At 42.8% G+C, this 144,179-nt stretch overlaps 1 protein-coding gene across 2 annotated transcripts; it reads right to left on the reverse strand.

Annotated features, from left to right (window-relative positions):
- Nucleotides 1–32,071: 32,071 nt before the first annotated feature.
- On the reverse strand, nucleotides 32,072–115,737 carry RAC2 (Rac family small GTPase 2). Of its 2 annotated transcripts, XM_033933409.1 has the most exons (8): nucleotides 115,481–115,737; nucleotides 100,623–100,694; nucleotides 95,846–95,963; nucleotides 82,666–82,692; nucleotides 70,698–70,760; nucleotides 68,574–68,733; nucleotides 52,137–52,268; nucleotides 32,072–32,352 (listed from the first exon to the last, which is right to left on the reverse strand). In XM_033933409.1, the coding sequence occupies exons 1-7, from the start codon at nucleotides 115,513–115,515 to the stop codon at nucleotides 52,138–52,140; spliced, it is 606 nt and encodes a 201-aa protein (XP_033789300.1). In that variant the 5' UTR covers nucleotides 115,516–115,737; the 3' UTR covers nucleotides 32,072–32,352; nucleotide 52,137. The 2 variants fall into 2 exon arrangements, with proteins under 2 accessions (XP_033789300.1, XP_033789301.1); XM_033933410.1 differs by lacking the exon at nucleotides 82,666–82,692.
- Nucleotides 115,738–144,179: the final 28,442 nt, after the last annotated feature.

The raw sequence follows: 144,179 nt of genomic DNA on the forward strand, positions 1-144,179 counted from the left end.
CAAATATATTACAACAAGGTCATTAATGTTTAAACCAGCATTCCGGGCGATTCTCTTATCACCAGGTGATTTCCTAACCTCGCTGTCCTACATTTGTGGGCAAAATTATCCAGCAGGTCTGAGCTGTCATTGCCTCCTGCTGAGGGTGTTGGGGGGACGGAGACCCTGGCAGCAGGAGGAAGTGGGCATCCCTCCTGCCGTACTTTAATTCAGGGGTCTTCTTTTTTTAATGTGCGAATATATTCTTCACTTGTGTCGATCACTATTGCCAGCGACTCGTCACATTCAAATATAGCGGCCCTATGTAACTCTCCGGGAACCTCATTTGCATGCATGGATTTTTGAGAATGACTCATCTTTTGCAAAACGTTAGATTTGTGCCTGCGACAGTGGCCCATCAGATTTTGTTTTGAGAATCTTCCCATGAAATCTTTTAGAGGTTTCAAGGTGCAGATAGCTGCTATTGCCTCTGATGTCATAGTAACTGGGAGACTGTTATGCACATTCTGTGGACTCCTCCCATTGCCAAGAGCAGAGAGCTACCATTAGCTCTTTTGAAAGAGTCAGAGTTTTTTCAACTTGAAACATAAAAACTCGGCAACTCTAGTAACATAGCCGGCAGAGTTATCCAAGCCCCACCAGCAGAAGACATCTGCATGCACCAAACTTCCCCACCAAAAAACGGTGGCAGTTAGTGTGGCTGCTCCAGACTGCTGACTCCAGCACTGGAACTGTTCAGTTCATGTGTGAGAACTGAGCATGCTTGGGGTGCTGATGCCAGTGGCTCAGAGCACTGTCTTCCAGCAGCAGCACTTTTCTAAACATGGGTTGGTGGGCTATGGATGTCTTCAGTTAGCGGGGCTGGGGATTTTTGTTAACTAAGGTATTTGATTTTTAACATTTGGGGGAGGGAAGGGAGGGAGGAAAATGCATGCCTACTCAACCTACCCACTAGCCCACCCCAAAATTGTGTTCTGGTTATGCCACTCACACAAATTGTCTCAGTACTAGGGATATTGGGAAGTAATAATAATAATAAACCTACCATTAAAGCACAGAACTCCAAAACTCATACAACGAGCCTATTGAGGGAAAAGGCAGCATCCTTTTATGGAATGAGAGCTGGTTGAAAGAAAAAATGGAAGTAGGTTTAAATAGCCAATGGAGAAGGATAAATAGTGGTTCACCAGGGAGTCTGTGATGGAATCGCTGCTTTATAACATATTTATCAATGATCTAGTGTTGGGAATAACTAGTGAGATAAATTAAATTTGCTGATGACACAAAGTTGTTAAATTGCAAGAAATTGTGAAAAATTGCAAGAGGACCTTGTGCAACTGGGAATACTGGGATTCAAAATGGCAGATGACGTTTAATGTGCAAAGTGATTCATGTGGGAAATAGGACCCAAACTATAGCTATGTGATGCTGGGTTCTGTATTAGGAGTCACTGCCCAGGAAAAGGATCTAGGTTTCATTGTTCAGGATTGTTGAAACCCTCAGCTCAATGTGCGGCAGCTGCTAAGAAAGCAAATAGAATGTTAGGAATTATCAGGAAAGGAATGGAAAACAAAGATGAAAATGTTATAATGCCCCTGTATCGCTCTATGGTACAGCCACACTTCAAATACTGTGTGCAGTTCTGGTCACCATATCTCAAAAAAGATATAGCAGAATTAGAAAAGGTGCAGAGAATTGACAAATGATAAAAGGGATGGGATGACTTCCCTATGAGGAAAGGCTAAAGCAGCTAGGGTTCTTCAACTTGGAGAAGAGACGGCTAAGGCGTGTTATGATAGAGGTCTATAAAATAATGAGTGGAGTGGAAAGGGTAGATGTGAATTGCTTGTTCACTCTTTCCAAAAATACTAGGATTAGGGGACATGTGATGAAGCTACTAAGTAGTAGATGTAAAATAAACCGGAGAAAATATTTCTTCACACAATGTGTGATTAAACTCTGGAATTTGTTGCGGGAGAATGTGGTGAAATCAGTTAGCATAGCGGGGTTTAAAAAAGATTTGGATAATTTCCTAAAAGAGAAGTCCATAGGCCATTATTGAGATGTCTTGGGGGAATCCTCTGCTTATTCCAAGGATAAGCAGCATAAAATCAGTTCTACTACTTGGGATCTAGCTAGGTACTTGGGACTTGGGTTGGCCAGTGCTAGAAACAGGGTATTGGGCTTGACGGATGAGAGTCTTTCCCAGTATGGCAATTCTTATGTTCTTATGATCTGAATATTACAGATCATAAGAACATTAGGACACCTATTATTTATTTATTTATTTATATGTATTTAATTCATTTTCTATCCTGTTTTCACCAAAGAGTTCAGAACGAGTTACTGGTAAACATACATAATATACAGTTAATAGGTTACAATTTGATATAGGTACCATACAAGTTTGCGATACAAGATTGTATCCTAACTCGATACATATTAAGGGGTCTAATGCCAATGAGCATAATATAGAGTTTACAGGTTAAATTTGCCTTAGTTACAGTGGAATGAATGCTAAGAATGATCAAGGAGGGGATCATGAAAAGATCGGAGAAAGTTATCATGCCGCTGTACTTGACCATGGTGTGCCCTCACCTGGAGTACTGCATCCAGCAATGGTCGCCGTACATGAAGAGGTTACACGGTACTACTCAAAAGGGTCCAGAGAAGAGTAACTAAAATGGTTAAGGGGCTGGAGAAGTTGCCGTACAGTGATAGATTAGAAAAACTGGGCCTCTTTTCCCTTGAAAAGAGGAGACTGAGAGGGGACATGATCGAAACATTCAAGATAATGAAGGGAATAGACTTAGTAGAGAAAGACAGACTGTTCACCCTCTCCAAGGTAGGGAGAACATGAGGGCACTCTTTAAAGTTGAAAGGGGATAGATTCTGTACAAACATAAGGAAATTCTTCTTCACCCAGAAAGTGGTAGAACTGGAATGCTCTTCCGGAGTCTGTTATAGGGGAAAATACCCTCCAGGGTTTCAAGACAAAGTTGGACAAGTTCATGCTAAACTGGTAAAACTGGACTCATTTGGAGCACTGGTCTTGACCTAGGGGCCACCACGTGAACAGGATGGTCTGACCCAGCAGCAGCAGTTCTTATGGAGAGGGTGAACAGTTTGTCTTCAAGTTTTTGCCCTAACGTGACTCATACCAGGATCTAGTACCAATATAGAAATTTCATGCTAACAGAATACAAAGTCTAAGTCTTGCAAACAGAACACAGATAGTACATTTTTTCTAAGCAAATTAATTGAAAAGGCAGCTGCTATTCAGCTCATACAGCACTTAGAAAGGAGGCACTTATTTTTTTTTCAAAATGGATTTCATGCAGGCTTCAGGACTGAAAACCCCTTAGTGGAATTTTAGATGATCTCTGACTGGATCATAACAATGTTAATGATATAAAGATGATTTTCTTGATGTTAGTTCTGCCTTTGATATGGTTGATTATTGTATTTAAAAGGAATGGCTCATGGAAACTGAATAATAGGAAAAGTAGTTTACATCCTTTTAGAACTTTAGATTTCAATTTTTATAAATGGGACCTTTTTATCTTTCGGCCTTTAGCCCAAGAATATGAAGTTCTACAGGGCTCCATTATCTCTCATCTATTATTCAATACCTACATGTTCAATTTGGGAACAATCACCCAGAACTTTGATATCAAATGCAGTTCAGCTGCATGGGCCATTAGGGAAGAAATATACTGAGGCATTGGAAAATTTGTAAGCTTGGATATAGAAAATAAGGCACTGGACTCGTCTTAATTCATTTAAATTTATTTTGACTTAAACAGTATTGCACATTGAAAAGTCTATTGTACATGAGGTCTATAGTTTGGATCTTTTTTTCAGGGTCTCTCTTTGCCAGTCAGCATATTTTTTATTAAGTTACATAGGAGTCCTTTTAATAAGGTACGCTAACCGATTTAGCGCGCACTAAGGCCCTGATTCTGCAAAGTGCTCCCGATTGCAGGCAGCTGTAGGCGTCCTACAGCTGTCTAATCAGCCAATCGGGAGGAACTTTTTCTTAAAAAAATGCTCCCCAGGCAGGCCGCCTATATTGAAAGCACCTCCAGGGAGTCTAGAGAGGCCCACAAGCCCGCCTAAGCTCACCTAAGGCTAGGCGGTAGCCTTAAGCAAACCTAGGCAGCCCTAAGGGTCATCCTAGCAGAGCAGGAGACGCTTATAATGTAGGCTAGCAAAATGCTGGCCTACATGATAAGTAGACGCGGCCGCTATACCTAATCGTGTCAAGGATCTCCCTGCTGCAATTAGTATAGCGGATGTGGCTACAGCCACCAGTCTCCCCCTCCCCAACCCCCCTGACAATCACGCCAGGAGGATGCCCAAACCCTCCTGCCGACAAAACCCACGATCGCCAGCAGGAAGGTGCTCAACCCTTCCTGCCGACAGAACCTTCCCCCCGAAGATCGCCGGTGGGAGGGTGTCTAACTCCTCCTACCAGACCCCCCCAATGGCCCCCCCTAAGATTGCTGGCAGGAGGGTACCCAATCCTTCCTGTCGGACCCCCCAATGGCCCCCCTCTGAAGATCGCCGGCAGGTAGGTACCCAACTCCTCCTGTTGGACCCCCCAATGGCCCCACTAAAATCGCAGGCAGGAGGGTACCTAACCCCTCCTGCCGGTCCCTCCCCAACGAAAGCTCCCACCCCAGAACCCCTCCTTGTGCTTACCTCCAATTTGGCCAGACGGCTCCTCGCACCATCCAGCCAGCAGGCCCGCCTCTGTCCAAATGAGGTGGACCCGCCCCTCCACTGCCCAACCCACAGGATCCTAGGGCCTGATTGGCCCAAGCGCCTAAGGCCCCTCCTATAGCAGTTCACTGTTAGGTATCAGATTGTCTTCATACTTCCAAGGTGTTGTTGTTAGTAGAATTTTTTTCTGAGAGAGTGCTGAAAAGTTAGCCCAACTAACTTCCTAAATTCTGAGTGAACCAACTTCCTAAATTCTGAGCATTATTGTGCCACTGAAGCCGAAAAGAGTTATTTTATTTTGCAAAGTGCCAATTTGCAGAATCATAATGCTATGGGTTTATTTTTTTTTACATTGTTTCAGAATATTTACTGGATCATGTCAGCGAAAAGTGTGGAATTTTCAAGTGTAGATCTCTGAGTCGTGATGAAGTTCATATTCCTGCAGAAGAAAACTCCAAAGGAAATCCATGAATGTATAATGCAAATATTGAGTGACAAATACCCAACAAACTCCACAGTGAAGAAGTGGTATGCAAACTTTCAGCAAGGAGATTTTGAGATCAAAGATGCAGCAAGGTCCTGAGAAGTCTCAAACTGTGTCAACTCCTGAAACTGTTGACCATGTCCATGACCTGATTTTGGCAGATTGGTGAACATCAGCTAAAACAATTGCTGAGCCCCTACTGATATCCAAGAAACCTGCTGGGTGTATAATCCATAAACAGCTGGAAGTGCAGAAGCTGTCATCCAAATGGGTAACCAAATGTTTGAATGCTGATGTTGAGTGAACACTTCCAAGTTAATTTTGCAGCATTTTCAGTGAGCTGGTGCCAACTTTGGAATGACTAGTTACTATTGATGAAACATGGTTACATCACTATGATCCTGAGACAAAACAACAGGCTATGCAATGGCGGCACTCAGGTTCTCCAAGGCCAAGAAAATTCAAGACCCATAAGTCAACAGGAAAGTTCATGGCCACAGTGTTTTGGGATCAGAAAGGTGTTGTAATAACTGACTATCTTCCAAGGGGCCAAACAGTTAAGCAGACTACTACTTTGACTTGCTGTGCTGAATAAAGGAGGCATTGAAAGAAAAAAGGAGAGGGAAGCTATGGAATAGAGTTCTTTTTTTGCAAGACAATGTTACACACAAGGCTGGTAAAACAATGGATGTTTTGATACGGGGGGAGGGGGGGAGGGGGAGGGGGGTAGTGCATAGACCATCTACCCTACTCACCAGGTCTTGCTCTATCCATCTTGAATCGCCGCCGCATAGCGGCGGCCCGCTGGACACGCCCACCTACCAGCTGCCCTCTCCCCTCCATCTTGAATCGCCGCTGCATAACGGCGGCCCGCTGGACACGCCCACCTACCAGCTGGTACATGACTACAAATATCTCCTCACTTGCGGCGCACGCACATTTTATTAGGATAGTGCATAATAATATAATCACTTACGTTTGCTCTTGTTAAAGAATTGCCTTGCTAAGCTGCATGTTCCAAAGTTCTCCGTCTGTATCACAACGTGGTAACCGTAAGTCACTACTCAATACTAGAGTTACGTTAGTCTGATAGTTTTTTTTTCTTACTGTATAATTTTAATAACAATTTTAAAATTTTGCTGTTCCTGTTATATGTTAAGTTAGATTTTCGTCTATGTTCTGTCTACCTCAGCATTTGACCTATAAGTTTTTATTGTTTTTCCTTTTGCTTTCATTAGCCCTCTCCCCTCCATCTTGAATCGCCGCCGCATAGCGGCGGCCCGCTGGACACGCCCACCTACCAGCTGGTACATGACTACAAATATCTCCTGCTCCTTGTTGCGCTCCTTTGTGCGATACTTTGTATTCAAAGACTGAAGTCACTATGGTACTTTACTATCATTTTCATACTTTATCTCGTCTTATCGATAGTAGTCGCTTTTTCTTGTTCTATAGTCAAAATCCTTTCTAAAGTTTTAGTTCTTTCAACTTTATTTTATTGTTTAACAAACTCAAACATTTTAATGGAATCTAATATATCTTCTATCCCAACCCACTGGGGCCGCAGACCTTCCCCAGTAATACCTACAATAAACCTCAACCCGACCCTTATCTCATTAAATAACAAGCAGACCTCGAGAAACTCAGCTACTAACCCATGCAATTCGCTCAACATAGCTACGATCAACGTTCGCTCTTTGCGCACCAAACATCACGTGATCAAAGATTTAATTATAGAACTTTCATTAGATATTCTCTGTATCACAGAAACTTGGCTCGCCGAGGGAGACGAGGCCTATCTCTCCTATTCTAGTCCTCCAGGCTACAGTTTCATATTTAATCACCGAGTCGGAAAGAAAGGAGGTGGTCTAGCAATAATTTTTAAATCAATTCTATCTTTAGTAATAGAAACCCCTCCAACTAATAACAATAATTTAATAGAATCTCTTCAAGTTAGAACTAATTCAAAGCCTAAAATAGATCTCCTCCTACTATATATCCCTCCCCCAATTAATCAAACTGCGGTAACGCACCTCTTATCCATAATCTCTGACTTCTCCACCTCCTCACAAATTCCTCTCCTCTTAGGAGACTTCAATGTTCACTTTGATGAGGTCTCTTGTCCAATCACAACTGATTTATTAACACACATAGACGATCTCAATCTAATATTATTAAATTCCGAGCCAACTCATTCTCACGGTCATACTTTAGACGCAATTATTGTTCCCAAAAAACTAAGTTCAAATTGTTCTCAACCTATTCCCCTTCCAGTCCCCTGGTCCGATCACTATCTAATTCAAACAACATTATCATTGTCATTTCCCAAGGTCGTTTATCCAGCCCCCAAAATTATCACCACAAGAGATTTTCAACATATAGATCACTCCCTTGTTCCTTCGACATTTACAATTGATTTAGAAAAATTTAGCTCCGAAACTTCAACCGAACAAACTAATACATGGAACAAGGCATGCAAATCATTACTAGATACATTAGCACCAATAGTTACCATGAAAATTTCCTCAAAAAAGCAAAGAAACCCTTGGTTCAACGCATCTTTAGGTCTTTTAAAACAACAAACACGATCAGCCGAACGAAAGTGGCGATCAAAGCCCACCCCGGAAAACTTAGATAATTACAAAAAAATATCACAATATTACCAGCAATCAATTAACAAAACTAAGAAACAATTCTATCATACAAAAATCTCTAGTACCAAAAACCCATCATTCTTGTTTAAAGTTCTCAAACAATTAACTACCTTTAAAAACAAAAAACCAATTTTAGACAAAGTAGCACCAACAGCTCAAACTTTAGCAAGTTATTTTCAAGAAAAAATCGTTCTGATTCGATCCAAAATCGCTAATAATTTACCTAATATCATTAATCTATCCAGCCCTCCAGAAAATGAGGTTATTACATCCACGAACCAAACACTTCGTGCTACTCTATCTCATTTTATCCCTCCATCATTAAAAGCCATCGAAAATAACTTACATCATATGAATACTAAAGGCTCTATCCTCGATCCTATCCCTCCATTTTTCCTGAAACGACACTTTACAGTTTTTGGATCATATATCCTTCAAATAATTCACACTTGTTTATCTACAGCCAAAGTTCCACCAGACTGGAAACACTCAATCATAAACCCAATCATCAAAGACCCAAAAAATAATCTTGATAAATGTTCTAACTATCGACCAATAGCAAATCTTCCATTCCTATGTAAATTAACTGAAAAAACTGTCTTTCAACAATTGACGGACTTCGTCGACAAAACACATGTGCTCCACCCCAACCAAACCGGTTTCCGTATCAACCATTCTACAGAGTACTCATTACTTGGTCTCACTACATCCATAAATTATTATTTAGATCACCACAAATCCGTTCTCCTAATCTCCTTGGATCTTGCTGCAGCTTTCGATACCATCGACCATTATCTTTTATTACAACGTCTTGAATCCATAGGCGTAGCCGATCAGGCCCTTGAATGGTTCCGCTCCTATTTCTCCGATAGATCCTACACAGTACAATTCAACACAACAAAATCAAATCCTTACCACTCTAACTTTGGAATCCCACAAGGCTCTATTTTATCGCCTTTATTATTTAATATCTACTTGGCTCCACTTCTGACTCTTTGTCAATCAATAGGGTTTACAGTATACGCTTATGCCGACGACCTACAAATTCTACACCCCATTGACCCAACCAATCATTCTGAGATTCAGGCAATTAATCAAAAATTAAGTAAAATTCACGACTGGCTAAACATCAATAAATTATCACTGAGCATCTCAAAAACTAATACCCTCCTTTTCCCAGGAAAAGAGGGAGCGCAACTAATTTCCCCAATCATTATTGATAACATTCCACTATCATCAGTCACTACTATAAAAATTCTAGGTGTTCTCATAGACAATAAATTGACATTTCGACCTCAAATAAGCGCCTTAGTTAAAAATTGTTTTTATAAATTGAGAATGATCCGATCATTAGCCCCCCTTCTCAACATTAGTTCTCTCAATATTCTGATACATTCACTCGTTATATCGAAATTAGATTACTGTAACTCACTTTTAAAAGGAATATATCATAAAGACTTAAAACGTTTGCAGTTGATTCAAAATACTGCTATTAAGATAATTTCAGGAGCAAAGAAGTACGATCACGTAACCCCTCTTCTTCAAAATGCCCATTGGTTGCCAGTCTCACAAAGAGTAACATATAAAATCGCCCTTTTAACATTCGGAACTCTGCAGTCAAATGCCCCAGCCTTCATAGACAGATTACTGATTCCATACGACCCACCAAGATCCTTAAGGTCCATATCTCAATTTAACCTCAACATTCCTTCCCTAAAAAATATCGGCACACGCCGTACCTCAATTTTTTCAGTTACAGCCCCAACAATCTGGAACACTCTTCCACTATATTTAAAAATGGAAAAAAACTTAAAAAAATTTAAAAGTAACTTAAAATGTTTCCTTTTTAACGAAGCTTTTAACTGAAAAAAAAAAAAAAAAAAAAAGAGGCACATTTCAGAGATCAAATAATTAATACTAGTTTTTAATTTATACCCTTCCCCCTAATTCCTTTTGTGTTTACCTTAAATGTTTCTTATTTTTATTTTATCAATTGTATTTCTTACCCCCTTTACCAATCGTGTCTATTGCAAGCCTGTCTATAATTACCTAATACGTCAGTCATGTCGATCTTAAAAGTTTGTATTAAATGTTTTATTTTTTTTCTGTAAAGTTATTTTTATTCTGTACAACGCTTTGAAGAAACGAAAAAGCGTTTAATCAAAAATTGAATAAACTATAAACTATAAACTATCTGACTATTTTATGTTTCGAAACCTTAAAAAGAGTTTGAAAGGGTGACAATGTTTGAGTGATTTGGAGGTGAATGTAACAGATATGAGTATTTTTGGAAGGGTTACAGAAACTTCAGACATGATGTGCCAAATGTGTTGAACTTAGGAGTGAATATGTGGAATAAGTTGTAAGTTTCATGACTCCATGTCATTCTTTCTTGGTTGGGCTGAGAACTTTTCAACACTCCCTCTTATTCACCTAGTGGGAATAAAGAAAAATCTATTTTTCTTATTAGTTTTGCGTTATGAAACACATTTCCTCAAGAAATCATAACTATGACAGATTTTGTGCTTTCATAAACATGCTAAAGTGTTCTTATTCACCTGTGCTTTTGATTTGTATTTTTAATCATTACTTTCATACAGTTACATTTTGCATTTACCAACTAATTTCTGAACATATAAGGAAGAAAATATTAAAAATAAAATTACAGGAATATACAAATGCACAATATCAATTGATATAACTAGCATAACTTCATCATTGACACAACTCCCCCCCCCACAAAAAAAAATATCCTCACTATAAAGATAACAAAAACCCAGCTGTCACCCAATAAAAAAACACATTTACCTATACACATCCAGGGTGGGGGGTTGGAGGGAGAGATATAATTTTGATGGTTACACATGGATAATTTATTTTTATCAATACATATTATGTCATATGTTATGTTTTTAATAAAAGTAAGAAATAGGGGAGAATTTAATAATATATAAATTACCTGTACAGTTAATAGTGCAATGTATGTAGTAATTATTGTTCTTTTATTTGTATTGCACTGTTTTAGTTTAAAAATCAATAAAAATTTATAAAAAAGCAAACAAACCCTCCCTTTTATAAAAGCATAGCGTGGAGTTTGGCACTGGCCCCTCCTAGGAAGTGACATCAGAGGAAGAGCTGCCGCTGCCGTGACAGCAGCATTGGGGTTCCTGCTCGCAGCAGGAATGTTACAGAAGTACGGGGAAGGAATGTGGCTCTTGTGCGACAGGAGGGGATGGGGAAGGAGTGTGTGTAAGTGGGTGGGGGGGAGCAGAAAGATGGCAGGGGAGGTGTGCCACCACCTCAGGTGCCTCTCAGCCTCGCTACGTCACTGCTGCGGGACCACTTATTGCCTTCTATTTAGGAGGTGCTTCTGTGTTATGGACACGCTAACAAGAGAAATGCCCAAGGTGCTACAGGCTCTGGAACTGACCACTAGGTTCAAAGGTTACACCTGGCTGAGCTATAAACAAAACAGGTCTGAAGGAGACTGGTGAGAACAGAACCTATGCAATATTTAACCTATGAATTTAAGATGAAAGAACCAAGTAGGGCAGCTTTTATATAGTGTAAGACTGTCAGTACAGCTCAGATGGAAAGTAAACATGCACACAGCTGTGGAGTCAGAATAATCACTGATTCATCAATTACATTTGGGGAATCATCCATAATTAAAATGGCAGATAAGCAACACATCGTTCTAAACTCTACAACCTTTAAACCTTGGTGTGAAATAAAAACTGAATTTTGCCTGATTGAAAAAAAAAAAAAAAAAAAGCTAGGGACAAGTTTGTCTAGTTTGTTTTATGGTTCATTTTTCTTTTAATTTTACTTTGGTTGTTAGGTGTTATTAATATATTAGTTTTTCATTGGTCCCAGAAAACAGACTGGCAAGCGATCTGCAAGTTCCAAAAGGAATGAAGGTGGAGCAGTCAGGGTGATGACAGCAAGGAAGACTTTATTGGTAGGCAACATAATGCTTGACACAGCCATGCTTTTTTTTTTTCTCAGTAGGGGCTGCTGCTTCAAGGGCTCAACATTTCCTTAAGGTATATTCATTCAACTTAGACATTACAGAACGTCCAACCTCCAGGGGGTTTACTGTACCGGCAGGCAGGGTATGACTTCTCTCTTCAATCAAGGACTGCCCTCAATGAACTCCTCTGTGACCTTGTCTCAGGCTCTGCTCCTGTTGGTCTGTTTGTCTCACCCTCTGGACCCCTCAAGGCCTTGTGGGCTGGGTTACTATATGGCTCCAAAAAAAGGAGGAAAGATTGAGACATCTGAATTTTACTTCTTTTACTTTCGATGGAAGTAAAACCCAGTTGTCTCAATCCGCCCTTCATTTTCTGGAGCCATATGTTAATCTTACTTGTGGGTGTACGTGCCCTCTTCTGACCCTACAAAACAGACACTCCCATGTTGTCTTAGGAGCATGTGCTCCTCTGCGTCCCTGAAGTGAACTCCTGGTTTTCCCTACTGAATGACTCAGAACCTAACGGATGTAGCGGTATATAAGAAATAAATTACATTACATTACATTACATCTCACTTCTGAAGCTTATTCCATTTACCTGCCAGCTCTCTCACATATGCCATAAGCCTTTCTCTTCAAAGGTCCACCTTCACCTATAGCTGCAGCATTCAAAAATATGAGGTCTCTTGCCCATGGGAGGCAACCTTCTGAATTCTATACTAAGAACTGTGAGTATATTAGCTACATTTGTTCAATAAAGTACATTTGAGAAAAGGAACAGACTTCTTGTGTGTGCTGATGTGCAAGATTATACTGCCTGGATATTAGCGCATGTGCACATTATAAGAAGGCCGAAACACTATTGGAACTAAGAGTTTTCCTTTCATTTTCCCTTTCCCCATTTCTCTCCTTCTTCCTCATGTCCAAACCTTTCATTGTCCTCTTTCCTCCTTTTACCTTCCCTTTTCTATCTTTTCCCTCGCCTTCATATTTCTCTCTTAATTTCCTTATTGCTGCTATTCTTTTATCTCTCCCTCTTATGTCTTTGATTTCCCCTCAGTGGCGTACCAAGGAGGGGGGTGGGGGAGCTGTCTGCCCTGGTGCAGCCCATAAGGGAGTGCTCCCAGGACTGGCATCATCCAGGAATTTCTGGCAGTGGCAGCATTCACAATTTGCTGCTTTTGCCAGCATCGGGCCTTCCTTTCTGCCAGGGTCTGCCTTTGCAGAAGCAGGAAGTAGGCAGGACCAGCAGAGAGGAAGATCCGACACTGGCAAGATCAGCAAGTTCTGAACGCTGCTACTGCCTATGATAAAATGTAAGTTTTTTTTTTGGGGGGGGGCGCTCAGAGAAAGAGAGAGAACATTGGGGGGGGAGCTCAGACGAGGGGAACTCCAGAAGGAAGGAAAGGGTCGGGGGAAGAGAGAGATATTGGCCTTTGGGTGGGGGGTAAGGGTGAGAGGTTCAGAAGGAAAGAAGCCATATACAGATAGGGAAAGGGACAGAAACAAGGACACGGGGAGAGGCTGGAAAGTTAGGGATGCAGAAGGAATGATGGTGGATGTGGAGAGAGGGTGGATAGCACTCAAGGATTGGGGGACAGAGTAGAAGATGGATGTGTCTGTGGGAAGAATAGTTAGTGGATGACAGTGAAAAATTCAGCAAAAATGAAAATCAAAATTTTATTGTATAAGTCTTTTGCACTTAGAGTAGTTGCACAGAGTAAATCATATTGAGAAAAAACCCATAAATAATACAAGTAGAAAAACAAATGATGATGGTTCACTCCTTAATAGGGAGAAACTTTTCAGGATCTGCCAGGTTCCAAGATAGCTGCAGTGGTTCTGGCAGCTTGTTGCTGGATCACACCTGATTTCCAGTTTGTAGTATCTTTCAGGGGTTTTTCTCCATCAGCTCCTGGTGTATAGACAGCTCTGGGTCAGGCAATTCCCCAGCTTCAGGCACTTCTACCATTTCCACATCATGGCTGCTCTCAGGCTGGTGGTTACTGGGAGACAGTGACAAGGGTGCTGCTTCCTCTGCTGCTCTCCTTGCTGCTGGCCTCCTTTCTGCTCTCAGGATCAGGTTTAAATAGGAGAATCCTGCCTACACCTGTGAGGAAAAGGAATGGGTAGGTACTCTCTCTGCCTCCCCTTTTGGTGGGACTGCAGAATGCAATCAGGGAAAAAACTGCTGTTTTTTCTGAACAGGGACAAAATGGCTTCTCTGCCTGTTTGTGTGTATTTTCCCTTTGGCCTGTGTTGGGCTTGCTTGCCAATGATCCAGGTTATAGGAACTGGACCTAGGATAGGCAGCCCTGTTATTCTTCTCATTGGGGAAACTATTCTGATGGGCTCTAAACCCCTTCGATCCCGGTTTACCCTGATAATTCCCCTATGGCAAGTTGGGGATGTCACTAGAATTGCCACACTATGTTACGAATCCCATGGACAGCTAGGATCACCAACAAAGATGTTCTTGATCATATAAATCCAGAGTTGTCCCTGGAAGGCAAGATTACCAGATATAAACTGACCTATTTTGGACAAGTGATGAGGGTGAATTCACTAGAAAAGGAGGTGCTACTCAGAATAGTCAGTGGTAAAAGGAAGCAGGGGAGACCAAAGGCCCGTTGGCTGGAGACCATCAAGAATGGCACGACTGAATGGACAGTAGTAATATAAACACTAAATATTAACATAGGCTAGCTTATAACTAGCAATCTTAGGGGATTTTACTACATATTCCTACTTCATTAGCAACTTAATTAAGAAATCACCAATAATAAGATTCAGGGAGCAGTCCAATAGCAAGATAGGAACTATCCAGTCTTTTAGACTGAGTGTCACATGTTTAATTCCCAGTTGGTGAGAAGTCATATGTGGGTAGTCGGTGCCAAAAGCTCCTAGCATTCAGGGAACTGGTCCAAATTCTGGAGGCTAGAGTAACATACTTGGAGCAACTGAGATAGAGATATTTATAGAGGAGGTTTACAAGGGCATAATAGAGAAGTCCTACCTCTGGGCTGTCAATCCCTGTGCTGCCATGGAGGATAAAGGCCACTTGAAGGTCACTATGGAGAGGCAGGAATTGATCCTGTACCCAGGACCTGCCCTCCAGGGGATGCAAAATCCTCTTGCAGTGAGGCTGTGTTTCCAGCTTCTGCCAAGGAGGGGAAGGTGGTTATGGCCATTTAGTTGAGATTCCATCTTTGGGCATGCAGAGTAGATGGCTGGGTGGCTGGTGGACACGAGGATCACTTGCCTGCCTGGTACAAAGGCGACAAACCTTGCATGTCTCCTTAGATAGGATTTTTGTCAGTGTTGGGGAGGATCCTGCTGTCTTAGTACATGTGGGTACCAATTACAGCTGTATTTATTTATTTAGATTTATATCTTGTCCTCCCCAAAGAGCTTAGAATGGCTTACAGTTTACATTCACATATGTACAGAATATCATAATTTGCTATTTGACCAAATACGAATAATCAAAAATATTATTGAGCTGAATATACATACTGAATGTGAATAATGGACATCAAATTGTAACATAACAAACAATAAAAGAAACAATTTGAAATCAGAGATCAAATGTTTATTTAGTAGAATTTAGCACAGTAGAGCTCTGTATTATTAATATTTGAATTTAAATCACTATTCAACCAAATATGATTCATGTATTCGGGCACTATTCAGAGTCAAATTGAATATTTGGTATAGTCCTAGTACTAATGATCTAGGAAAATGTGGGGGTAAAATTCTGGAAGCCCATTTTAGGCTCTTAGAACTAGAGACAGGCTCCTGAGTTTCAATGTGTGAATAAGGCAATGGTGTGGGGAGGAAGGTTATAGATTTGTTAGAACTGGGCAACAGACTGGGGAGGGGGATCCTTTTCCAGACTGATGGGCTCCATCTTAACCAGGATGGAACCAGGCTGCTGGCATCGACATTTAAAATGAAGACAGAGCAGCTTTTAAACTAGAAACTGAGGAAAGGTCAACAGTCACTCAAAAGTGCATGATTCAGGACAAGGTATCTTCCAAAGATATCACCAAAGTAAGGAAGATAGGGTATCCCAAAAGTGAGATTGCAATAAAGGCCATTGAAGATCAGGTGTCTTTAACTAAAGAGCAGACAGATTGCAAATTATCACTGTTTACTCATGAGCAAATTTTAAATAGGAATAATAAACATTATTTGGAATGTCTGTATGTAAATGCCAGAAGCCAAAGAAATGAAATGGAATAGTTAGAATATATTACACTAAATGAAAAGACCTGGTGGGAGGAAGATAACAATGGGACACAAACTATGTCACAGTGATAGGGTTGACCAAAATAGTGTGTCAAAGAGGGTCTTGAATTGAATAGACTATAAATACTGCAGGACATAAAAACCCACCTTGGAAAAGGATAGTGAACAAAGTGAACTACCATCCCCCTGGCCTGGATGAACAGACAGATGCAAACACTTTTATCAGAAATTAGGGAGTCTAATACACTAGGTAACACAGTAATAATGAGTGATGTCAATTACCCTTGATATTAACTGGGTAAATGTAACTTCAGGGCATGCTAATGAGGCAAATTTCCTTGATGAAATCAAGGACTGCATCATGGAACAGCTGGTTCAGTAATCAACAATAGGGAGGGGAGGGGGGGAACAGTTCTGGACCTATTCCTTAGTGGAGCACATGATCTGATACAGGAGGTAATGGTGCTGAGGCTACTTGATAACAGTGATCAAAAGATGAACAGATTTGATATAATATCTGGAGCAAGTACACACAGGAAATCCAATATGTTAGCATGTAGCTTAAAAAAAAGGAGGTTATAATAAAATGAGAAAAATAGTAAAAACAAAAAAAACTTAGAGGAGCAGCTGCAAAGATCAAAAATATGCATCAGACATGGACATTATTAAAAAAAAATACCATTCTGGAAGCCCAGACCAGATATATTCCACATATTTAAAAAAGTGGAAGAAAGGCCAAATGACAGTTGGCATGGTTAAAAAAAATGAGGTAAAGGAAGCTATTAGAGCTAAAACAACTTCCTTCAGAAAAAGGAAGAAGGACCTGACTAAAAATAATATGAGACCAAGAAAATCCAAAGGCCAAATAGACCAAAAACCTTTTTCAGAAAAAAATGCAAGAAAACACAGATATGTCACAAGGAGTGTAACGTTTTCACAGATAAGGACTGCAAAGAGAGACTTTGAAAACATCATTGTTTTGGAAGCAAAAACATATAATTAAAACTTTTTTAGGCATGTCAGAAGTACACAGTAAATGGTGGCAGAAAAATACCTCACAGGGTATCCAGCCTGTCCAACAAGACGGCAAGAGCCTCATCCACCACTCCATGTAGGCCCAGGTCACCCAAGTTTAAATGCTGGCTGTGAAGTCACCACCATGCCAACCATGATGGGGATGATATGTGGTAAATTGCTGACAGTATTAAATTTATCAATCATGAGGCTTTCCCCTCTCTTCTAAGTTGCACTGTCCCTACTTGCAGTATGTAACAATTAAATGATCAACACACTGGACTTATCAAACCTTCACCTGTCTCTCACCATGTGTGGGACACAGACTGTACAAGTCTGTACAGCATTGGGCTGTGTCCCCTATGAATGAGACTGAAGATGACTGAGGGTTAAAGGGGCACTCCGAGGAGATAAGGTCAGAACAAAGAGACTAAAGGGCTAATTTTCAAAAGAGAAAAATATCCAAACAAATGGCATACAGTTGTATTTTGATATTTTGTTTTCTAATACATCCAATTTGCCAATTTTGAAACACATTTTTAGACAGGTTTCTATGGTGTTTGTTTGCAGTGCATCTAAGGGATCCTTTTATTAAGGTATGCCAACCGCTAAAATGGCCATAAGAATATAATGGATGTCTTAGTATTTAGCGTGAACTAAATTGGTTAGTGCACCTTAATAAAGAGGACCCCAAATCTCATGATGTTGTGTTGGGGGCATCTTTTGGGTGGGATTAAGGAAGACTTTGATTTGGACATTTTTCTGCAATAATGGTACACTGTAGAAAATGCTCATGACACAACTTGGGCATTTGAAGCTAGACCTGTTTCCAGTAATGAATAAGTGCCAAAAAGGTAGCTAAACTGACCAGATGACCACTGGAAGCATGAAAGCATGTTCCCTGCTTACTCCTTCAGTGGTCACTGACCCTCCCACCCCTTCAAAAATGTGAATGAAAGTACATACCTGCCTGTATGTCAGCTGCAGATATTATGGTCAGTCCTATTGGAGCTGCAAGTAGGTCTCTGGAGAATCCTAATGGTCGATGAAGTGGACTGTGGAGAAGGGTACCTAGGTCCATCTCCTACTCCCCTAGTTGTGGTAGAAAGTTTGAGCTCTCCGAAATCCACCCACAATCTACTGAACTCCCATATACAGTGTGTGACATCTGTAGGCATAAGGGCTATTGAGGTAGTATGCAGTTGGATACAGTAGGTTTTGGGTCAGTTTTGGAGGACTCACCATACAATATAAGGGGGTTATAGTGAAATCTATACTTGAGACATTTTATGGGAATGTTTATGTGACCCACTGCTCTGCTGGGATGTATATTACATTACATGCTTATATTCCGCCTGTACCTTGCAGTTCTAAGCGGATTACATCAGAAAGATAGCTGGACATTTCCAGGAAGAGAAATACAATTAAAGAAGTTGGTCCTAGTACAACAAAAAAGATAGCTGGACTTTTCCAGTAAAGGAATACAATTGAAGGCGTAAGGTCTAAAGCAATTTTGATGAGATGATTCTAAGAGGGGGTGAGAGGGGAAACGGGAGGGATTAGGACGTTTGGGTGAATTTCTTGAATAGTAGGGTCTTGATTTCTTTGCGGAAAGCCTTGAGGTCAGTTGAAGCTGTCAGCAGGTTGGTGATAGTGGGATTCAGTTTAGCTGCATGTGTTGCTAGTAAGTTGTCATACATCTTTTTGCGTTTAGTTCCTTTAAAAGGGGGGTAGGAGAAAGGGGATTGGGTTCTCCTCTGTCTGGTTGAGAGGTTCCTGTTTAGACGGTTGTTTAGGTGGGTGGGTGCCGTTCCGTTTAATGTTTTGAATAACATGCAGTATAGTTTGAATTGGATGCGGGCTTGTATTGGAAGCCAGTGTGAGTCTAGGAAGGCGTTGGTGATGTGGTCAAATTTTCCAAGGGAATAGATCATTCTGAGGGCAGTGTTCTGCACTGTCTGTAATTGTTTTATTAGGTAGGTGGGACAGGAAAGGTAGAGGATATTGCAATAATCCAATAGACTTAGGACTAGGTATTGGACTATGAGTCTGAATTGTTCTTTTTAAAAGAATTTTCTGATTTTGCGAAGGTTGCGCATGGAGAAGAATGCTTTTTGTGTGATTTTGTTAATTTGCACCTGAAGAGTGCAACCTCTGTCTACTGTTACTCCAAGGAGTTTGAGAGTGGGTTGTAAGGGATATTTGGTGGTTTTTATTTCTAGCTCAGTTATAGAAGGGGGTTTGTCCTTTTCAAGCAGTATATGTAGCCAGTCTACTAAGAATGCTGGCCCCTTCTATGTTCCAAAACTGTTTTTTGTGTGCTTTTTTAATTGGACTTTTTTTTTTTTTTTTACTGTTCCAAAAGATAGACACACTGAAGACCAATATATCTCAGAAAAAGATGGATGTTTTTCTGTTTTGGGAAAGGTCATGTTCACTACTAGATTTATGGACCTTTTCTGCAAAATGTCTAAACTTGGATTTAGATGTCCTATCAAAAATGCCCCTACACATTAATTCTTTGCTTCAGTCTTCATCGAAGAAGATGTAGGAGAGATACCAGTGCCAAAAATGGTATTCAGTGCTGATGAGCCATGGAAATCAAAACAAATCTCTATAATCCTGGACGATGTAATAGGGCAATTTGATAAATTAAAGAGTAACAAATCATCTGGACCAAATGGTATACATCCTGGAGTACTGACAGGATAGCTCTGTATGTGTGTGTTGAGGGGGGGGGGGCATTTTTCTACCTTTAGCTTTAAAATCAAGCATGGTAATGAAAGATTGGAAGGTGACCCATGCAACATCAATTTTTAAAAAGGGTTCCAGTGATAATCTGGGAAATTATATACTGGTGAGCCAGATGTTTATGTGGGACAAAATGACACAGACTATTATAAAGAACAAAATTACTAAGCATGCACATAGGCATGGATTAATGAGACAAAGCCAAGAAAAATCCTGCCTCATCAATCTACTACAATTCTTTGAAGGAGTGAATAAATATGTGGATCAGTTTATGGAGGGATCAATATTCAAAGCTACTTAACCAGGCAGGAGAGACTCCTGGCCATTTAATTTATTTCTTAAGATTTATTTGCTGCTTTTTGAAGGAATACACTCAAAGTGGAGTGCTGCAAGAATAAGGGCTCCTTTTCCGAAGGTGCGCTAGCGTTTTTAGTGCACGCACCAGATTAGCGCGTGCTAAAGCACACGCTAGCCGAAAAACTACCGCCTGCTCAAGAGGAGGTGGTAGTGGCTGATGCGTGCTATTCCGCGCGTTAAGGCCCTAACGCGCCTTCGTAAAAGGAGCCCTAAGTCCAACATAAGAAATAAACAAGTACTGCAGTTAAAAAAAAAAAAGAGTTCAGATTACAGTACAAATGATGGCATAGTGTGTTACATTACAATGTCAACACTCATCCATAGCCAATCAGCTATATTCAGTGGCATCCAGTTAAGGGGAAATGGGATTTAAAAACATAGGCGTCTATTTCTTGTCAATCACACTTAGGCACCTATTAAAGAATTGTGCATAATTTAAAACATTTGTGCCTGTAATGTAGGCCAAGGCTTTAACCCTTTCAGGACCATAAGGATCGTAGGCCAATTTTTGTGGTTTTGACGACATTTTTATGGTAAAAAGGGCTTGCAGATGCCAAAAAATTGATTTTTTTTGTGAAATATTATTTTTTTTTTAAAAAATCAAACTTCTGACTTATGGACAGTGTGGCAAGTGAATCTTCTCGTCAATCTGGCAACGACGCTAATGAATGAATGTCGGAACCAGTTTGTTTACATAAAGGCAGTATCATACGAAATCCGTACGTATCAAATTTAGAACTGTAGACTATCCCAATCAAAATTTATAGGATTTTAAAGTTATGGGACAAATATGTCCCTTGGTCCTGAAAGGGTTAAAGCCCTCCATTATATTATAGGTGCCTAAGCCCTTTACAGAATTGTACCTAGCAGTGCCTAAATCCTTCACCACCCGTAAACACTCCTACTTTGGAGTTAAGCGCCGCTAGGCACCATGCAATAGGCGCCTATCTTTTGTAGACTTGTGTCTAAGAAGATAAAAGCCTACCAATTTTTTTTTTTCAATTATGAACTTGTTGAAGCTCATAATTGAAGCCAATTTACTAATTAACTGCCCACCCCCTTTTGCTAAGCTATAGTAGATGTTTTTTCTGCGGCTTGGAGTGCTAAATGCTCCGCCGCTACTCCGCTGCTCAGAATGGCTATGAGCGTCTGAGCCGCATCAGAGCATTTAGCGCTCTAGGCCACGGTAGAAAATTCTACTGTGGCTTAGAAAAAGAAGGGGGAGGGGTAAGTTAGGGGCCTAACTTTAGGCATCTATTTATTTAGCTGCCTATCTTTAGGCGCCTCTTAAAGAATTTCCCCCTTACTGCCTAAGCTAAAACTGGCTACTTTATGGGCGGTTTAGGTACAGAGTTGGCACTTATCTGATTAAGAGCTAATATTAATCACTTAACCAGATAAATTGGACTGCATAAAATATAGTCCTATCCTGGAAAAGGCCGTCATTGAATATCTGTGGATACTGCTGGTGGCAGACAAAAAGATGCTTAACTGCCATTGGCTGAATATGGACCCCAAAATTTTTAATTCCATAACCAAATAGAAGCAGCTAGAGAGAGATTGAAACACTTTTTCATTTGTTACGGCGTCAACAAGTCAATTTCTGGCCTTGCCCTTGAATCTGCCTCATTGCTGATACTATGTAGGGCAAAACATTATGGCCTCAGTGGCTTGCCTGTTCCACTTGCTACGGAGGTATCCCTAATGGCTTGGGCTCATTTTCAGATTTCTATGGACATTGCACAGATATCAACAAGAGGGATGGGCAGACTCTAAACAATGGGGCTCATAAAACATCCAAACTAGCGCCTAAGTTGGTACTTGGACTTTTTTCTTGCCAAAACGTCCAAGTGCAGATAAAACTCATTTCCTGAACATCTGTGGGGAGTGTGCAGCACAGTGGTTAGAGTTACAGCCTCAGCACCCTGAGGTTGTGGGTTCTAATCCCATGCTGCTCCTTCTGACCCTGGATAAGTCACTTAATCCCCCATTGCCTCAGGTACATTAGATAGAATGTGAGCCCACCAAGACAGGGAAAAATTATTTGAGTAACTGAATGCACACCACTTAGGTCATAAATGGTATATAAATACTAAAAACAAATAAATAAAAGTTTCACCTGCTGTGCATCCAGAGTGTAAAGGGGCATGCTTTGAACAGACTTAGACATCCTGCAGCTATATTCAAACATTTTGCAGGATGTTCTGAATGGAACTTAGACGTTTCAGACTAGACCTGTTTTAGAAGTATCTTAGTGCCAAAAAGGTGCCCAAACTGACCAAATGAACACTGGTACATTAACTACTGACCCCCCCCCCCCCCCCCACTGGTCACTTGGATATTTCCGACTTGAATGATTTTATGGATGAAATTGGGGTTTAACTTTGGACGTTCTGGCCATAGGCAGCGGAATGCTTTTTTGTTTGGGGGGCCCAAAAGCTCTGTCCTAGACCACACCCAAGAATTGCCCAAGCTCCACCCCAGACCCCACCGCCATAATAATAGTACTAATTGTATATGCCATTTCTTCCATTCATTTTTTTTTTTTTTTTTAGAGTTCAATATTTTTATTAAGCTTTATGAAAAGATACAGTCCAAAAATGCATTCAGATACATGTACGACACCGGGATCTCGAAACTAATAACACTTAGTGTAACACAGCAGTAACTACAATCAATTGTAATTGGGTTTGAAACCTTCTAAGAGATCCAAAGTACTTGGACTGTTTATAAGAAAACAGAAAGAAGGAGAGAAAAGATAAAAGAAAGAGAAGGAGAGAAAGAGAAAGAGAGAAGGACAGGAGTGTCTATGAAACAGATCTAACATAGGAGTCTAAGAATTTCCAAGGTGAGTTGCATAGTGTCATGTTCATGGATAGTCGAGCAATATTTTTCTTCTCATAAGCATATGATTCAAATTTATGATACATGCACAAAGATTTCCACCAAAAAGTATAATCCAATGATGAAGAGGATTTCCAATTCTTCAATATATTCCATTCATTTTTCATATACATATTTTATAATAATGGTAACCATAAAATTAAACTACACAAAGCACACTCTTTTCCCCCTCCCCCCCACCACAAAGTATTTCTTCCTCTCTCCTCCACCCCCATGTGCAACATCTCCCTCTCTCACACTGTCCATCATCTCTCTCTCATTAACCTCCCTTGCTACAAAGGGAGTAGAGAAAGAGAGAGGGATCCAGGGTGCATCTTTCCCACCCCCTCTACTGCCACATCCAATATATTTCCCTCTCTTATCCTACAAACTGTGTGCAGAATTTTTAGCCACTGCCCACCAGCTCTTTTCCCAACATTTTTCCTTCTAACACTCCTCTCCAGCTCCATGCCACATCTCTTCCTCCATTCCCTAAACCACCATGTACAACATTCCTCCCTCTTGCATCCTTTCCCATCTGTCCCACTGTTTCCTCTCTACCATCACATACATTTCTCCCTCTCATCTCTCTCTACCTCACTCCTCTCCCACCACCATGTCCAACAATTCTCTCCTTCCCTATGCCCAACAATTCTCCTCTTTCTTCCTTTCCCCCTTGTACACCATCTCTTTCCCACTCACTCACATCATGCTCAACAATTCTCCCTTACTATTCCCTCCCCCACCTCAGCATCTTTCCCTCCCTTCATTCTATGTCCCAAGTTCATGCCCTCTCACTCCCTTCTGTGTCCCAAGTTTGTGCTCCCTCCTTCCTTCCAGCCTTTGTCCCAGGTTTGTGCCCCCTCTCTCCATTCTATGTCCCAACATGCTCCCTCTCTCCATTCTGTGTCCCAAATTCATGCCTAAGGTGACCATACGTCCCATTTTGAATGGGACCGTCCCGTTTTCAGACCCCCTGTCCCTTGTCCCCACACACAGCTTCGGGATGCCGAAATGTACCGTTTTCAGGGACAGCGTCATGAAGCTGTGCTTGGGGACAACGGGACAGGCGATCACTTCCTGTCCCTACCTGCAATGCCCCCCCCCAAAAAAGCCTCCCTCCTTCCTTTCTCTTGGTCCGCTGCTATCTTACCGACCTGCTGCTGTTGCTGCTAATGCCGACATGAAGTCTTCTTTCCGACGTCAATTATGACGTCGGAGAGGATGTTCTGGGCCAGGAGGCACTGGGGGCACTAAAGACATAGGAAGGGGCACTAAGGATATGGGAAGGAGGCACTGGGGATACTAAGGACATGAGAAGGAGGCACTGGGGGCACTAAAGACATGGGAAGGAGGCACTGGGGGAACTAAGGACATAGGAAGGAGGCACTGGGATACTAAGGACATGGGAAGGAGGCACCGGGGGCACTAAGGACATAGGAAGGAAAGAGGGAGGGAATAGAAAGGGACAATTCTTGGGCCTGAGTGCAGAAAGAAATAAAGAAATGAAAGAAAGGATGCACAGTCAGAAGGAAACAATCAGAGACTCATGAAATCACCAGACAACAAAGGTAAGAAAAATTATTTTATTTTCAATTTAGTGATCAAAATATGTCAGTTTTGAGAATTTGTATCTGCTGTCTATATTTTGCACTATATTTGTCTATTTTTCTATAGTTACTTCAGAAAGCCACAGGCAGCAGCACCAGAGTATGGCCAGAGGTCCTGGTGTACTAGCTACGTGGCCTGCTACCAAAAGGTGTGTGGCCACACAATTTAGTAGGAACATTGCTTTATTCATTTTCACTTTTTATCTAATCAACTTTCTATTTCCTTCTCTTATCCCCTAACTTTCAAATTTCTCATCCTCCTATTCCCTTTTATTTGTTACCCATTACTACATTTCTATCTTTGTATACTCATTATTTTGCTTACTCATCTCCTTGACAATTCTCTCACATTGATCCACCATTTCTAGCATCTCCCCTCCTTGTCGCTTACTCCAGCCTTGCAACCCAATATTTCCTTCCTCTCGTTCTTTCTCTCTCCCTCCAACAATTCCAACATCTTTCCTTTCTGGCCTTCTATTCCCTCCTCCCAAGTCTGACATCTCTTCCCCCTCCTGGCAACCAGTGCATATCCCCTCTGCCTTTCCCTGTCCATCTCTCCTCTCCCTCGGTTGTCCATCTTTCCCTACCCCCTCCCCTGAATTTCTTTCGCTTTCTCCGTCTTGCCCTCTCCACCAAATCTTTCTCTCCCCATTTTGCCCCTTCACATCCATTTCTCCCTTCCCCCTCTGCCATCTCTCCCTCTCGTGCTCCCTCTATCCTCCTCCAAATTCATCTCTCATTGTCCCCCTTCTGCCCCCATCTGCCACCTATGCCTGTCCTCCTTCTATCCCCAAGTCCATCTCTCCTTGTCCCTCACAAATCTGACATCTTTCCTTCCCTCCCTTACTCCAATACTCACATCTCTTCCTCCTGCCCTCATTTGAGCCCATCTCTCCCTTCCCTCACTCCCTCTCCCAAATCCTATATGATCCCTCTCTACCTTCTACTCCTCCTCCAAATCTGCAATGTCTCAGGTGGGGCCTTTTTTCTGCGGCACTCCGGTAGTGGAAGCACCTTGCATGTCTCAAGTCGGCTCTTTCTGCTACGGCCCGTCGCTGACATCTACTCCTTCCTAACATCCCCACCACGAGTCTACCTCAAATTTCTTCTAAAAACACAGTGCCACCCTGACATCAGCCTTAGTGTTTTCTCTCTACTGCAGCTTGTCCTAGTGGAAACAGAAACTTGTCAGAGGGTGGGCTTCAGTGGGTGGGCTTCAGTGGAGAGAAGACACCGGTGCTGATGTCAGGGCGGTGCTGTGTTTTTAGAATAAATTTAAGGTAGACTCATGGTGGGGGTGTTGGGAAAGAGTAGATGTCGGTCAAGGGACATGGCAGAGACTGCCGACCAACAGGCATGCTGGCCAGTAGTAAGATGCCACTTCCAGCCTCACAAGAGGTACTTCTTTCCACACATGATCCCTGTTGGGCTCTGTTACAGTACTACTGGCAATTTTGGAGGAGGCCATGGCCCCTGTGCCCCCCACCCTGTTCCGACATCTATAGTTCTGGTGGTCTAGACAGCCCGGTGACCTAGACATCTAAGTAGACAATTTTCAAAAACTATACATATTTGAACGTCTAGTGGTTCTGGTTTTGGAACTGGCCTTTTTTTTGTGCTTCCAGTTTGGATGTTTTGCTTGAAATGTCCAAATCAGACTTAGACGTTTGTTTTGAAAATGCCTCTCAATATCCATGACTATGATTCCCATCCAGTCTAATTTTGTGCAAATTCATGATTACCATTTCTTTGAATGAAACACTTCAATTCTTTTTTTTTTTTTTACTTTATTTTTATCATATTTTTACAGATTATTACAAACTATAAGAAAATAATTATCAGACCAGACACAAAATCCAGTTATAATAGTAAAGCTATTCAGATAAAATGTTTTCAGTCTCAGTTGGAAGAAAGGGTGACAAGCCATAAAGAATTACAGTATATATTAACAAAGAGAATAGAGGTGCTGCTAATATGCTACCAATCTTAGCATAAAGAAAATATACTGTATATGTTACATATATAATCTTAAAAACTGAATACAGTAATATTTTTCTCCAAAGAACACTCTCAAAGATCATGCTTCCCATGTTATTGTCATTGAACAATTCCTCTGGTCACAACCGTAAAATACTGTACCGTATATTCTATTTGTGATGTCTTAAGTTTTGCATAAAATGACAGGTAGTGATACATCATCTCTTTGCTCAAATCAGTGGCAAGATCTGCAGTAAAATTCACAGATGAGTGGGAATCTGAAAGGGGTCATAATCACTGTTCCCTCTTAGCTGAGCAGGAGTCTAACTGCCTTTCTGCATTGTGTTTTCAATCACCAGCGACAGGCAGGTTCCCTAGAGTCTTACAGAACTTGCAGGTACATATGAACATAAGAGCTGCCATACTGGGATAGATCTTAGATCCATAAGAACATAAGAAGTTGCCTCCACTGGGTCAGACCGAGGTCCATCTCGCCCAGCGGTCCGCTCCCGCGGCGGCCCATCAGGTCTGCGACCTGTGAAGTGATTTCTGACCACCTTTATAACCTACCTCAAGTTCTATCTGTACCCCTCTATCCCTTTATCCTCCAGGAACCTATCCAAACCCTCCTTGAACCCCTGTACAGAGTTCTGGCCTATCACTTCCTCCGGAAGCGCGTTCCATGTGTCCACCACCCTCTGCGTAAAAAAGAACTTTCTAGCATTTGTTCTAAACCTGTCCCCTTTCAATTTCTCTGAGTGACCCCTAGTGCTTGTGGCTCCCCTCAATTTGAAGAATCTGTCCTTATTTACTCTCTCTATGCCCTTAAGGATTTTGAAGGTTTCTATCATGTCCCCTCTAAGTCTCCTCTTCTCCAGGGAGAACAGCCCCAGCATTTTTAACCTGTCAGCGTATGGAAAATTTTCCATACCTTTTATCAGCTTAGTCGCCCTCCTCTGCACTCCCTCGAGTACCGCCATGTCCTTCTTGAGGTCCATCAAACCCAATATATATATACAGTATATATATATTATTTTATTTAGGTATTTATAAACTGCCTATCAAAGTTATGTAGGTGGTTTTACAGTCGGTGGCCAACCCTGGCCACCAGTACCTGGCAAAATCCCAAACAGTAAAACATTTTTTATGCTGTTCATCCTAGGAATAAGCTGTGGAATTCCCCACTTCCATCTTAATAATGACTTATGGACTGCTTTTACCACATTCTCTGACAACAAATTCCAAAGTTTAATTGGACGTTGAGTGAAGAAATATTTTCTCCTGTTTGTTTTAAATCTACTACGTAACTTTAATACATGCCCTCTATTCCTAGTATTTTTGGAAACAGTAAGCAAACAACTCACATCTACCCACTCCACTCCATTCCTTATTTCCTAGACTTTTATCATTTCTCCTTTGAGCAATCTCTTCTCCAGTCTGAAGAGCCCTAGCCACTTTAGCTTTTCCTCATAGGAAATCTTCCCATCCTTTTTATCATTTTCGTCGCCCTTCTCTGCACCTTTTCTAATTCCACTCTATCTTTTTTGAGATGCAACAATCAGAATTACATAAGAGCATAAGAATAGCCTTACTGGGTCAGCGCGATGGTTCGTCTAGCCCAGTAACCCATCCTCACTGTGGCCAATCCAGATCACTGGTATCTGGCAAAACCCAAAAATTAGCAACATTCCATGCTACCGATCCAGGGCAAGCGGTGGCTTCTCCCATGTCTGTCTCAATAACAGACTATGTACTTTTCCTCCAGGAAAATGTCCAAACCTTTCTTAAAATCAACTCCGTTAATTGCTCTTACCACAATCTCTGGCACAACCACAACCTTTGCATTTGTCCACATTAAATTTAATTTGCCATTTGGATGCCCAGTCTTCCAATTTCCTAAGGTCTGCCTGCAAATTTTCATAATATGCATATGTTTTAAGAAATTTGAACAGTTTAGTGTCATCTGCAAATTTAATCACCTCACTCATTCCAATTTCCAGATCATTTATAAATAAGTTAAATAGCACCGGTCCCAGTACAGATCTCTGTGGCACTCCACTATTTGCCCTCCTCCATTGAGAAAAATGGCCATTTAACCCTACCTTCTGTTTTCTATTTGATAACCAGTTCCTAATCCACAACTGAACTTTGCCACCTATCCCATGACTCTTTAATTTTCTCAAGAGCCACTCATGAGGAACTTTGTCAAAAACTTTCTCAAAATCTAGATATTGCACACAGTATTTGAGGTGTGGCCGCACCTTAGAATGATACAAAGGTATTTTACCATTTTCATCTTTGTTTTCCATTCCTTTCCTGATAATTCCTAACATTCTATTTGCTTTCTTAGACACTGCCAAAGGTTTCAACATATCCTCAACTTGAACCTTATGTAGGAAGGGTATTTTTTTCTCTTTTAAATAACAAGAGGTATTAGTTCCTTAAACAATTCTGTAAAGAAAAGTTCTAAGTAATGTGGAGTCAATTATAGTTTTAGTTTTACTCCTTTGGATTCGATATGTTTTTCCTCTGAAAGAGGCTTTTCAAAAGCAGGTTTAAACATTGTATTGATCAACCTTGTGGGTTCATAAGGAAATGATTCACTTGAGTGTTCAAAATCTTTGGTAACAATGCAATAAAACTGTGCAACAGAAACAGCAAATCATTCTTAAGCTCCATCAGGGAGCCTAATTACTCGTATATGTATTTTTTGCATAACTTTTATTCAAAAGGGTCTCATTCTGTCTAGAGAAAAAAGGTTATTCCTTTTTTCTCTAAAGCAGCAGAGGAAGCTTTGTAACTGCTAATATGTTTCTCTGCAAGCCCCTGCATCCAACACCCCCTCCCCCCCCTTCCTAGACAACCACATACTTATACAAGCCTGATTCCCCATTGATATTTAAGGCTCCGGTAGAAGTTTCTACCATGGACCAGAGTGTTAAATATGCCGATGCTCATAGAATTCTTCAATGCCACGGAATAAACTTCTACCACGGCTCAATTAAAGAGGTCCTAAATTTCCCAAAGTAACTCCTTAAGAAATACAAGCAGTGCCAAGTTTTCATGAACTGCATGACTTTAAGATGACTGCACGACTTTAAAACTTTAAGACTTCCATTTTAATTGTGTTGTATTTGTAAAGAGAAAAAAAATAGTAATATTATTATAATATATGAAAAGGTGTACACTGTCACTAGTGAGAGCTGCTCAGATTTGTTCAGCTTCACCCTTCCCCCATTTTTTTATTACCCTGAAATCAACAAGAGACCTAAAAGAAATTTGTAGAAAACATGTCAAATTCCATGCTGTGTTACTTGTCCCTCTTTTATAAAGACGATTATCGCTCTGACACCCATAGGGATTCAATGGGCGTCAGAGCATTTGCCAAATGGCAGTTGTTACCACCGCTTTCTAAAAGTGTATGTGGAGGGGGGGGGGGGGGGACATGTAGTTACAGAAACTGTGCTGTTTCAAACATGTTCAAAAAGGTTCAGAAGGCATTCACAACCATGCGCAACTTAAGACAAATCTGAAAATACTTCAACAACAAACAATTCAAACTTGTAGTACAAGCGCTAATCCTAGGACTCCTGGACTACTTTACCTGTCACGCCTCGCCAACATGCTAAAACAATTACAAACAGTCCAAAATACAGCCCTAATGCTAATATACTCGCTGAAAAAATACGACCAATTTACCTCAGCCTTCCAAGACTCACACTGGCTCCCAGTATAAGCACCACATACAATACAAATTCTACTGCACCCTATTCAAAGTCCTAAATGGAAATGGACCAAGCTATCTGAACAACCGCCTAATCAGGAAAAACACATCCAGACCAAGCAGAACTCAAGCACACTTTACCCACCCCCCAATCAAGGGCATGCAAAGCAAAAAAATATATGACGGTCTACTAGGCACCAGAGCAGCAAAAATAGACCACCACCTCTCAAATCTGCTGACCACGACGCCCAACTACAAAACATTCAGGAAAGAACTGAAAACCATACTATTCAAGAAATTTTTCAAATGATCTAACCAAACTGTATCGACCCTTCCCAGATCCCGACGCATACTATAGCTATCAACCTTGTAATCTCCCTGGGAATGCCCAGGCTAATTTCTTGTTGTAAACCGACTAGAACTAAAAGGTATTGGCGGAATAGAAGACATCAATGTAATGTTTGGCCATAGGGCGCCATACCATTATTATTCTAAGCCCATTGCTTTACAAGGACTTTCTCAGCTTTTTTTCCCCCTGCAGGTCACATCCAAATACACACTGGCTTTTACAAAGCTGCAGTAGAGGTTTCTACCACGGGCTGGCAAGGTAAATGCTCTTACACTCATTGGAATGCTATGAGCGGCGGAGCATTTACCTTGCCGACCTGCGATAGAAACCTGTACTGCAGCTTTAAAAAAAGAGCACACAGTGAGCAAATTCAAGTTATCAGAAGGGATTATAAATTGCTAAAGAAAAGCTAAGCTAGATCCACGCACATCAAGAGTAATTGATTTACCCCTATTTGTGTCTGCTACTGTGCGCCATTTATACTGTATTTGCATCTACCCTTCTGTTCTAATTGCCCTGTAGCATTGGATTTAAATTTAAAATCTTTGGCGGTTTCAGTATATCCTAAATTTTATTGCAGCCTTTTTTCTTTTTTTAATTATTTATGTATTTATTTTGTCTGAGATCTGTTCATAGAATGCCTGGGAATTAATGGCTCTCGGAGAAATTCTGAATTATGAATTTCAAGAGGAAGAGATTCAAACTGTTGCAGATTCAGATGAACAGTGTCTGATTTCAGCTTCTCCTTGGTGCAAGATGTTTTCCATAAAGGACAAATGAATTTGCAACAGTTTGCTGCATGAGATGTAACTCAGTGATTACCTCCTGCCCTGGTCACAGATGTTCTGAGGAGAACTGATATCACAGAGTGTATCAACAGCGGAGAAGAAGGGAACTGAGATAACTTTGGTAGATGAAAATAGCAAGTTGGAGATAATTGCAGGTCAGAAAGTTAAAAAATAAATACAACCCAAACAAACAGACTCTACCAACTAAAAAAACAAAACCAAGAATATGAAAATAGAAAATAAAGTATCTTATCACAGAATAAGAATCACTCTGAAGTTTAGTTGTGTATCCTGCTTGTTAATTGGTTTTCTCCACTAGGTTTTATAAAGTAAATTGGAGATAAAAAATATCCTTCAGAAATAGCCTCTTTAAAACACATGATTCACTCATTGTTTAACATTGGGGAGGAAAATACAAAAGGGCAAATACAGGTTTAAAAAAAAAAAAAGGGTTTGGATACGTTCCTGGAGGAAAAGTCCATAGTCTGCATTTGAGACAGACATGGGGAAGCCACTGCTTGCCCTGGGATTGGTAGCATGGAATGTTGCTACTATTTGGGGTTTTGCCAGGTACTTGTGACCTAGATTAGTCACTGTGGAAACAGGATACTGGGTTAGATGGGCCATTGGTCTGACCTAGTATGGTTGTTCTTATGTAGGTGAAGCCAGTAATCCAGGAACATCTGAGCAAAGAGACGGGGAAAATAGTGGGGGAACAGGAGAGGAAATAGATAAACTTCTTGGGGAGAAAGCCTTCATTTTGGTTATCTCATCACATGGCTGATGGTGCTGGTTCTGGGAGACTGAAGTATCTATGATGAAAAACAAAAATACTAGCTGTTAGGTCAGTATAACACATATATACCCATGAGCATTTATTTTTAAAAATGGGTGAGGCTAAAAGAACTTTCCGATTGGTTAAGAATGCAACATAACCACATGCATAAAACTTAACCAAACAAACTCCCACAACTATCCAGCTTTGGCTCATCAACATCCCTCAAGTATATAATGATACCAAATCTTATTATATGTCCTAATTTGGCACCTGAAGGTTTCAAGGATAGTCAAGAAACGACCTGCTCTCGATTCTTTAACAGGCTGGTTGGAACTGAGGGTGCTTCACCACAATAAATACTCTCCAAAATCCAAGACTTATTCAAAGTCCCAGGTGTGCAGTCAGTTCATGGGAACTTCTTTCCAGTCAATAGAGTTCACAGGGGGATGTCCTAGAATGTTGCACAGAAGTGCCGAGCAGGACTAGCCCATAAACATCATTGTGCTCATCCTCAGTTCCAACCGGCTGGTTAAGAATCGGGAGCAGGTCTTTTCTTGCTTATATACGATTCTACTGGGCCTGTAACATATATTCAAGGATAGTCAAACATTAAGATGAAGCAACAGCATGTCTAGTAAAGTAACAATATTGGATTTCCATAATGAATATGCACAGAGTTGATCGGCATATACTACTTCCATTGCAGGCAAACAGATCTCATGCATATTCATTGTGGAAATCTTAAAAACCTAACTGGGTTGTGGCCCTTAAGGAACCTGCTTTTACCACATGGCAGCTCCATAATCCAAAGCCTAATTAGCTCATGCCACAAGCAAAGTGGCCATTGTACAGGCGACAGGATCTAGACTGGAAGTCAGGAAGAGAAGTCCCTGTCTTTTACAGACCAGAAGATAAAGGGTTTGAAGCAATGATGGGCTACTATAAACCCCTAGTTGGGAAGGGGGGTCAATTGAGATTCTATTTAAAGAGGTGATTTTGGATTCTTTGGTTAGGAAAAAGGAAACCCAGTATCTATTTTCCCAGTGGGGTCTTGGCTTTGAGAGGGAAAAGGGTTTCATTGAGGAGCCCAAGATTTGAAACTGCCATGCAATGTGGATGAGGGGAAAGAGGATTCTTGCAGATATCAGAGAAGAGAGCCTTTATTTTTTCAGCCACCTATGTAGAGAACCATAACGGTTTCCTTTTCCTTTTATTAACTTTCTTAATATAGACTTCAGTTGCAATTTTTATAGTTTCTTTCAGCTTGGACCACAATGTACCGGGAAGGGGCAGGCCCACCATTCCGAGGATGGTGGGCCTGCCGGCTGGCTGGACCATGGACCCGTCCGGCTGGCCAACCTTAAGGTTAGTGTGAGAGGTCCGGGGTGGTGGGGAGGGGGTCCAGGGTGGAAGTGGATTGTTCGGGGAGGGGTGTTTGGGGGTGGGGGATCGAAGGGGGGTGTTCGCCTTCCGGCAGGAGGGCTTAGGCTCCCTCCTGCCAGTTTGGGGGGTGGGGGGCTTGCTGGGGGGGTGTTCTGGCAGGAGGGCTTGGGCTCCTGCATGCCAGTTCAGGGGGTGTTTGGGGGGGTGGGGTTTGCCTTCCGGCATGAGGGCTTGGACTCATTCCTGCCGGTTCAGGGGGGGTTGTGAGGGTGGGGTTCTCCTTCTGGCAAGAGGTCTTGGGATCCCTCCTGCTGGTATTTAGGGGATAGTTGGGATGTTAGCAGGAGGGCTTGGGATCCCTCCTGCCAGTGGTCACGGGGGGGTGCGGGGGTGCCTTGCCTTGCCTTCGGCAGGAGAGATTGTGCATCTCTCCTGCTGGTATTGGGTTTGTTGGGAGGGGATGCTGGCATCTCTCCTGCCCTGATCATTGCGGTGGGGGGTGGGCAGGTTGCAGGGGCTACTGAGCTGATCGTGGCAGCTGCGATCAGCTCAGCGGCCCCTATTTGGAATTTATACCTGTTTAGACTTGGTCTCAGTCAAACCATATAAGTTCCGACTGGGCTATCTCTAGACTTTTTGTTATACTTGCAGTACGACTGTCTAGGTCGGCCCACCTCCCACCCTTTCCCCTCCTCTAAAAACGCCTCTTTTCGTTCTAGGCATTTTGAGGCAGGGTAAAGGCCTAAGCTGGTTTTAGATACGTTTAAAACCAGGTTTGATTATCGGTACTTGGAAATATCTGTCTTTTTGATTGTCCAAGTACTGATTTAGGCCACTTTTTGAAAGTTGTTTTTTTTTTTTTATTATGAGTCCCCTAATATCTGGTGGGATGCCTTCAAGGCTACTATAAGAGGCAATATTATAAATTATGTAGCAGGCCAAAACAAGGAAAAAAAAAAAGATAATTTGGAGCAAGAAATTAAATCATTAGAATCACAATATCTCTTTGATTCTAATCCCCAAACTTATATCAAATTTCAATCATTAAAACATGAATATAATTCCATTCTCAATAAAGAGGCACTTCATATACTCCCTCCTTTACAAAGCTGTGCTAGCGTTTTTAGCACCGGCCGCCGCGTTAACAGCTCCGACGCTCATAGAATTCCTATGAGCGTCTGAGCTGTTACCACCACGGCTGGCGCTAAAAACGCTAGCACGGCTTTGTAAAGGAGGGGGGTAATGAACGTATTCCAACAATACAATCAGGTCCCACCCTCTAATGCATAGAGTGTGGATATGAAGGAGGAAAAGGATCTCAGAAACCAGCTTGGCAGTTGGTAAATGAACCTAAGCCAAGACTTACAGGGTTCCACGTTTCATTTATTGATCCTTAATAACCTCCTCCCTCCTCTTTTTGATCTTAAGTCTTTTGCTGTTAAAAACTATTTATTTTAAATTCTTCTTAAAACATCTTAGGCAGAACATTTCATTTTCTTCCCATTCAATTGCCTTAAAACGTATATTCAGCAAAATAACTTTATCACTTGTCTTAATATTGCAGGCAGTCACAGCCCGGCGGGACCCATTTTGCCAAGAATGATGGCTTTATCAAGGGTTCATAATGAACCTACGCAACTCTAGATATTATCCCCCTCTTTTACAGAGGCGCGCTAAGCGTTTTAGCACACGCTAACTGATTTAGCACACGCTAAATTCTAACACACCCTTTATAGTCTACGGATACGTTAGTGTTTAGCGTGCGCTAAATAGGCTACCGCACCTTAGTAAAATGACCTGTATATCTCTATATCTAACATGGTGGGGCAGAGCTGAATGACATTTGTTTTTTTTCAGAACATCAACATGATAGACTTTGCGTAGTGAAAATGTGTCAACATGTCAAGCACTCTTGATAAATGTTGAGAACTAGCGAGCTCCCGTCGTATCATTTCCTCTACCAGAATCTCCCCATCCCTGAGATGTCCTGTCTGCTTAAATGTACAGCACTGTGTACGCCTTTCGATGGTATAGAAATGATCAATAGTAGTAGTAGCAAGAGGTAGGTCATTATTCTGGACTCTGCCTGCATCCTGGTGAATTTGAGGGAAACATCAAAGAAGGAGAAAGGGATGAGAATGAGAGGAAGGGAGAGAAAGAAGGTAAAGGAAAAAGGGATAGAAGAAGGTGAGATGATAAAGCCAGGAAAGAGAGAGTAGTGCGGGAAACAGCAAACTGAAGAAAGAAAGGGATAGGAGATGAGGAAGGGATAAATGTAGAAATGAACGCTGAAGAACCTTACACTGGAACTATGACTGTAAAGCAGGGGTGTCCAACCTGCGGCCCAGTGAAGTATTTTGTGCGGCCCTGGTCGAGGGCGATACAGTGTTTTCCTCTGCTGCCCCTGGGTGTTTACCGTCTTGCCGGCTCCCTCCTCTGTCTTGCTGCATCTTTTGCGCGTTTGTGCAGCCCCAGAAGCATTTTTTTCGGCCAATGCGACCCAGCAAAGCCAAAAGGTTGGACACCCCTGCTGTAAACTGTATACCAAGTACTGTATATTGGTATTAGATCCCTAGTATGTGTCAAATAAGGATAAAAAATTGTATCAAAAAAACTTGTACTGTAACTATGGCAAATTGTAATCTGTTAACTGTACAACATGTATGTCAACCTGTGACCCGTTCTGAGCTCTTTGGAGAGAATGGGATAGAAAATGAATTAATTAAATAAGTAAGCAAGGGATGAGAAGGACAGAGAGAGATGAGCAGAATGTGTGTGTGTGAGACAGGGGGAGGGGTGTATGCTGGCAAGAGCAGAATGAGGTGGGGGGGGGGGGGGGGAAGAGGGATGTGTGTATAAGGGAAGGAGGGAGATTGAACCATGACAAATATTATTCCGTACAATACAGAGAAACAAAAGTAAAAAGCAATCACATAAGTAAATAAAAAAAAACTAATGACTAAACTGGAATGACGGCTGAGAATGAGATCAGCAAGGGGCAGCTGGATGGAACAAAAAGCCGAGAAAACAGTGGATAAGAGAAAAAGGAAATGTAAAGATCAGATGCAAATAGAAAATAGATCATGAATAAGAAATGTTTTTTTTTTTTAAAAGGAAAATATGAAGTTAAAGAATAAAGAAAACTGAAGAAATAATCTAAGATAGGAATAACAAACAAAGGATGAAGGTCAGAATAAAACAGCAAGTAATACAAAGGACTGAAAATTTTAGGGCTTCTCTCACTAAGGTACACTAACAAATTTACCCCCCCCCCCTTTTACAAAACTGTGATAGCAGTTTTTATCGCAGGCCAGCATACTAAATGCTCTGCGCTGTTCCCAACGCTCATAGGAACTCTATGAGCGTAGGGAGCAACACAGAGCATTCAGCAGGCAGGCCTGCACTAAAAAACACTATCATGGTTTTGTAAAAAGGGAGGGTTAATGCACGCTAATTGTTAGTGTGAGCTAAATCTGCTAGCGCAGAATAGAAAAAGAAGCCCTAAGAGGGTAAATTTGGAGACCAGAAAAAACAGACAGTGATAACTTTAAGGTGATTGCACCCTTAGGCAAGAAAAGAGAGTCATTTGAGACCACTTAAATGACCTATAACTAAGCTAAACATTTTTTTATTTTGGTTTCATTTTGCCCTATTCATGAAACTGCAGTGAAAGTTGTATCATGAATCTTAATACTTTCTTGTTTTGGGGGGAAGGAGGGGGGGGGGAGAGGAGCTGAAACTATGTAAGATCCCAAATAGTTAAATAGATTTTATGCTGCTTATACTGGGAATAAGCAGCGGATTTTCCCTAGTCTATTTTAATAATGGCTCATGGACTTTTAGGAAGTTATTCCTTTTTTTAATTTCTGCTAAGCAAACTGCTTTCACCACATTCTTTGGCAACAAATTTCAACAATTAAATAATATGCCAATGACAAGTCTCTTTCAGTTGAAAGGAAGCTCTGAAATGAGGGTGAAGGTGAAAGGGGACAGTCAGGAAAAATCTGAGGAAATACTTCACGGAAATGCCAGTGAATTCATGAACCGGCCTCATGGTAGAACAGAAAACTTTAACTAAATTCAAGAAAGCTTGGGCTAAGTACATAGAATATATAAGGGAGAGGAAAGGATAGTAGATGATATGGATAGACATACTAAATAGGCAGAGTAGTGAAAGGCGGGAGAGGGAAGATATGATAGAGACATTTAGGAGCATATTCTATAAACCGCATCCCAATTGTAGGCAGCGGTAGGCGTCCAACCAACTGGGATGCAAAATTTAAAAAAAAAAAACATCCCGAGGCAGGCTGCCTACATTGTAGGCATCATTGCGAGCCTAGGGAGCTGCATAGGGCCGCCTAAGCTCGCCCAAGGCTAGGCATGAGTGTGGTTTCATCTGGAAATGGCCTTAGGTGAGCTTAGCCGGCCCTAGGCATCTCTCTAGGGCCATGATAGGTGCCTTTCTTTGGCATAATGAAGAATATAGAGTATCTGCCTGAGCCTGAGAGATCAGGTGGCCCCAACTCTATAGCTTGGATATCCAGCAAATGATGTACAGTAGCTTGTGCCTTGAGCACTGTGCCTAGTCCTGGGGAGAGTCCACAAACCAATCCATCAGAGGCCATTCAATTCCAATTTGAAGCCTGATCAAAGAATGTCCAAGACCCGCTGATTGGACGAAATGTGAGCCCAGGCCAGCAGGAGAGTCTGCCCCTTATCTGTAGAGGGGCATACCTCGGCCTGGCATCATTGCACCTATTTGCACAGAACAAGAGGCGAATGCCCTGGAGCCATGAAAAATTAGAGTGTCCAGAACCCCTAGAGGTTCTGGGTCTGCTATCCGGCAGGGACTTAGGGTGATGGTCCACAACAGAATTCATGAGGTCATCCAGGCCTTTGCAAAAAAAAACCTGCTCCTTAAAGGAAAGTTTATCCAAAGGAGTCTTATACGTGGACTCAGCAACTCGTTGTCAGATCCAGAGCACCCTGTGAGCAGAAATGGAGTATGCTGATACCTTAGCCAGTACTCACATAAGAACTCAAAAGAAGCTGAGGAGGAGGCTCCACGGCCTGTCTCCAGAGTGCGCAAACATGTGCGAGTGACAAAGGATGCTGCCAAAGCAGCCTTAATGCCTATAACAGCTGTATCAAAAAGCCTCTGGAGGACAGCATCTACCTGGCTGTCCTGCATATCTGTAAGCAGCACACCACCTACACTAGGAAAAGAGGTGCATATAGTCACCTGCACAATTAAAAAATGGATGGTTTCCTGTAGGTATGCACTTTTTCTGATTATTTGGTGGGGAGGGGGGAAAATAGTTATGCATTAATGTATATAAGTTTAATGTGCATTTCGTGTAATATTATGTATGTTGAAAAATTGTTTGTTTGCACAATGGTAGTTTGGAAATTTAATAAAGATTAAAAAAAAAAAAAATCCACCCTAGGCTGACCCAGAAATTGCTAGTACTCCTGTAACAGTGAACTATCCTAAGAGTTCCTTCCAGAGAGACATACAGCTTGGAGATCAAAAAGCTCATATCAGGGTGCCAGGGAAAGGCAGAAGACTGGGAGCGCATACAGCAAAGCCAGGAGAAAAAAGTGGACAGAACCAGCTAAGAGACCAAATTCAACTCCTGCAGACATAAGATCAGGCAAAGCTGCTCTTGAGGAATCTGAAGAGCCAGAGTTTATGCCCAACAGCCTGATCTCCCATGTCCAGAAGCGCTGTGTTGGAGAATAATGGGCAAGTGAGCTGGTCATCATCTGAAGGATCACCCAGATCAGGATCAGGCAGCGCTGGAATAATGGTGGATTGAGAGGAAGACATGCCCATAGAAGCAATGCCACTGAGACAGAGCAGAGGCAGGGAAGAACACCTGCTGTGAAACACATTCCACAAATATGCCATAAAGTCTGAGAAGGCCTCTGGCTCCTTGGGTGCAGAATCACCCTGAGATGACTGAAGTTTGCGGTTCTTAGGCTGCAGAGGGTCTGTAGCCTTGCACATGGAACCATCAGCTGTGCCAAGCCCCAAAAACAAAATAGACCACCCTGGTAGGCTAGCCAAGCACTTAATCACTTGCTTAATCAGGAGAGGGGCTAAGCTTTGTACTGCCACCACTCCTGGCTGTACCACATGACACAAAAATGCTCCACAGGCACCTAATTTATGCAATCCTGGCAAGAATTAACCCTAGGAGAGCCCAAGGACTCCATCTCAAGAAGTTTTGAGGCAAAAATTGCAGTTTTGGAGAAGCAGGGAACTTTTGAAAAAAAGATCGCTAAAAATCCTAGATGACCACTGCAGAGAAATTTCTGCCAAAGCCATGATATTTTTCACATATAGCAATTTTAGGATTTTCGGGGGAACACAGGGGGATATGTAGAAACCTCCTAAACTGTGAAATTCAGATCCCCCCTCCCGAATCACTTCACAGGTTGTGACAGCCTTTACTGGAAATGTGCTGCAGCCTGCCACAACTCTCTCACAGTAACTAAAATCAGAGAACCACTGCCTCATGCTCAACCTTTATAGAATACCTCTAGGTGCCATTTTTTTTTCTACACTCATATTTGGATAACATGCACTGAATCCTGGTCAAAATGTAATAGTAGTATCCAAAATCAATGAAGAAAAAGAGTTGCACCTTTGTGTGTTCTATTATTGTCACTAGGGCATTAAGCAAGACTTAGGAGAGGAGAGTGAACCTCTACTGTAGTTCAGAAAAAGTTAGGGATGCTCTTGTTAGTAGTGCATTTAGTCTGTTAGTGGCTCTTATAAAATTTTAGTGTGCCCTTAATTCTTTCCTTTTTTTAATTCTTTATTCATTTTTAAAACTACAGTTTTGTACAATAATTAGTACATTTACATAGAATATTAAAATTAAAGCACAATAAACCTACAAGAATTAATAACAAAAAATTATTTCCCCCCCACCCTTCCATCAATTAATCAATAAATAAATACCTATAAACAACCTAAGCATACCTCCTAAACAATTCCAAAATGTACCCCCCCCCCCAGATGTGTATGCTTTTAAAAGATCATCTAAAAAGGTCAGTCCTTACAGTATTTAGTTAATGGTTCCCAAACATCCATAAATTTTTTGTAACTTCCCTGCTGAATGGCCATGAACTGTTCCATTTTAAAGACTTAACAGAGGGACTCCCACCAGAATGAATAATTTAGTCTGTCCCAATTTTTCCAATTTTTTAAAATAAGCTGCATGGCAACCCCCATCATTATAAAAAGAAGTTTGTTATTTCTCACAGATATTTGACTCTTGCCTTTAATATGTGCCCTTAATTCTGAGGAACTAGAATCCCTGGAGAACTTTGAGATGCTTAAACTTGAGGGTTTCCCCCCCCCCCCCCCCCCCACACACACACACAAATCTCCATTATGTTCACCGTTGGAGATATTGAAGAAAGATTTTAATTAAATTCTAAAAATACCTGTGGAAAATATGCCACCTGTGATCCATGCATACTATGTGGGAGACTATGCATATAATGTGGAACACTGTTGCCCCTAATGGTCTCAACAAAGAGATTGAATGGACTGCACGATAATTTGGATTTTTCTGACATTGATTAGTTTAGTCCTTTTGTTATTGGCGAGTGTTTCTGGATTGGCTAACTTTATCACATAACCATCTGACGTTAGTATATACGTCTTGCCGTTCAACGTTAGTTCATCTTAACAAAATAAGAATCAATGACGTGATTCTCTGTCCTCGCATTCTTTCCAATGTGAGATCTGAGGGTAATTTCATTTAGAATATGATGAATGATTTTTGCTACAATTTAAATGTATCTAATTTTATATGATCTTTTAACAATAAGTTTCAGGTAATTGTTTGATATATAGGTTTATATTTGCTATTTTGATTTTTAGTTTCAATCTTCCTCCTGATGAAGCAACTTTTTGTGAAACACGATCGGTGTTGAGGAAGTAGCGGTGTAGACCGAGTCTTGAGGATTATTATACAACATTTCACATTGAGGATTTGGTTATTTTTTCTTCACATGCTGGGATTTGTTCTTGGGGATCTATTATCACAATAACATCTGAACTTTTTAAACTTGATTTCAAACCAGCGACAGTAGACATAAAGGAGACTCTTTAACCTCTTGCACCTGAATCTGGACATTGCCAATCATTAAGTGAAACTAAGTACCATCTTTTGTTTCATCCATTATGGTTTAGTTGTTGAACATACTAACATTAGGTTATCTCATCAATTATGGACAAGGTAGGTAGGTAGGTGCAATGATGGAAAGTCACAATATCATTATTCTACAACACTGCTGTGTTTGAATGATATTATAAACTGAGCACTCACTTATAATTTGTATACAGTTTTTGTTTTTTGTTTTTTTGATTTATAATTTTTAATTAGGTTGATAAACTATTGAATTCTTATATTTATATATATTTTTTTGTTTTTGGTGAATTGATTATTTAATTAATAATTTCTCCTACATCTATATTTCTATATTCCTCATAAGATGGTGCATGCGAAGGGAAATCTCTGTGAGCCCTTAATTTAAAGGAGTTCCTAGACCCTTCTCCTGGAGTTCTATCAAAAGCAACTTTGGTTGCCACCTTTGCTATGGGACATGATAGTGCTTGGGTCCTATAGTACATTTATATTTCCATTATTAAGATCAGAAGTTTTTGGATGAGAGTTTTTTTGGACCTTCAAACTCCATGGGCTCCTTTCACAAAGCCACGTTAGGGCCTTAACGTGCGCTAGATTGCCCCACACGCCAGCCGCTACCGCCTCCTTTTGAGCAGGCGGTAGATTTTCGGCTAAAACCGCTAGTGCACCTTCATAAAAGGAGCCCCAAGTGCTGGACATGGGAGGAACTTTTTTTTCCTTCAGTATCCTCATAAATGCATTGTAAAAATTGGTTCAAAGATAATGTATTCCTTGAAGCAAGGACTCTGATAGTCCCAGTTATTATGTCCTCTCCTCTCCCAGCTGTGGAATCAAAATAAGCATTGACTCCAAATGAGAGATACAAATTTCTCTGCTCTAGAATACATTTCTTTGGGTGTGTTTGTTATATAGAAGGTCCCCCCCCTTTTAATTTCCTTTCTCCCCCTTTTATGAAGCTGCATTAGGCTTTTTTATCACCGGCAACGGAGCTAATACCACCATGGCTGGCGATAAAAAAGCCTAATATGGCTTTATAAAAGGGGGGGAGGGGGGTTATTCCTTGAAATGTGGTTAGAATACCCTCTTTGATTTCCAGATTTTTTTTTCTTTTAATTTTTCTTAATGCCCAATGTATATATATATATTTTTCTGGATAGAGTGTATTTTCTATGTCAAGAATTTGCTTGCTTGTATTTGCAATTATGCATTAATAATTTTTTTTAAAAAAATGTGTGCCCTAAATTGATCTAATGTATTTCAACCTACAATTTAAAGTCAACTAGCATATGTTATAAAGTTCTTCTGTTGTTTTATTAAAACGAATGCTTGAAACCAACTAAAAACATTTTTAAAAATCATGAAAATTAGATCAAACAAACTGACTCCCCCCTTTTACTAAGCCGTGGTAAAGGTTTCTACCATAGGCCAGAGTGCTAAATGCTCCGACACTGCTCTGACACTCGCAGAATTCCTATGAGCGTCAGAGCAGCATCAGAGCAGTGTCGGAGAATTTAGTGCTCCAGGCCGCGGTAGAAACCTGTATTGTGGCGCTCTCCTGAGAAATGGAGAGAGTAAGGAGGGAATATGCAATACAGTATGATGTGTTGAGGGGAAAGCAAGCACAGGAAACTGTCCTGGAATGCAGTAAAATAGTGTTTTGGATGTCTAGTATCGAGAAGTGTCCAAGAAAGTAAAATAAATAAATAAATAAATGAATAAATAATTTGCAACCTATTTGTTAATGTAGATCCTGAGAGATTGTACTAGTGAATGCACAAACTGAAGAAATCTGCCAAGAAGGATTTTTCATGTCAAGCTGATAATCTTGTAGAAACTGAATTTTTAAGGAAATGTCTGTGATGCTGGAACACCGCTTCCTGCCATGGAGAGAGCTTCCTTGATGAATCCAAAAGTGATTGGCAGCCTTACCCTTAAGGATCTTGAAGTACAGCTTCCTCTCTGCATTGGAACAAATCCACTGCTGCTTCTGTAGTAAAGAGCCCCCTTTTCAATGAGTACATGGAGCGAGGACTTCAAATACAAGTCCCATGTGCTATGACAAATGAATCCAGAGAATTTTCTACTTAAAAGATCATGACAAGATTAAAAACCAAGGCTAGACAGCACCACCAGCAGGGGCCTTTTTAATGCTGCTGCAGCCTTGTCTCATGCAAAACCCTGTCTGGAATAAATAAGGTTTCAAAACTAGTGTGCCTGGAGTTTATTGAACCTGACATGTTTGTTTCATATTCCTAATGTGTTTGTAGTAAATTCTGCATTCACATGCTGAAGCTTTTCATAGAAAACTAATGTTATTGACTTTTTGTTAAGAAAGCAAAGCATTTGCAGTACCATTTATAAAGAGATTTAAACAACGTATTTTATAAATGGAACAATACTCTCTAGCTTGTTTGATTGTAGAGTGACCCCTTTCAGGTCCAAAAGCTGTTTCATTTTTTAGCTCATGTCTCATATTGTACGTGAGATATGTATTGCATATACGAGGGGCTGTCTCTAATGAGGGCTATACTTTACACTTAGAGGGCCATAATCAAAAGAAATGTCTAAGTCCTATTTAGACGTAGGGTGTTAGTTGACCAAAGTCGGCAGCGGCAGAATGCCCATTCTCGAAAAGTAATAATAATTATTATTTTATTTTTATATACCACCTGACCAAAAATGGTTCTAGGCGGTTTACAACAAATAAGTACAAGTCATACAGTGGAGAGTACAATTTAAAAGGAAAAAAACAATTCAAAACAAAATACAATAAATAATAATTGGGCCTATAGTAGAAAATATGATTTAAAAGAAAAATGCAATTTAAAAGAATGGTTCTAAGCGAATTACAACAAATAAGAACTGACCATGCAGTAAAAATACAATTTTAAAGAAGATGCATTGCATGGTGGAAGCATAGAATTATTAATCAAAACAACCAGTTAGGATACAAATTTTTCAAATAGTTGGATCTTCAATAGTTTTCTAAAATCAAGATAAGAAGAGGATCCTAACATAATTTTACCAAACCAATTATTCAATTTGGCAGCTTGAAAAGAGAGTGTTCTCTCCAGAAATCTTTTGTAACAATAAAATTTAGCGGAAGGAAATGTAAACAGACAAACTTTGCTTGTGACCTTATTTGGGTGGTTCAAAGAAAAATGGGAAACAAGGTATCCAGGTGACAAACCAAAAATCGATTTGTAACAAATGCAAGCAAACTTAAACAAAACTCTGGCCTCAATAGGCAGCCAGTGGAGTTTCAAATAATATGGTGTAATATGCTCCCATTTTTTCAATCCAAAGATCAATCGAACTGCGGTGTTTTGGACCCCTCTCAATTTTCTTAAAATTTTCTTACAAGCACCCAAATAAATAACATTAACATAATCAAGAATATTTAAAATGGATGACTGCACTAACAGACGGAATGAAGCTTCATCAAAGTATTTCTTAATAGTGCATCCAAAATATTTTTTCCCCCGAAAATCATCTACTACTAAGTCCAGCCATTTGATCGTCCATACTGCTAGTATTACATTACCATTAGTGACTTTTATTCTGCCATTACCTTGCGGTTCAAAGCGGATTACATAAGAGGTTATCTGGACATTTCCAGAAGTGTTACAGAGTTGAGCAGGTTACTTCGGGGAATTGAAATGCTTCCTGCGGTGTTAGTTTGTTTTGATGGATTTCTTGAATAGCAGGGTTTTATTTCTTTTCTGAAAGTTTTGTAGTCTGGTGTCGTGATCAGTAGATTGGATAGTTGGTGGTCTAGTTTCGCTGCCTGCGTGGCCAGTAGGCCATCGTACATTTTTTTGCGCTTCATGCCTCCGATTAGGGAGTGCGTGAATGGTGTTTTGGTTCTCCTTTGCCTGGTTGTGGTAGTTCAGATAAGGCGGTTGTTCAAGTGGGCTGGGCTGTCTCCATTCATGGCTTTAAATAGTAGACAGTGTTTGTGCTAATGTGGGGTTTGAATTTTTGTGTTTGGAAATTGCTGCTGTGGAAAATTGCCTGCTAGGAGAGTGTTTCAGTTAAAACCAGTAATAGAACTTGGAGGCTGTTTAAAATGGATAAGAAAAAAGCCCTGAAGTATATTTTGCCTGTGATTGCACTGCATTACGTTCTGAGCTGAACCAGCTGAGAAGTGGTTGGCTTGGCAACAGCTGAAGAAAGGTTGCTTGTTTAGAACGGCACTCTTCTTACTGAAGTGCTCTGAGCTCTGGGGATAATAATCCTTCTTGGAGGTCTATGGGAGTATTCAGGGCATGTTGAATGCAAAACTGTTTGTGACAATTGCTCATGCTGCTTGTGGGAAGAACTCCATTTTGAAACCTTTTCTATGGGGCCTACAAAGTTGCTTAATTAATTTGTACAAAAGGCTGTCCTAGTGAAGAGGACTGTAACTGAAATTTAAAGGCCAGGAACCAGCAATTGAACTTTCTACTATTCTGACTTTTACTGAGAGCCTGTGTTTATTGGCTATTGTTCTTTTGTGCTTCTTGTTTTTTCTGGAAATTGTTTTGAAGTATTTTTGCATTGCAAGATGGTGAGCTTTAACCACAATCTGGCTTTTTGCCAGAATAAAATCTGGAAACTTGCTTTGTTGTCTGAGTCCTTATTCTCTCAGAAGGAAAGGGAATACTTACCTAAAGACCTATTGCAGGCAACAGACAACAGACTTTAAACCTGAAGGGTTCCCTAAGTCAGTGGGGACCAGGCCAGCTCAGTATTCATTAGTCACAGGACCCGCTGCGCTATCCAGGGGTATGGACTGTGACAATATCCCTCAGTGGAGACTGCCCCAACTTTGTTGGTTGGGCTAAGAACTTTTCATTAGCCTCTCGTAGGATACAATTCTATAACAGGACACCTCTATTTAGGTAATCTAATAATATGAACATAAGAATAGTCATACTGGGTCAGACCAGTGGTCCCTCTAGCCCAGTATCCTGTTTCCACAGCAGCCAATACAGGTCACAAGTACCTGGCAGAAACCCAAATAGTAGCAACATTTCATGCCACAGATCCCAGGGCAAGCAGTGGCATCCCCCATCTGTCTCAATAGGAGACTGTGGACTTTTCCTCCAGGAACTTGTCCAAACCCTTTTTAAACCCAGCAATGCTAAATGCTATCACCAAATCCTCTGGCAAAGAATTCCAGAGCTTAACTATTCATATGGGAAGTGAGCCTGTTCTATCAGGACATTTGGGCGCATATGTATCCTTAGAGAATACTAGTGTAAACCAGCCATGAACATGCCAAAACGTAGTATGAACACTTACAACAGGTCCATGGCTCACATAAATATGGGCCCTGCCCATGCTGCTTCCCTCTGAACATCCCTCCATTGCCCCAGGTCCACCATAAGTGCCTGAACATAATAAAAAAGTGCTTTGATTGTTACCACAGAAAGCCAGTAAATCAAATCCTAAATCCCTTTCCTTTCCCTCTTAACAGTTATATACTATTGCAGTTGAGCACGTATTTATAGAATTGCCTTTTATGCAGTCAGTGTATACTTATCGACATGGATGACAGAATGTAGTGAAAGCAGTTGGCTTAGCAAGGTTTAAAAAATTGGGGGGATAATTTCCTAAAAGAAAAATCCATAAGCCATTATTAAGATGGGAAAATCCATTGCTTCCTAGGATAAGCAGCATATGAGGGGGCGCTGAAAGGTTCTCAGCCCAACCAAGAAAGGAATGGCATGGAGCCATGAATCTTACAAATTATTCCACATATTCACCCTTAAGTTCAACACACTTGGCATATCATGACTGAAGTTTTTTTAACCATTCCAAAAAATACACTGATATCTAGTCACTGAAATACTGCTGCAATCACCTCCGAATCACTCAAAAAGGTCACCTTTTCAAACTCTTTTTAAGGTTTGGAAACAGAAAATAGTAGGATGAAGCAAGATCTGGTGAGTAGGGTGGAAACTCCAACTGTGTCAAAACATCCATTGTTTTGTCAGTTATGTGAGCAAAAAGAGAACACCTTTCTGCAGCTTCCCTTTCCTTTTTCCTTTCAATGCCACCTTTATTCGGCACTGCAAATTTCAGTTGTATTCTAACATAGTAACATAGTAACATAGTAGATGACGGCAGATAAAGACCCGAATGGTCCATCCAGTCTGCCCAACCTGATTCAATTTAAATTTTTTTTTTTTTTTTCTTCTTAGCTATTTCTGGGCGAGAATCCAAAGCTTTACCCGGTACTGTGCTTGAGTTCCAACTGCCGAAATCTCTGTTAAGACTTATTCCAGCCCATCTACATCCTCCCAGCCATTGAAGCCCTCCCCTGCCCATCCTCCTCCAAACGGCCATGCACAGACACAGACCGTACAAGTCTGCCAAGTAACTGGCCTAGTTCAATCTTTAATATTATTTTCTGATTCTAAATCTTCTGTGTTCATCCCACGCTTCTTTGAACTCAGTCACAGTTTTACTCTCCACCACCTCTCTCGGGAGCGCATTCCAGGCATCCACCACCCTCTCCGTAAAGTAGAATTTCCTAACATTGCCCCTGAATCTACCACCCCTCAACCTCAAATTATGTCCTCTGGTTTTACCATTTTCCTTTCTCTGGAAAAGATTTTGTTCTACGTTAATACCCTTTAAGTATTTGAACGTCTGAATCATATCTCCCCTGTCTCTCCTTTCCTCTAGGGTATACATATTCAGGGCTTCCAGTCTCTCCTTATACGTCTTCTGGCGCAAGCCTCCTATCATTTTCGTCGCCCTCCTCTGGACCACCTCAAGTCTTCTTACATCTTTCGCCAGATACGGTCTCCAAAACTGAACACAATACTCCAAGTGGGGCCTCACCAATGACCTGTACAGGGGCATCAACACCTTCTTCCTTCTACTGACTACGCCTCTCTTTATACAGCCCAGAATCCTTCTGGCAGCAGCCACTGCCTTGTCACACTGTTTTTTCGCCTTTAGATCTTCGGACACTATCACCCCAAGGTCCCTCTCCCCGTCCGTGCATATCAGCTTCTCTCCTCCCAGCATATACGGTTCCTTCCTATTATTAATCCCCAAATGCATTACTCTGCATTTCTTTGCATTGAATTTTAGTTGCCAGGCATTAGACCATTCCTCTAACTTTTGCAGATCCTTTTTCATATTCTCCACTCCCTCTTCGGTGTCTACTCTGTTACAAATCTTGGTATCATCTGCAAAAAGGCACACTTTTCCTTCTAACCCTTCAACAATGTCACTCACATACATATTGAACAGGATTGGCCCCAGCACCGAACCCTGAGGGACTCCACTAGTCACCTTTCCTTCCTTCGAGCGACTTCCATTAACCACCACCCTCTGGCGTCTGTCCGACAGCCAGTTTCTGACCCAGTTCACCACTTTGGGTCCTAACTTCAGCCCTTCAAGTTTGTTCAACAGCCTCCTATGAGGAACTGTATCAAAGGCTTTGCTGAAATCCAAGTAAATTTCATCTAGCATATGTCCTTGATCCAGCTCTCTGGTCACCCAATCAAAAAATTCAATCAGGTTCGTTTGGCACGATTTACCTTTTGTAAAGCCATGTTGCCTCGGATCCTGTAACCCATTAGATTCAAGGAAATACACTATCCTTTCTTTCAGCAACACTTCCATTATTTTTCCAACAACTGAAGTGAGGCTCACCGGCCTGTAGTTTCCTGCTTCATCCCTGTGACCACTTTTATGAATAGGGACCACATCCGCTCTCCTCCAATCCCCAGGAATCACTCCCGTCTCCAGAGATTTGTTGAACAAGTCTTTAATAGGACTCGCCAGAACCTCTCTGAGCTCCCTTAGTATCCTGGGATGGATCCCGTCTGGTCCCATCGCTTTGTCCACCTTCAGTTTTTCAAGTTGCTCATAAACACCCTCCTCCGTGAACGGCGCAGAATCTACTCCATTTTCTCGTGTATCTTTGCCAGACAATCTCGGTCCTTCTCCAGGATTTTCTTCTGTGAACACAGAACAGAAGTATTTGTTTAGCACATTTGCTTTCTCCTCATCACTCTCCACATATTTGTTCCCAGCATCTTTTAGCCTAGCAATTCCATTTTTTATCTTCCTCCTTTCACTAATATATCTGAAAAATTTTTTATCTCCCTTTTTTACATTTTTAGCCATTTGTTCTTCCGCCTGTGCCTTCGCCAAACGTATCTCTCTCTTGGCTTCTTTCAGTTTCACTCTGTAGTCCTTTCTACTCTCCTCTTCTTGGGTTTTTTTATATTTCATGAACGCCAACTCTTTCGCCTTTATTTTCTCAGCCACTAGGTTGGAGAACCATATCGGCTTCCTTTTTCTCTTGTTTTTATTGATTTTTTTCACATAAAGGTCCGTAGCCATTTTTATCGCTCCTTTCAGCTTAGACCACTGTCTTTCCACTTCTCTTATGTCCTCCCATCCTAACAGCTCTTTCTTCAGGTACTTTCCCATTGCATTAAAGTCCGTACGTTTGAAATCTAGGACTTTAAGTATCGTGCGGCCGCTCTCCACTTTAGCCGTTATATCAAACCAAACCGTTTGATGATCGCTACTATCCAGGTGAGCACCCACTCGAACATTAGAGATACTCTCTCCATTTGTGAGGACCAGATCCAATATCGCTTTTTCCCTTGTGGGTTCCGTCACCATTTGTCTGAGCAGAGCCTCTTGAAAGGCATCCACAATCTCCCTACTTCTTTCCGATTCCGCAGACAGAACATTCCAGTCCGCATCCGGCAGGTTGAAATCTCCCAACAGCAGAACCTCCTCTTTCCTTCCAAACTTTTGGATATCCACAATCAGATCCTTATCAATTTGCTGCGATTGAGTCGGAGGTCTGTAGACTACACCCGCGTAGATAGAAGTTCCATCTTCTCTTTTCAGAGCAATCCATATCGCTTCTTCCTCTCCCCAGGTCCCTTGCATTTCGGTCGCTTGGATATTGATCTTTACATAGAGAGCTACTCCTCCACCTTTATGACCATCTCTGTCCTTCCTAAAAAGATTATATCCCGGTATGTTTGCATCCCATCCATGTGATTCACTGAACCATGTCTCTGTGATAGCAACAATATCTAGATCTGCCTCTAATATCAGGGCTTGCAGATCATGAACTTTGTTGCTTAGACTGCGAGCATTTGTGGTCATCGCTTTCCAGCTATTTTTCAGCGATAATCTAATTCTGCATTACCTGTTTGGCTCCTTGGAAGATAGACAGTCCTTACATCACCTTCCTGATCCCAAAACACTGTGGCCATGACTTTTCCTGCTGACTTTTGGGTTTTGAGTTTACTTGGCCTTGGGGACCCTGAGTGCCACCATTGCATAAACTATTTTGTCTCAGAATCATAGTGGTGTAACCATATTTCATCAACAGTAACTAGGCATTCCAATAAGTTGGCACCAGCTTGTTGAAAAAGCTGCAAAATCAATTTGGAAGTGACCACTCGACATAGTTTCTCGTCAGCATTCAAACATTTGGGCACCCACTTGGCTGACACCTTCTGCATACCCAGCTGCTCATGGATTATACACCCATATTCCCTGGATATCTGTAGTGTCTCAGAAATTGTTGTAGCCAATATTCACTGATCTGCCAAAATCAGGTCATGGACATGGTCAACAATTTCAAAATCTAATATCCCAAAATCTTAAGGGAATCATTTTGTTGTTATCATGAGCTTGGTTCTTCTTCTGCTGGCCACCGTTGGGTCTAGATAAGTGTTTTTATTGGAATTTTCATTCAACTTGCCTTATGTGTAAGGCTTCTTTCTTCTAATCAATATGAAAACTAGTGGCATATGATCCTCTCCAACAAAGTGCATATACCTGGCTCATTCCAAGGTCATGCTTTAGGGAGGACACACTCCCTGAATCATGGTTGGTGTGGAGATTCTCACCTTCCTGTGTTGGACCTGGTCTCTGAATGGCATCAGTGGATTTCTCTTGGATTGTGGGGCTAGTAAGAGAGAGATATAGCACAGTGCATGCTGAGAATACTACTCCTCTGTTACTGGAGAAGTAACAAAATGGGTCCCATGCAGCTCTATTGACTGAAACCACAAACAGAGAGACCCTCTTTGGACAGATAGGCAGGTTGTAGGGGATGGGTGGAAGAAAGAGAGCAGTGACATGTATAAGGCTGATGTAGAAGGAACTGCAATGGGGTTCTTTTATCATTTGTTATTCCACAGTTCAGAACAAGTCTCATCAGTGACTGATAAATAATCCTAGTCTGATTTCTAGTATTAGTACTATAGCTTATTTTCTGTCTTACCTCAGAGAAGATTACAGCCCTGTTTCTTTGGCCTGGTGGGCTGGGGACACAGGACTGCACGAATGGCCTCATCAAATACTGTTTTCAGGCCTCTCTGTGTGAGAGCAGAGCACTCTAGATACTTCACTGCATCTACAAAGTGAGAGGAAAAAGACATGTTCATCAAAGGGAATTGGAGAAAAAAGAACAAGATCATACTATATTGAGTTTAACTCCCCAAGAAATATTCCGCAGGCCCCCAGTTACTAACACTGACAAAAAATAGAAAATATTGGTACATATCTCTGCAGGTACTTTGTCCTTATGTAATTGTCAAAGGGAAAGTACTCTGATGTTGCAAGAACATGGTAGGCAGCATGTGAATTCCCATCAAAATGAACCTCGAATATGAACCAATATTTTTGGGCCAAAAAAGGCCCCAAAATGGGGATCTCGGTTTATATTTGAGTCTACTACCATAGTTTAAAAAAATATCCAAATGTAAGCCTACCGGGCTGTGGGGAAAGGAATTGCGGATCAAGGGCAGGCCCAACATGTGAGGCAGGCAGCTGACTCCTCTCAGCAGCATCCACAGCGGTCATCCATGCTCTTTGCCAGGAGGAGGGGGGCTGAGGAGTCAGCGTCACAAAAGGATTCTGAGCAGCCCTGCCTTTGGTCCCGGCTGGCAATAATGAAGCCAGATGCCGCGGGGGCCTTCCCTCTTGCCAAATCGCTAAAGGCTTTGTTGATCTCAATCCCGCCCCCTCTGAAGTTACTTCCTGATTTTGAGGGGCGGGATCGAGACCGGCAGAGCCTTTAGCGATTTGGCAATAGAGAAGGCCCCTGCAGCATCTGGCTTCATTATTGCCAGCCGGTTTAGCAGGACCGGGATGGGACCAAAGGCAGGGCTGCTCACAATATGGATGCTTCGTTGACTCTTTACTCCCTCACCTCCTCGTGGCTGGCAAACAGCAAGGAGGACTTCTGCTGGGAGGAATCAGCTGCCTGCCTCGCTGATATTCTTACATATGGGTGACATCATCCAAGGAGCCCGGTACAAACAGTATGACAAGTGAACTGTCACTTTAAGTTGAAAAACTTTGTGACTTCCTTCCCACCCGTCATTTTGAGCCCCTCAGTTCTGTAAGCAAGCTAAGAAGCCAACCAGGGGAGATGGGTGGGATGTGATAATATCTGCCTGCTTGCCTTGGATAACATCTGTTACGGTAAGTAACTGTGCTTTATCCTGGACAAGCAGGCAACATATTCTCACATATGACTCCCTAGCTTAACGTAATGGGATGGAGGGAGAGTTGGCCAGATAAGAGAATAAAAAGTATAATACTGCATGGCCGATGTAACCATCGCATCTGGAAAGAATTCCAGAGAATAGAGAGAGATGAATGTGTGAACTGAGGACCAAGTAGCTGCTTTGTGAGGTTCAGATCTGGTGGAATTAAAAGGAAAATGTCATCTGCATATGAGAATAGCCATTCTCTGGGGTTAAGAGTAATTGAATGTAGGGTGATCATAAAGATGTATAGTAGTGGTGAGACTGGCGATCCTTGTGGTATTCCACATGGTGAAGTCCAGTAGTCAGCGTAAAGGCCATCTTTTATTGTCTGTTTACCAGGAAACTTTGGAACCATTGTAGAACCAGTCCTGAAATTCCTAGCTTAGTAGTAGTGTTTGATTTGCTGTGTCAAAGGTCACAGAGACATCAAATTGTAATAATAGCATTTGTTCTCCCATACTTAATGCCGATCTTACTCTGGATACCAGATCAACCAAGCATGTTTCTGTACTGTGTGAACTTCTAAACCCATATTGAGTAGGTAACGGCAGATTCCTTCGCATGATATAATTTTTTAGTTGTGAGGTGATTACAAACTTTTACTCTCTTCTATCAAATTACGATAGTAGTTTTTAACGCGGGGAGCCGTGCTGAATGGCTCACGCTGTTCCCGATGCTCATAGAAACTCAATGAGCATTGGGAGCAGCGCGGGCCATTCAGCATAGCTTTCTGTGCTAAAAACTGCTAGCGCAGTTTGTTAGAAGAGGCCCTAGTACGGTCATAAAGGGTATGCTTACTACCAGTCTATAGCTTGTGGGTTGGGATCGGTCTAAGTAGAATTTTGCCAAATGCCTTTGAAAACCTTCCTTGTTTCAGAGTGGAATTAAGTAGATCATCTGGTCAACAGAATACATCTTCTGACATATCACAATATAGATATGATGGACATGGGTCCAGTTGTCAGCCAGTTCCAAATAGTCTACTTACCGGTGGTTTTAATTCCTTCTCTGTGACTGTATTAAAGATTGTTGATATATTTATTAGGTTGTCCTCAGTTTTGGTGTCATCTGGTAGGTTGTCTATATTATTTATGAATAGTTTAAACATAGGGCTCCTTTTATCAAGGTGCGGTAGCGGTTAACGCGCGGAATACTGAGTGTTCATCTGCCTGCCGCGCTAGTTGCTAACGCCTCCATTGATGAGGCATTAGTTTTTAGGCTTGCCGCGGGGGTTAGCGCGTGATGAAATGTCCGACGCGCTAACCCTCGTAGTGCGCCTTGATAAAAGGAGCCCATAGTCTCAATTTTATTTGCGAAATACAATTCAAGTGTGTCAGATGTGGGGGAGAATCTGTTTGAGGAATTTACAGAGGTGCAGTCACAGTTGTTAGAGATTTAAATAGTTGTTTTTTAGATCTTTTTTATCTTTTCCAGTCAGGTTTGAGAAGTATTTGTGTTTGTGTTTGATTTGACCATTGTAAGGTGAGAATGGTTTCCTCTATTTATCTCTGAGCATTTGGTTCCCAAACTTCCTTCAAGATCATTCTAATTTTCAATATTCTTTTTTCAGACTTTTCAATTCTGTTGAGAACCCTGGTCTTTTTTTTCCCGCTTCTGGGTACAGTACTTTCCTTTCCACTAGTGGGACCATGGAGTCTGGTGTGGTCTCAAAGGATTCTATCCATCCAGTATGGTTGAGGTCTGGATTTAAGTTAATTGTTTGTAGTATGGATCCTATCTTTTCCCAAAATAGTTTGGTATCTATTTTCCCTCAAGTTTTGACTGACGTTCCTTTGGATGTGACTGTATGCACTCTGATCTATAATTCCATTCCATTCGCTGAGAGACAACTGACTTATTTATTATTTATTCAGTTTTCTATACCGTTCTCCCAGGAGAACTCAGAACGGTTTGCATGAATTTATTCAGGTACTCAAGCATTTTTCCCTGTTCCGGCGGGCTCACAATCTAGCTAATGTACCTGGGGCAATGGGGGGATAAAGTGATTTGCCTAGGGTCACAAGAAGCAGCATGGGTTTGAACCCACAACCCCAGGGTGCTGAGGCTGTAGCTTTAACCACTGTGCCAAACTCTTATTCAGTTGTTGTAACCATATGTAGTGAGTGACCTTTTTCATGGGTGGGGCCTGCTATTTTATGTAAGAAGAAAGACTTATTCAGGAATTGTATTAAATCATTCACTTCCTCATCTACATTGTTTTTCAGAGGTAGGTTGAAATCACCTAATAACATCAGGAAGGAACATAATAATTCAGCATTGGCGTACCAAAGGGGGGCGGGCGGGGGGGGGGGGGGGACAGTCTGCCCCGGGTGCACGCTCCAAGGGGATGCACAGCCGGCACTCCAGGTCTAGAACCTCCCACCCTACTCTGCCATTGTTGCTTTCCTGAAACAGCAGCAGTAAACTTTAAATTCAGTCATCGTGGGACCTTCTTGCACCTCCCTGTGGCTGCTAGTCTACCCCTTCCAACATCACTTCATTGTTCCAGAGCAGAGCTGGCAGCTGTGGGGAGGTGCATCAAGGTCCTGCAATGACTGCATTTAAGCTTACAGTCACTGCTGCTGATTTGAGAATCATACAGCAGTGGTGGGGGTGGTGTGGGAGTGAGGGGGCAGGATACTGGATGACATTGGGGTGGAGGGAAGGAGTGAGAAGGGAGCAGGATACTGGTATGGAAGGGTGATGGAGAGAGAGAAAGGGGGAAGATGCTGATGGAATCGGTGTGCAGGGAGAGAGAGAGACAGACAGACAGACAGGAAGGGGAAGGATGTGGGAATTAAATTGGGTTGGAGGGCGATAAAAGGGCGGATGCTGATGGAAGAGGGGTGGATGGAGAGAGAGAAAGGGCAGACATTGGATGTTAGTGGGGTGGGGAGAAGGGGATCCTCTGCTTGATGGAAGAGGGGATGGGAGAGAGAGAGAGGGGAGCAGATGGGAAGTGAGGAGGGGAGAGATAAAGAGGGGAGTAGATGCAGGAAGGAAGTGGAGCACATTTTGACCAAGACCCAGGAGGTCTAAAACACAGCATGAGATCTAGAGGTTAATGTGCAGGATTCCTTTTAAATTGGCAGAATGAGTTCTATACCTGGTTCACTCTTGGAACTGACTTTTTCTAGATCAGTGTTCTTCAACCTTTTAACATCTATGACCGGCAGAAATAAAATAATTATTTTGTGGACCAGCACCAGTCCGCGGACCGGCAGTTCAAGAACACTGAGCTAAGTCAGGGGCCAGACCCTGCCCATCTCCAACCAATCTTCGCCCCACCCCATAATAGTACTAAGTGTAACACCATTTTTTCCATTCATTTTTCATATATTCACGCACACAATATAATCGTATTAACAACACATCATGGTTAACCACAAAATTAAACTACAGAAAGCACACTGTATGCTTCTCAATATTCATTCCTACCAGAACACAGATAACCCCATGCAAATACGGGACCAAAAACTAAAAGTACTAATATATATAAACAAACCCTAAGGTGCAAGACTCTGCATGCAGTACAACCCCAGAGGAAAAGAAACAAATGCATTTCTTCCTGAACAGACAGCAGATGTAAATCAATCACATCTGGAGTACGTACTGCATCCAATATTGGTCGCCATACCTAAAGAAGGATATGGCGATACTCGAGAGGGTACAGAAGAGATCGACCAATTTGATAAAAGGTATGGAAAACCTTTCATACGCCGAAAGATTGGAGAAACTGGGGCTCTTTTCCCTGGAGAAGCGGAGACTTAGAGGGGACATGATAGAGTCTTATAAGATCTTCAAGGGCATAGAGACAGTGGAGAGGGACAGATTCTTTAAACTTTTGAAAACTACAAGAACAAGAGGCCATTTGGAAAAATTAAGAGGGGACAGATTCAGAACCAATGCTAGGAAGTTCTTCTTCACCCAACGGGTGGTGGACAACTGGAATGTGCTTCCAGAGGGCGTGATAGGACAAGGTACAGTATTGGAGTTCAAGAAGTGTTTGGACAATTTTCTGTAGGAAAAGGGGATAGAAGGTTACTATACAGGTCCTGGACCTGGTGGTCCCACGCGTGAGTGGACTGCTGGGCATGATGGACCTCTGGTCTGACCCAGCAGAGGCACTTCTTATGTTTTTATTCCTACTACTGTTGTTGTCGCCCTCCCTCCATGCTGTACCTTACCTTCTGGCCTGCCCCCTGGTATCTTAGGCCGGCTCCCTCTTCCTCAGTGCTGCAGTGCACAAAGCCGTGGGCAGCGACTTCCCGTGCCTCATCTGGAAGCCTTCCCTCTGACGTTGCGACGTTAGAGAGAAGGCTTCCGGTTCAATTGCAGGACGCACGTAGGAGCCTCTGCCCATGGCTTTGTGCACTGCAGCACTGAGGAAGAGGGAGCTGGCTTGAAGACAACACTGCATTGATTGCACTGTGGACTGCCGGCTGAAGAGCACTGTCTGGGGCCTGATGCATGTGCCGGCCCTGTGGACCAGCAGGAACTTTCTGCGGACCGGCACCAGTCCATGGACCGGCAGTTGAAGAACACTGCTCTAGACAGTGAATGCAAAAGAAGTGTTCACATGGTAAAAGCATGGACGAGTAATGGGAAGTCTGATTATAAAGCATATTTTTTATTGACTACTGTTTCCTCACCTTTATTCGACATACTGTATTGCTAATCGCCAAATGGCAGCTAGACAATTAACAATAAAAGCTCTTGGTGAGCTGTGGAGAGGAAGGGAGGAAGATAGAGAAGATGCAGAAGAAATTAAGAGATTATTAATGTATTATTTTGTGTGTATGTTACCTGCATTATGAAGTAAAAGCTTGATTACAAAGCCAAATTTGAAGAACCTTTTTGAAAGTAAAGTATGAAGATTCAGATTTAAGGTGAAGTGGTAGTATGTTCCAAAGTTTAGGTCCAGCATAAACAAAAGCGGTGGCATGGGTGGTGTCGAGCCTTATTAATGGAAGAAGGGGGGAGGTGGAGGAGAGCTTGTTGTGAGGAATACAGGGACCTGGGAGAAAAAGAGAATGAGTAAATTGAAAATCTAATCAGGAGCAGAGGGTTGGAGGCCCTTGTGCTAATTAGAAACAAGAAGAGTAGTTTGTAATTAATGTGAAAAGAAAAGTTTGTAATTAATGTTTGTTTGAGTAATGGAGCCTAACAATGCCTAGAGCAAGCATAAGTGCTCTGCACCTAAATATAAGCACTTAGCTGCTAACTTACAGTCAAACCTCGGTTTACGAGTACACTGGTTTGCGAGTGTTTTGCAAGACGAGCAAAACATTTGCAAAATCGGCACCTCGGAAACCGAGCTTGACTCGATTTACGAGCGCCCCCCCTCGATCTGGCATCCCCCTCCGCTCGCATTGCCCCCCCCCTGCCACAATCTGGCATCCCCCACGCACCCACCCACCCACCCAAACACATTGGCTTACCCCCATCTGGCACCGGCACCAGCAACAATGCACAGGACATGCCGGTGCCCGAAGATCTGCTGTCTTCCTTTTGCTGGGCCTTGAGCATGTGCGCATGCTCAAGGCCTTCTAGTCTCACTCTTTCCGAGATTCTCGGAGATCTCCGTGGCGGATGCTAGATCGTGATGGGTGGGGGGGGGTGGAGGCGACGTGAGCGGGGGGGATGGCGGATCGTGGGGAGATGCCGGATCACGGGGGAGGGGGGATGTGGAGCAGCATCGGTAGCCTGGGGGGGGGGAAGGTGGAGCAGCGCCGCTGGCCTCGGGGGGGGGGGGGAACGTATCAAGCGAGTTTCCCTTAGTTCTTATGGGGAAACTCGCTTTGATATACGAGTACTTTGGTTTACGAGCATGCTTCTGGAACAAATTATGCTCGTAAACCAAGGTTCCACTGTATATTTCTATAACAAGGTTAAGCACAGCATTTTCAAGTTTACCATTAAAAAAGATTAGTGTGTGAGCCGTTACTGTCAACTATTTTGTAGGTGATAAGGCTCATGCGCTAATCATATGCTAATCATACCAATGCACTAACTGATTAGCATAGAAGTGCCTACTATCCACCCCAGCATGTGGCCTAGATTTTAGCATCCTATAAATGCCTCTGATATCACTATATCACACTCTGCACAACTGTAATAAGGGAGGCAGCAGGCAGCTCCTCGATGCAAACCTCTACTGCACAAGAGGGAAGAATCATGTCAAAATATGCTATCACTTTAGTTAAGATATTTTCATAATTTCTTTATTCTGTTAAACACACAAAAAAAAGTGTGCATACATGGCAGCTAACTTTGCGCAAAACTTTGCCTTAGAGCTTAGCCCACACGCTATTTAAATCCATGGAAATGCAATTCATTAATATTGATGCAGAAACCTGCACAGAAAACATTACCCCAGTCCTTGCCTCACAGTAGTAGAAGTCTAACGGATTCCCCTCTCCTCCCCAAATTCTGCCATATTCTTGCCATCCAGCTCAAAGAGTGAAAAAAGAAAGGAAAGGGATTAGGACTTGTATATCACCTTTTGGTAGTTACACAAGTTTCAAGTTTATTAGTATTTGATGGATCGCTTATTTAATTTGCTAAGCGATGTACAATTTATAAAAGCATAGGTTGTGAAAAGGACATATCATAAGTGATTTTATTCTAGGACAAACATGAGAAGTGATGGAAGGAGGGGAAAGTTACAATTTTTATAGTAAAAGAAGAAAAACACAAAAAAGGAAAAAACAAGAGGCAGGGAACAGAAAATGAGGACCTCAACGCTCAAAGTGGTTTACATATCTACACGTACTTATTTTGTACCTAGGGCAATGGAGGATTAAGTGACATGCCCAGGGTCACAAGGAGCAGCCATGGGATTCCTCTGGGTGCCGAGGCAGCAGCTCTACCACTAGGCCACTCAAAATAGCGCACCTGACCAGGGAAGCACCGCTAGGGGTCAGCCTGTCAATGCAATGTCCATTCCTTTATTTCGAATCAGGATGCACCGCTAGGGGCCAGGTGCTGTCATTATGAATGATGGCAGTGCCAGGGGCAGGAGCAGGTAGGTGTTGATCCTGCCTTTTCACTCTTTGAGGGAGGTAGAGAGGATCTGGGAGTTCAAGGAGGGAAGGGGATTTTTTTTAATTTTTTTTTTTTTTTTTTACTATGGTTGATATTCAAAGGCATTTATGTATTTGTGAACATATAGTTGGCTTATTCATCTAGCTTCATAAAACATATGGATAATATTAGGGCATTTATATTGCTCAATTGCTTGATATTATCCATATATTTATGGGTAATTGAATGAGAGAAGGCTAAAATATCACAAGAACAACGCTGAATTGATATATTAAATTAAACACTGGTGCTGACACCGGTTCATAGACAACCACGCGAAAGACAAAGGCGCGCGCCGACAACTGAGCGCAAAACGGAGGCGCGCGCCAAAGAAAATTACAGTTTTTAGGGGCTCCGACGGGGGTTTTTGTTGGGGAGCCTCCCCCAGTTTACTTAATAGAGATCGCGCCGGCGTTGTGACGGGTTTGGGGGGTTGTAACCCTCAACATTTTACTGTAAACTTAACTTTTTCCCTAAAAACAGGTAAAAATTAAAGTTTTCAGTAAAATGTGGAGGGTTACAACCCCCCCCAAATCCCCCACAACGCCAGCGCGATCTCTATTAAGTAAATAATAACTTTAAATAATCATTACACCAACTGAAAATCATAAGAACATAAGAATAGCCGTACAGGGTCAGACCAATGGTCCATCTAGCCCAGTATCCTGCTTCCAACAGTGGCCAATCCAGGTCACTAGTAGCTGGCAAAACCCCAAATAGTAGCAAAATTTCATGTTACAAATCCCAGGGCAATCAGTGGCTTTCACTATCTGTCTCAATACCAGACTACGGACTTTCCCTCCAGCAACTTGTCAAAAAAATTTTTTTTTTTTTTTAAATCCAGCTACGCTAACTATTGTTGCCACATCCTCTGGCAACGAGTTCCAGAGCTTAACTATTTTTGAGTAAAAAATATTTCCTACTATCTTTGAATGTGGTTGTAAAGCTACATAACGGTGGTATACAAGTCCCATCTTTACCCCTATTTCCCACTCACCCCCTAATTCTATAAAAAAAAGCACTAAATGTTGTGCACACAATTTAACTGAATAACAAGCTAATTAGTACCAATAATTGGCATTTTAATGAGCAATTATTGCTACTAATTAGAATCAAATATGAGTTCCGTGTATAAATTTAAGCACAGAATTTGCACGTAAATGTTATGCACATGTCATAAAAGGAGGCATGGAAATGGATGGATCCTGGGCAGATCGGTGGCATTACTTTAGGTTGTGCGTGTAATTCTAGAATAAGGGTATCCACACTTAAATTTACCCCCTCTTCTACGAAACTGCGCTAGTAGTTTCTAGCGCAAGGTGCTGAGCTGAATGACCTGCGCTGCTTCTGACGCTCATAGGAACTTTATGAGCATCGGGAGCAGCGTGGGCCATTCAGCTCTAGGGCTCCCCACACTAGAAAATGCTAGCGCAGGTTCGTAGAAGAGGGGGTTAGGTACAGGCATTTGCACCACTGACTATTGTAAACCGAATCGAGCTCTAGATATATAGAGACAATCTGGTATGTAAGCCTTAAGATTAGGTTAGATGCTCATTGGTGCAAATAGTAGGGTTACCAGACGTCCGGATTTCCCCGGACGGCTTTTCAAAACCCGGCACTTTGTCCGGGTTTTGAAAAGCTTCCCCCTAAATTGTGTAGGGCAAGAGGGCATCCACGCATGTGCGGATGCCCTCCTGCCCAAGCAGAGCAAGCAGCGGAGGTGGGGCTAGGGTGGGATTAGGGGCAGGTCTGGGGTGGCACGGGGCAGGGATGGGTGGGCCCCGGGGGGCGAGTCTAGGGGGGTCCGGATTTTACGAATGTTACATAGAAGTTCACATACATATTACTCTTCGGTGTTCGTTTCAGCATAGGCTATAGTTTTTTGTTTGCGGTTTTATTCGATCCTCCGTCAACCTGGGACCCCTGATGAAGGCGTGTTAACCAAAACATGTAAGGAGTCAGGTCCCTTGGTTTGTTTTTAAGGTGGTATTATTAACCTCTCTTAAAATTATCAATACTCGACAGCAATTTATCTTTACTATTACGGCGCCTCAGACTTGGAATTCACTCCCACTTTACTTAAGAGAGGAAAAGAACTTGGAAAAGTTTAAGAGCAAACTTAAGAGTTTTCTTTTTAAAGATGCATTCAATATTTAATTGAATTGCCTACTGCTCTTCTGTTTATTTTTAAACCTTCTATTCAGTTTTGTCTTTCCCTTCCGGTTGTGCTTAACCTCTAATTGTTGACTGCTACATTACTTAGATTGTATTTCTTTCCTTGCCTTGCCTATTGTTTCATTGTGTTCGTAAATTAGTTTTTTTTATTATGTTTTGCAAACTTAGTCCCTTTGTTAGTTATGTATGTTTATTTTATGTATATTTTAAATATGTATTTTGCTGATTTGTACATCGCTTAGAATTTGGAATAGGCGATTAATTGTAAATAAACTTGAAACTTGAACCGTACTCAATTATTTGAGACAATAAATTTAGCCTGCATTATTGTACGTGTTTCTGCAGTTTTTCTTTGTTTTAACCCTAGCAAATGGTCATATGTAAATTTAGGGCCCCTTTTACAAAGCCGTGGTGGCGAGTACTGATGTGGCAAATGCAACACAGCCCATAGGAATTGAAGGGGCTGCATCACATTTGCCACACAGGACTCACTACCACGACTTTATAAAAGGTGCTCTTAGCTGTAGGTACTATTCTATAAACTGCACCTATCTTTATGTACAGCTTATAAAATAGCACTGTTTTTTAAAATAATGTTTTTTATTGAGAATGGCAAACAGCTCAAAGAAACATGTACACTTCTCCCTCGTCATTCGCGGGGGATACGGGCAGAGCCGGACCGCGAATGGCAAAAAACCACAATTATCTGGCTCTGACCCACCCCCCACCTCCCTGCTGCCTTCCTGGCCTTACCTGGTGGTCTAGAGGGCTTTCAGGGCAGGAGTGATCTTCCTATGCTCCTGCCCTGTGCAGATCGCCATGAGGAAATGGCTGCTGTGAGTTCCCGTAGTCTCTCGAGATTACGTCAGGAACTCCCTACAGCCATTTCCTTAAGGCGATCTGCATGGGGCAGGAGCGTAGGAAGATCGCTCCTGCCCCGAAAGCCCTCTAGACCACCAGGTAAGGCTGGGAAGGCGGCAGGGAGGTAAAAAAATATGTTTTTTTTAATTTTCCCCCTCCCCAGAAAAAAATTGCAATTATGTGAAATTGTGAGTGCAGAAACCGCGAATGGGGAGGGGGAAGTGTACACTCATCATAATAGCAGTGCAGATAGAACAGATACAACAAAGATGAAAGAACAAGAAGGATATCTCCCCACAGAGCCAACCTTTTCAATTCTTCAATTTGCTAAACTCTCAGCCAGATCACTTTGCGCACTCCGGGGGTTGCTCTCGGTTTCTGATGCCTTTCCAACGGGCTTGGCAGTGGTGGCGACGTCACCAGAGTTTACCGTCTGCAGTTTCTCCTTATTTGCTGTTTGAGGGCAACTCAGGGTTCTTGCCTGGCTGGGGTCGGTCGGTATTTCGGGAGTGGGCGTGGTGTGGTTGCCGATCTATGGTGCAGGTGCTGAACCTGTCGGAGGCTTCTTTTCCCTCCTTTCAGCAGGTTCAGACGGCATGGCAGCTTCCCCATCAGTTCCTGTTCTCCTTTTTCCAGTTGCGACATTGCTGGTCCTCTGCCAGCAGGGAGCTTGAGGGTGGCTGGACCTCGGGGCCTTTGGACCAGATCTTCGCAGCTACTCCGCCTGTGCTCAACCAGTTGACCCACTGGCACGAGGGTTCTGCAGTTCTCTTCCCGGGTTCCAGGGATGTGCAAATTGCAGGAGCAGTGGGAGGGGGATCTGGGCCAGGACATCCCAGAATCTCAATTCTTGGACTGTTTCCGGACCCATTACCTCTTTTCTAAATCAGCAGATTACCAGGAAATGCAGTGTAAAATTTTACACAGAGCTTATCTCACTCAGATTGAGCTGTGGAGTAGCAACCTTTGTGTTAAGTGTAAGTGTAAGAATATCATTTTTTTGACACCATATATAGGAGCATACCAAACATACCCTTGAAACAGCCCCAAATGCCTCTTTTCTGTGCAGCAGCAAATGAATGTGCTGTGATAGTACATCCATACCTTCTGGCACCTACATATCCATTATTGTGGATTTGTCCAATATTTTGTGTATAGTAACTTCCTATATTACAGTACACAGATATCCCGATCCGAAAAGAGATCAGAGATGGAACCAGAAGCAGTTATGAAAGGAGCGAGGGAGCCAGAGAGAATGCAACAGAGTGTGATTCACCTCTCAAAAAAACTGAACAGGAAAGAGAAAACAAAATCGCGAAAGACAGCAACAGACGGAAGGGGATGGGATTTCCTGTGGGTGACGTTAAGACATATCTTATCATCCCACCAACTTCTGTCTTGTGAGAAATGAGCTCTCTCTGCGGTTCTAATAATCAGCTGAACAAGTCTGAGCTTTGCACATTCAAACATACTTTATACAAAAATCATTTCAATTCCAGAAATTATTTCCCACTTTCTTTTTTATCCTTCCTTTCTAATCCTCTCCATTCCAGAGAATTGAATGCCCTTTGCTGAAGCAGAGCAATATACCTACCCCATTTTCAGATGGGCACAAATAATAATTGTACCACTGCATATCATCTCTGAATACTTACTCAACCCCCTTTTCCAAAGTGTCCCTTATGCTACTACACCACCTGTTCCTTTTGATGGTGATTTTGTTAGGGCTATTTGTGTTCATGTTGTATATAAATTTGGCACTTAAACGTTTATCTTGCATGCACGTATAAGTTCCCATCTTACAAAGCCAGGTGATGCATGTTTAAAACCCAAGTGTGCATACAAATGACAAGAGGATGTGATCTGGGTGTAATTTCAGAGGGACTAGGGTGTGCCAAGAAGAGGACTAAACACTGATTTCCTAACAGATTGACATCAGGATTTGCACCTGCTACCAAGCACATTTTAGGATTAAAAAAAAAAAAAAATCTGCTCAGACTGAACAGCACTCCACTGGAGGGATTAGGGAAAGTTGCCTCCTTAATCCCCAGTGGTTTATGTCTCTCACCCCCACCCATGACCAAACTGGCAAAGGATACTGGTCAAAAAAAAAACAAACCCCAGGATCACACATCTGCATATTTCTAAAATGGCAAAGATAAAGGGCTCCTTTTACTAAGGCACGCTAGCAGTTTTAGTGCAAGCTACAATATCGCACGCGCTAAATGCTAACGCCTCCATAGAGCTTGTGTTAGTATTTTTCGTTTAGCGCGTAGTTAGCACATGCTAAAAATGCTAGCATACCTTAGTAAAAGGAGCCCAAAAGTTATTGAAATTTTCAAGGTTTTTTCCAAAATTGATGCTTATGCCACACACACTTAGAAACAGTGGCGTACCAAGGGGGGTGGCGGTCTGCCCCAGGTGCACACCCCAAGGGGGTGCACAGCTGGCCACCCTCTCTATTCTGCTGCTGCTGCTTTCCTTAACCATCAGCTGCGGCAATAAACAGGGGTGTCCATGGGTGGTTACTTCGGCATTGTACAGCTTCTGGCCGGCTCCCCTGCTCCAAGCCGCAGGCGTCAGCTCCTCGCGCTATCCACGACTGCATCAGAAGCATTCCCTCTGATGTCATGACGTCAGAGAGAAGGCTTCCGATGCAGCCACGGATCGGTGAGGTGTAGACACCCGTGGCTTTGAGCAGGGGAACCAGCCATGCTGGGCAGGGAAGAGAAATGTTGTTGCTGCACAGGGAATGGGGGGGGGGGTAGAAATGTTGCTGCTGCAGAGGGAAGGGGGAGAGTAGAAATGCTGCACAGGGAAGGGGGAAGGGTAGAAATACTGCACAGGCATGGGGAGAAATGATGCAAAGGCAAGGGGGGAGACGTGCTGCTGCTGCACAGGGAAGGGGAGGAGAAATGCTGCACAGGCAAGGGGAGAGAAATGCTGCTGCTGCACAGGCAAGGGGGGAGAAATGCTGCTGCTGCACAGGGAAGGGGGAGAGAAATGCTGCTGCTGTAGCACCCAATTGAGGCAAGAGAGTGAAGGAGGGAGAAGGAAGACAAGGGAGAGGAACCAGAGATGTCAAGTCCATGGGAGGTAGGGAAAAGAAAAAAGGAAAGGAGATAATAGACCATGGAGGGGGGAGGAAGAGATGCCATGACTGGGGGAAGGGAAGGGAAGGAGATAGAGATACCACACCATGGTGTGCAGGAAGGAAGGAAAGTAGAAGAGAAAGAGAGATGCCAAAGCATAGGGGAGGGGTGGAGACAGAAAAATGGAGAGAGGGTGAAGCTGAAATGAATCGTGCAAAAGAGAGAAGGGACCCCGGATATATAGTTTATTGAAGGGACATAGAAAGAGGGAAGATGCCATATGAAAGAGAGAGAGGGTGGACAGTAGATGGAAGGGGCAAAGAGAGGGCAGATGTTGCATGGAAGGGAGAGAAGACAAACGATGTATAGAAAGAAGAGAGCAAAGAGAAGATGATTAAAGCAAAAATGACAAAAGATAGAAAGATTTTTTGTTGCTTTACTTAGAATCAAGTAGTATTGTAACTGTATTGATAAAAGTTTATAAATAGGAAATGGAAATAAGGCAATATTTTGGACTAAACCCTTTTCCTCCGGACAGGATACCATAACAGCAGTATACTGTACTGTTCTGAAGAAAGATTTGGCCTCTGAAAGCTAATTGAAAAATGGATTAGTCCAATAAAATAGTATTTTCTTATTTCTCATTATTTGTTTTATTTTTATTTGTTAATTTGTAAAGTGGTGATTGTTATGTATCAGTTTTTTTCAAATTTACATCTACTGTCTTTATATTTTGCACAGTATTAGGGGACATGTGTCACTGTTTCTGTGGTGTTGTGGTGTTGCATTGAATGCAGAGTCTGGTTTCTTGGCGGTTCAGTTTAACTTTTGTCTACATATTTCTATTTTTAGTTTGTGATTATTCCATATTGGGCGAGGGTGTATCTCTGTTCTGTGTGTATGAAAAGGACATAGTTTTCAGTTGGCATTGACTTCAGGATCAATTGACTGTGCGGGATCTGGCTTGTTTAGTTTTACAATGTATGTGTTGGTGTTCTTGTGCTCATTGCAGTGTTTAAGATGCTGCCTTTTCCTAGGTACACTCTTGTTGTAAGATATGTGGATTGTTACTAAAAATCATATTTTTGATATAGATGGGGGGGGGGTCAAAAAATGTTGGGCCCCGGGTGTCACATATGCTAGGTACGCCACTGCTTAGAACAAAAACTTCAATTTTTTCTGTATTCTAGTTGTCAGCAACTTCTGTTCTAAAACATTAACCAGACTTGAGATGTCCTGACTTGGATGTATCAATACCAATTTCATCTTTTCTAATATGTTTATATTTTTTCTTTCTTTCTAATATGGGACTGTTTATATTTTTTCTTATTTTATTTTTGTGCACTTACAAAATACACAATTCAAGCGTATTACTTGACAGGAAATAATAGCATTGTGGTAAGATTGCATCATATATGTAACTGCCTATAGAAGGTTAGCAAGGGGGCAAGTTGTTGACTGCCTTGTTTATAGTGCCAGTGCTTAATCATGAAGAAGTGTAACCTGCGCAGAACGCCAGATACCACTTTGCCCATTTTCTTGACTAAATCTGGAACATTTACTGTGGGCTCAATATTCAGCCAGGGTCTATCAGCATTTTGCTGACTACTACTGACGCTAAACCCAAAAATTCAATTTCGGGCCATGTCCAGGTGTGTGTTAGGTGCCATTGACTTGGGTTTGAGTTCTAGCAGTTTGATAAATTAAAAATCCCCAAAGAAGTCGGTCAAGTGGTGCTGGTTATAGCACATTGAATATCGACCCCTATGTTCTCTCCTCTTCCTGCCAATCAGACAATTTTAGGGTGAGGAGAGAAGGGAGGTGCAAACTCTTTCCCAATGCTTCTCACTCTTGTGTTGTAACATTGGGGTCAATATTCAATGCAATTTAACCAGCATTTTAGGATGAGGATAATGCCAACATTTCCAGATGTTTGTTAGGATAACTCACCAATCTCCTTAGCCAGGGCAAGCCCCTGTGGGTAAGTGATGGGTACCAGTTTCTTCTCCTTTAGTTTCTCAATGGTGTCCTTGTCTTCCCGGAGATCTAATTTGGTGCCGACGAGAATGATAGGAGTGCTGGGGCAGTGGTGCCGGACCTCAGGATACCACTGCAAAACATGAAAAAATAAAAATGCACAGGTATGAGCATGCAAACCAGAGACAAAAAAACTCCCATAAAATCCTTCTATATGTCCGCTTCTGGCATCAAAGCATTCTTAAATTTTCTCTGGAAGGAGGAAAAATTGAAATGAATGGAGTTACTATTTTTTGTTTCTTTAAAAAGACACTCTTTAAATTAAGTGCACCTCAGGATTTTTCTTATTTTATCTCACTAAAAGCCAATGAGTTATACTGTAACTGCCCCTCCCCACCTTATCTAAGCACCTCACTGAAAACACATACAATAAGGGCAATTCTATAAGGCACATCTATAGTAAGATGCCTAAGTTAATTAACAATCAGTTGTAGCTGAAGATGGTAATGTGTCACAAAGTGTTATGCAACAACAAACAAAAAATCCAACAAGACTGCAGTTAAAAATCAAAACGAGAAACAAAAACCCAAAACTGCAGTGATGATGTACAGGACGCCAAGGCTTTATGAGACAATCATAAAAAACATAAAACAGTTTGTTTCAACAGGACTAATAAGACCGGACCCAACACGGTCCGTGTTTTGAAGAAACACTCCTTCCTCAGGGGTCCTAACATATATCAGAACAAAGAAACCTGATGGATAACAACTGTATAAAAACTGGAAACAGCGGTGAATCACCGTAAATGTTTTTTATGATTGTCTAATAAAGCCTCTACATTAGTGTTCTTCAACCTTTTTACACCTATGGACCGGCAGAAATAAAATAATTTATTTTGTGGACTGGCATCGGTCCGCAGACCAGCGGTTGAAGAACACTGGGCTAAGTCATGGGCCAGCCCCTGCCCATCTCTACCCAATCTCCACCCCAGACCCTGCCCCCATAGTCCTAATTGTAACACTATTTTTTCCATTCATTTTTCATACATACACACAATATAATCTTATTAACAACGCATCGATCGCACCACGGACCTGCAGTTGAACACAGTTTTGGGCCTGATGCACATGCAGTTTTTGTTTTTTGTTTCACAAAATATTATAACTTGGAGATAAATAATAAATCTCAAACCTTCAGCAATATCACCAAGTAAACTGTAATTACCATACTATTGGCGGAACAATATCAACTGTTTAGTACTTCATGTATAAATTGATTTTATATGGCCTCAGAAACACCACTCCACCGCCCAGAAATGAAACTTTTTTTCCTGCGGGATGAACTTATGTGTTTGGTATCCGCACCGGCCTGTTAATCACTCATTGTTACTTTTATACCTTAAATCCAATATATCATCAATCTTATTACATCACTTTTATCACTTCTTCATTTTTACCCATAGGTTTAAATTAGCGCAATGCTTTAAACTTAGCTTAATATATGCGACTGGGGAAGGCTGGATCTGACATATTTTGCAGAAGCTTTATCGAGGATCCCCCCCCAGAGACACCGCCATCATCCGACTCCTAAACTTTCACCAGAGTAAGATCCAGTGAGGGTTTGGGAGTCGGATGATGGCTTGAGATCAATAAAGACTTCTTTAAAATAGCCTTCCATCCCATGGTTGGATTATTTTTGGAACTCCATTTTTTGGTTTTTTTTGGCTGTTCCTGTGGAGATCTAGTTCATTTTTTTTTTCCTCCAACACTACAAATGAGCCATTGCGTAGGTTCCCATTCCAGTAGCTAGTAGCTCTCACTGTAAAATCTGGACTTGATTTTGATTCTTATTGGAAATCAGGAGCAGCATATTCCTCTTCATCAATATCACTGCTGTGAACCCCCCTGCCCCCCCCCCACACACATACACATATACCCATAAAACTTGATATTACACTAACCCCTCATTGTACACATGCATAAACATTTGCATACATACACTAACCTCAACATATACATGCACAAACCTTTACTCAGCCACATAAGCACCTGACACATTCGTACCTCTTCCATGCTCCATAAGCTGCTTTCTGCTTACCTTGGCCCGGACATTTTCATAGGATGCAGGGCTAACCAGAGAGAAGCAGATCAGGAAAACATCCTATGAGATAAAGACAACATCCAAAAAAATAGCATCATATTCTTTGGTTATGGAAACAGTGGGCATAGGAATGACTCAGCAGAAACACAAACATTCATTTCAACAGAAACAGATGAAAATCTAGGTTATTGCTTTATATCACAAGAGATAAACTGAAGAAATTGGCCAGAAATTCCCTTTTGACTGAAAGGAAACAGCAAAAGAGAATTTTTCTCTTTCAAAGCAATCGTGCACAAAATAGCATCTTGCTTGAATTCCGCCCTATGCTGGACTTCTTCACGTATACTTTTAAAACCGATAGGAGGAAATATTTTTTCACTCAGAATAGTTAAGCTCTGAAACGCATTGCCAGAGGATGTGGTAAGAGTGGTTAACATAGCTGCTTTTAAAAAAGGTTTGGACAAGTTCCTGGAGGAAAAGTCCAAAGTCTGCTATTGAGACAGACAGGGGGGAAGTCACTGCTTGCCCTGGATCAGTAGCTTGGAACATTGCTACTACAATATTTGGGTTTTGCCAGGTACTTGTGACCTGGATAGGCCACCGTGAAGATGGGATACTGGGCTAAATGGACCATTGATCTGACCCAGTAAGGCTATTATGTATCTGCTTTGTTTTCCTTAAAAAAGGGTCTGTTTCTAAGTTAAAAATGTATTTGCAATAAAAGGTTTGTGTATCTTTCTTGCTTTCATTCAAATCAATGTTCTCAGGGAAGGACGGAGAGAATAAGCATTCAGGTCTTTGAGGGTTGCCAATGGATTTTGTTCAAATAATATCGACAATGATATTTATAACACAATAGCTGTCATTTAGTTGCTGTGTATCCTTTTCTTAGGCCAAATCCAGCTACATGGATTTGCAGGATTGCAATTATGAATGTGTGAAACCAATTTGCATGCACTATCTCTCTTGTGAGCTTCTTTATTTCATGCATATTCATTTTAGATATCTTGAAATCTAGGTTGGCCAGACGTGTCCAAAGGACCAGATTAACAACCTGTTTTATTTTAAGGTCAATGAACGAATACTTGTTATTTACTTATATAGGGGTCCTTTCACAATGGTGTGGGGAAAAGTGGCCTTCAGCATATCCTTCCGTGTGCTAAGGCTATTTCTTCCAGCAGCTGGAAAATGGCCGATTTCCAGCATTAATGTCCGTGCCTAATGTTGCCTTTAGCGTGTGGCCATAAAAAAAGATTAGTGTGTGAGCCGTTACTGTCAACTATTTTGTAGGTGATAAGGCTCATGCGCTAATCATATGCTAATCATACCAATGCACTAACTGATTAGCATAGAAGTGGCCACTATCCACCCCACACACAACCTCTCCTTTAAAAAAATAAATGTAAATATGATAAATAAAACATAGTTAATAGAAGCGTGATGTATACACATAAAATGAACATGTTATGGTATAAATAGGTAGAATAAATATAGATGTAGCATAAATGTAGTTATCTAAAATATACACATATAGGGTGAAGATTGTGTGTAAATGCACTCGTAAAGGATACGTAGATGCACCGCACCAAGATACCCAAAGGCACCAAAACCAACAAATAGAACACTTCTGAAGCTCAAGTATGGATAACCATCATAGAGACACCCTAACTCTGTACTAATGCTCATATACTATTACTGAAGCTCGTATATCATAACATGCATTTATTTATTTATTTATTTATTTTAGTTATCTATATACCGCCTATCAATATTATCTAAGCGGTTTAAAGTTAGGTATTCAAGCATTACCCTTATCTGTCCCAGTGGGCTCACAATCTAGCCAAAGTACCAGGCCCATTAATTATTTATTTATTTCAAACATTCATAGCCCGCAGAACCAAAACTCTTTGTGGGTTACAAAAGGAAACACATAAACATAGGTGAACAGACATACAATTCTTAAATGACCCCAAAACATATAGCTAATATAACAATAATGTCAAATTCTAATAAAGTCATACAACTCACCCCACAGCAGCAGATGTCTTAGTAATGTAATCCTGCTGCCAATGGATAGGATTGCAAGATTTTTAACAGAGAAAAAACCTTACATGTGCCCTGCTCCAAGCCCCTTCCTTGCTCCACCTGTACCCCTCCGTTGGCCTGCCCCCATGCCCTACCCCAAATCCCTTGCCACATCTACCGTTGCACCCTTCTCCCACCCCACAGCCTTACAACCATCCCTTCTGATACAACTTCTTGTTTTCTGAAGGGCAGGATAGTTCAGAGAGAAAGCCCTGCTGTAGGCCACAAACAGTCTATGAGTGGCACTGCCACTTGTTCTGCCTGGGTGAATCCTGGAGGTGATTTTAAGTTGGGGGAGGGACAGAATTGTGGAATTTTACAGGGCTGGGAAGGGAAGAGAATGGAGAAAAGTCAGACTCGCAGACTATGCACAGAGGGAAGGAGTGAGAAGGGAGGGAAATGCAAATCAATTGACAGTGGGTGCGTAGACAACACATGCACCTTGAATGGCTACACCACTGCAAGGGACTACAGATCAATAACTGAGCAGAGACAGGGAAGAAGTGGGAAACTACAGACCAGTAAGCCTCATGTCAGTGGTAGGAAAAATAATGGAGTCGCTGCTGAAGGCAAAGATAGTTAACTTTCTAGAATCTGAAGGGTTGCAAGATCCAAGGCAACGTGGCTTTTGCCAAAGGAAAATCCTGCCAAACAAATCTGATTTATTTCTTTGACTGGGCTACCAAAACACTGGATAAATGATGTGTACTAGATGTAATCTACTTTGATTTCAGTAAAGCTTTTAATATAGATCCTCACAGAAGACTTGAATAAACTGAGAGGGCTAAACATAAGAACCAAAATGGTGAACTGGATTGGACACTAGTTGACCAGCAGCTGACAAAAGGTGGTAGTAAATGGGATTTGCTCAGCAGAAAGGAAGGTGAGTAGTGGAGTGCCTCATGGGTTGTTATTGTGGATGGGCAGACTAGATGGGCCATTTGGCCTTTATCAGCCGTCATGTTTCTGTATTGCTATGATACTGGGGCTGATTCTGTTTAATATATTTGTGAGACATTGCAATCTTTTGTAAACCCTTTGAATCCGGTAGGAGCTATAGCAGTATATAAGACACTATTAGCAATGCTGAAGGGTATAAAAAAAAGTTTGCCTTTTTGAGGATGATACAAAGATAGCCAATAGAGTGTTCAGTTCAGTTTATTTGATATACCGCAAATATTAACAAATAGAGCTAAATCTAAACAGATTACAATGTAAAAACAGGAAGGAAATATGTCCAAGCACAATGGGAGTATAACACAATAAAACCAAGACAAAAATAAAAACAAACAGAAAAAAACAATAGAAGTGTACAAAAATACTATACAGTAGGTAAAAATGGAATGGGAAGTAACAAGAGGTAAAAAGATTAAAAAAATAAATAATAAATTTGCTCCAAATTATATAGAGTTAAGGATTATGAAGATGTTGACCCAAAAACCATACTAAAATAGTAGGCTTTTAATTGAGATTTGACATTTTAGAATGATGTTTCGGCCCTTAAATATAATTGATGAGAATTCCACAAAATAATAGGCCCTATTTACATTCAGAAATATTTGCCTAGGCCCTAGGAGAAGGAACAGTCAGTAGCTTTTACTGAGATGAGCGAAGATTCCTACAGGGAGAAAAAGGCACCAAGAGACTAACCAAGAAAGAAAGAAGACCTAATGACTGAATCTGAAAAGAAATAATATACTTAAAAGGGATTCTATAAACAATTGGAAGTATGAGGTCAGACTGAAGTAACAGAATATGATCAAACTTAGAACAATGATATTACAAAGTGCAGTGTTTTGCACAAGTTGGGGTCAGCAAAGCTGATACTGAGGAAGACCAATTAAAAGGGAATTACAGTAATCAAGCTTTGAAGAAACTAGAGTGCAAAAGAATCTGAAGTGACTTTTGATTGAAGTATAAGAAATGAAGAGGAAACAATTCTAGAATGAAATGATAAAGCATTTTCCAATATTAATCCAAAGATTTTAATGGATGTAAAGTACTGGAAAATAGCACCTTTCAGAGTAAAACATGGACAGTTATGTAAATGTTTTCGTGGAGAGAAGATCATAATTGCTGTTTTTTGTTAATCCTATATAATAAAACCCTACCAACGCATGCGCACTCTTATCTGTGTGCTTCCATGATCCGTATGTCTGTGGCCGCAGGAGTGCGCATGCGCTCTTAGGGTTTCCCCCCCCTGTAAGACAGTTTGTATTCATCATTGACATCTTCGCCCCCCTCCCCGGCACACCCGAACCCCCGTTCAGCCTCCCATCCGACCCTCCCATCCGACCCTCCCTTCCCGCGGTCTGGCCGGCTCCCTTAGTCCCTTGCCGCCGCCCCTCTTCCCTTCCCGCAGTCCCGACAAACGTCCTGATTCCAGCAGCGGCTGCAGCACTCTAAACACGCTGCTTCACGGCCTTCTACTGCCCTGATTTGCTCTGGCCGACATGGCAGGGAAGGGAAGGGAAGGGGCGGCAAGGGACTAAGGGAGCCGGCCAGACCGCGGGGACATTGCGCGGCAGCCTCAACAGCATGTAGACAGACAGCGCATGAAAGAGTTTGAACAGGTGGTGGCAGTTTCGCTGGAGTTTGAGCGGTGGTGGCAGTTTCGCTCAGAGAAACGGCTGGAGGATATGGTGCCGGTGCTGCAGGTGCCCCATGCAGGTAAAAATTCTCAAAGGAGGGGGAGAGGGAAAGGGGGCTGCTTTGGGGGAGGGGTGTGCTGGGAGGCAGACAGCGTTGCTTGGGGGGGGAAGACAGAAGGGGACCACGGAGAGACAGTAAGGGAGGAACTGGAGGGGGAGAGGGAAAGGAGGCTGCTGTGGGGGAGGGGTGTGTTGGGAGGCAGACAACTTTGCTTGGGGGAGGGAAGATAGAAGGGGGCCACGGAGAGACAATCAGGGAGGAACTGGAGGAGGAGAGGGAAAGGGGGTTGCTTTCTAGCACCCGTTAATGTAACAGGCTTTAACACTAATCTAACATATTCAATGCAAGTCTTTCTGTGACCTGATCCAATTTTTTAGAAATTGAAGAATAATTGGCAGGAAAATAAAAATCAAAAGGATAAAGAAGTTGAATATCAGTATAAATGGAAAAAAGTATAACCAAGAAACTGAAGTAATAGTGTAAATAGAGTGAGAAATATATTGAAGAGTATGGGTCCCAAGATGGATCCCCGAGGAATACCCGAGTGAAGAGGTTTTGGGCCTGAAAACGAACCAGAAAAAATTATGGAATAAGATCGGTTGGTAAGGTAAGAGTGGAACCATTGTATAGCTTTATCCGTGATGTGTAAATCTTTCAGATGGTCCTTCAAGATGTTACGGCCATTAGGTCGAAAGCAGTGGACATATCCAATGAAATAAGAACAACATCTCGGTTACTGTTCAGAAAAGATCTTACATAATTTGTGAGGCCCAAAAGAGCACGTTCAGTTGAATGTTGTGGACAATAACCTATTTAACGTGGGTGGAATGCATTTGTAGAATGAATAAAGTCAGAAAATTGTATAGCTACCTTTTAATTTTCCCCTATTTATTAATTTCCATTTTCATGATCAACAAAATCATTCATATTAAACAGTTACAAATGAAAAAAACTTCAATACCCTTTTTGTACTGTTAATTAGTCCAGTGTTTTTCAACCGCTGTTCCGCGGCACACTAGTGTGCCGCGAGATGTTGCCTGGTGTGCCGTACGGTCAGGGCCAACATCAGGGCAGTACCACCAGTCCTGCATTCAGGGGCCCGGAGCTGACAGGGGGCCCGGGCTCCCCCAGGGTCCTAGGCCACAGTCTAGGGAGAGGGGCGGTCCGCCCCACGTGGACAGGAGAGAGCTGGATGGGGGACCCGCGGAGTTCAATACATCTCGAGCCGCGAGGCTAACATATAGCAGCTAACATATAGCCGATCGCAAGCATTCCCCGATGTCAGCGCTGACGTCGGAGGGAGGGCTTAAGCAAAGCCTGCCCTCCGATGTCAGCGCTGACGTCGGAGAATACTTCCGGTCGGCTATTTGTGCGCGGCAGGGCAGGCAGGAAGCAGAAGACAAGTCTCGTGGCTTGTGCTTCGTTTTGCTGAGAAAGTTGCAAAGATGGGCTGGGAGGCAAACGCGGAACACAAAAGGGGGGAAGGAGTGCGTTTTGGACACAAGGCATGAACTTGGGAGAGAGGAAGGGAGGGAAAGAGATGCTGAGGTGGGGGAGGGAATGCGTTTTTGGACACAGAAGAAATGGACTTGGGAGAGAGGAAGGGAGGGAAAGAGATGCTGAGGTGGGGGAGGGAATGAGTGTTTGGACACAGAAGGCATGGACTTTGGAGAGAGGAAGGGAGGGAAAGAGATGGTTGTGTACACGGGGAATAGAAGAAAGGAGAATTTTTGGTCATTGGGAGGGAGTGAGGTACAGATAGTGGCATACCAGGGGGGGGGGCGGTCTGCCCCACCCCGGGTTTACGTCCCAAGGGGGTGCACAGCTGGCCACCCTCCAGTGTTGTCCCTAGGCCGGCAAACTGCGGCTCTTTAGCCACTTGAGTGCCACCGCCGCCATCGGGAACAGGCCGGCGCCAAGTTCTCCCTGCTTTTCCCTGTGGGGCCGGCCAACTCTCGCCACTCGCGTCAATTCTGACGTCAGAGAGGACGTTCTGGGCCAGCCAATCGCTGCCTGGCTGGCCTAGAACGTCCTCTCCGACGTTAGAATTGACGACGGGTGGCGAGAGTTGGTCGGCCCCGCGGGGAAGAGAAGCAGGGAGAACTTGGCGCCGGCCTGTTCCCGATGGCGGCGGTGGCACTCAAGTGAATTACTTTATATATAGTCAATATAGGCACAGAGTTAAATTTTTTAACATTTTCTAATGGTGGTGTGCCTCGTGATTTTTTTCATGAAACAAGTGTGCCTTTGCCCAAAAAAGGTTGAAAAATACTGAATTAGTCCACTATATAATGGGGAGAGCTTTGAAAAGAAAAATCGGTATACTTATAATTATTAAATCATTATTAGGAAAACAGAAAGGTGAACCTGAATCACACCTAGGCCACTTATTACGAGCCTTCCTCTTGTAAGTTAAGCGGGTTACCAGCACCAATCACCTCTTTAGCTGAAATAAATCTTGACAATTGTGAAGATTCAAAAAATACACATCTAGTTCCCTGAAAATTAACTAAATATTTACAAGGAAATCTAAGCACAAATGTTGCCTCCAATTTTAGAACTTAGAATGTAAAATTAAAAATTGTTTCCTCTTCTTTTGGGTCACTCTAGATACATCTGGGTACATTCTAATCTTACAATTCATAAACTCTTTATCTTTGAATTTAAAAATTGTCTTCAATAGCCACTCTCTATCAGATTCTAAAGCTAATTGAACAAAAAGTGTAGCCACTGAAATCTGATCAGAATCTGATCTTTCTAACATATTAGTCAAATCTAACATGTCTAAAGTCTCTACAGCAGGAGCCTGTTGTTCTTCAGCTATTTTCTTCTTTCCAGTCGGAAGATAGTAAATTCTCGATACCGGTGGATAAGAAGTTTGTGGTATGTTACTACCTTTTTAGTGTTACTACCTTTTCAGTAATTTTAGAGGGAAAAGGTAAGTTAGAAATTGGCCTCCAGTTTTGTATCAAACTAGGGTTAGAATTTGAGATTTTAAGTAGTGGAGTATCTATGGTATGCTTCCATGCAGAAGGAAATATAGCTGAGATAAGGCTTTTAGAAATTATAATCACCATGGGACCAAGAAGGGGATCTAGAAATGTCCACATAAGGAAAGCAGGAATAGGGTCTGTTGGAGGTGAAGGTTTTAATGAAGATATTGTAGGAAGATTAAAAGCTGCAAGAGCTGATGTAGGGATAAAGGAAGATGAAAAAGAGATATCAGAATAGGAGGAAGGTGAAGGCGCAGTCGTGATTTAAGATTGCCGTAGTTGGATGACTTTATTTTGGAAACCATGTGCAAAATCATCTGCACTGAGAGATATTTGCAATAGAGATGTAGGCATAGTAATAGAAGATGAGTCAGTAAGACAATGTAAAAAACAAAGCAGATAAGAGTTATGCTGAAGGAGCTTAGAGATATAAGTACACTTCGCTTTCGTAAGAGGGAGTAGAAACCATGAGAAGAGGTCTCCTAAAACTAGAAGAATGGTCAAAGGTCTGACAGTTAAAATTTAATGTGAAGAAGAGCAGAGTGATGGACTTGGGTGCAGAAATCCAAAGTAGATGTACAGTTTGACCTCAGCAGTATGACCTCAGCAGTGCCTTTAATTTGGTTGATCATGACATCTTACTTAACTGTCTGGACACCATGGGCATTTCGGGTAATGTACTGCGTTCCAAGACTTTTTGAAACTCCATACATACCAAGTGTTCTTTAAAGGTGTTTCCTCTGAAATTTGGTGTAATCCCTGTGGTGCTCCATAGGATTCTCTGCTCTCCCTGGTGCTTTTTAAGATCTATTTGGCATATTTAGGTAAGAAACAGGCAACTATTAATGTGAAGATCTTTAGTTATGCAGATGATATTACAATCATTATCCCTATTTCTGGGAACTTTAGTGCTTCTCTCAATGTTATTTAAGAGATTATGTGTAGCGTGAATGATTGGATGAGAAACTATAAATTAAAGCCCAGTTCAGACAAAACCAAGTTGTTGTTTTTTGCTTCTTCAAATTGAAGGGTAGATAAAGATTTGACATTTGGTGGAATTACTTATCCTATTGAATCAGAAATCAACATTGTAGGTGTGTATTTAGATAGGAATCTGTCTGTGAAGGCATTTACCTCAGCACTGGTTAAAAATGTTTCTTCATTCTGTGGAAATTGTATACTATTAAATCATACTGAGGGAGGAGCTGGGAGGTAACACAAGTATAGGAAGTAAATCAGGTAATGTGTATAAACTAACCTGGTCGTGCATGTGCAAGACCGGAGGGCTAGGACTTCGATAGGAAGGCAGGACTTAAATGGGAAACCAAGGTGGCAAGGGAGCCCCTTCTGATGATTCAGACAGGTCTTGACCTGTTTTGGGCCGCCGCGGGAGCGGACTGCTGGGCAGGATGGACCTGTGGTCTGACCCGGCGGAGGCACTGCTTATGTTCTTATGTTCTTATATTTTAACCCTGTGGCATTTAGGATCTTAGTCCAATCTTTGATACTTAGTACTCTGGATTACTGTAATTCAGTACACCTTGCTGGACATCGTACAAACCTAATTAGATTACATAAAATCCAGAATGTAGCAGTGCATCTAATTTTTGATCTGAAGAAATCGGATCATATCACATCCTATTATAGAGAACTCCACTGGCTTCCATTTGAGGCCCGTGCTCTGTTCAAATTAAGGACACTTTGTTATAAGGTACTATATGGCCAGGCACCTGAATATTTATCAAAACTGTTTGCTTTGTTCAAAGTGAATCGTCCATTATGCACCACATCCTTATTTGTCTTTCCACCTGTTCGAGATTGCACTCATAAGAAGTTCTATCATAACTACATTTCAGAAAGTTATTAAAATTGATCCTATTTGTAAGATTTTTACAGAATTAAAAAAGGGTGTATGATCATTTTGTAGATCGCTGGGGCTGTTCAGTTTTTTAATTTTTGTAAACCGCATTGATCCGAGAGATTTTACAGACTAGAAATGTTATGTAATGTAATAGCAGAAGTGGGAACTTGGATGATGATGTCTGAGGATGTCAAGGTAACACAACAATGTGACAAGGAAGTGGCCATGGCCAGAAGACTGCATAGAGAGGGGTGCATAGAGATGGGTATAACCAATAAAGAGGTGCATAGAGAGGGGTATAACCAATAAAGAGGTGTTGATGCCTCTGTTCAAGTCATTGATGAGGATCTGCTTCGAGTATTGTATTCAGTTTTGGAAGCCATATCTTGCTAAGGATGTAGAAAGACTTGAGGCTCTTCAGAGAAAGCCAACAAAAAATGATATAAGGTTTGTGCCACAAGACATATGAGGAGAGACTTGGTAACCTGGAAGAAAGGAGAAATGGGTGATATGATATAGACCAGGGGTAGGGAACGAGAGCCACACCCCAGTCAGGCTTTCAGGATTTCCCCAATAAATATGCATGAGATCTATTTGCATGCATGGCCCCCATTGTATGTAAATGGATCTCATGCCTATTCATTGGGGAAATCCTGAAAACCCAACTGGATTGTGACCCTCATTCCCCACCCCTGATATAGACATTCAAATATTTGAGGTATTAATATACAAACAAACCTTTTCCAGAGGAGGAAAGGTGGCAGAACTAGAGGACATAAATTTAGACAGAAAAACGTCAGGTTGTATTTTTCATGGAGAAGGTGGTAGAAGTCTGGAATGCCCTTCCATAGGAGGTGGTGGAGATGAAAATGATAATTGAATTCAAACATTTGTTGGATAAACATAATAGAATCCTGTACAGAATGCATGGAACAAAACAAGTTTAGTGGTAATTAGATGGCAACACTATTAATTGAGAAGTAAAGTCAGTGATGGGGAAACTTTTTACAGACCATGCATTGCATACAATGAAAAATCAAGTACAGTATGCATATGTAGTATCACATCATACCTTATAAGTTTATCTTGTTGGGCAAACTGGATAGACCATACAGGTTTTTATCTGCCATCATTTATTATGTTACTATTTAAAAACTGTAAACCTCAAGAAGTCAGGCTTGCATATACAGCAATACTAGAGAAATAGAAACTGAAATGCAAGATATCAGAGATGCACATTTCCCAAAGCTGTTATGTTCCAATTAATACATTCAAAATAAAATACCTTTTTTCTACCTTTGTACACAGTTTGAGCATTTTAATTTTCCATTTGATTTGGTTAAAATGTCTCTTCTGCTTTTCTCTGTTCTTGTCTTTCCAGGGCCTCCCGTATATTAGACATTTGTTCTCTCTCAGTGTCCACCATCCATTTTCTCTTTGCATTCCTATCTGTCCTGTCCAGCATCTCTCCTGCTCCTTTCCTACCTCCATGCTCAGCATCTGACCTCTTAGTGTCCCTATCCTAAACTTATATACAGTATCACTCTTCTCTGTCTCTATCCTATCACTTTTTTGTTATTACCTCTATGTATCCCTGTATCTACTATATGCTTATTTCATGCACAGCATCTTTTCTCCATGCCCTGCTCCTCTCCCCACACCCCTCATCCTAGGTCCAGCATTTCTCCCCTTCTCTATCTCTCTCTTGTCCCCTTCCCTTAGTGGTCTTTCTTTCTTTCCATTGGTCTTTCTTTCTTTCCATTGGTCTTTTCTCTTCTGTTCTATCCCCTCAATCAAGTCTCTGTCTCCTCCCTCCTGTTCCCACTCATGGATCTAGTAATCGCTTCCTCTCTCTTCTGCTCCTCAAGTCCAGTCTCTCTCCTTTTAGCTCCCTCCCTTCCTGTCAACATAACATAACATGTCTATGTTGGGTGCTGGTAACTTAGGCCAAGAAAACCCTGGCCTAATATACTGGTGTCTAACATTATGACGCCTACCGGTGCCTAGGCACTGTTAGGCGCAATTCTACAAACGATGCCTATCAGTTGATTGACATCCATGCCGAATGATACCTATAAGTTAGATGCCACTAGGCACCATTTATAGAATCAAGCCCTTTGTGAATTTCTTTAAACACTACAGCTGGCATTTAAAAGAAATGATAACTGCAGAATATGAATATTGCCTCACAAATTTCTAAAATAAGCCTGGGGTTTTAGGTGTCTTTATTTTTGGCAAATGAATTTTGCCAAAATGAATCCAACAATTCTGAGAGACACAAGGACTGTGAATGGTCTTGGCACCATGGCTAAATATTCAGCCTTGAACCCCCATCAGGTCTCTAGAACCAATTAAACTACACAATAATACTCACCTTAACACCATCCCTGCCAGAACAATCCTGTAAAAATGCATAATTGGGTGTCATGCTCTACATATTAAACTGTGCTTCAAATGCATGTTTATATAATGAGGATCATTTCTAAAAGCTATTTACTTGGGTAAACAGGCTGTTTAAAAATGTCCCACCATCCCTGCCATTAAAAGTACACACTGAAGCCCAAATTCTGTACATACTGTAGTGCCATAGGTTGCATGTGCAAATCAGTGTGCACAACCAATTTGCACACAAAACTTGTTTAACAAGTCAAATGGTGCTGATAACTGGCAACTAATACATACTAATTTATGCTAATTGCAACTAATTAGATGTTACGCCCACATCTTGGCAGGTGGATTCTATAAAGCGGTGCATCTCAGTTCTAGTTTATTAATCTCAAAAGGAGTGTAATCAGGGGAGAAGCATGGGTGGGTCATAGACATTCCTACAAGTTAGGTGCACTGTTATAGAATAGGCCTGATCCATGCACAACTTAGCAGTTATTTAGGCCCAGTTTTTCTTGGCCTACATGGGTGTGCCTAAATGTTAGTGACATGTATGGCCAAGAAGTGCAATTCTATATATGGCATGTGCCTTTTATAGAATTGTGCTAAGCCAGGGGTGGGCAACTCCGGTCCTCGAGGGCCGGAATCCAGTTGGGTTTTCAGGATTTCCCCAATGAATATGCATTGAAAGCAGTGCATGCAAATAGATCTCATGCATATTCATTGGGGAAATCCTGAAAACCCGACTGGATTCCGGCCCTCGATGACCGGAGTTGCCCACCCCTTGGCTAAGCGCTGTTCTAGTTGGCACAAATTTTTTTGACAGGCAAGAAAAACAGCAAAGACGACCCGAGGTGCTCAATTTCTTTATAGTATCAAGCCAATATATCTGCCGCTGAAGACACTTTTGGTTTTCCTGTGTAATCAGTGGCAGATATATTGGCTTGATAAAGAGTGCAAAACTTTATCATTTTATTTTATTTCAAGACCAACAGGAAGAAGGCTATAAATATAGGTGACATTAATGATTTCTAATTCAAGATTCAGACTCTTGAAGCAGGCCATTGTGGTCGAAACACGTACGTGTCGAGTCTTAATTGATACAATAAAGAAACTGAGCACCTTGGGTCACCTTTGCTGTTTTTATCTTTTGACATCATATATAGAATTTGGCTCTGATAGTCTTTGCAATGCTGGTGTGACTATGGGGGCTTATGTTTTAACTGGAGCTGCTCTTTGCTGCCCCTCAGAAATTTCTGCCCTAGAGGCCATATTCTGTAAATGGTGCCTAAATCAACAGTCACCTACAAAAACAGAACTGGCTGCGTGTCAATCATGCTTAGGTGCCATTTAAAGAATCACAGCTAATGGTGCCTACCGTATTGCATCTGCATGTAGGCCAGTGAAACTACCAGCAGAGAAGCCCAAGGCGGAAAGGTTTCATTGGAGATGTTAGACTAACGATGGACCACCCATCTGGGCAGCAGCAGATGGGCAGTGTTAGAGGTTAAAAATGGTAAAAATGTAAAAATGTGTTTGAACATGTTTAAAAAGATTTATTAAATATTAATGTAGGATGGTTGAAATATTAGGTTAAATAGAGGTTTATCAGGATCAATGAAAGACAAAGGATGTAAAAAAAAAAACCAGATAATAAAATTAAACTGTAGGGTTGCTGAGATCCTTTTCTCTAAAATCAATACAAGTTAGAAATAGTAAAGATTAGTAGTGGTTAACAGTGACATACAGTAACACCACCCCTCCCCCTTATTCTATAAATGGTGCCCATATTTGGGTGCAATCCTGAGATCCTCACACAAATTAGTTAACAACCTGCTAACAATCAATAATTGGCTGTTAACAATCAAGTACTGATGTTAATTAGCACTAATTTGGATTTGTGTGCAGATCCAGCTATGATTCTATAATGATTCATGCCCAAATCCTCTTACGTGACCCAAAAGGCATGGGCTGGTCAGGAGTGTTCCAAAGAATTACATGTATTATAGAATTTAGGGGGTGCGCAACCAAGTTGTGTGCTAGGATTTGCTCCAGGTTTCAGCTGGCATATGTCTTTTGCTGCGAAAATCCCCGCTAGGCACTATTTTATCCAGGATGCTCCAGATGAGCATCCTTTATACGGTAGTATAACCCTGAGTGCCAGGTTTTCCCGGTGTCTATTTTTCAGTACCATTTACTGAATCCAGCCCTAAGGCCCCAATTCTATAAATGGCACACAAGAGAGAGGCGCCAAGGAACACGGCGCATAGCACCTGTCAATCTTCAGTTAGGTGCAGTTTATAGAATTATGCCTAGGTTTTTCTTGGCCCAAATACCAACATAAGTCCTTTTTAGGTGCCTACATGCAAAACATGCCCAAGATCTACCCCTAACCATGCCAACTTTCTGGTAAGTGCCTAGGGCTAGGCGCCTACCTGCAAACAGTAGATGCCTACTGAGTTAGACACCTACCACCCAATTAATTTTAATTTAAGCTAATTATAAAGTACTAATTGCTTGTTATCAGTGCCAATTAAGCTTTTTAAATACTTAAGTCAGGCACCTAGATCAGTGAAGAGCGCTGATCTGGATGTCTAACTATATCTTTTATAGAATTAGGGCCTATATATATTTTTAAAAATATCTTTATTCATTTTAAAGCCACAAGTAAGTGCAAAATATAATACAATCATATTACACTATAAAAGCACTTAAATACAATTACAATTGTAATCTATGACAAATAGATATATCACCCTCCCCCCATAATTATATTCAAAAATTACACTCAAATTAAGAAATTAAAAAATATGTTCCAACCCATCCTCCCACCCACCCACCCACCCACCCTGTTCGTATATGACCAAAGGGCAAAATCACCAATCACTCTTTGCAAAATTTTGTCAATGGCTCCCAAATCTTCAGAAACTTTTTGTAATGTCTCTGTTGTATAGCCATAATACGTTCCATTTTTAAAAACGTGACAGAGAGACTCCCACCAAAAGGTATAGTTCAATCTATCCCAGTTTTTCCAATTCCTTAAAATAAGCTGTATGGCAACCCCTGTCATAATAAAGAGAAGTTTGTTATTGTGAGATGATATTTGGCTTTTAGCTCTCATCATATTATAGGTACTTGTGTACCTGGTTAGGTTTCAAGTTTTATTAAAATTTGATAAAACGCTAATCATAAATTCTATGGGGCTCATAATCGAAAGAGAAAAATGTCCAAAAACCGGCCTAAGTCGGCACTTGGACGAACATTTCCCAAATACGTCCAAGTGCCGATAATAAAAATGGGTTTTGGACGTATTTCTAAACGACCTAGGCCTTCATAGTGCCGCTGAACGACCAAAGCTAAATGGGGTGTTTTGGGAGGAATGTCGAGGGTAGGAGTTGGGCGGGACGTGGGCCGGCTTAGACTTAGTCGTACAGCATGTATAACTGAAAGTTATACAGCTCACGATCGACTGAACTTGGATGTTGTGACTTAGACCATGTAAAACATGGTCTAAGTCACAGAAATCCACCTAAACTCACCAGATAAGCACTGAAAACACATAAAACAGACCCCCACACACTACCCCAATGATCACCGACCCCCTCCAACCCCTATAAAAATATTAATCACACCTTTAAAATTCAGCCTCTTAATTTAATTGATTCATGATGATTGGAGTTGTTTTTTTTCTGTTTTAAGCGATGTATGTATTTTATGACCTGCTTAGGGTTATCAGCAGATCATAAATGTTTCAAATATATGCTGACCAGAATCCATTACCTTCAGATACTGAATATAAGAATTGCCATACTGGGACAGACCGAAGGTCCATCAAGCCCAGTATCCTGTTTCCAACAGTGGCTAACCCAGGTCCCAAGTACCTAGCTAGATCCCATGTAGTAAAACAGATTTTATGCTGTTTATCCTAGGAATAAGCAGTGGATTTCCCCAAGCCATCTCAATAATGGCCTATGGACTTCTTTTTTGAGGAAATTATTCAGCGCTTTTTGAAACCCTGCTGAGCTAACTGATTTCACCACATTCTCTGTCAACAAATTCCAGAGTTTAATTACACACCGTGTGAAGAAATATTTTCTCTGGTTTATTTTAAATTTTTATTTTTGTGAACTGTCCCTTCAGTTTTAACAAAGTCCATCCTTTGCTTGAATCTTTATTTGGTACAGGCAGTGTGGCTTACCTGGCTTGTTGGTCACCCAAGGTAGAGCACTCCCTCCTCCAGGCAGCGGGGAGGGTTTGCTGAGTGGTCACAGGACCACAGTCCATATGTGTGCAGCCATTGGCTCTGCCAATCCCCTATCCCAAAACAGGAAGTATGACATCAGAAACGACAGGGACCGTTGGAGCTGATGGTCTTGCAACTGCTCCATGCAATGCCTGCACCCAGAGTGGACTGTCCCCAACTCACCACCCTTAGTATACTATAGTATAGAAAATATAAATTACTTATTTGATCAATTTGAGCATGCTTATTAAACCCTGATACAGAATTTTGCAGCCCATAAGCTGATAGGTTGTACATGTTTTGACCCTATCACCCCAGTCTCAGGCCCTGCACTGGTTACTAGTTATTGCTCAGATTCAATATGAAATAATAAACATTTCAGCAGAACATACAATTTCAAAAACACACTTCTACATACATCAGTCAAATGCAGTAATAGCCAAGATGTGATTTCAACTCGTTGCTATCATTATATTTGTTTCTTCCTATCAGTACTTGCCCTTTTCCAACATACCCTTCTTCCTTCCCTGATAATAATTCTAGTAATCTGCAATATCACACAAAAAATTCTTTTTTTCAGGCTACCAAACATCAATTTAGAAGCACACTCCTGGCAGTCCTCTACCTAGAACCTAATTTGCTGAAATTTCAAAAACGGGTGAAATACCAGTCAGTACTCAGCTTGCAACGCCAACATTGACTATCCTGGGCTAATACTTTAAGTACTAGCCACCAGGTTTTCTTTTTGGGACCCAATTGATATTCCAGTCAGCTTACCCTGCCCAAGATTGTCTCTGGTGTCTTCCATGGAAGGAAAACAAAGAAATGCCAGAAAAATAAACAGCCAGACAGAGAAAAGTGGAACAGATGATTATAAAAGGAAGGAAAGAAAAAGAAAAGCAGAATAGAAAATACAGCCAAAGACACCATAGATAGGAAAACAGTTCTTAATCTCTGAATAAGAATATTCATGAATTGAGCAATACAAAGAGTCCAAAAACTACTCAAATCATTATGGTCTATGCATATGTCCCACATAAAGATGGTTTGTATATTCTGGAAAAAATGAATTTTAATGACTGATTTGGCTTTCATCTGATTTGGTATCATCTGCAAATAGGTAAATCTTACCTGATAGCACCTTTAGCAATATCACTTACAAAACTGTTAAAAAGAACAGGCCCGAGAACTAAACCTTGAGGCACACTACCCTCTGTTACCCTCTACTCAACCAATTCCTGACCCAGTCAGTCACTTTGTGACCCATCCTGAGGGCACTCAGTTTATTTATTAGATGCCTTCATGGAACATTGTCAAAGGTTTAGCTAAAATCTAAATACACCGCATCTAGTGCACTCCCTCTATCTAATTTTCTGTTCATCTAGTCAAAGAAATTGATCAAATTTTCTGACAAGACCTGCCTCTAGTGAATCCATATTGCCTCAGATACTTAATTAACTGGATTCCAGAAACATAAGAACATAAGAATTGTCGCTGTTGGGTCAGACCAGTGATCCATCGTGCCCAGAAGTCTGCTCATGCGTCGGCCCCCAGGTCAAAGATCAGTGCTCACTATTCTGTGTTTTCCCATTAATTTACTTACCAAAGAAGTTAGACTTACTGGCCTGTAGTTCCTTACTTCTTTCTTACTTCTACTTTTGTGGCGAGGAATCACATCCACCCTTCTCCAGTCCTCCAGTATCGTTCCCGATACTTGAGAAGCATTGAAACTCTCAGCTAATAGATCTGCCAGAACTTTCCTGGCCCTGTCACTTTGTCCACTTTTAGTTTAGCTAGCTCCTCACAAACATAATCCTCTGAAAATTGATCAGTGTTTACTACACCTCCATTTCTATCTATATTTGTCTTCTGCAGTCCCACTCCCGATGTTTCAGCTATGAACACAGAACAGAAATACAATTCATTCTTATCTTTATCAGCTTCTACATATTTCTCCCCTTCACCTTTGACTCTTATAACATCACTTTTCAACTTCTTCCTATCACTAATACACCTGAAAAATGTCTTGTCCATCTGTTTTACCATGTTGCTTATTTTTTATTTTTTCTTCCATTTGCATCTTTGCTTTCCTAACTACTCAACCGGTCATAACTTTTCCAGATATTTTTATCACTAAATTCAACTCAGCCTCTTCCATCACAGCGTCTAGATCCAGAACCTTGTTTCCCATACATCAAGCATTACTATATACTGCTTTCCAAACATTGCCCCATTTTCCTATTTGTGTAAAGATATTTAGTGATTTACTTACCTAAGGGCTTATACTTACCTGGGGACTTTGATCACCTTGCCCCAACAATTCTAGTTTAAAGCCCTCTTCAGTAAGGTGAGCCAGTCTGCTACAGAAGACACTTCTTCACTTCTTTGATAGATGCAGTGGCGTACCAAGGGGGGGCGGGAGGGGCGGTCCGCCCCGGGTGCCAGCCCTGAGGGGGTGCTGCCGGCCTTGCCGTTCAGTCCCCCCCACCCCCGAAGGACCGCTCGCCCCACTGACCTTCCTGCACCACCTGTGAAGCAGCCCGCAGCAGGATCGCGACATCAGCGATCCCTGAGCTGCTTGGGCGCTGCTTCCTGCGCCGCGGTCCCGCCCCTCCTCTGACGTCAGAGGAGGGGCGGGACCGCGGCGCAGGAAGCAGCGCCTAAGCAGCGCAGGGATAGCTAACGTCGCGAACCTGCTGCGGCTGCTTCATAGGTGGTGCAGGAAGGTCAGTGGGGCGAGCGGTCCTTCGGGGGTGGTGGTGGGGGGGACTGAATGGCAAGGCCGGGAGCATAGGTAGTGCTGCTTCATAGGTGGTGCGAGGAGGCCAGGGGGGCGAGCGGTCCTTCGGGGTGGGGCGGGCGGGCAGGCAGGCAGGCTTTCAAGGGGGAGGGGGGTGACAGGCAGGCAGGCAGGCCTTCAAGGAGGGGCAGGCAGGCCTTCAAGGGGGGAGGCAGGCCTTCAAGGGGGGGGACAGGCCTTCGGGGGTGTGTGCAGACCTTCAAGGGGGAGGGACAGGCCTTCAAGGGGGGGCAGGCAGGTCTTCAAGGGGGGCAGGCAGGCCTTCAAGGGGGGGCAGGCAGGCCTTCAAGGGGGGACAGGCCTACAAGGGGGTGGGACAGGCCTTCAAGGGGGGGACAGGCCTTCAGGGGGGGTGAAGGCCTTCAGGGTGGGGTGCAGGCCTTCGGGGGGGTGCAGGACTGGGGGGGTGCAGACCTGCAAGGGGGTGCAGGCCTTCAAGGGGGGGACAGGCCTTCAAGGGGGGGCAGGCCTTCAAGGGGGGGACAGGCCTTCAAGGGGGGGACAGGCAGGCAGGCCTTCAGGGGGGGGACAGGCCTACAAGGGGAATTCAGGCCTACAAGGGGGTGGGACAGGCCTTCAAAGGGGGTGCAGGCCTTCGGGGGAGTGCAGGCCTTGGGGGGGTGCATACCTTCAAGGGGGTGCAGGCCTTCAAGGGGGGGACAGGCCTTCAGGGGGGTGCAGGCCTTCGGGGGGGGTGCAGACCTTCAAGGGGGTGCAGGTCTTCAAAGGGGGGGGACAGGCCTTCAAGGGGGGCACAGGCCTTCAGTGGGGGTGCAGGACTTCGGGGGGTGCAGACCTTCAAGGGGGTGCAGGCCTTCAAGGGGGGGACAGGCCTTCAAGGGGGGAAAGGCCTTCAAGGGGGGGACAGGCAGGCAGGCCTTCAAGGGGGGGACAGGCCTACAATGGGGGTTCAGGCCTACAAGGGGCTGGGACAGGCCTTCAAGGGGGGTGCAGACCTTCGGGGGGGTGCAGGCCTTGGGGGGTGCAGGCCTTCAAGGGGTGCAGGCCTTCAAGGAGGGGACAGGCCTTCGGGGGGGTGCAGGCCTTCGGGGGGTGCAGACCTTCAAGGGGGTGCAGGCCTTCAAGGGGGGGGACAGGCCTTCAAGGGGGGGACAGGCAGGCAGGCCTACAAGGGGGGGACTGGCCTACAAGGGGGAGACAGGCCTATAAGGGGGTGGGACAGGCCTTCAAGGGGGGGACAGGCCTTCAAGGGGGGCACAGGCCTTCAGTGGGGGTGCAGGCCTTCAGGGGGTGCAGGCCTTCGGGGGGGTGCAGGACTTCGGGGGGGTGCAGACCTTCAAGGGGGTGCAGGCCTTCAAGGGGGGGACAGGCCTTCAAGGGGGGAAAGGCCTTCAAGGGGGGGACAGGCAGGCAGGCCTTCAAGGGGGGGACAGGCCTACAATGGGGGTTCAGGCCTACAAGGGGCTGGGACAGGCATTCAAGGGGGGTGCAGACCTTCGGGGGGGTGCAGGCCTTGGGGGGTGCAGGCCTTCAAGGGGTGCAGGCCTTCAAGGAGGGGACAGGCCTTCGGGGGGGTGCAGGCCTTCGGGGGGGTGCAGACCTTCAAGGGGGTGCAGGCCTTCAAGGGGGGGACAGGCCTTCAAGGGGGGACAGGCAGGCAGGCCTAAAAGGGGGGGACTGGCCTACAAGGGGGAGACAGGCCTACAAGGGGGTGGGACAGGCCTTCAAGGGGGGGACAGGCCTTCAAGGGGGGACAGGCAGGCAGGCCTTCAAGGGGGGGACAGGCCTACAAGGGAGAGGGACAGGCCTACAAGGGGGTGGGACAGGCCTTCAAGGGGGGTGCAGGCCTTCAAGGGGGAACAGGCAGACCTTTAAGGGGGGACAGGCCTTTGGGGGGGGACCCTGGTTTAGAAGTACACAGAGTGAAGGGGGTGTTCAAAGAGACGTGCATATGCCAAACTTTGGGGGGGGTAGGAAGAAATAATGGGTCTGAAAATAGAGGAGAGGGAGAGAAATGATGGATCATGGGATTTAGGGAGGGAAGGAACTGAAAGGGAGAGAAATTGGACACAAGGGATGGTGTGGAGGAGGGATAGAGATACTGGATAGGAGGGTAATTGGGAAAAGAAAGGGAGAGATGGTGGACTCTGGGGTGGTGGGGAAGGAGGGAGAGATGCCAGATGAAAGGGTAGTTAAGAAAAGGTGGATCTGTGGAGGGAGATGAAAAAAAGGAAATATACCAGACTTACTGGGGAGGGAAGGGAAATGGAAAGGGAGGACAGAGTTGGCAGATGGATGGTTAGCACGCAGAAAGAAGAAAGAAGGAGACCCTGGCAAGCAAGTTATCAGAAGAAAACCAGAGCCTTGGACCAACAAGATTTGAAATATAACCAGACAACAAAAGGTAGAAAAATTAATTTTATTTTCTGTTTTGTGATTATAATATGTCAGATTTGAAATGTGTATCCTGACAGAGCTGGTGTTGCACTGCAAACGTGAGCTAGGATTTAACAGAGAGAGGAAAAGTCCTTTTTGTTTCTTTATTTTATTTACACCACAGCGCCAGTGTGGTTAGGAGAAGCCAAAGGGGGTGAAAAAGCTATAAAACCCACCAGGAGTTTTGAAAAAAATCACCCAACCGGGCAGGAAAATCGAATTGAAAAACCAATTCAATAGGCTGAATCAAATCGAAATTTTTTTTCCTGAATCTGGCAGCATTAGTTTGGGCTACTGTCTTAGACTTTAGGACCTGGGATTGGGGAGAGATGGCATCCTCAGTACTTTATAATGCAAGTGAAACGAGGATTTGGTCAGACTTTTGAAGGGTCTGCAGAAAAAAAAATATTGTATAGGCCGGGGACATGAGACAGCAGGAAATAAGAACTTTTCTTCCTTCTATTTTTGTGAATGGAAAGGCTGAGGATGTCAGAGAGTTCAGTTAAAATATGTGCTTTATAAGAAAATATAATAATGTGTTTTATAAAGTTTATAGCATAGCTGGCCTACCCAGTGAGGTGTTCCTAGTGGTGGTGGTGGCAGCGTGTCAATGTGTTGAGAGGAAGAGGTGGTCTGGGAAATTCTGCTGAGCAAACTCCGGGCCCATTTCCACCCCCCAGTTAGTCCACTCCACTCAACTGGTTCACACACTGAGTGGGTCTTTGGGTGTTGTTTTGGGATCTCTTCCAGTGGTTTATCTCCTTCTGGTCCAAGGAAGGAAACTTTGTTATCCTTAGCATTGACCTACAGAATATGTTTGTAACAGCGCTGCTTGTGTGGCATTAGGCTATGTAGTGATCGAAAGAAAAAAAAGACCTTTGCACATTTTTGCACTATATGGTGGGTGTATGAGGAGATTCACATTTCCTGCACAGCTAAGTCCATGTGAAGTTACCTTATGCTGTATTTGACATCTAGCAAGGTCTCTGTTTGAAAGGAAAGATCTAAACTTAAAAATGAAGTGGCCAGAAGTTATGGTAAAAGCAGATAGTGTAGCTGGTTTTAAGAAAGATTTGGACAAATTCCTGGAGGAAAAGTCTATAATCTGTTATTAAGACATGGGGGAAGTGTCTGCTTGCCCTGGATCGGTAGCATGGCATGTTGCTACTCTTTGGGTTTTGACCAGGTATTAGTATCCTGGATTGGCTACCATGAGAATGGGCTACTGGGCATGATGGACCATTGGTCTGACCCAGTTAGGCTATTCTTATGTTATGTTCTCATCTGTAGGGGCCTTTGTTTTCACTTCTTATTTTAATGTATTTTTTTTCTGGGAACTTATCAGTGTTTTTTATAATGGGAACAAAAATGGAAGAGAATTAATGTGTGTGGGATGAGGGGGTAACTAATTTCTTCAGCTAAATAATTCAATCCACTTCAAACAGACATAGGAGAACTCACGCACTATTCACACACCCTCCAACCAAAAACGTCAAAAGAAAAAAACTGTTCGACAACCTCCTAGCCATTCGAGCTGCAACACTCAACCCCCAACTCTACAACCAATTGACATCGACCATAGACTGCAAAACCTTCAAAAAGAAATAAAAACCCTTCTATTCAAAAAACACATAAAACCGAACTAACACAATCAGAACTGTCCCAAGCATCACCTGCAACTACTTCATATGTACTTCTGATGTCATGACAATTCAGACATAATGTATGTTATGTTATGTTTGGAATATAAGAAAATTTTCACTGCCTGTTTCTATTCTAACCATTTATTACGTTTCATGGTCATTACAAAAAATATTTTTTTACATGGGGGGGTGTCAAAAAATGATGGGCCCCGGGTGCCACAAACCCTAGGTACGCCACTGGATAGATGCACACCATCCCTGCTCAGTAGCCCTTGGAAAATCATCCCATGATCTAGGAAGCCGAAACACTCTCAATGACAACATCCACGCAGTCACACATTCATTTCCAGGCCTTTAATCTCGACAGGAAGGATCAATAAGAGTACCACCTGAACACCTGACTGCTTCACCTTCTCTCCCAGAGCCACAAAGTCACTTTTAATATGTTCAGATGGGTATCTATTGAGGTTGTAGAAGTACTTGTACCAAGTTTGAATACCAGCAGGGTAAAATATTCCAAAATGAAGATTTTTCTTTCATTAGCAGATCCTTACTCAGCACCTCTTCAGGACAAGTTTATTTATCTTTTAAATTCTGTTTCATGAAGAAGAGTTAATTATTTCAAATGAACATTTTCAGAAAAATAGTATGTAAAGCCTTTAAAATAAATTGTGTCTATTCACTGTTGCTGTCCTGAAAATCAGACCCATTGGAGTAGAGGAGTGGCCTAGTAGTTCAAGCTGCTACCTAAGCACCCTGTGGGTTCCATCCAAGAGCTGCTTCTTTTGACCTTTTGCAAGTCACTTAAACTTCCATTTCTCTAGATCAGGGGTGTCAAAGTCCCTCCTCGAAGGCTGCAATCCAGTTGGATTTTCAGGATTTCCCCAATGAATATGCATGAGATTTATTAGCATGCAATGAAAGCAGTGCATGCAAATAGATCTCATGCATATTCATTGCGGGAAATCCTGAAAACCCGACTGGATTGCGGCCCTCGAGGAGGGACTTTGACACCCCTACTCTAGATACTGTGAGCCCACTCGGATAAACAGGGAAAATACCTGATTATTATTCAGTATAAACTACCATGAACTTCTCCAAGATAGGGCTGTATAGATCAAATGCCATTAAACATGGCTTGATTTCAAGGAAGAGCCTAGGAATCATTGGTATAGGAAATTAAAGTTTGCATGCATCCCTCCTAGGGAATATTGATTCTCTGGAGCATGCCATGTGGCATGAAGGTTTTCTAGGGGCTCCCACATGGTCCTAAAGACTTGGGATGGTGAATGCTTTTGTGGCAAGGGTCTTAAGCCTCCATCTTTGAAGTCTACAACAGGTTTGGTTTTAGGGAACAGTCATAAAATCTAGTTGTATGCATGACTAGATCATAATCAATGTGTGCATTTGATTATCATGAAAGCAAGAGCTATTTGCAGCCCTTTCTCACCAGTTTGTTTCTCTTTATTTGTACTGTATTCTATAGTATATTTGAGCTTGCATTGCAATCCACTGTAATGCAAATTGTTTATAAAAAGCAGAATATCAAATATAATACATCAAATCAACCTCTGCTGCAATGTACATTAGATTGTGAGCCCGCCAGGACAGACAGGGAAAATGCTTGAGTACCTGAATAAATTAATGTACAGTGGTGCCTCACACAACGAACTTAATTCGTTCCAGGAGCAAGTTTGTTATGCGAAAAGTTCGTTATGTGAAACGCGTTAAGCGCAGTGACTAACGACTGCCTGCAGTGCCTGCGCGGAAGGATGCAATACATCGGCAGCGATCGTGGAAGCTCGGGCGACTTCGTTGTGTGAAACGAAGTTCGTTGTATGAATCATGACATGAAGTTCGTTGTGTGCAGCGTTCGCTGTGCGAGGCGTTCTTTATGCGAGGCACCACTGTAAATCATTCTGAGCTCTCCTGGGAGAACGGTATAGACAAATGAATGAATAAATAAATAACTTCTGATCCTGTTGCATTATTTAGTGTATTTATAGACAATGGCTAGGAGTTTGTTTCAGTCCAATGCACAAAATACAAAGAGAATGTTAGAAATACATTCCTGACATCAACCCACCGTCTGAGGGTAGGAGAGTGGCCTTAGTCGGTCATAATCCTCCTGTCCAGCTGTATCCCATAATCCCAGGTTCACTGGTTTGCTATCGACCATCACGTTGGCAGAGTAATTATCAAATCTAGAATCAAGAAACAAAAAAAGGGCGACCAAGGAAAAGAGCAGGAGACAAGAGAAACAGTACAAGAATCAGAAGAGAAGCTTTTCAGTCCTTCAGTCCTAATTTAACTTTTGCATTAGAATGTTTAAAAAAGTCAAGCTGGGTCAGACAAAGATCATTAAGCCCAGCATCCTATGGGGCCTTTTAACTAAGCTGCAGGCTTACTGCAAGGGTAAACCCACTACCACGGGATGTGCTCAGGCTTCTAGCGGTAGATTTGTGACTATATAGGTTCACAAGTACTCAATAGGTACCAAAAAGTAGAATTATTTATCATAGCTCATTTCTAGGGATAAGCAAAGGCTTTCCCAAGTTTGCTTGGTTAATAATTCTTTATGGACTTTATAATCAGGAATCTCACTATTTTAGGTCTCTTGACCATGGCCTCCGACAGTAACTTAGTAAGGGGGGATCAGGGGGGCACTCTGTCTCCAGCGCTGCCTTGGAGGGGGTGCTGGCACCCCTCCTGCACTCTGCTCCCTGCTCCTTCCCTCTCCTTCCTCTGCTGAGCATGTGCCTTTACTTTCACTGCTGCTTGCACCAGCATCGGCTCTCCCTCTGATGTCGCTTCTGGGTCCCGCACCTAGAAAGTGACGTCAGAGGGATAGCCAACACCGATTCGGGCAGCAAGTTGGTGATGTATGTGGGAAGGGAAGGGGTGCACGCGTGGCAGGGGACGGGGAAGGAGCGAGGTGGGGGCAGAGAAGAGGGTGGGGAGGGGCATCTCTCACCCTAGCTACACCACTGGCCTCCAGTAACAGATTCCACAGTTTAATTAAGCATTAATTCTTTTATATACATTAGTGCCAAAGAGAAAAAATTCGGAAGTGGAGACCATATTTTATTGATTTTGTATCCTCTATTTGTAAGGGAGTTAGCTTTACATTCATAATTATGAATCATTAATACCGTTGCCCACCAGAAGGAGGTATTTAGCAACTGGGCACATTTCCAATGTGAGAGAACCATTTGTATGGTAAGGGCTATGAGAATATCAACTAATTTAGCTTGCCATTACTAGCCTTGATATTTTTACTAGGCTATCTCATATTCACAAGGTCTCCATGTGTGCTTGTTGGATTTCTCCATTTATATAGCTTCATATATATACTTCTTTGGATTGATTATTTCTGGATGCTTATTGTTACCTTGATGCAGCCTTATTGTCATTAGTAACATGTTTGATGAACAATTTATTCTTTATTTTTGTTTCTCGTGTTTCTTCAATAAGCAAATTTAAAAATGAAAATGATTTTTAAAAAAAATAAACTTTCAACAATTTGTTTTCAGTCTGCTGGCTGTTAACTTTATGAAGTTTTTGTATTGTATTGTCTGACAGGCTAAAGAACCGTTTACCATTAGCACAAATTATAGCAAAATATATGTAAGAAAATGCAATTGACCTTTACTGCTGGTCAATGCAGTGGCCTGAGAACATGGGGAGCTTAGTTTGATTCCAACCTTATCTCCTTGTGTCTCTGGGCAGGTCACTTAACTCTCTACTGCCCCAGGTACAAATTGCATATAATATGTAAACTAGTTTGATTGTAACTATAGAAAGGCAGTATATCAAGTCTCATCCCCTGTAACTTTACATTATACATTTGATTGAAATATGTATTTTTTATCTGTGCATTCAGGGACCCTTGTACTTTAATTTTAGTGTGCACTGAATTCTAAGATGCCATAGGTATATAATACCCAAAAATATGCGGCTACAGTATTGTGTCCTTAATATCAGTCCTAATGTTGTGATATCACATTAAACGTGTACACCTGGATATTATACCTTCTTGTAAGTTAATAAATAAATAAATGAGGAAGCTTCAGCCCCACCACTCCACCGCTGTAGCTTTTCTAACTGCGGGAAGAATTACGTGGTGCCATTCATCATTGGCTATTCCGCATTCTTATATTCTTCTATGTAAATAATTTTTAAATACATTTTTTAATATTCTTATAAATAATCTTAAATATCCTTACGCAGCTCTTTTAAAATTCATATGCACTTATCTTTGCATCAGCCAAAACCTGGAAGTCAGACCCGACATGTTTCGCGCTGCTGCGCTTTATCAAGGGTCTCCCTGCATGTTAAGCTATCCTGGGAAAATTCTGTAGAGACTGGTGAATCTTCACTATATGCCAGTGCCGCCTCATAGTCTTCACTACTAGATTTGCTACTCTTGAGAACAGAAGAACATATGTTAAAAGCTCGTTCTCAACCCCGGCCCATAGTTAACACACGTCAATCCATTCTTGAAACCCTTTCCAAATTTATTGATTATTTCTTGCGAGATGAGGTTCCAAAGATCACTTCATTTATTAGGGATTCCTCCCATTTTTTGAGGAAATTAAGACAATATGATGTTAACATGCAAAATAAATGGATGGTCACTTTGGACGTTGTGTTATACACCCAAGAGGTATGGGGTCTGGAAAGGGATGGCACAAACTTGGTGTGGTGGGGTGGGGTGGAGAGGCTCTGATGCTCCCATCGACATGGCGCCAGGGGCAATCTGATTCCCTCCCCTTTACTACACCACTGACTATAGTCTCTTAAGTGTGTTCCTCAGAGGTCTCATTTATGAAATTTGCTACTGTTGACAATCCAAAATAAAGTGAGTTTTTAACATATATCCTTGAAGTATTGTAGAATCAACATTAGTAATAGCTTCTAATGTTTAATACTCAGCCTGAACAAGCAGGTTAAGACGGTTTACAAAATTAGTAATATGTGTAAGCTTGAAACTTTTGGTGGCCCTCTCTTTCTTGTATTCACACTGTGGCACTTTACGCCCTTATAGTGCGCAGCCAGACGCATAAGCAACTTCAATAATTGGTTGTTAGTACCTAATTATCGTTAGTTAAGGGGCTCATTATTCAATTAATTGTGCAAGCAGATCTGGGTGCCATATATAGAATTTAGAGCACACACGTTAACTGTGCCTTAGCAAGTTAGTGCAAATTAATTTGAATGCATTGTTTGGTTAATGTTTCCATGCCCATTCTCCACTCATGCCATACCCCCTCCAAAAATATTTTAAACAAAAAAGTTAATATTCAGTTAACGCGCAGAAAAAAGGGGAAAACACTGGTTTTTGTGGTATCCTGTTTTCCTGCACTAAACACATGTTAAAGGCCTATTTTTCTGTTCGTATGACAGTATTAGTTCTCTTATGGGAAGATTACATTGATTGCCAGTGGAGGCATGGGTGGAGTTTAAAATTTGCATGATTATATAGGGTGGGCCAAAAGTAGGTATACACTATTTATTCTTTTTATTTTTATTTTATAGGTGTCACGAATAACATTTGTGTGAAGTTTTTGTATCAGTTACATAGTTTTGCTTTTATTTGATTATCTTTGAGTACCTTATTATATCTATTCAATACCTGTAAAATAAAAAGAAATAATGAGTAATACTGTATACTTACTTTTGGCCCACCCTTTCTGTAAAATTTTATATTGAATGGGTCCAGGAAATATAAAGGGTCATTTTCAATAGTTCATCTAAGTACGACTTTGGATGTTTCCCATATGATGTCCAAAAACCAGGGCAGGGAAGCATCCATTTTTTGAAACCGCTTGTCTAATTTTTGTGGCCATTTTCGAATACAAAATCATCTGTCCAAATTAAGCCCATTTGGACATGGGAGGGACCGACATCTTAATGGACAAGCCAGCATTTTATGGGCCTATATTTAAGGCGCCTGTTTTAAAAACAACTGTGACTCTATAAATGGTGCTGATACATGACTGACACATGATCGGCAGCCATTTTTAGGTGGCCACTGATACCGGTGCCGTTTATAGAATCTGGGCCTTAATGAAATTACATGGGAATACTTTTAAAACAAATAGAAGGAAATATTTTTTTCACTCAAAGAATAGTCATGCTCTGGATCTTGTTGCCAGAGGATATAGTTAGAGCGTTTAGTGTAGCTGGGTTTAAGAAAGTTTTGGACAAGTTCCTGGAGGAAAAGTCCATAGTCTGCTTTTGAGACAGACATGCCACTGCTTGCCTTGTGCCTACGAAAGCGCCTAGGGTAGCCTAAGGACGCCTAAGGCCACTTTCGGCATAAACCAAGCCCACGCCCACCTCAGGCATTCTTACGTTGCCTAGACACTTCCATAGACATGCAAACAGTGCCTTCAACATTGATTTAAAACAAAAAAAACCATGCATCCCAATTGGTTAGATGGCAGTTTTTGTACCTTTTGAAAGGATGAAAAATCAATTCACTTTTACCTATTCTACACCACTCAGGATTTTGTAGTCCTTAGCCCTCGTATGTCCCCTCAGCTGTCTCTTTTCTAAGAGACCTAACCTTTTCAGCCTTACCTCATATAAGAGTCCCATCCCTTTTATCATTTAGGTCACTTTTCTTTGAACCTTTTCTAAGTCCGCCATATCTTTTTGAAATATGGCGACAAAGATGCTGACAAAGATGTAATTCAGCGTTCTGAAGCCAGGCAAAAAAATATTAGAGATCTGGAGTTCATGACCAATTTATAAAACAATTCATTCATTAGAAAGATAGACAGTGATGGCGTGAAATCGTGCTGCTGTATCCAAAGTTGCTCTAGCTCTGCTCATTCTCAGTCTGTCCAGATACTTACACAGTGGGGATGTACTCTCCAGGGAAGGCATTGGTGGTGTAACTAATCAGAAGACAGGTTTTACCCACAGCTCTGAAAGACAAATGAGGAAAATACAGGATTCTCAGAATTCTATTAGGCTCTCCTATTTTATCACCAAAGCTGCCTGTGCTCCACACAAAAAGTCTTTGGGCCTGATGCTCAGAACAAGCTGAGCTCCTAAATGTATGCTCCTAAATTTCTGCCCAGTTGTCACTGTCAGTCATATTTCTGAGCTTAAGGTGCCTAAAACTCTACTGATCATATCTGCCTCCATTATTCAGTGGCACAGTTTGCTCGAGTTAAGAGTGGAGGAGCAGTGTAACGGTGTATGCAGTGAGTTGAGAACCTGGGGAACTGTCTGCAATTCTCACGTATGGTTACCATACGCCTCCAGAAAAAAAAATAGGACGGATTGAGATATCCGGGTTTTACTCCCATTGAACGCAATGGAAGTAAAACCCGGATGTCTCAATCCGTCCACTTTTTTCTGGACCACAAAAGTATACAGGAGTATACAGTATATCATAAATATCCCATATATTATTTAATAAACTTCACAAAAAATTAGAATATGAGAATAAATCTTCAATAATAATATGATATATACTTAAATTAGTGTATAAATGAAGTGTTCAGAACCCATGTCTTCTGCAACAGAGCTGCGAAAGAGTCAATTTAAGGACCATCACCACACTTCAATGTCCCTATATTGATGCTTGAGCACCTGATTGTAAAAACCGCTTAGATAACCTTGATAGGCGGTATATAAAATCCTAATAAACTTGAAACTTGATTCTAGTTCCACTTTAAAATTTTGTTGGATCTAAGGCACATATCTACGTAAAGTTTGTTGTATGTTGCTCCAATTCCATTCATGTTATAGTAAATCCCAGCGGCTCAGCAGGAAGAACTCCTTTCAGTGCACACCACATGCACTGGAGCCATCTGGTAACCCTACAGGCACTTGTGCTTCTACACAAGACACTTAGGGCTCCTTTTACAAAGGTGTGCTAGCATTTTTAACGCACGCACCGGATTGGTGCGCACTATAGCGCATGCTAGCCAAAAATCTACTGCCTGCTCAAAAGGAGGCAGTAGCGGCTAGCACGCAGCAATTTAGCACGTACTATTCCACGCGTTAAGGTCCTAGGGCGGCATTGTAAAAGGAGCCCCTAGCTCTCCATTGCCCCAGATACAAAAATTTAGATTGTCTGAAAATGGAAGAGAGCAAAGGCAGGGAGACGAGACTTTTTTTTAGATATTCTAGTGATAGGAAGAAATGCAAAAGTGGCATTGTGAGACTCAAAGTTGAAGGGGAGAAATATGTAAAAGGTGATAAAGAAAAGGCTGAATTGCTTAACAGATATTTCTGTTCTATGTTCACAGCTGAAGTGCCAGGAGCGGGACTGCAGAAGACAAACGTGAATAGGAACGTAGGACTGGTAGACCCTGATTGATTTTCAGAGGGTTGTGTTCGTGAGGAGCTAGCTAAAATAAAGGTAGACAAAGCGATCGGGCCAGATGGTGTACATCTGAGGGTGCTGAAGGAATTTAGGGGAAGTTCTGGTGTCTCCGCTGACTGACTTTTTAATGAGTCTCTAGAGTCTAGAGTGGTACCCAGGGCAGGATTAACCAATAGGCCAAGTAGGCATGTCAGGGGGGCCCGATGAAGGAGGGCATCAACATTGGTTTTTCCAAACGGCGATGGGCCCCTTCAGCATCAATCGGCAATGCGGCCCCCCACCCCGATCAGCAATGCGCCCCCCCCATCAACGGAAAGTAAGACAAGCCACTTGGGTGCATGGTGGGGTGGGGCGGGGCAGAGGGCCCAGTGTACTTGTGTGCCTAGGGGCCCTCGATGAATTAATCCTGCCCTGGTGGTATCAGAGGATTGTAGAAGGGCAGATGTGGTTCATCTCTACAAAAGTGGAAGTAAGGAAGAAGTAAGGAATTACAGTCTGGTAAGTCCTACTTCTGTGGTAAGCAAATTAATGGAAATGCTTTTAAAACATAGAATGGTCAAGTTTCTGGAATTCTGTGGATTATAGGACCAAGAGGCAACATGGATTCACTACAGATAGGTCTTGTCAGACAAATCTGATAAATTTCTTTGACTGGGTGACCAGAGGATTGGATAGTGGGAGTGCGCTAAATGTGGTGTATTTAGATTTTAGCAAAGCCTTTGACAGTGTTCCACACAGACGTCTAATAAATAAACTGAGTGCCCATGGGCTTGTCCCAAAGTGATGGTCTGGGCCAAGAACTGGTTGAGTGGAAGACAACAAAGGGCAGTGGTCAATGGAGATCGCTCTGAGGAAAGGGATGTTACCAGAGCTGTGCTCTTAGGATGGCAGCACTGTACAAACAGCTCGGTACGGTTCCGTAACCTTGGCTTTGTAAAAGGGAGTAAAGAGGGACTAGATGGAAATCAAGTTCTGATGTTATCATTGGGTTTATGGAAAGCATCAGGGGATTTATTTGAAAAACAGCATTCTAGAGTTAGGTTTTGGAGTTGGTGTAGCATACCTGTGTGTGCTGCTAGTGCGCTCAGCTTCGTACTAGCAACTTACCTGCCCACTGAGTCCTCTACAGTTACAGCATCATAGTAAGTGCTAAAAGCTGCCTCTCTGACCGGCCAGACTTTTCCTCTGTTGCGTCCCTCTGCGTTGAGGGAAAGTCCTGCCAGCCAGAGGCGGCCTTTAGCGCTGTTTCTGAAGCCATAACTGTGGAGAATTCCATGGGCGAGTAAGTGGCTGTTTACAGGGCAGATGGTGTGGGACCTTAGGGGGGGTCCTAGACCCAGGGCACACTGGGAGGAGCCTATCTCCATCCTCCAGCCCACAGCCCCCTAAGTCCCAGCTACAAGCTTAGTAAAAGGGTCCCTTAATTTTTTTTTTTTAATGTTTCTGAGTGTATAGCAGGTTTTCTGTTTCATAGACATGAACTTAATATACTGAAGGACAAAATCTGTTCTGAGCTGTAAACCCCATTATTTTCTTGACGGAGTAACTGCAAGATAGGCTGAGACTGTGAATTTGAGTGACCGTTATCATATCAGTATACTGGCAATCAATTTTGTTTATCAGTTTATTTGTGAGGCATGAGGTCTATCTTGTCAGTGTACAATGGTGCTTTGCCCAAACATGTTGGTAAATATATGCTATTGACCATGTGACCTTGTGTTGCCATTAAACTGTGCCATTACAATTAGCTTTTTAATGGGTTACTCCTTTTTATGACTCATAAAAATCACTTTTGACATTTTACTGCTCTCAAACTGAGATTTTATGGTCAATGTTTTATAACAGTTCTCCATTGTGCCAGCTGCATTTTAAATTCTGCTCAAATAAAGCACCTTGGAAACCACACAACTCTTCAAGCTACAGATGTGCAGAGCATTCCTGTTATTTTTTTTTGTTTGTTTTCATTTCTTTGTAGCATTTTTCATTGTGTATTAGCCCTGCTTGCTTTAACCCTCTTGTTGACTACGGATATTCATTTTCAAAAAAAAAGAAAAACATCCCAAAAGTAGCATAAAGGGCCAAATGGACATTTATCTCATCAAACCTTCCAATTCACTATTTTTAAAACACCGCCACCCCCTTATTACTCCACTGTCTCTACTACTCCACTTCGCCTAGATTTTTATGATAGTTGCTGTCAGCATTACATTACAGTGTGCTGGCCTACCCAGAGTGTCAGCAAAGGCTTCTGGGATATTATATTAAACAATCTGATCCTTGGGAATGTCATTGCAGATAGACTGAATGTCTCCTACCTTCTGGGGGCATAGTTTACCAGGACTTAAGGATAACAGAAGACCTTTGGCCTCAGTATGTAATAGCGTCAAAAGGACTTGGGCCCAGATGCACAAAAATTGTCGTTAAAATTGTGTGGGTTGCTGTGGGTCCACTATATTGTCCGATTTGAAAAGGGTGATCGATGTTCAAATGACTTTGCATGCAAATGAGTTTCGCGGAGGTCTGCCGTAATCCCATCCAATCAGTCATTGGAAAAGCGACTTTGACCCATGCGCAGAGCTGGCAATGGAAGCCCAAACAGCTGAGCGGAAGGGGAAGCCCTGAAACAGCCTCCTGATGTTCAGCTGTTTGGGGCAGGAAGACTTTTTTTCATTTAAAAAAAAATGGGCACAGACGTTGTATGTGTATTACACATGCACAATTTCTGTCCCCATTTTAAAAAAAGTTGTGTCTTCCCCGATGATGACCCCCCAATGATGGACCCCTCCTGATGATGGCCCACAAATAAAAAAAGATAGGCTGGAGGGATGCCCACTCCCTCCTGCCTCAGAAATCCAGACCCCCCCCACACACACACTTCCAATCCTCCTGCAAACAAGAGGGCTGCCCTCTCCCTCTTGCTTCGGTCATTCAACCCCCCCCCCCCGACTCCTGACCCACCCCAGTGAAGATCATCGGCAGGAGGGATACCCACTCCCTCCTGCCTTGGCCATCCAGAACCCCTCCCCCATACACACACACACACCTAGTGGTAATCTATTGCAAATGTAACTGGCAACTACACAGCAGTCTTTAGAGCAGACACGGCTAAAGATTTTTTTAAACAATAAAACCAAAGTTCAAATTCAGTGGCCTTCAAAGTGGCAAGCCTTCTCCTTCCTGATGCATCCATAGGCGCCTGAGCCAATCAGGGCCTTAGACCCCTCCCAGTGCATCCTAGAATGCACCAGGAAGGGGATGGCCTACCATTTTGAAGAGGTGAGCCTGCTGGCAGGAGGGGCTGGGCATCCCTCCTGCTATCTTCTGTATAAGCTACGGGGATGGGCAGGGGCGTAAGGGGTCTGGGTGGTCGAGGAAGTGGGGTGCGGGCATCCTTCCTGTCAATGATATTCTGGGGGGATCAGGAGTGTGTGTGGGGTCCAGGTGGCCATGATCTTCCTTGGGGGGAGAGAGGATGTCAGGAGCAAGGGCGTCTGGGTGGCAGTAATCTTCGTGGAGGGGGTCAGGAGTATTGGGGGTCCAGGGGCTGAGGCGAGAAGGCATGGGCATCCCTCCTGCTGACGATCTTCACAGGTGTGGGGGGGGGGTGGAAGTGTGGGGTCGGGTTTCTGAGGTAGGAGGGAGTGGGCATCCCTTCTGCCAATCTTCTTGGGGGGGAGTCAAGAAGTCTGGGTGAGACAAGAGGGGCAAACAAAAAAATAAGCCTTTAACACAAACGTGTATGGCAAACTTGTCAGTAATTTTGGGTTGTTAAAAGTCGGTGCTAGATTTTGTGCTTCCTATGTGATATTAGGACATTGGTAAGAGTGTTTGTTTTAATTTTAATGACCTCGTTTTAATACTAGTGAGCTCGTTTGCATAGCAGAGTCGGAGGCTGCAACAGACGTAAGGAAAAGCCTGTGGTGTGGATCAGTTGGTAAATTACTTTGACACTAAATCAGTTTCAACTAGTTTAGCAGCAATCATTAACCACATGGTGAGTTTAGTGCATCCGGGCCTCAAACAGCTTGGCTCTGTGAACCAGGTCTTCAAAGGAGTCACACAAAAGACAAAAGATCAAACAAAATTCCAAATGGTGGCACAAAAGATACTAGAAAATACTGGAACAAGGGAATTCAGGTCTATAAAAAGATACTGGCTCTGATTCCTTCAGTCTCTTTACACTTCCACACTCACCCATTCAAACACACATATTATTCATTCAGGCAGAACACGTGCCCTCTGCTCTGCTCTTTCACACACATTATTCTACTGATATTGCCTCTAAGGTCTGATACCCAGGACACAAAGACTAGGAAAAGACAAAAGACTGTAGGTGTCTGCAGCGCATCTAAATCTGAAGGGGGCGTATTGGAGGTATGGATTTGGTGGGACTAGGGCAGGCTACTGATTTGTATGTTTTTCTGCAATAACTGAACATTTTAGAAAAAGTGCAGGGCACAATTTGGATGTTTGGGGCTAGACCTATTTTAATGACGAATAAGTGCCCCAAAGATGCCCAAACTGACCAGAGGAGCACTGGACAGATGAAGGCACGACCCCCACACACTCCCTCAATGGTCACTGACCCCTTCCAACCCCCACCCATCCAAAGAAATAGCTTCAGATGTAGAGTAGTCCAGAGGGTGGTGTAGTCAACTATAGAGATGGGAATCAGGCCCATATCTCACTCTAACTATTACACTTATGTGTAGGGTTACCAGACATCCGAATTTACCCAGACTTGTCCTCTTTCTAAAGGAATGTCCAGGTGTCCAGACAGCTTTTCAAAATCTGGCACTTTGTCCAGGTTTTGTAAAGCTTCAAGCTTGGGACCGCGTCTGGAGGACATCTGCGCATAAGTGTGATGTCATCGTGTCACACCTGTGTATATTCAGAGGCACTCCAAACGTGGTTCTGAGCTTAAGAAGAGGTTTGGAGGGTGGCAGGAAAGGGGCAGGATGGGGCTTGGCGGGGGGGACTTAGGCGGAACAGGGTGGGGCTTGGTGTAACTGGGTGGGCCTGGGGTGGGGCCACATGTCTGGAGTTTACAGTCATAAAATCTGGTGACCTTAAATATGTGAGCCTTGCAAAACCCACCCAAATCCCACTGTACCTACTGTATATGTAGGTGACACCTGCAGGCATAAGGGCTATTGGTGTGGTGTAGAGTTAGGTCCAGTGGGTTTTGGGTGGGTTTTGGAGGGCTTGCCATACAATATGAAGGGATTATAGTGAGATGTGTACCTAGGCCTTTTTATGTAAAGTTTACCACAGTGCCCCGAAGGGTGCCCCACTGCTCTGCTGGGATGTCTGTTAAAAATACCGGCCACCTCTTAAATTCCAATGGCTTGTGCATTTTTTAATTTTTTTTTTATGTTTCAAAAAGAGACGCACCGAGGGCAAGCACATCTGGGAAATAGCCATTTTCAAAACCAAACATTTTTCTGTTTCAAAAATGGTTATGTTTGCTACTGGATTTTTGTTCACATTCCGCAAAATGTCCAAACTTGGAGTTGGATGTCATATCAAATATGCCCCTCCATGCCTATTCATTAAATCCTTTGTAAATCTTCTCCAGAGTTGTTCTCTACACATCCCACTCCTTCAGTGCCACATCTTTATTTTTACCCTATGCTAAGGATCCAAAGAGGATCACCAACGAGGAGTATGGCTCCGGAGGAGTAAGAGCAACTGTCCCCATATGGATCTCAGGGATGGGATAAGATTAAGGGAGAAGTTAACGGGGAAGTGATGAAAGGCAAGCGCCCTCAATATACCACAATCACACACACACACACACACACACCAGTCTACCAATCCAACACACTTTGAAACTGCAGCACCTCTTACTGCTACTAATATCACTACTACCAGTGGCGAACCTAGCAAATGTGGCACCCGGGGCCCATCATTTTTTGACACCCCCCATCTGTATGAAAAACATGATTTTTAGTAACAATCCACACGTCACACAAGAGTGTACCTAGGAAAAGGCAGCATCTTACATACTGCAGTGAGCAGTACGTCAATAAACCCATTGTAAAACTAAACAAGCCAGACTAGTACACATCAATCCTACACAGTCAATCCTAACAAAAAAACAATGTCTTTCGAACACACAGAACACAGAAAACACCTTCGCCTAGTATGTAATAACAAACTAATCCCTCCCCCTTTTACAAAACTGTAGTGTGGTTTTTAGCCATGGTGGTAACAGCTCAGATGCCAACGCTAAAAAAACGCTCTATAGTTTTGTAAATGGGGAGATAGAATAAAAATACATAGACAAAGATTAAACTGAAGCACCAAGAAGCTGGACTCTGCATACAATGCAACACCACAGAAACAGCAATGCATCTCCCCTAAAGCAAAAAAATAATAATAATAATAATAAATAAATAATAATAAATATAATTTTTTTCTACCTTGTCTTCTCTGGTTTTTGCTTTCCTCATCTTCTTGTCACTTTCTTCCTTTCATCCATTGTCTACCCTCTCTCTGCCCCTTCTATATGGCATCTTTTCTCCTTCTATTCACCTTCCAGGAACTTTATGCCTCCCCCTTCCATCTCTCCCATAACCCCATGGTCTGGCATTTCACTCTCTCCTCCCCCTTCCCTCCACTTCTATCAGCATCTGCCCCCTTTCTCACCCTTCATCACGCTTCCATACCACCCTGACCCTCTTTCTCACCCTTCACCATGCTTCCATACCACCCTGACCCCCTTTCTCATCCTTCACCACACTTCCATACCACCCTGACCCCCCTTTCTAACCTTCATCACACTTCCATACCACCCTGACCCCCTTTCTCACCCTTCACCACACTTCCATACCACCCTAACATAGTAACATAGTAGATGACAGCAGATAAAGACCCGAATGGTCCATCCAGTCTGCCCAACCTGATTTAATTTAAATTTTTTATTTTTTCTTCTTAGCTATTTCTGGGCAAGAATCCAAAGCTTTACCCTGTACTGTGCTTGGGTTCCAACTGCCGAAATTTCTGTTAAGACTTACTCTAGTCCATCTACACCCTTCCAGCCATTGAAGCCCTCCCCAGCCCATCCTCCACCAAACGGCCATATACAGACACAGACCGTGCAAGTCTGCCCAGTACTGGCCTTAGTTCAATATTTAATCTTATTTTCTGATTCTAGATCCTTTGTTCATCCCACGCTTCTTTGAACTCAGACACAGTTTTACTCTCCACCACCTCTCTCGGGAGCGCATTCTAGGCATCCACCACCCTCTCCGTAAAGTAGAATTTCCTAACATTGCCTTTGAATCTACCACCCCTCAACCTCAAATTATGTCCTCTGGTTTTACCATTTTCCTTTCTCTGAAAAAGATTTTGTTCTACGTTAATACCCTTCAAGTATTTGAACGTCTGAATCATATCTCCCCTGTCTCTCCTTTCCTCTAGGGTCTACATATTCAGGGCTTCCAGTCTCTCCTCATACGTCTTCTGTCGCAAGCCTCCTATAATTTTCATCGCCCTCCTCTGGACCGCCTCAAGTCTTCTTACGTCCTTCGCCAGATACGGTCTCCAAAATTGAACACAATACTCCAAGTAGGGCCTTACCAATGACCTGTACAGGGGCATCAACACCTTCTTCCTTCTACTGACTACGCCTCTCTTTATACAGCCCAGCATCCTTCTGACAGCAGCCACTGCCTTGTCACACTGTTTTTCACCTTTAGATCTTCGGACACTATCGCCCCAAGGTCCCTCTCCCCGTCCGTGCATATCAGCTTCTCTCCTCCCAGCATATACGGTTCCTTCCTATTATTAATCCCCAAATGCATTACTCTGCATTTCTTTGCATTGAATTTTAGTTGCCAGGCATTAGACCATTCCTCTAACTTTTGCAGATCCTTTTTCATATTTTCCACTCCCTCTTCGGTGTCTACTCTGTTACAAATCTTGGTATCATCTGCAAAAAGGCACACTTTTCCTTCTAACCCTTCAGCAATGTCACTCACAAACATATTGAACAGGATTGGCCCCAGCACCGAACCCTGAGGGACTCCACTAGTCACCTTTCCTTCCTTCAAGCGACTTCCATTAACCACCACCCTCTGGCGTCTGTCCGACAGCCAGTTTCTGACCCAGTTCACCACTTTGGGTCCTAACTTCAGCCCTTCAAGTTTGTTCAACAGCCTCCTATGAGGAACTGTATCAAAGGCTTTGCTGAAATCTAAGTAAATTACATCTAGCATATGTCCTCGATCCAGCTCTCTGGTCACCCAATCAAAAAATTCAATCAGGTTCGTTTGGCACGATTTACCTTTTGTAAAGCCATGTTGCCTCGGTTCCTGTAACCCATTAGATTCAAGGAAGTACATTATCTTTTCTTTCAGCAAAACTTCCATTATTTTTCCAACAACTGAAGTGAGGCTCACCAGCCTGTAGTTTCTTGCTTCATCCCTGTGACCACTTTTATGAACAGGGACCACATCCGCTCTCCTCCAATCCCCAGGAATCACTCCCGTCTCCAGAGATTTGTTGAACAAGTCTTTAATAGGACTCGCCAGAACCTCTCTGAGCTCCCTTAGTATCCTGGGATGGATCCCATCTGGTCCCATCGCTTTGTCCACCTTCAGTTTTTCAAGTTGCTCATAAACACCCTCCTCCGTGAATGGCGCAGAATCTACTCCATTTTTTCATGTAACTTTGCTAGACAATCTCGGTCCTTCTCCAGGATTTTCTTCTGTGAACACAGAACAGAAGTATTTGTTTAGCACATTCGCTTTCTCCTCATCACTTTCCACATATTGGTTCCCAGCATCTTTTAGCCTAGCAATTCCATTTTTCATCTTCCTCCTTTCACTAATATATCTGAAAAAATTTTTGTCTCCCTTTTTTACATTTTTAGCCATTTGTTCTTCCGCCTGTGCTTTCGCCAGACGTATCTCTCTCTTGGCTTCTTTCAGTTTCACCCTGTAGTTCTTTCTGCTCTCCTCTTCTTGGTTTTTTTAATATTTCACGAACGCCAACTCTTTCACCTTTATTTTCTCAGCCACTAGGTTGGAGAACCATATCGGCTTCCTTTTTCTCTTGTTTTTATTGATTTTCTTCACATAAATGTCCGTAGCCATTTTTAATGCTCCTTTCAGCTTAGACCACTGTCTTTCCACTTCTCTTATGTCCTCCCATCCTAACAGCTCTTTCTTCAGGTACTCTCCCATAGCATTAAAGTCCGTACGTTTGAAATCTAGGACTTTAAGTATCGTGCGGCCGCTCTCCACTTAAGCCGTTATATCAAACCAAACCGTTTGATGATCGCTACTTCCCAGGTGAGCACACACTCGAACATTAGAGATACTCTCTTCATTTGTGAGGACCAGATCCAATATCGCTTTTTCCCTTGTAGGTTCCGTCACCATTTGTCTGAGCAGAGCCTCTTGAAAGGCATCCACAATCTCCCTATTTCTTTCCGATTCTGCAGACGGAACATTCCAGTCTGCATCCGGCAGGTTGAAATCTCCCAACAGCAGAACCTCCTCTTTCCTTCCAAACTTTTGGATATCCACAATCAGATCCTTATCAATTTGCTGCGATTTAGTCGGAGGTCTGTAGACTACACCCACATAGATAGAAGTTCCATCTTCTCTTTTCAGAGCAATCCATATCGCTTCTTCCTCTCTCCAGGACCCTTGTATTTTGGTCGCTTGGATATTGATCTTTACATAGAGAGCTACTCCTCCATCTTTTTGACCATTTCTGTCCTTTCTAAAAAGATTATATCTCGGTATGTTTGCATCCCATCCATGTGATTCACTGAACCATGTCTCTGTGATAGCGACAATATCTAGATCTGCCTCTAACATCTGACCCCTTTTATCTCCTTCAACCACCCTACTATGCTTCTTTCTCTCTCCATCGAAATCAGCAAGGTCCCACGATGACGACTACTGCTTTCTCTGCTCCGGAAGAGGTAAGTGATGTCGGAGGGGGGCTGGGCCGGCAGACGCAGGGAGTTGCGGCAAGGTCCCGTGATGACTGTGGCTGCCAGTCCACCCCCCTCCGACGTCATTTATCTCTTCCAAAGCAGCGGCAGCAGTAGTCCTCATCGCGGGACCTTCGTGCACTGGAATAAATATGGCAGCCATGCTGAGGTGCTGTTTTCAGCAGCAAACTTCCGGATCCGGCTGGCTGTTCACCTCCTTGGGGCATGCACCCGGGGCGGATCACCCCCCCACGCCCCCTCTTTGGTACGCCACTGACTACTACTACTTATGCATTGTAATTCTTGCCTATTTCCTTTTGTTCCTATCATCGTGAACTTGTCTTTGTTTCAGTCTTTAGTTCCCCCAATACTCTGTTTGTCATTCTGAATCTGAGAATCTCGGAGAGAGCGAGATCAAAAGGCTTTGAGCATGCGCAAATGCTCAAAGCCCAGTCCAGCCCAGCACAGGCAACAGGGAGGATCTCCTTTGACGCACCGCCCAGCCCAGAAAAGGGAGGATCTTCGGGCATCGGCACCGGCATGTCCTATGTGTTGGTGCTGGTGCCGGTGCCCAATCGGGGTAAGGGATTTCGTTTTGGGCTTGGGGGGGGATTGTAGAATTGCGGGGAGGGGGGGACGACGCGAGCGGGGGGGATGCCGGATCACTGGGAGGGATGACGGATCGCGGGGGATGGCGCTCATAAATCGAGTCAAACTCGGTTTCTGAGGCGCCAATTTTGCGAATGTTTTACTCGTCTTGAAAAACACTCGCAAACCGGTGCACTCGTAAACCGAGGTTTGACTTTATTTACCTTTTGTAAAGTGCTGAAAGGTGTAGACAACACTGTACACTTAACATTCGATAGAAAGTTCCTGCTCAGAAGAGCTTACAATCTAATTGCTCTGTTAGTACTGAGACTTTCCCTTCTCCCCCTCTCTCTCCCCCTCCCCCCAGTTCTCTCAGTGAATCTCAGCAGAGATTTGTTGCTATTTCCCTTCTGATCACAGATTAATTGGAATAGTAATATAGTAGTGGGCGCTGCAGGTTAAAAACTGAACTCTTGTGATATCTGAGCTTTCTACAAATACATATTAGCAACTCGATTAAAACTATTACTTCACTTAACCAAAGATGAAAGATTCCCCACTCTCCAATCCCCTGTCCTTCATGGCCCTGGGATAACTTTTGCATACCACTGGGATCGGCAGATGTGTCATGCTCTACATTTTTTTTTATTTCTCCATTTTGCTTCTGGGGATTTGCTGTTATTTTAATATTTACTCTGCAGGCTTCCTCATATGAACTAAAACAGGAAGTTCTCACATAGTGCAGACAAGCCAAAAACTGTTCAACTGGATGACTGCCTCTCTCTTAGTACCAGCATTAACCCATTCAGTGCTGCTGCACAGGATGAACTTCACATAATTGCTGTTCTGAAATGTGCATCCAGTCAGGGTTATTATACCCTCATTCAGTGGAGAAATATTTGGTACTAGTCTTTAAGCTTGTTACATTAACGGGTGCTAGAATAGATGTGTGTGTCTATCTTTTTTTATCTCTCTCTCTCCTTGGCCGCTTTCTGTCTGTCTGTCTTTCTTTCTTTCTCTCTCTCTCTTTGGCCGCTGTCTGTCTTTCTTTCTGTCTCTCTCTTTCCTCGGCTTTCCACCTCCACCCCTTGCCTACTCTCCCTGTCCAGCAGTAGCCCTTCTTCCTTCTTTTTACCTCCTCCGTGTCCAGCAGCACCCCTTCCCTGATCCCCCTGTCCAGCAGTAGGCCTTCTCCCTTCCCTTTACCATCCCCCTGTCCAGCAGCACCTCTTCCCTGCTCCCCCTGTCCAGCAGTAGGCCTTCTCCTTTCCTTTTACCTCCCCCCCTGTCCAGCAGCACCCCTTACATGATCCTCCCTTCTCCTTTCCCTGCTCCCCCTGTCCAACATCTGCTAGCCCGGGCAGCCTCGGGGCTTTTGCTAGGCCAGTCCACCTCGCATTATCGAAGTGGGCCGGCCTAGCAAATGCCCCACAGCTGCTGCATTTGCTGGTTCGAGGGTGAGAAGAGGCATCCGGCAGCGGCAGTGCAGGAGTCAGACTGCCACCGCTGCTCAAATCGCTGCGCGCTTCGCAAGCCATCGCAAGCCGCCCCCATGTGCCGGAAATCGAATTCGGCACGGAGGCACACAGCACGGTGGCAGGGATCACTAAACCCTAAGCGCACATGCACGCTTAGGGCTTTATTATAAAGGATCGTTAAGAAGTTCACTATTGCTACTGTGACTAAGGCTGAAAAGTCTCACTCACTGATGCACAGAATTCTAAATTACTGGAGCCAAACAAAGCTAACAGCTTAATACTAGCACTGAAAGACCTGCTATTGGTTTTTGGTTTTTTTTTGGGGGGAGGGTGTCTGTGATGATGTGGAATATTTCAGAAATAAAAAGGCAGGGCCACAAACATGCTCTCACAGCTTAAACCTGACAGTGCCATCTTTGTATTCCCTCTGGATGTTACCTATTCTGTTGCAGGGATGTGCATTGTATTGGGAAAACAACATTATTTACAATGAAGTTCACTTTTTCATTTCCTTTTTGGTTTTAATGGATGCTATTTGGATATACAGTAACACAAGTTAAAGCTGGAAACGAAATGAATGAACGCACTCACTCCGAACAACAAAACACTTGGAAGTCTCTCCAAAACAAAATGAATACTAAATGATATGCACAGACTGACTTGTGACAAAATGCAGTTAAGCAGTTGGCTCAGAATGGATTTTTAACTCCTTAATTTGATATGTTTCATAGTGAAAATCGCCTTGGAATTAAAAATTCTAGACTGACTCCTCTGCCCTTTATGTTCTGCAGTTTAGGGATGATCATGGGGAAAATGATTGGTTTGTTTTAGAGTTATCTTTGTGTTTTTCTCTGATTTTTGGATTTTGTTTTTCAATTGAACACATTTGTTTATTAATACATATTAATAATGATATATCCCATGTCATTGCATGGCTAATATGCATTACATAGATTCAGCACGCACTTCATTGTTATGGTACTAATAAACTGAATACACATTCATTGTGGTTAGTTTGTGACTGCACTCCCTGTGAGCAGTGTCAGTGCTAGGATATATTAAGAAAGAATGAGTCCAAGCCATCTTACACAAGCTCTTTTCTACCTAGTGCCCTCCAACTCTTCCTATCCTCACACTCTTGAGTGCCAGTCAGCATTACCTTAGCAGTCTCTGTACCATGACCTCTTAGCTTGCTACGGGATCTCAATGCATGTTACACTGCGACCAGCCATTCTATGAACTTGGGAGGCCATGAGGCTATTTTAAGAAGTCCCAAAAGAGAGAGAGAGTAAAAACCCAACCCAAAACCTAAATATGCATAGATCAAACATTGAAATAAAGGGAAGTAATACCTACCCATCTCCCACCACCACACACTTGATGGCCTGCATCGTTACGGGAAGTCAGGCAACAGCGGGTGAGAACTGACTGTCACTACTGGGTCCTCAACGCAGAAAAATGTAAAAACAATGAAAAAAGGCAAAGTAAAAAGGAGAAGATACTGAGAGAAGGTGAGGGGATTGGCAAGAGGAAGAGGAACAACTGGTATTGCTCAACTATGAAAGCTGCCAAAAGAATCCTGTTCTGAAAGAGCAACTGAAGTTCTGGAGAGGTTGTGCGGAGGTACAGCAGCTCATCTGATTCTCCTTCTTCTGGGGCACGCCTTTTTCTCCAGGCCTGATATCTGAGTGTTTCTCTACTTCCTCCTTACTGGCTGCGAACTCTAAGCAGGGCACCATTAGCAGCTGCTTCCTCCTGATTGGTACCCAAACGGAGGAGGGGGAAGGAGGGAGGATTAAAACAAGTTCTAATTCAAGCTTCTTTGAAAAATAAAAAAAAGTCAGCAGGAATGTTACCCATCATATTGATTTGCACCTTGAAAAATAGAGGGAATGGAGTGGGGAACATTGCAGAAGAAAACACACCTAAATTTAAAAAGGCTCCATAGAAGTAGAAAACAGTGAAGGTTGAAGAAATATGTGTAAGCCCCTTGGATATGTGGGGTGCTAGGCGATTGCCTAGACCCTGCCCAGATGGTGGCAAAACTGGTACATAAAGAAGAGGAAGGAGTGACCTTATGGCTAGAATTACAGCCTCAATACCCTGAAATTGTGGGTTCAAATCCCATACTGCTCCTTGTGACCCTGAGCATGTTGCTCAATTCTCCATTGCCCCAGGTACATTAGATAGATTGTGAGCCCACCGGGACAGATAGGGAAAATACTTGAGTACCTGATTGGTATATAAATACCTAAAAATAAAATAAATGTGTTCAGGGCCAGGACCAACTTTGAAGGGGGCCGTTGCAAGCACACATCAGACTCTCTACCCCAGTGTATTACAAACTATGTATCACGGCACACTAGTGTGCCATGGCAGATTCAGGCGTGCCATGAGATACCAGAGAGGAGGCGAGGCACTGGCTGCCTGCTTACAGGATGCACCTCTTGCGGCGAGAGGCACGTCCTGTAGTCAGCCAGCAACTGTGCCTCTCCTCCTCGCCGGTGTCTCTGCTCCTTCCCCTCCCATCTCCTTCTGCAGCATCCCCCTACCAGTGGTAATAGGAGGCTCAGGTCATGGCTGGAGGACATCCGCGCATGCACATGACATCACGTCGATGTCCATACATTTCCGGGTGCCCTCCAGCCGCAGCCCCGAGATTAGTGTGGCGCAGCTTTACAAGTTTGTGACACCCTGCTCTATTAACTCCAACAAAAGGTAGACCACAGCAGATGTTAAATGCCAAACTCTTAAACTTTACTCTCTCAGTGGTTAAAAGAGGCACTTCCCTTGAACAGTTACATAGCACAACCAGTGGCGTACCAAGGGAGGACGGGGGGGGAGAGGTCTGCCTTAGAGGGGTGCACAGACGGCCAGGTCTGGGTCGCCCTGCCCTACTGTGCAACAGGATCTGCACCTCAGCGCGGCTGCTGGTTGACCCCCTCTGACTTACTTGCTCTGGAGCAGAGTCGGCAGCCGCGTTGAGGTGCAGGAAGATCCCCTGATGAATCGCTTGCCGGCTTTGCTCTGGAAGAAGTAAGTTACGTCGGAGGGGGTGGACTTGGCAGACGCAGTCTTTGCGGGACCTTGAAGCAACTCCCTGCGTCTGCTGTGTCCACCCCCTCCTATGTAACTTACTTCTTCCGGAGCAAAGCTGGCAGATGAGTTATCGCAGGACCTTCCAGTATGCGGCTGCCGACTCTGTTCCAGAGTAAGTAAGTTGTAGTGGGGTGGACTGGCAGCCGGCAACTACAGTCATAGTGGGAAAGGAGCAGGACTGCAGGAATGGATGAGTCGTGGAGCATTGGTCAAAGACTTGGCAACTAAGTTTCAATGGCAAAAAATGCAAGGTCATGCACCTTGGCGGCAAAAATCCATGCAGGACTTACACCCTAAATGGTGAGATCCTAGCAAGGACTGTAGCAGAACATGACTTGGGGGTGATCATTAGCGAAGACATGAAGACTGCCAATCAAGTGGAGAAAGCTTCATCCAGGGCTAGACAAATCATGGGCTATATCTGTAGAAGTTTTGTCAGCCGTAAGCCCGAGGTCATAATGCCGTTGTACAGATCCATGGTGAGACCCCATCTGGAATACTGTGTACAATTCTGGAGGCCGCATTATCAAAAAGATGTGCGGAGAGTTGAGTTGGTTCAGCGAATGGCCACCAGGATGGTCTCAGGACTCAAGGAGCTCCCGTATGAGGAACGACTGGGTAAGTTGCAGCTGTACTCACTCAAGGAACGCAGAGAGAGGGGAGGCATGATCGAGACGTTCAAATATGTCACAGGCCGTATAGAGGTGGAAGAGGATCTCTTTTTCCTTAAAGGACCCACGGCAACAAGAGGGCATCTGTTGAAAATCAGGGGTGGGAAATTTCATGGCGACACCAGAAAATATTTCTTCACCGAAAGGGTGGTTGATCGCTGGAATAATCTTCCACAACAGGTAATTGAGGCAAGCAGCGTGCCAGATTTTAAGAAAAGATGGGATTGGTATGTGGGATCTCTTCATGGAGGTAGTTATGGGGTGGGCCATTAGTGTGGGCAGACTAGATGGGCCGTGGCCCTTTTCTGCCGTCATGTTCTATGTTTCTACGGAGAGAGATTGGAGGGAAAGAAAGGGGGCAGATGCTGATTGAAGAGGGGTGGATGGAGAGAGAAAGGGCAGACATTGGATGTAGTGGGGAGGGTAGAGGGGGAGCCTATGCTGAATGGAAGTGCGGATGGGAGAGATAAGGGAGCAAATGCAGGAAGGAAATGGGAGGAGAGAAAGAGGGGAGCAGACAATGGAAGTGGACAGAGAGGAGAAGGTACTAGATGGAAGGGGTAGATAAAGAGGGCACATGATGGGGGGAAAATGATTGAGTTAGGGAAATACTGGAGGGGGTGAGGGAAAGAGGTGGTGAGCTGTAGGTAGACCGTAAAATAGGAAATTGATGAGAGAGTAGTAAGAATGTAATCTAGACGGATGCAGAAAATAAATTGAAAAGGAAAATGAGGGATAAAAAGGGATTGCAGAAAAGAGGTTTGGGAGAGGGAAGGAAAGGAGAGAGATGCCAGACCAATGGGGGTGAAAGAAGAGATGGAAGGGGGAGGCATATAAATGCCATATAGAGGCAGAGAGACGGAAGACAGTGGATGGAAGGAAGGAAGTAAGAAGATGAGGAAAGCAGAAACCAGAGAAGACAAAGGTAGAAAATTTTTTTTCTATTTATTTATTGCTTAAGGAGACATGCCACTGTTTTTGTGGTGTTGCACAGGGGCCCATGGCAGCTGCAGTTTGACCTCACTAATGCCCACCCATAGCTATGCTCATGGCCTTCAAGCCACTCCCTCCCCCTCAGGTCGGAGGGAAGAAGGAACTGTCTGGGGGGTTAAGCATAGATAGAAGCAGTCACAATAATCTTTTGAGCTGGCTCTGGCTCAGGGCTGGGGATTTGATGACTTCCCCAAAGGCCCTGAGAACATATCTCTGCTGCTTACTACAATTTGATTGGTTGAGCAGGCAACAGCTGTATCAGTAAGGGAGCCTAGTAATGTCTCTGTGTTGAAGTTGGTTCTGAAGCCGGATTGTGTGGGGTGGAGTATGTTGTGGTCTGCCAGATAGTTGGTGAAGAGTTTGGCTACTAGCCCTTCTGTTAGTTTGACATAGAGAGGTATTGACGCAATGGGTCTGTAATTGGATGGTTGATCCATTACCCCTTTAGTGTCTTTTAGGGTCGGTGTGACGATGATTTCGCTGAGGTCAGTTGGGAAAAGGCCATCTGTGAGCATGGTATGTATCCATTGTAGGAGAAGGGCACGGAATTTTGTGCTGGAGGTGAGCAATGGTTGAGGTCACATGATGCGTGGCTGTACTTTCTGTAGAGTTTGTTAAGGTTGGACCATTGTATCGTAGGGAAGTGGGACTAGGTTCTGTCTGCAGCCAAAGATTCTTTTTCTGTGGGGGATATTGTGATTTCTTTTAGGTGGGTTGGAGTACTGTTGAGGGTAGCTCTGGCATTTGTAATTTTGTTCTTGAAGTGTTCTGCTAAGAGGGTGGCAGTGGGGGTGGTATTGTTAGTGTTCAGGTAGGGTTTGGTTTCAGTTAGATATTTTAATATTTGAAATAGTTTTTTGGTGTTTTGAGTTTCTGTGCCTATTAAGTTGGTGTAGTGTGCTTTTCTCTTATCCTTTAGTTGTAGTTTGTATTGTTTGTTTAGTATTTTCCAGGCGGTTTTTGTATGTTCTAGGTTAGTTTTTCTCCATTTTCTTTCTAGTTGTCTACATTGTCTTTTGAGTGGGAGTAGTTCATTGTCAAACCATTGGTCTGATCGTCTGCTGGTTCTGGTTTTGGTTTGTAGTGGGGCTAGTTCATCAAGGGTGTGAGTGCTCAGTTTGCACTATTGTGAAATGAAGTTCTTGGGACTACATTCCTGTATTCAATCTTCTATTTTATTCCAGAATTTGATTGGCTCAATGTGTATGCATGAGGTGTAGGATACTGCTCATACCGGTGAATAGTTAAAGAGGTTTGGTGGGAGGGGAGCGAGGCGGTGCCAGCCCCCCCACAATCAAGAGTAATACAAATAACCAAGATAAACAAATTACAATTTAAAAATAAATTAAGTACATATTCCCCCCCATGGATGTGTATAATCAACAGGCAAAACTAATAATCAATATTTACAAAATTTGGATTTATGCCTTGATGTGGTCTCCATGCTGCTAAATATCTGCCTCCTTTCAGACCTGAAATTGGATGAATGAAACCCATAAATGAAAAAAATAAGATCCTGCAGTGACTTCCTGTTCCCGCATATTTGGGACAGCTGCAGAATGAATGCTTCCAGAGCAGACCAATGGCAGCAGGCTCATCTTATTGACACTGCCAGCTGGACCAAATATTTAATTTCATCAGTGAAGGTAGGTGGGGGTTAGGGAACAGCCATACCTCCATCAAAATGCCCCACACAAAAATCCTCAAATTTTAGAAAACCGTCTGGACATTGGAAAGAGTCTTCTCCAGATGCATGGTAACCCCACCCTGAGGTGGGAGGGGGCTGGATTGAGATAGAGACTGCTGGGACCCTGGAATAGAAAAAGGGCTAGAGGAAGGGCCAGAGGCTACAGGTAGGGACAGGACACAGAGGGGGTGCTAGGCATAAAGGAAGGAAGTGGGGATGTTCTGGCTATAGGGAGGGACAGTACACAGTGTGTGTAGAGAGGCTGGGAATGAGGGAATAAAGGGGGATGTTCTGGCTACATGGAGGGACAGGACACAGAAGGGGGGAGCTGGCATGAAAGAAAGAAAAGGGAAGGCTCTGGCTACAGGGAGAGATAGGGAGGTGCTGGACATAGGGAAGAGGGAAGAAGGTTCTGGTTACTGGGAGGGATAAGGGCAGGGTCATGAAGATGATATGCTTGTGAACCTGAAGAAGGGTAAGAGCAAGGAAACAGATGCTGGATACAGGAGAGGATAAGGACAAGGACAACGACACAAAGGACTTTGGAAAAAGGTCAAAGTCTGGTGGACTCATGTCTGGACTGTAGGGAGCATGAGGTAACACCAATGACGATATTCCCTATGTGCGGGTGAGCGTTGTGAATAATGAGAGGCCCAGCCAAGAGAAACTGAGGTCGGGTTTTGCTAATTTTTCTGTGCATGTTTTTGCAAATAAATCATGATAATACACTGCTGTGACACTTCTTCCACATGGAACTTTGTCTATGATGATGATGCCTTCATGATCATAAGCAAAAATCATCATTTGTTTGACTTTTGATTGAGCTCATTGAAATTTTTTGGTCGTGGGGAAGATGGAGTTCTCCACTCATTGGACTGTGATTTTAGCTCCAGCTCAAAGTCTCTGACCTATGTTTCATCAATAGCAACATGAAGCTACCAGACTTCGACCTTTTTCCAAAGTTGAAACAATCTATGTGTGGACATCGTTTTGCATCTCTGGAAGAGCTTTCTTCCGCCGTTACCCGAGCCATTCAGCAACTGAACAAAAATGGTGTCTTGGATGGAATAATGAAGCTTCCCAGATGTTGGGACTCGGTCATTGAAGGACTATAAAGAAATACTTGACAAAATAAAAAATAAAACATGTAAATTTTTAAAAATAGTGTGCATTATTTATGAAATGACCTTCGTATTTGGAAGCGGTGTTGAAATCTTCCATGTTGTCGGGATAGACACCATTGCTTTGTTCATAGTTGAGTTGTATAGGCATTACATTTGAGTTATCTTGCATGATGTTTAGTACTTCTTTTCGTACAACATTACAAGTGTGACATTGCCTCTCTAGTGGTAGCTGAACTTTCAAACTGGTTTGTCTCTTGACTCAGGAAAAGGCAACGACAGATATGCAGAGGTTGACACCAATGAACTTGAAGGTTTAGCCTTGGACAGTCATTGCAAATTCTGATCTTACATGAAACGATGTCATTGCATTGTACATCTGAGTTGACCTTTGGTAGTTCACAGAATGGGACTAGGACTTGTATACTGCCTTTTTATAGTTTTACAACCACACTCAAAGCATTTTACATACAGGTACTTCAAGCATTTTCCCTATCTGTCTTGTTGGCTCACAATTTAGCTAATATACCTGGGACAGTAAAGGATTAAGTGACTTGCCCATGGTCACAAGAAGCAGTGTGGGATCTGAACCCACAACCTCAGGGTTCTGAGTTTGTAGCTCTAACCACTACACCACATTCTCCTCCAGTGTGTACTTGTCAGCCTGATTGTTCTCTAGTGATTATGTTAGCCTTGATGATGTTGTTGCAGAGGTTGGTAACAATGAGTCATCTTCCACTGCAGAGTCCTTCATGAGGAATCTAAGTTGTGCAGTAGTATGATGATTATGTTATTTTTCAACTTTAGCTCATGTGGTGGCAAATTTGCATTGTTGGAGTTTAGGAATTCTGGGGTGAATTAAAGCACTTGTTCTAGTTGGTCCTTGATGGAATCATAGTTTTGATAGACTTTGTAGTTTCCAGGTAGCTGTTCAACGATCTCGGCATTGATCTTACTGCCGACTTTGTTTAATGGTACAAGTATAGCTCAGTCCTTCATGGCTTCATAGTTTTGATTGGTGAGGCAATGTCCAAAGACTTTATCAATGAGATTGCCATTAGAAAGTTTGACTTCCAGTAGTTCAATTTTGTCCATGGCATTTATCAGTAGTTCTCCATTCCACATCAAAGCATATATATTTTTTAGTGAAAAGGATTTGAAGTGTCATCAGAGGTCACTCTTTTATGATTGATGTCTAGTAATTCACTTCATTTGGCTCTAGGTTGAACAGGTAGGCACTGACAGATATCTCCTCCTAGGACCACAATCGTTCCTCCAAACAGCAAATTTGGATTTGCAATGGTGTGGAGGAGCTGATCTATATTATGGAGCCTGTATTTTGGAAGCATAGGCATTTTATCCATTAGAAAAACATCAACTTTTGTAAGTTCTTTGGCTTTGGTTTGATGTTTGAAATTGATTTTGATATGAGTAGTGCTTTGAGTCAAAAGGTCTTGTGTGAGGTTCATCCATTAGGGAATAAAATGGATGCAATTCTGGTGAAGGCCATGCATTTGACATTGCGATTTCATCCACAAAGATTGTGATAGAGGGTCGTGTAGTTGAAGGTCTTGCTGGTGTCACCAGGTCCATCAATGAAGAAGAATCTCGGTCAAGTTTTGGCATTATCAACTGCATGTAGGATGATGTCAATTTGATCGTGTAGAATGGACTTTCATGTATCAAGCAATAGATTGATTTGGAATAGGATCTGGATTTATTCAAATGATTCAAACTTTGTATAGCTCCCCTTCTGCCAGATTATATATTAATAATACATTCTCAGAACATTCTCAGGACGTTCAAATACTTGAAGGGTATTAACGTAGAACAAAATCTTTTCCAGAGAAAGGAAAATGGTAAAACCAGAGGACATAATTTGAGGTTGAGGGGTGGTAGATTCAAAGGCAATGTTAGGAAATTCTAATTTACGTAGAGGGTGGTGGATGCTGGAATGCGCTCCCAAGAGATGTGGTGGAGTGTAGAACTGTTCCTGAGTTCAAAGAAGTGTGGGATAAACACAGAGGATCTAGAATCAGAAAATAATATTAAAAATTGAACTAAGGCCAGTACTGGGCAGACTTGCAGATGGGGTAGACTTGCATGGTCTGTGTCTGTATATGGCCATTTGGTGGAGGATGGGCTGGGGAGGGCTTCAATGGCTGGGAGAGTGTAGATGGGCTGGAGTAAGTTTTAATGGAGATTTCAGCAGTTGGAACCCAAGCACAGTACCGGGTAGAGCTTTGGATTCTTGCCCAGAACTAGCTAAGAAGAAAAAAAAATTAAATTGAATCAGGTTGGGCAGACTGGATGGACCATTCAGGTCTTTATCTGCCATCATCTACTATGTTACTATGTTATTTTTCTTTACAGAGGGGATTTAGACAAGGATGTCCCTTATCTCCTTTGCTTTTTGATATTGTTTTGGAACCCTTGTTGCTGGCCATTCAGCAGGCAAGGGAGATACAGGGAATTCTATATACAGGTCGGGATTATAAGGTTTCGGCCTATGCTGATGATATTATGCTTCATTTGAAGAATCCTGAGTCTACCATCCCGCATTTACTGGAATTGATTGATCGATTTGGCAAATTTTTGGGTTCCAAAATAAATTGGAGTAAATCAGAGGTTCTTCCGTTAAATGTGCATTGTGTAAAAGTCTATGTTCCATTCCCATTCCTTTGGAAGGAAGAGAGTATAAAATATTTGGGTAGCATGATTCAAAGAACATTGGAAGACAAAATAACAGTAATGAAAAATCCTTATTACTCAAAGTCAAAGAAATGTGTGAACATTGAAACTCATTACATCTTTCTTGGTGGGGGAGAGTCCAAACCATTAAAATGATTATTTTGCCTGTAGTTTGCTACCAAATGAGTATGTTGCCGGTTTATTTCCAAGGGTCCTTTTATAAAAAAATTGAATGAGATCCTTACAAAATTTATTTGGCTGGGTAAAACTGCTAGAATAGCTTTAGTATCTTTACAAAAATCACAGTCGGCCGGGGGGGGGGGGGGGAGGGAGGGTAAATTTTCCAAATTTTAATAGATATCATCAAGCCTTCATTTTGCGTCAGGGTATGTATTGGTTCCTTCCTGAACTCATGAAGAATCTGCTGGATTGGCTGATCTTAGAGAGTCATCTTATGTCCCCATTACATTTGAGCCACATTTTGAGTATCAAGCTGCCCAGAATATATAAGGACAATAGTATTCTTTTTTCCACCTGGAACAGATTAAAATTCATTAATAATTTAACATCTATTCCAATACAACAATCCACGTGTCAATCCTTATGGCTGAACTCCAAGATTCAAATTGGCGAGTCTAAGATCCTCTGGAAACATTGGCTGCAGGCAGGTATACGTACTTTAGATGATGTGATCTCAAATGGGAAAATGCTAAATTAATTACAACTGCAACAATCATTTGGCATCTCAAAGTCTCAAGCTTTTAAATGGTTGCAGTTGAAACAGGCTATTCAGAAAGGGTTCCCTGATTGGCAAAATTTAAAAAATCAGTATAGCTTGCCAGGCCTATGTTTCCAGACAGATTTCCAAGGGCATCAGGCCACCAAGTGGTACAAATTAATATCTGAATATTTTTTTAAAAAATTCTTTATTGATTTTTAAATAAAAACAAAGTGCAACAGAATATACAAACAAACGATACAATAAAACAGCACTTTTATCTAATAAATAACAATATAAGTATATTTTCTCCCACCCCCTCCCGCCCTCCCTGGATGTGTGTGAACCTTCTTTTAGAAAACAAAGACTTATACTAGTGATCAGTTTTTACAAATGTTGCCAATGGCCCCCAAATCTCATTAAATTTTTTGTAATGTCCCAGCTGTTCTGAGTTCATTCGATCATATCTATAAACTTGGCTTAGGGTTTCCCACCAGAAGTTAAAATGCAGCTTATCCCAGTTTTTCCAGTTTTTCGTAATTAACTGCATCTCAATCCCTGTCATAATGAAAAATAATCTGTTCTGACTTGCACTAATTGGACTCTTAGGGCTCCTTTTACTAAACCGCATTAGGGCTTTAACGTGCGGAATAGTGCGCGTTAAATTGCCACGCGCGCTAGACCTTAATGCCAGCATTGAGCTGGCATTAGTTCTAGAAGCGTAGCGCACAGTGTAGATTGTGGTAATTTCCTGCATGCGCTAAAAACGCTAGCGCACCTTCTTAAAAGGAGCCCTTAGTTTGTAACAAGGTCCCGAATAAAACAATGTCATATGACAATGGGATAGAAGTTTCCAGTATCCTATTGATTTTCCCCCAGATAGACTTACAAAAGTTGAGTATCAAGGGACAATAGAACAACAGGTGATCCAGTGTCCCTTCTTCAAGATGACAGTGCCAACATCTATTAGACTTGGAACTATCTAACATTTGTAAACGAACTGGGGACCAAAAAATTCTATGTAACAAAAAGAACGAAGTTTGTCTCATAGATGCTGACGCTGTACATCTCATTCTCCAAGTCCAAATCCGTGGCCATTGAGTAGCAGAAATCTGTTCCAAATATCTTTTAAGCTAATTTTTGAGTTTTTATTCAAATATTCAGATATTAATTTGTACCACTTGGCTGCCTGATGCCCTTGCAAATCTGTCTGGAAACATAAGCCCGGCAAGCTATACTGATTTTTTAAATTGCACCAGTCAGGGAACCCCTTCTGAATGGCCTGTTTCAACTGCAAACATTTATTTATTTATTTGTTTGTTTATTTTTAAGTCTTTATTCATTTTTAAAACTTTTTGTTCTTTCGGTTACATAGAATTTTTTGGACCCCAGTTCGTTTACAAAAGTTGGACAGTTCAAAGTCTAATAAATGCTAGCACTGTCATCTTGAAATAGGGACACTGGATCATCTATTGTTCTATTGTCCTTTGATACTCAATTTTTGGAAATCAATATGGGGACAAATTAATTTGATGCTGGAATTTTCGATTCCATTGTCCTATGAGGTGGTAATCTGTGGGACATTGATGTCAATTAAACCTCCGTTAGAAAGGTATAAAAGCAGAATCTTTATCATTATGACTGGGATAGCCATGCAAATGATTACCAAGAATTGGAAAAATTGGGACTGACTTAATTTTTCCTTTTGGTGGGAAACTTTATGTTTATGTTATAAATATGAAAAAATGAATTTAGAAATATTGTGTCATAATAAAATATTTAAATTAACATGGGGTTCATTGATTAATTTTGTTAACTCTGATTAGCTGGATTATGCCTTTATTTCCAATTTTATTTGTACATCCAGGGAGGGGGGGGAGGGATGGAGGGGAGGTAATATATTTTGTTGTATTCATTGATCGAATCTAAGTGCTGTTTAATGATATTAATTGTATGCATATTTTAAAGCACTTTGCTTTTGTTCTCGAATTAGGGAGGGAGGGAGGGAGGGGAAAAATTTTGTGATATTCTTTGATCGATTGTAAGTGCTGTCTATGACGTTAATTGTATGTATATATTTAATTAATGTATTGTTCTCGAATTGTAAATTAATAAAGATTTATTTAAAAAAAAACCAAAAACGGTACATGTATTCCTTACATCAGTAGTCATATACATGGGAATGTACTGTATAATCTTCCATCTACAGATTAGGGACTACAACTTCAAATTCAAACCGTTATTTCAACCAATGACCACTTTCAGTAAAACAAGTTGTGAGTGTTTTTTTGAGTTAACATTAATCAGTGTGTTAAACTGGTGGAATACTCCAGATTTGCTGTAATCTTCCACCTACAGATCAACGACTACAATTTCAAAACCAAATCTGGTGAACACATTCAGTAATACAAATTGTGAGTTTATGTGTGGTTTTTTTGTTTTGTTTTTTTAAGTTAATCAGCATGTTAAACTTGTGGTGTATGCCAAATTTTAGTGTAATGCATCAAAACTGACCTTTGACCCCCTATGCAGAGGTCAAAGATCAAGCCCCCAAAGACTCCTGAAATGAATTTTAACAAAGTTTTGACCTATGCCCTCTCCCTATAACCCCCCAAATTAATTTTTTCAAAGTGAAGATCTAGCTGCACATTATGTTTTCATTTGTGATCATGACCCCACCCTGGATGACCCCCAAATTATTTTTGCTGGTCCAGATCTAGGTACATTTTTTAATTAAATTTTCTATACCGTTCTCCCAGGGGAGCTCAGAATGGTTTATGTGAATTTATTCAGGTACTCAAGCATAATTCCTTGTGTGTCCCGGTGGGCTCATAGTCTATCTAACGTATCTGGAGCAATGGGGGAGCAGGTGACTTGCCCAAGGTCATAAGGAGCAGCATGGGCCTGCACCCACAACCTCAGGGTGCCTAGGCTGCAGCTCTAGCTATGGTGCTGCATTTTCAGACATAGTATGGTAAAAGATAGCATGGCAAACAGACAAAGATGGCAAAACATAGGTAACAAAGCATTGCAAAACATAATATGCTAAAACACGTTATGGTGGGACATAGCATGGTGAGTATAGTTCAACAAGACATAGCATGGCAAACATACACACATACAATTATTGCTCACTTTATAAATTAGGATGTAATTGTCTGTAACTGTTTAAATTGTTTATATATTGCACATCACTTAATACTGTCTGTCAAAGCGGTATATCAAAAAGAATAAATCCAATCCTATCGAACATATAGAATAGTGCCTTCTGGCAGTTACATGTAGAATTACAAATTACTGCCAAATAGTGCTTGTTAAGACCAATAATTGGTACTTATCACCAACTAAATGCCAAATTAGCTCCAACTAATTAAATTACACACGAAACTATATAACTGCACGCCCAATTGCCTGTGTAACTTTAGGCACCATTTATAGAATTTTTCTGGGAAAATGTCTTTTTTTTCTTGCTCTTTTTCATTTGTTAACAACATGTAACATCTTGGGATGTGCCATTAACCTTTCCTTTATTGTTTCAAAATCACCAATGCACCAGGCCCTAAAAGATAATTTGCAGCAGGTTTAGGCATCATCTCTAGCAGGCACAAGAGTTTATACCATGTTTGATGATGAAAGACCATAATGGCATTTTAAGATAAATTATATAGCATGTGTCTGTGTAAATGTCTCACTTAGTACACACCTATTCTCTGCCTCAAACATGCCCCTTTTGTTGCCAAGTCCTTTTCCTCATTATGGCCTAAGCATGTGTATATCACCCCCTTCATAAAACAGCATTCAGTACATAATCTCAATATATGCATGTATTTTCCATTTCTACTTGTGTAATTGCTGGGTAAGGCAGAGGGATGGAGTGAGGACACCGCTTGCAGCGCGCAGGCGGCTGGAGGAGGCCGTTGGGTGATTTCCCTGCAGAGACGGAGCTGGACCAGTCTGTAACCTACAATTAGCCCTGTTGTGATCACTGCTCAAGGATCTATCGTACGAAGAAAGGCTGAAAAATTTGTGGCTATACTCACTCAAGGAACGTAGGGAGAGAGGAGACATGATCGAGACGTTTAAGTATATTACCGGCCGTGTCGAGATGGAAGAAGAGATTCTCTTTCTCAAAGGACCCTCAGCCACAAGAGGGCATCCGCTCAAACTCAGGGGCGGGAAATTTCATGGCGACACCAGGAAATATTTCTTCACTGAGAGAGTGGTTGATCCTTGGAACGAGCTCCCGGTGCAGGTGATCGAGGCAAACAGCGTGCAAGAATTTAAGAGAAAATGGGATGCCCATGTGGGATCCCTTAGAGGGTTAAGCCAAGGGAACCTGTCACCAGGAGTGGGATCCCTAGGATAGTAGACTTGGGGGTGGGTCAGTAGAGTGGGCAGACCTGATGGGCTATGGCCCTTATCTGCCGTCATCTTCTATGTTTCTATGTTTCTATATAGTGCTGTGCACACAATTATTCACAATGGTTCTTAACCTGGCTCTCAAGACACACCTGCTAATCTGATTTGCAGGACATCCTCAACGAATATGTGTGAAATAGTCTGCATACACTGCTTCCAATCTATCTCTTGCATATTCATGTGGATATCATGAAAATCTGGGTGAATGCAGAGGCTTGAACTGAAAATCACCAGTAAGCAATTTTACACCAATTGTTGACAATAAATGCAAATAATTTTGAAGTTCAAATAGATGGCTGCATGAGATGGCTGTTTCCAGATGCCAACTATCATCTCCTACCTCCTTGGAGCTCAGCTTTGACTTTTTAAAAAATCCTTGCTTCAAAGCATACACAAGGCTAGATTGCAAGAACCTGTTTTATTTATGGAACACTTCACACAACAAGAGAGGCCGGGCATGGGATGAAAGAGGCAGGAGGATCCTTACTTTGTAAATGGGACTTTGTACTATTTAGCTGGGAAGTCTGCCAGCACTAGTGATAAACACAGAAAAGAATCCAGTAACACAGCAGGGTGATAAATAACTCAGAGCCTGGTCTGGGAAGAATGAGAATAAGAAGGCAGTCCTATCTTATCTGTGAACAAATAGTGCCATCAGCTGACAAGCAGGAAAAGTGCACCTAGTAATTTTCTTTCTATCTTTCTTCTTCTCCCAGAAAATCAACTCAAAGGATAGAAAGGGCAAGAAACTAACCACAACTATGCCTGTTTTCTGTCTCCAAACAGGACTGATTCAGGCATACAAGTGGATGACATCATCCTAAGGCAGGGGTCTCAAAGTCGGTCCTCGAGGGCCGCAATCCAGTCGGGTTTTCAGGATTTCCCCAATGAATATGCATGAGATCTATTTGCATGCACTGCTTTCATTGTATGCAAATAGATCTCATGCATATTCATTGGGGAAATCCTGAAAACCCGACTGGATTGCGGCCCTCGAGGACCGACTTTGACACCTGTGTCCTAAGGCATCGGGACAAAACTGCTTTCCCAGATCTCAGGTCTATAAATTAAACACTATCATGTATCTATAGATTACATACATAAATGATTGAAACACCTGCTTTTACCTGCACATGCAAGCACATACGTAAGTAGAGGCTTAAAATGCACTTAAATGCTATTCTTTAAATAAACACCTATCTTACATAGCTCATATATGACAAATGGGCATACATGCGGGCTCCAGAATTGTAGACAATAGTCTAAATGAGGTCTCACCAGGGAAAAGGAGGTATTAATGCCCCTGAATAAGACTCTGGTGAGACCTCATTTAGAATATTGTCTACAATTTTGGAGGCTGCACCTTCTAAAAGATATAAAAAGAATGCAGTTGGTCCAGAGGAAGGCTACTAAAATGGTGCATGGTCTTCGTCATAAGGCGTATGGGGACAGATTTAAAGATCTCAATCTGTATACTTTGGAGGAAAGGCAGGAGAGGGGAGATTTGATAGAGATGATTAAATGCCTACGTGGTGTAAATGTGCATGAGTCCAGTCTCTTTCATTTGAATGGAATCTCTGGAATGAGAGGACATAGGATGAAGTTAAGAGGTGATAGGCTCTGGAGTAATCTAAGGAAATACTTTTTTACAGAAAGGGTGGTAGTTTAAACAGGTAAGGCCAACTATTGGCGGTAATTAGATTGTTATGTAATTAAATTGTTTGCGTAATTTGGGTATATGACCAAAATTGTGCATGTAATTTCTAGAATTTTTAAAAAGTAGAATTTGGGGGTAATTGTGCACTCAGTTTTATAAAACATCAGCACAGCCACATATGCATCTAAATGATGCTACTAATTTCCATTTACATGCATAAGTGTTGGGCGCTAAGTGCTCGGTGTGTCATGGGTGTTTCATCTAGCAATGTGCAGAACATATAGAATGATATCGGACGTGATCAACTTACGCCTGCTATTGACCTGGCATAAACTGAGTTTGGCGCATCAAAGTGACTTTATGCTATTATTTTACAATGGGTTAGGTGCATCTTAATGCCATTATAGAATTTGCACTAAGCATACCCATTTGTGGTACCTTAATTTAGACATCATTTTATAGAACTGTCCCCTCATATTTTAAAATTTGCCAGATATTATTACAAATGTATCCAGTGCTAAATATTGGTATAACAGCTGCTGCAACCTGAGTATTGGAGATTTTGACAGCTTAAAATCACAGAGGGCCTGAAATAAAAACCATCAACACTGTAGTAAATAATAAGTAATTTGCATTATCTAAAATTAGAAACAGACTTCCAGCAGCGTCATTGGAATTAGAAGGAAAAACTCATTTTCTGAGCTCTCTCTCTCTTGGGTGTCATAAAACAATTCTTCTTTCAAACTGCTTTAAATTCTCTGGGGAAAAAAATCCATCTGTGACAGTCAGCCCAACAAATCACTGCATTAACTAGGAAAAAAAGTGTATATTCAATTAAACTTCATAACAAGGAATGATGGGCTATCATCTTCTCACTGAAGAAAATTAACCACACAAAACATGTCATTACACAGTATCATATCATTCAAAATACAGAAATTCTAGGCTGCTGTCTTTAATTGGAATCAAAGTCTAAAAAATGAATAGCATTTGAATCTGAATTTACATGGGTTATTAAAATACAAATTTGCAAAGACTGAATATAATTTTTTAACAGGTCATCTGGGTTGAGAGGGCACTAAATGTGCCTGTTTTATAAAAACAGATGTCTATGGCACTTAGGTTTGAAGCATATGGAGATCGCAAATGGATGTTAATATGCTTGAAAGATCCAAATTCAAATTTTGCAAAGGCAGGTCTTGAACATCTAACACTGCTATATGTCCAAATAGCAAAGGGGTGGGGGGGGGGGGGTAGCGGAGGTTATGGATGTTTTTTGAGCAGGACTAGGGAGAACCTAAAAACAGGACATCCAACAGTGATTAAGGGAAGGAAACATCCAAGTTTAAAAAGAAGAGTGTCCTTAGAACATAACAGTTGCCATGATGGGACAGACAAAAAGTCCATTAAGATCAGAATCCTGTTTCCAACAGTCGCCAACCCAGATCACAAGTACCTGGCAAGATCTCATAGGGTAAAACAGATTTTATATGCTACTTATCCTAGGAATAAGCAGTGGAATTCACAATGTCTGTCTTAATAATGACTTATGTACTTTTATTTTAAAGAAATTATCCAAACCCTTTTTAAACCCTGCTAAGCTAACTGCTTTCACCACATTCTCCGGCAATGAATTCCAGAAATTAATTACATGTTGAGTGAAGAAATAATTTCTCTGACTTGTTTTAAATTTACTACTTAGTAGCTTCATTGCACGTTCCCTAGTCCTAGTATTTTTGGAAAGAGTAAACAAGCGATTCACATCTACTCATTCCATTCCTTTTAGTATTTTATAGACCTATATCATATCTCCTCTGAGCTATCTCTTCTCCAGGCTGAGCTATCTCTTTCTCAGGCTAGGCTATAAGAGACCTAGCCGCTTATAGCCTTTCTTAATAAGGAAGTTGTCTCATCCCTTTTATCATTTTTGTTTCCCTTCTCTGTACCTTTTCTAATTCCGCTATATCTTTCTCAAATGTGATGACCAGAATTGCACACAATATTTGAGGTGTGGCCATACTATGGAGCAATACAAGGGCATTATAACATTCCCTTCTTTGTTTTCCATTCCTTTTCTGATCATTTCTAACATTCTATTTGCTTTCTTAGCCACCACCTCACACTGAGCTGAGGGTTTCAACATATCTTCAACAATGATACCTACTGGCAGATCCTTTTCCTGATTGAGCTGCTGTCCACTGGAGGGATTAAGGCATGACTCCTTAATCCTCCAGTAGCTGCCGTCCCCTTCCCTCCACCCTGAAAGTGAAACTAGAAAGGAATACCAGGATCTGGGACAATATCATGTAGAGCAGTGTATCACAAACTATATGCCATGACACACCAATGTGACTCCTGAAGTTTCAGGTGTGCTGAGACACACTGGCAAGGAGGAGAGTCGTGCACGCCAGCTGACTGCCTACAGGATATGCCTAGGCAGTCAGCCGGTGCAGATGACTCTCCTCCTGGCCGGCATCTCTCCTCCTCTTCCCGCAAGTCCCGGATCCCTCCACCAAAGTGGGTTGTGGCCAGATGGGCCTCCACGCACTTCCAGGTGCCTTCCAGCTGGAACACTGTATTTAGAGTACTGCAGGCCGCAAAGTTTGCAAGACATTGATGTAGAGGCATTATGAAAATGACCATGTACAGATATGAGGAGTAGCCTAGTAGTTAATGCAATATACTGTAAACCAAAGGATGCAGGTTCAAATCCTACTTTAACTCTTTAAAAATATATATATATACTTCTGTGCCTTTTTGAAACTGAAAAATACCAACTGTACCTCGTATAAGCCACCTGCAAGCCTTAAGGCTATTGAATTGGTTTACATTCAGGTAAAGTAGGTATTTCTCTATTCCTGGAGGGCTCACAATTACAAAATAAAAGAGCTAAAGTGGAATTTTAACCTGGGTCCCTTGGTTTACAATCCACTATACTAACCACTAGGCTGCCTCACTGTTCTGTATTGATGGCTGTGTGGCCATTTTTTGAGAATGCTTCCATACACATATCCCTTGTTCTCTCCCCCCACCTTTTTCATACTTTGAATGTTCTAATTTGTATGCATGGACATCCATCTCATCTATTTTCGAACAAGAGATCTCAACATATTTCCTGATTGAAAATATATGTGAAAGAGATGTCCATTTTGGACATTGATGTGGACATTTTGGGCCATATTCTATAAACGGTGTTTCGATTGTAGACGGCGGTAGGCATCCTACCGCGTCTAACCAGCCAATCGGGATGCACATTTTTAAAAATAAGCACCCCGAGAAAGGCCATATACACTATAGGCAGCTTTCGCAGTTGAGGGAGATGCGTAGGGATGCTTAAGCTCCCTGAAGGTTAGGCGTGGACGTAATTTTGCCTGCAAGTGGCCTTAGGCGGCTCTACACATCTCCCTAGGGCCGCAATAGGCACCTGAAATGTAGGCAAACAAAAAGCTGGTTTACGTTTCAAATAGACGCAACTGCAATGCTGATCGCTGCAAAGAACTCTAATTGCCTCAATCAGCTGTGTAGTCGTGGCAGGGAAATTGCCCGTCCTCCCTGCAAAGTTGGGCAGCAAGAGCGATGACCACACCCTCCTGCTCTCCTTCCCCCCCAAAGCATCCCCTGGTAGGAGGAGTGCCCAATTCCTTCCAGAACCACCCTGAAACCCACCCCACCCAACTGCAATAGGCAGGAGGGATGCCCTTTCCCTCCTGCCAGAACCTCCCCCAAAACACAACACCCTCTTGATGATCAATGGACCCCCACCCACCCGGTGACCGCCCCTCCACTCACGAATCCCCACCCACCCGGCAATCTCCATAAAGGGGAGACCATCCCCTACTCCCCAATACCTTGTAAACAGAAGGTCTAGCCGGAAGGAAGCACACATCCTTCAGCCGGCAGACCCACCACTGGAAAATGGCATGCCTTCTCCTTCCCAGTGCATTCTGGGATGCACTGGGAGTGGTCTAAGACTCTGATTGGCCAGATCCCTAAGGCCTCTCCCATGGGATGGGCCTTAGGGATCTAGCCAATCAAAATGACTCTGGTTGGCCCAGGCACCTAAAGTCCCTCCTATTTCTGAGAGTTAAGGAGAGCAAAGGAAGCCTGAAGTTTTTTTTGTTGTTGTTCTTTTTCTTCTCTAGGATCACTTGGACTCTAAAATTCCAATCTTTTTAATCTGGGTGCTTCTCCTAAGTCTATAATTCTTCAGGAATGATGGGAAAAGGGGTCAAATACATGCTTACGTATACTTGAATTTTGTTAAGCATCCTCACCCCCTGACACTTTCCCTTGGTGAGCATAGTGAACCTTTTCCCACACTACCATTACTTTCAGAGCTTATGGAAATTCTAAAGGCACTCTTAAGGGACACAATTGTTCCTTCTTTATGTTTGTTTCATACATTCTTTCCCAGTATCTCACATTACCCTCTCTCTCTTATCTCTTGTCCCTTCTCTTTCTGTCACTCACTCAAATTCTTGCTTTTCTTCCCCACCTTCCCCCCCATGACTCTTAATTGTATCTAGACCCTGAATCTATTTCTCCATGTCAATGAAATGCAGTCCTCCATCTTACCCTATCTCTCCCTTTCTAGCTTCCCTTTTCTGCTTCCCCTTTTCACTCTCTCTTCTGTCCCACCAACCTCACTCATCCCCACCTAGTGGTCCCCCAACCTTGTTTAGCCTCATTTAGTGTTCTCTCTCCAGTCTCATAATCCTTCCACTGCTCTCCAGAATTATAGCTAGGTGTAGGGAAAGGGGGCAGCCACTTCCCCAAATGGATTTTGAATAAAATAGCACTTATGTGGTGACATCTATTTTCCAAAAGGACTGCTCCCCCTGACATCAAAACCTGGCTATGCTTCTTGTGCTCTAGCATCTCATTCTTTTCTGACTGCCTCACCCATCCTCCCTTAGCACTATCCCTATCACCTTCTTCACTTACTGTATCTTTCTCTACTTTACTCATTACTTCTTTTGCTCTGTCCCAATCTCACTCCTCTTCACTTCTTCGCTTTCATTCACTTTCACCTAGATTCTTCCTCATTCTTCCCAGTACTCAGTCTTACCTTTTCTCCTGCATTGCTCCTCTCCCATCTTACTCCTCTTCTCCCCTAGTGCTCCATAAGCCTCATTTATCTTTACCTTAGCACTCCTCCTCATTTGTCCTTCTCCTCACCTCTTAGCTTTTGCCATCTCACTTCCTCTATTGCTTCTCTCCCTTTCCTTCCTTATTTCACCCCAGTTCTCTCTCCACATTCTTCCTCCCTCACTCCTATCCTCCCACATCCTCTCCTAGAGAGTTCCTACCTTTGAACACCAGCTCTGCATGCATTTTTAGATATAGGAAAGTTATCCCATTTATAAAGCTTCTCTCTGTTGCTTGGTTGCAATGAGAATATAATTGATTGCCCCAGGACAGATGGGAAATTAGCTGTCTCACAAATGTTCTCATTGTTTTCTGTTGATGCTCTCTTCCTCAGGTAAAATCAATGTATTGACTAATTCTCTAGACAACAGCATCTATAAACTGATCAATATAGTGAGAAGCTGATGACTGACTAATCCCTGTTGTATTATGAACTGTAATTTGGAAACTACCTGAAGCTGAGAAAGCTGAAATAGTTGTGACTTTTAAATCCACACTACACTGAACTCTCCAGATCTCCATTTAATACTTCACAGAGTTTTCAGAAACCTTAGAGGAGGAGGTAGAAATATACCCTGGAGCAAGGAAGTACCATTTCAGGAGCCAAGTGCAGCAACCCAGCAGGATGAGAACCCCTTGAGCTCCCTAACTGCCCTGGAGGTGAAAAAGAGGGGAAAGAGGAGGAGGAGGAACATTCCAGCCAACCAGTGGTGGCCTTAGCACCAGCTGCTTTGGCAGACACCCTGAGCTCTTCCTGCTGCAAGTCTCTCTCATGCAGGAGCTCACTGAACAATGCCAGATCATGGTTCAAATGGTAGGCCTGCTACAGAGGCTGCTTGAGCAGTGCTGGCCCCAGCAATTAGGGCCATGGACATACAGATAGAGGAATAACCATCCTGGGACAGCCTGAAGATCCATCCAGCCCAGTATCCTGTTCTCAACAGTGGGCAAATTCAAATGAGTTTGTCTCCACTTCATAACAAATATCTGGATATCCTGATATGCAAGGCCCATGTAGAACCTCTGGCAAATGCTTAGGAAGGGCCACGCTCCTCTCTCCAACTCTGTCAGTGCCTCACAGGAACAGGGGAAGGGTGTGTAGGTGAACATTGCAGCAGACAGTATCCACTGATGTTGCTTCACTGACCTAGACCTGGAACTACAGAGCAGGTAGGGTTACCAGACATCTGAGAAAACCCAGACATGTCCTCTTTTTAGAGAACTGCCCAGGCTCCTGGACAGACTTTCCAAAACCCGGCATTTGTCCGGGTTTTGGAAAGCCCCTAGAAACTCCGGTTGCATCATACGGCAGGGCTGGGATAGAACAGGGCAGGGTTATGTGTCTGGGGATTTTCTTTTTTTAAATATGGTAACCCTAAGAGCAGGGTGAAGGGTAGCCCATTAGGGCTGGTTCAACCTATGGACCATGTGAGGCCCTGGCCCAGGGTTCTGGTGATAAAGGGCACCACAATCCTAGTCTAGTTTGTCTTCAAACCTCTAGAGCAGTGGTTCCCAAACTTGTCCTGGAGGACCCCCAGGCCAGTCGGGTTATCAAGATAGCCCTAATGAATATGCATGGAGCAGATCTGCATTCCTGGCATCTCCATTTTATGCAAATCTCTGTCATGCATATTCATTAGGGCTCTCTTGAAAATCCGACTGGCCTGGGGGTCCTCCAGGACAAGTTGGGAACCACTGCTCTAGAGGGACAAGTACCAGACAGAGGTTTTGGAACCTTTATCATCAGTGCCCTGAGACAGTGCCTCATCTGATTTAGCAGAAGGGGGAGATATGAGGGCGGGAAGATATTGGATAACAGATAGGAGGGAAGAAGAGAGCTAGCAGTTTGTGCGGATGGGGGGGGGATTGCCAATGTAAAAATTGGTGCAGGGTGTTACAGTCCCTTGAGCCAACCTTGTAGCCTACATTCCTACATAAGCATTGCAATATGCAGCCATTAAGCCCCTGGGGGTTTATATTCAGGCCAGGGGACACTGCCCATGCAAGTAGCAGATATTAAGGGAAAGGTGAGGGCCGCATAGCAGACCTGCTTCAGATCAACTCCATGGTCCAAGCATGGGTGTAACTGGCAACATATTTGAGGAAGCATGTTAACCTTCTGGCCCCAGATGAGGGCCCATATCTCCGATTGTCACCCACCCACCCACCCACACTCACACACACCCCGGTCACACACACCACAGAGGGAGAAATGGTCAATGTGAAGGTTATTTTGTCTCGTAACTAGCAACCTGTGAGGGACAAACCAAGTGGCGTACCAAGGGGGGGGCGGGAGGGGCGGTCCGCCCCGGGTGCCAGCCCTGAAGGGGTGCTCCCGGCCTTGCCGTTCAGTCCCCCCACACCCCCGAAGGACCGCTCGCCCCACTGACCTTCCTGCACCACCTGTGAAGCAGCAAGCAGCAGGATCGCGAGGTCAGCTATCCCTGAGCTGCTTGGGCGCTGCTTCCTGCGCCGCGGTCCCGCCCCTCCTCTGACGTCAGAGGAGGGGCGGGAACGCGGCGCAGGAAGCAGTGCCTAAGCAGCGCAGGGATAGCTGACGTCGCGATCCTGCTGCGGCTGCTTCATAGGTGGTGCAGGAAGGTCAGTGGGGCGAGCGGTCCTTCGGGGGTGGTGGGGACTGAACGGCAAGGCCGGGAGCATAGGTAGTGCTGCTTCATAGGTGGTGCGGGGAGGCCAGGGGGGCGAGCGGTCCTTCAGGGTGGGGCGGGTGGGCAGGCAGGCAGGCATTCAAGGAGGAGGGGGGTGACAGGCAGGCAGGCCTTCAAGGGGGGGGACAGGCCTTCGGGGGTGTGTGCAGACCTTCAAGGGGGAGGGACAGGCCTTCAAGGGGGGGCAGGCAGGCCTTCAAGGGGGGGACAGGTCTACAAGGGGGTGGGCAGGCCTACAAGGGGGTGGGACAGGCCTTCAGGGGGGGTGCAGGCCTTCAGGGGGGTGCAGGACTTCAAGGGGGGTGCAGGACTTCAAGGGGGGGACAGGCAGGCAGGCCTACAAGTGGGGGGACAGGCCTACAAGGGGGTGGGACAGGCCTTCAAGGGGGGGACAGGCCTTCAGGGGGGTGCAGGCCTTTGGGGGGGGTGCAGACCTTCAAGGGGGGGGACAGGCCTTCAAGGGAGGGACAGGCAGCAGGTCTTCAAGGTGGGGGGACAGGCCTACAAGGGGGAGGGACAGGCCTTCAAGGGGGGGGTGACAGGCAGGCAGGCCTTCAAGGGGGGGACAGGCCTTCGGGGGTGTGTGTGCAGACCTTCAAGGGGGAGGGACAGGCCTTCAAGGGGGGGGCAGGCAGGCCTTCAAGGGGGGACAGGTCTACAAGGGGGGACAGGCCTACAAGGGGGTGGGCAGGCCTACAAGGGGGTGGGACAGGCCTTCAGGGGGGGTGCAGGCCTTCAGGGGGGTGCAGGACTTCGGGGGGGGGGTGCAGGCCTTCAAGGGGGGGGACAGGCCTTCGAGGGGGGGACAGGCCTTCAAGGGGGGGGACAGGCAGGCAGGCCTTCAAGGGGGGGGACAGGCCTACAAGGGGGGGACAGGCCTACAAGGGGGTGGGACAGGCCTTCAGGGGGGTGCAGGCCTTCGGGGGGGTGCAGGACTTCAAGGGGGGTGCAGGCCTTCAAGGGGGGTGCAGGCCTTCAAGGGGGGGACAGGCAGGCAGGCCTACAAGGGGGGGGGACAGGCCTACAAGGGGGTGGGACAGGCCTTCAAGGGGGGGACAGGCCTTCAGGGGGGTGCAGGCCTTTGGGGGGTGCAGACCTTCAAGGGGGGGGACAGGCCTTCAAGGGAGGGACAGGCAGCAGGTCTTCAAGGTGGGGGGACAGGCCTACAAGGGGGAGGGACAGGCCTTCAAGGGGGGGTGACAGGCAGGCAGGCCTTCAAGGGGGGGACAGGCCTTCGGGGGTGTGTGTGCAGACCTTCAAGGGGGAGGGACAGGCCTTCAAGGGGGGGGGCAGGCAGGCCTTCAAGGGGGGACAGGTCTACAAGGGGGGACAGGCCTACAAGGGGGTGGGCAGGCCTACAAGGGGGTGGGACAGGCCTTCAGGGGGGTGCAGGCCTTCAGGGGGGTGCAGGACTTCGGGGGGGGGTGCAGGCCTTCAAGGGGGGGCACAGGCCTTCAAGGGGGGGACAGGCAGGCAGGCCTTCAAGGGGGGGACAGGCCTACAAGGGGGGGGACAGGCCTACAAGGGGGTGGGACAGGCCTTCAGGGGGGTGCAGGCCTTCGGGGGGGTGCAGGCCTTCGGGGGGGTGCAGACCTTTAAGGGGGGGACAGGCCTTCAAGGGGGGGACAGGTAGGCAGGTCTTCAAGGTGGGGGGACAGGCCTACAAGGGTGAGGGACAGGCCTTCAAGGGGGGGGCCAGGCCTACAAGGGGGTGGGACAGGCCTTCAAGGGGGGTGCAGGCCTTCAAGGGGGACAGGCAGACCTTTAAGGGGGGACAGGCCTTTGGGGGGGACCCTGGTTTAGAAGTACACGGAGGGAAGGGGGTGTTCAAAGAGACGTGCATATGCCAAACTTTGGGGGGGGGATGAAGAAATAATGGGTCTGAAAATAGAGGAGAGGGAGAGAAATGATGGACCATGGGATTTAGGGAGGGAAGGAACTGAAAGGGAGAGAAATTGGACACAAGGGATGGTGTGGAGGAGGGATAGAGATACTGGATAGGAGGGTAATTGGGAAAAGAAAGGGAGAGATGGTGGACTCTGGGGTGGTGGGGAAGGAGGGAGAGATGCTGGATGAAAGGGTAGTTAAGAAAAGGTGGATCTGTGGAGGGAGATGAAAAAAAGGAAAGATACCAGACTTCCTGGGGAGGGAAGGGAAATGGAAAGGGAGGACAGAGTTGGCAGATGGATGGTTAGCACGCAGAAAGAAGAAAGAAGGAGACCCTGGCAAGCAAGTTATCAGAAGAAAACCAGAGCCTTGGACCAACAAGATTTGAAATATAACCAGACAACAAAAGGTAGAAAAATTAATTTTATTTTCTGTTTTGTGATTATAATATGTCAGATTTGAAATGTGTATCCTGCCAGAGCTGGTGTTGGACTGCAAACGTGAGCTAGGATTTAACAGAGAGAGGAAAAGTCCTTTTTGTTTCTTTATTTTATTTACACCACAGCGCCAGTGTGGTTAGGAGAAGCTAAAGGGGGTGAAAAAGCTATAAAACCCACCAGGAGTTTTGAAAAAAATCACCCAACTGGGCAGGAAAATCGAATTGAAAAACCAATTCAATAGGCTGAATCGAATCGAAATTTTTTTTCCTGAATCTGGCAGCATTAGTTTGCGCTACTGTCTTAGACTTTAGGACCTGGGATTGGGGAGAGATGGCATCCTCAGTACTTTATAATGCAAGTGAAACGAGGATTTGGTCAGACTTTTGAAGGGTCTGCAGAAAAAAAATATTGTATAGGCCGGGGACATGAAACAGCAGGAAATGGGAACTTTTCTTCCTTCTATTTTTGTGAATGGGAAGGCTGAGGATGTCAGAGAGTTCAGTTAAAATATGTGCTTTATAAGAAAATATAATAATGTGTTTTATAAAGTTTATAGCATAGCTGGCCTACCCAGTGAGGTGTTTCTAGTGGTGGTGGTGGCAGCGTGTCAATGTGTTGAGAGGAAGAGGTGGTCTGGGAAATTCTGCTGAGCAAACTCCGGGCCCATTTCCACCCCCCAGTTAGTCCACTCCACTCAACTGGTTCACACACTGAGTGGGTCTTTGGGTGTTGTGTTGGAATCTCTTCCAGTGGTTTATCAGTATCTTCTTCTGGTCCAAGGAAGGAAACTTTGTTATCCTTAGCATTGACCTACAGAATATGTTTGTAACAGCGCTGCTTGTGTGGCATTAGGCTATGTAGTGATCGAAAGAAAAAAAAAGACCTTTGCACATTTTTGCACTATATGGTGGGTGTATGAGGAGATTCACATTTCCTGCACAGCTAAGTCCATGTGAAGTTACCTTGTGCTGTATTTGACATCTAGCAAGGTCTCTGTTTGAAAGGAAAGATCTAAACTTAAAAATGAAGTGGCCAGAAGTTATGGTAAAAGCAGATAGTGTAGCTGGTTTTAAGAAAGATTTGGACAAATTCCTGGAGGAAAAGTCCATAATCTGTTATTAAGACATGGGGGAAGTGTCTGCTTGCCCTGGATCGGTAGCATGGAATGTTGCTACTCTTTGGGTTTTGACCAGGTATTAGTATCCTGGATTGGCTACTATGAGAATGGGCTACTGGGCATGATGGACCATTGGTCTGACCCAGTTAGGTTATTCTTATGTTATGTTCTCATCTGTAGGGGCCTTTGTTTTCACTTCTTATTTTAATGTATTTTTTTTCTGGGAACTTATCAGTGTTTTTTATAATGGGAACAAAAATGGAAGAGAATTAATGTGTGTGGGATGAGGGGGTAACTAATTTCTTCAGCTAAATAATTCAATCCACTTCAAACAGACATAGGAGAACTCACGCACCATTCACACACCCTCCAACCAAAAACGTCAAAAGGAAAAAAACTGTTCGACAACCTCCTAGCCATTCGAGCTGCAACACTCGACCCCCAACCCTACAACCAATTGACATCGACCACATACTGTAAAACCTTTAAAAAGAAATAAAAACCCTTCTATTCAAAAAACACATAAAACCGAACTAACACAATCAGAACTGTCCCAAGCATCACCTGCAACTACTCCATATGTACTTCTGATGTCATGACAATTCAGACATAATTTATGTTATGTTATGTTATGTTTGGAATATAAGAAAATTTTCACTGCCTGTTTCTATTCTGACCATTTATTCCGTTTCATGGTCATTACAAAAAATATTTTTTTACATGGGGGGGGGGGTGTCAAAAAATGATGGGCCCCGGGTGCCACATACCCTAGGTACGCCACTGGACAAACCCACCAGATTTGGAAAGAGAGTGCATAGACTGGAGGTTACTTTATCTTCAGCATACTTTCTGTGCCCCAACCTACATGGCTAAGGCCTTTAGGAGATGCTCAAACAGCTGCTTCCCAGAGGCATGTTACAATGAAGGACATGTGACATAAGGGAGATGTTATTAAATGTTTAATAATCCAAACTTGACAAGGTCATGGTATGATTTACAGGTTGTCAATAGCAGAGAGATGATATTTAAATATGAACATGAGGGGAGACTTCTGAATTCACACAATATGATATATTTTTAAATAATTGAAAAAAGATATGAGAAATTTTGGGGATTGTTATTGCACCACACCAGAAATTAAGAGGTTTTGGGGACCGATGAAACACAGTGGAACCGCAGTAGCTAACAAACACAAATCACAAATTATTGTCTGTAGCGGCAGCTTCTGAGGTCCCTTTTCCTCAATTAAATGAACCTACTGTGTTAACCAGACTTAATTAGGTTGTCAGTATTGATTTACAGTCTTGGGATAGCGCAGCTGACTGGCCCCATGCCTAGGCCACTGCTGTACCCCTGTACCTGCCAGTTGCCAATATCTCTCCCCCTCCCCAAACAATATCTGGGATCGCTGTGGCTCATAAGAGGTAACTGGGCTGCCTCACGCAGGCTGAATATCAGACCCGTGATGTTACATGCTTGCTCATTTGTTATAAACTGTTGGAAATTAAGAAATTGAGGCTCCTCTTTGGATTCTGAACTGCACTGTGTGTGACTAGTAGCGCTATATAAATGATTGCTAGTAATACTAGTAGTACTGGACTGAGATTCACATTATGAGGGAGAGTATAACAGAGACTATAATATTTACAGCTCCAGCCATTAACTGGTTTTCTGAAGCAGTTTCTTTCTCTGACGGATGCAGAGACTTTTACTCTCTCTCACAGGCACACTGCTCCCT

Source organism: Geotrypetes seraphini, chromosome 2, assembly GCF_902459505.1.
Source record: "Geotrypetes seraphini chromosome 2, aGeoSer1.1, whole genome shotgun sequence".
Classification (NCBI taxonomy): domain Eukaryota; kingdom Metazoa; phylum Chordata; class Amphibia; order Gymnophiona; family Dermophiidae; genus Geotrypetes; species Geotrypetes seraphini.

Coding starts and splice junctions, on each gene's coding strand:
- RAC2 (XM_033933409.1), bottom strand. CDS start 115,515: ATGCAGGCCATCAAGTGTGTGGTGGTGGGAGATGG. Junction 95,964..100,622: donor GGAGAGTACATCCCCACTGT/GTAAGTATCTGG, acceptor TCTTGATTCTAG/ATTTGATAATTACTCTGCCA. Junction 68,734..70,697: donor ATGAAAATGTCCGGGCCAAG/GTAAGCAGAAAG, acceptor CATGTTTTGCAG/TGGTATCCTGAGGTCCGGCA.